Here is a 144,179-nt window from a genome sequence, read left to right as displayed (position 1 = left end):
GGTGCCAATCAAACTTTATTTATGGACACTGAAATTTGAATTTTAAATAATTTTCATGTGTCATGAAATATCCCTTTTTTAAAATTTCCCCCATTTAAAAATGTAAAAACTTTTCTTAGTTTAAGGATAGTATAAAAACAGGTGCTGGGCTGGCTGTGGTCTGCAGGCTATAGTTTGCTAACTCCCAGTTTGGAACATTGTCTGGTACAGAGAAAGAGCTTAATAAATCCTAGAGAAACAGTATGAAATAGGGGGACAAAGTAGGAGTTTGTAAGGTGTTCAGGGCTTTGACTTGGTGGGGATGTTTGGATGGAAGAGACGGGCCAAATGTCAGAGACTGAATCAAGGAACCAGCATCTGCTAAGCACCCAGTGTGGCCAGGCACCACTTTTTACATTTCTTCCCATTCCATCCTCACGCTGACGCTGACCTTCCATCCTATTTACAGAGGAGGTGAGTGAGGCTCAGAGAGGTTAGGTAACATGCCCAGAGTTGCACAGCTTTTAAGTATTAGAGTCAGGATCTGAACCTAGTTTTTGAAGGATTACCAAAGACTCTGCTTTTTCTACTATACCATCATGTCCTGCACACAGATTGAGAACGTACAATGTGTAAGGTGCTATGCCAGGTCTGGGAACACAGTGGTGTAAAAGATTTAGCTTTAACCAGATAGAGTGTATAGTGTTGTAGGAGACCAGACATCCAAATAAGCAATTATAACTCAGGGTGAGAACTCCGATGATGAGAACACACAGGAGGGGCTCAGAGTTAAAGACTGTAACCCACATTTGGGAAATCAGAGTGGGCTTCCTGAAGGAAGTGATGTCTAAACTGAGACTGCAGGTCAGCAAGGGAAGACCCAGGGAATAATAACACTAAGCTACAATTTCTTGCCTGCTCAACCAGATTGTCAGTGGGTACCCCCTACCCCTGAGAAGTCTGGTTCTGAGATTCATGGCCCTTGATGGTCCCTTCCCAAGAGGGTCCCTGAGTCTTCTGTCTTCAGGTGTTCTCTGCCTTCACCTGTCTCATCCTGAAATGCTATCACAGTTTTGCCCCACAGCTCCCTGGAGACAAGACTCAGCCCCTTCTCTGTTTTCCTCATTACTTCAAGTATTCCATGGATTGGTAAACCTGACTTAAGATTTTGGTGGATGGAGGTGAGTGTCATGAGGAGGGGTCACTTCTGGAGCAAAGGGTTTCCGCCCCTCCCCCCCCCCCACACTTCCTCTGGAGCTGCAAACAAAATCCTCCCTTTGTCTTGCTGGGAGCATTCCACCCACCTCCGGCCCTAAGGATCTCACTTTTTACTTCTAGCAAAGTATTTTCTCAACAAACACAGCTCTACCTTCCTAAGAGGAATTCTGATGAATAAAATGCTCTTCTCTTTACATATACATCGTCTCATTTCATCCTCCTAGCAAACCTCCAGCATAGCTATCATTGTCCCCATTTTACAGATGGGGAAACTGAGTAGCCCAAGTGATGGCATTAAGAGTTAAGAGCAACACTGTCTGAATCCAAAATCTGCATTCTCAGCCACTCTATCCTGCTTCGCAGTACCACTCTAATTGGATCTGGGGACGAGAGGGGTTGGGAGGGCAGGCAGGGAAAGTGAACAGAGTCAGAAACTGGGTCCATAAAAGGATATTGATTTTGCCAGAGATGCTAGTTTCCAGGGACTTACACCTCCACAATCTTAGGGTTAATATTTCTTACTCTTGTTTCGTCGGAGCGTGGGAATTGGACCAGATTGGCAAAGTCACATACAACCCAAACAGACAAGGTTCCTTTATAAGAGGATTAGGATTGCCCTAAAAGGTCAAGGTTATCATGCTCGGTTTGGGGAGAGAGGTGCGACCTGGCTGTGGACACCCCAAAACGCTCAGGCCTGGGGCTCATCCCACTGGCTGGGCCTGAGGACAGTCCTGAAAGTAGTGCTGTAGTTTTCTGATAAGTGAGCAGATGTGAGGGAGACGAGGAGAAGAAACAGGAAATGAGGAGAGAGGAAAGGAAGCTGAGGAGAGACAATTCTGTATTCAACAAAGCCGTTTTATATTTCAAGTGAATCCTGATACTGAAGCCAGAAACTCTAGAGGCATTCACGCAGGCTGGGGTTTGGGGCCAGTTCTGACAGCTTGGTTCCAAGTCTGGGAAATGAAGTTATTATGAAGCCAACGTCTCAACATAGGAATCAAGGCCTCATTTTCGGCATCCAGAAGAATCTGGGGACAGAGTTACTAGCGGCGTCTTGGGTGCTGCAAGCTTTGAACCTCGCCCACGTGCGGGTATGTGAGAACCGTGTGCCCAGAGGAAAGCTCGACCTGCGGCAAAGGACAGGGAGCCCCGCCTTCAGGAAGCCTTGAGCAAGGAGCAGCAAAAATGTGCTTCCTCTTCCCTCCTCTCTCCAGCCCTGAAGGTCACTGTGGGCTGGCGAGCGCTCCCCCCACACCCTGTGACTTGAGTCCGGCTCCCCTCGCCCCACCCCTGTCCTCACTGTCCCTTCTCAGCTGAATCGGGCCAGTCTTTAGACCCATCTCTGTCCTGGCTGGGGGGTCTGGTCTTTGCACTTTTGCTCTCAAAGGGAACCAAAGGCCACTATCAGGATGGCAGATGTGCACTGGCCCCAGTAGGTCTGTGTCTGTTTCGTGGGGGTAGCAGTGGGTGGTACACTGGGTGGCCTTGGAAAGTAGGAAATCCTCTTCAGCGTCCAGAGCAAAGAGGGCTTAGAACAGTGTCTGGTCCGTGGTGACCGCAGTAGAACTATTAAACAGCTATCATTCTTGCCCCCAGCCCAGCTCTGAGGTGTGTGAAAGTGAGCAGGCAAATGAATGAGATAGGGATTGATGGGGCCTCGCAGGTTAAATATTGGAGAGGATGGGGCAAGTGTGTGTGCAAAGGCCCCGCAGCAGGAATTAGCCAGGTGTCTCTGTAGAAATGTGAGTGGACAAGAAGGAATAGAGTAAAGCATTCACAGTAGCAGGAGCAGGTTACAGACTCTCAGATTATTTAGGGCCATTGCTTGCCAGCCTGGGGTATTTGAATTTTATCCTGTTGGCGATGGGGAGTTGGCTGATTTGACATCATTTTGCTGTCGTAGATTAAGATTTGGTATTTAACTGAACTCCTACAGTTAAATGTAGGAATACAAGAGTACAAAGTGCAATTTGGTACAAACTTGAACTCCTACTTTGCTTTTGGGCTATGCGTTTTTTCCTTCCTTCCTTCCTTCCTTCCTTCCTTCCTTCCTTCCTTCCTTCCTCCCTCCCTCCCTCCCTCCCTCCCTCCCCCCCTTCCTTCCCTCCCTCCCCATCTCCCTTCTCTCTTACTTTCTCCCTGCATTTTCTCAATTCAAAAATTCTATGCATTGTATCCTTCATGTAGTTGGTAACTAATTACCATCTCCTGGGAATCTTCACATCAGTTGGTGAGAAGTTTGGAAATGTGACAAGTTCTTTTTTTCTTTTTTAAGAAGGATTAACCAGCTAATTGTACATTCTGTACAGAAGGGAGAGCATCTAATTTCTTACCTCTGAGGTTGTCAGATCCTGTCCTGTTCTACCAGAGACTTAATTTATGCTGTTAGGGTTATCATATGAAACTCTAATTTGGGTTACCAGTGGGTCCCACTCTCCCCAGTCCTAATAGACAAATCATTTTCAACCAGGGACCGTTTTGACCCTCAGGGGACATTTGGCAATGTCTGGAGACATTTTTGGTTGTCACAGCCTGGGTGTGTGTGTGTGTGGAGGGGTGGTGGTGATGCGCTGCTGGCCTTTAGTGGGAGGGGGCCAGAGATGTTGCAAAACATTCTACAACGCACAGGACAGCGCCCACAATTCTTCGGATAACAAAGAATATCCAGCCCCAAATGTCAGTAGTGCTGAGGCTGAGAGATCCTGGTGTAGATGGGAACCTCTGACTGAGAAAGTGAAGTGAAGTGAATGGAGTGAGAATCTGTGTGGACAGGATCATGATGGAGGGGATGACTGATCTGAGGAAAAGATCCACCAGAAGCAACTGTGCTGAGAAGGATTTGGCATCAGAATGAAAACCAGAATTTTAAAAATAACGCTTTTCATGAGCAAATGCAATTTGCCTATTTTAAATTAGCTCTGTGGAGATATTAAAATTTATTTATTGGTTCTGAAAGGCTCCCAGCAAGAGTAGCTACAGCTGTGTTGGACTTTGCAGTGTTGCCAGTAACAGCATTTGAAGCCCCTTGTGGCTTTGACTTTCAGGAAATATAGATAATAGTCTTGGAAGGGAGCAGGTACCAGACATCCATTTTGGTGGGGAAATGCAGCACCTAAAGCATTTTTCTATCCAAGTGGTTAGACACTGACTCTGATCCTCTTAGAAAGTGGTTAATTATTAACTCACTTTGGAGGAGTGGGGACTCTGACCCTGGTGGTTCCCTGGATCAATAATGTCGCTCACAGATCCGATGGTCTCGGCTCTCTCCACAGTAAGCTCTGCCCACCCCGTCCTCTCCGCTGTCCTCACTCATTGCCTGGTGCTCTCATCCAGTCCCGAGGCATTCATCCTCTCCACAGACCAGCAGCCCTTCATGCTAACAGGCAATCCCAGTGCATTTCCCCAGTCCTTTGACTCTCCTGCTTCCCTGGAGGATCATTTCACATCTTCCTTCTCCTCAAATCTCCAACATCCCCTTCCCCATCACTCAAGACTGATGACCTTACTTTCTATTTCCCCGAGGAAACAAGCAATCAGAAGACACTTCCACCGCTTCCATCACATATACCAGCATCTGTATCCTTTTGCCCTTCTTTCCTTCCAGTTACTCGGGTCCAAATTTAGATTCCACCCCCTCTGCCAGCACACGGACATCGTTGCTTCTTTATCCTGGATTCATGCTCCCCTCACTCCCTCAACTGGATTCTTTCTTTTTTTTTTTTTTCTGTGGTATGCGGGCCTCTCACCACTGTGGCCTCTCCCGTTGCGGAGCACGGGCTCCGGACGCGCAGGCTCAGCGGCCATGGCTCACGGGTCCAGCCGCTCCGCGGCACGTGGGATCCTCCCGGACCGGAGCACGAACCTGCGTCCGCTGCATCAGCAGGCGGACTCTCAACCAGTGCGCCACCAGGGAAGCCCTCAACTGGATTATTTCTATCAAACTTACGACACATTCGGTATTTTTTAGAAAAGCTTCCTTGGCCTTACATCTCCCTTCAACTGTTGCCCCAGTTTCCAGTTACCATACAGCAAAAGAGTTGCCGCCTCCTCCTCTATCCTGAACCCTTTTATTTACACTCTCACCCATCAAACCACCAAAACCTATTCTTGTCAAGGTCATGGTGATCTTCACTTGACCAAATCCAATGGTTAATTTTCAGTCCTCATTGAGGCGTTTGGCAGCATCGATCCCAAGGCTCTTTCCCTCTTGACACACTCCCAACAGCCCGGGGGAGCACGGTTGTTTCCTTGGTGGTGTAATGTCTTCAACCGAGGGAAGGTTTGGAATTAAATACAGAGATGATGAAGTAAATCACATCCGTAGCATTAAGTTTTTTATGTTAAGTTGGAAATAATCTGTGTTTGATGTTTTAGATATGTTTTAGATATTCATTTAAATGAATTTGGTATATTTGGTATATTGGAGGACAATTTGCTATATTAAGAGGCTTTTGTAAGAGTGATCAATTATGTAAGTTTATAATCAACTATGGAACATTTAAAAGAATTTTGAACCTGTTACATACACTACATTTATAAGTTTAATTTTATTGTTTTACAAGAATGACTGAAGCAGCCAGGATTCTTTTTGTTTTTCTTTTTTAAAGTTGGTTAATTCAGAGTTAGCTAATTAACATAGAGGATAAGAGTCAAAACCTGGATTCTGAAGCCAAACTGTATGTTTCACAAAGTAGTTCAGGTATTATTAGCTACATGACCTTTTGAAAATTACTCTCTGTACCTCAGTTTCCCTGTGTTTGAAACAAAGATGATAATACCATGAGATATCTGCTTGAACTGCTGTGAGAATTAAACGAGTTAACAATGTAAATTGTTTAGAACAGTTTCTGAGCATAGTAAGGGCTGTGTTAGCTGTCACTGAAAAGCAAATCAAATATATCAAATTTACAAATGCAGTTAAACACCTTTAAAGTTTAATTAACTAAGTCTAATTGAGACCAACCCCTAATTAAAGCCTCCCATAAAATAAGTTGTGATTTTCCTGATAAATAACACAATGAGATTTATAAAAGTGGCTTAAAAGCTTAAAGGAAGGAGTAGGATTCAAATTTGTTACTCCAGTAAATCAAATATGGCTTACAAGGAAAAAAAAAAAAGTAGCCCCAAAGCAATCTTTTTTGTACAACAAAGTTGTCCTCTGGTGTATTAGAAAACTCACAAAGACAAAACTAATTTCCAAGGAGCCCTGGCATTTTCTACTTGCCCCTGGGCTTCTGAGGGGACTGTGGTGTGAGAGAGTGAAGAAGCCCACTCAGCGGGCTGGCCCGGAGCCCAGCCTCCTCCCATCCACGCTGAGCCTCAGCAGCTCCATGTAGATCATGCACTCGTGGGGGGCTTCTGCCTACGATTTCAGGGTCTGAGGGTTTGGGGTCCAATGAAGTTCTAAAATATCTTGTTTTATTTGGACGATGGCATCATTTTCTTTAGGCTTAAATTTTTGGAGCATCCTGAGGATCGTTACCCCAAAGGTAATATGTCTTCTAACCAAAGTCACAATACTGAATTCCTGACAGGACAGGAATAGGAAAGTGAGTGTATAAATTCCAGCTATGAGGCTCTGTTACAGACCCAAGGCCCAGAGCTGGACGGGGCTGTCTCTTACCACACCACAGTTGTTGCAAACCAGGAAGGTACTCGCTTCTTGCAGTGGTTACGAATCAAGCATCAGGTCAAACCGCATAGTCATTGGGCAGCACTTGCCAGTGTCTGGCGCGTAGAAAGAGTGCAGTGACTATGTAACTTGATTTGATGCTGAATTCTCCTCAATTCCTAAACTTTTCATTTTTAAGAAGAGGGATCTGCCAACTTTTGGGATAAAGGGCCAGAGAGTAAATATTTTAACCTTTGCAAGTCATATGGCCTCTCACAACTGCTCAGCTCTGCCGTTGTATCACAAAAGCTGCCACATGCAAATAAATGGGCATGACTGTGTTCCAATAAAACTTTATTTAAAAAACATGTGGTGGGTCAGATTTGGCCTGCTTTAGAGCAGTGCTCCTCAAGCTTTTTCCACTATGACTATTGGGTTTTTTTTTCAACAGTTTAGTTCAGTAGATTATTGTTCCCTGCCTAACTGATGTTGGGCTCTGTCGTGTGGCTGGCTTTGGTCGATAGGATTGTGCATTTCACTGCATCTTGCCTTTCAGTGGAATGTTAGGAGACATGAGGCAAGCAGAGGATTCAGATGTGTTTATGGGATGAGGCTTACTCTTTTGTGCCTTTAACATTATGATGAGAAGGACTACTCCCAGGCAGCTGCTGCCCCTTTAGCCTGGACCCCAAACTGAACAACAGGTGGAACAGACCTGCGTGCAGCAGTAAGGGGCCAAACTTGGCAGGACCTGCAGCTTGAAGCAAAGCTGCCCAGCTGAGCCCAACCTAAATTACCCAATCCTCAACTGACCCACAGGTGAGCGAGCAAATACTTTATGTATATGAATTCATTTAATCCTACGCTAACTCTATGAAGTATGTAGGTATTACTCTTCAGGTGAGGACACTGAGGCTTGGGGAAGTTAAATAATTTGCTCAAGGCCACAGAGCTAGTAAGTGACCACACAGTGCAGGTTCACATTCAACAGGTCTGGCTCCAGAGTCCGTGGTTAATTGCACTTTGATATTGTCTATTCTAATACAATCTATTACATTTTTATTTTTTTTAAGATTTTTTTTTTGATGTGGATGATTTTCATAGTCTTTATTGAATTTGTTATAATATTGCTTCTGTTTTATGTTTATTTCGGTTTTTTGGCCATGAGGCATGTGAGATCTTAGCTCCCTGACCAGGGATCGAACCTGCACCTCCCGCATTGGAAGGCGAAGTCTTAACCAGTGGACCGCCAGGGAAGTCCCTCTATTAGAATTTTTTTAAAAATTGATGGTTATAGCCCACTACATTGATTTCATAACCCTATGATTTTTTAAAATTAATTAATTTAATTAATTTATTTATTTTTGGCTGTGTTGGGTCTTCGTTGCTGCATGTGGGCTTTCTCTGGTTGCGGCGATTGGGGGCTACTCTTCGTTGTGGTGCGTGAGCTTCTCATTGTGGTGGCTTCTCTTGTTGTGGAGCATGGGCTCTAGGTGCGCAGGCTTCAGTAGCTGTGGCACATGGGCTCAGTAGTTGTGGCACACAGGCTCAGTAGTTGTGGCTCATGGGCTCAGTAGTTGTGGTGCATGGGCTTAGTTGCTCCGCGGCATGTGGGATCTTCCCGGACCAGGTCTCGAACCCGTGTCCCCTGCATTGGCAGGCGGATTCTTAACCACTGTGCCACCAGGGAAGCCCCATGACCTTATGATTTTTAAAACTTCCTCCAAGGAGTTATTCTATGAAAACAAGAACTAAAAGCCAAACTCTCACTCAAGAACCTTAAAAACAAAATTTCCATTGGATTGTTTTCCTAGAGCTTGTCATCACTGTCTTCCCCCACAGCCCCCAAGAAAAGCGCTCGGACACGCTCCTTCGTGTCTTGGTGGTGAGGAGCTCAGCAGATAGAATAACGTGGGCCAGACATCCTCTGCCCCTCACTCATCCACTTCCCTCCAACTCCCAGGTGCTGCAGGATCAACAGGATTTCACAACTTCCTGGTGAGAAAGAATGACTGTCACCAGCATTTCAGGGAAAGAGAATGGCTGCCTCCTAGTGCTCTCAGGGGCCCCTTGAGCTTTGGCCTCGTGAAGAATGCTTAGGTCTAAACAGGGAGATAAAGTTTGATCCAAGGGATAGGAGTTTCTGAGGGGTCCAGATCCCCACCACTGGGTCAGGGCAGGGAGAACCTCTGGCAATTTTAGAATTTGATGGAAATAGAGGCTAGAATTGTAGCATTACAAATATGAGATGGAAATGGAAGTAGTTATATCGCTCAATCCATTGTGGAGAGAATGTACAAAACCAGCCTTGGGCAACAGAACAGCTCCTTGATTTTTTTTTTCTTTTTTTGGACACAATAGAAATAAAAGCTTTTACAGTTTTATTGAGAAATAATTGACATACACCACTGAATAAGTTTAAGGTATACAGCATGATTGATTTACATATATTATAAAATGGTTGCCACAATAAGTTTCGTTCTCATCCGTCATCTCATATAGATACAATAAAAAGAAAACAAAGTTTTTTCCTTAGGATGAGAACTTTTAGGACCTGCTCTCTTAACAATTTTCCTATATATTACACAGCAGTGTAAACTATCATCATCATGTTGTACATTACATCCCTAGTACTTATTTATCTTATAACTGGAAGTTCATAACTTTCTGCTGCCTTCATTCAATTCTCACTTCTGGTACCCCATGCCTCTGGTAACCACAAGTTTGATCTCCTTTTTCTCTGAGTTTGGTGGGGTTTTTGTTTGTTTGTTTGCTTGTTTTAGATTCTACATATAAGTGAGATCAGACAGTATTTGTGTTTCTCTGTTTGACTTATTCACTTAGCAACATGCCTTCAGGGTCCATCTATGAGAAAAATATTTGTACAATATATAATTAACAAGTTTCATGTGAAAAGGAAATAGAAATTCAATGTTCATGTTTAGATATATCTGAGCTAAACTCAAAACTAATATCAGAGAGTATTGATTTAGAAAAAAAAACTTAAACGGAGGCAGCTGGAAGTATGTAAAAAAACGTGGTTTATGTAATAATCTTTAAAATTTTCTCATATAATTTGAATATTTTAAGTAAAATTAGCAAATCAAATTCTGCCGCACTGCATCTTACCTCGCAGGGGTGGTTTTCAGGGATTCTTTTAACACACTGGATTAAAATCTTGCTATGGTCAAGAAATTGACAAAAAGCTTCCCTGCTGTATGTGATTCTCTTTCTCTTTCTTTTTTACTTGTCAAAAGAAAAACCCAGAGGGCTTCCCTGGTGGCGCAGTGGTTGAGAGTCCGCCTGCCGATGCAGGGGACACGGGTTCGTCCCCCGGTCCGGGAAGATCCCACATACCGCGGAGCGGCTGGGCCCGTGAGCCATGGCCGCTGAGCCTGCGTGTCCGGAGCCTGTGCACCCGCAACGGGAGAGGCCACAACGGTGAGAGGCCCGTGTACCGCTAAAAAAAAACCCAGAAAGGTGCATCAGATTTGTGTAAATGAGGGTATGATGAGAGAGTAGCTAGTTCTTTTTTTTTTTTTTGCGGTACGCGGGCCTCTCACCGTTGTGGCGTCTCCCGTTGCGGAGCACAGGCTCCGGACATGCAGGCTCAGCGGCCATGGCTCACGGGCCCAGCTGCTCTGCGGCATGTGGGATCTTCCAGGACCAGGGAACGAACCCGTGTTCCCTGCATTGGCAGGCGGACTCTCTACCACGGCGCCACCCGGGAAGCCCAAGTAGCTAGTTTTGTTTTATGATCTTATGAAGGAAAATGTGTGACCCTTACAAATATACAAATATATACATATATATCCTGAAGCAGCAATGGGACTTTGTTTATATTGCAAATAAATATCTTTTTTTTTTCTTTAAAAAAATGTTTTTTAAGGCAAAATAGCACCTATTCATTTTTGGTGTTAACCATACCCAGAGTCTCTAACTAACAGTATTGAATTTCAGGGTCTCATGACGTTCTCTATTCTCAGCTGTCTTTTCATTCTCCCTTACTGCAACCTCTGGGCTGTGATTCATTTTACACCAGTTGTAATAAACTCCACTAGAGGAAGGGCTGGTCTGCTGGTGGAGATCTTTCAGTTCCAGCTGACCAATTTTTGCTTACTTATTGTTCCTTGGACAATCTTTGTCCCAGCATCTAACTTTATATGTTAAAAATTGTAGCTGCTTTTCAAAAAATCCCTTAAGACTTGAAAGAGAATGAGTAAAGCACTCTGATTGCCAATCAACAATCATCAACCCATTTTTACCAAGTAATCATAAATCTTCCATGAACTGTGGAAGACAGACACCAACGTGGAGATCCCTATATGGGATTAACGAGACGTGAGATACCCATTTTCATTTCTAGTTTTGAAATTTTTTATTTTGAAATGATTTTGGACTTATAACAGTGTTGCAAAAATACAAAGAACTCCTATATGCTCTTCATTCAGAAACCCCAGTTGTTAATAATTACCTAATTGTTTTTATCATTGTATCACTGTGTGTGTGTATATTATTTTTTCTGAGAGTAAGTTCAGATATGATGCCCCTTCACTCCTAAATACTTCAGTGTGTATTTCCCAAGAATGTGGACATTCTCTCACAGTGTGATAACAGTATAGTTTTCACATTAGGAAGTTGAGATTGATACAATATTAGCTTTTAATTTACAGTCCGTATTCAAATTTCACCAACTGTCTCAGTAATTTCCTTTGTAGCAAAAACAATTTATTTTTCTGGTCCAGGATCCAGTCTAGGATCACAATTTGCATTTGGTTATCATGTCTCTTTAGTCTCCTTTCATCTGTAAGGGTTCCTCAGATTCTGTTTCATGACCTTGACATTTTTTAGGAGTACTGACTAGTTACTTTGTAAAATGTTCCTCAGTTTGGGTGTGTCTGAGCTTTTCTGCTGGTTCCCATTCAGGCAATGTATTTTTGGCAGGAATACCACAGAAATGATACTGTTTCTTTTCAGTATCATGAGATACATCATGTCTGTTTGTTCCATTCCTGGTGATACTAACTTTGATCATGAAGATGGTGTCTGCCAGGTTTCTCTACTGTAAAATAACTATTTTTCTCTTTGTAATTAATAAGTGCAGGTACTTATTAATAAGTGTCAGGTACTTCCTCTTCAAACTTTTACTAATTTTAGAATCCAATTGATGATGCTTTCTGAATCAAATATAACATGATGACCTTTCTTCCCCAGCTCTATTGAGGTTTGATTGACAACCAGAAGTTATATATATTTAGAGTGTACAACTTGATATTTTGACATACATATACATTGTGAAATGATTACCACAGTCAAGCTAATTAACATATCTGTCACCTCACATATTTACCTTTTTTTTTTTTTTTTGCGTGTGTGGTGAGAGCATTTGAGATCTACTCTCAGCAAATTTCAAGTAAATATAATACATTATTATGAACTATAGTCACCATGCTGTACATTAGGTCTCCAGAACTTATTCACTCATCTTATAGCTGAAAATTGTACCTTTAGATCAACATCTTTCCTTCCCTCTTCCACCCTGCTGCCCAGACCCTGGTAACCATTACTCTACTCTCTGTGCTGTGAATGCAACTTTTTTTTTTTTTAAGATTCTTTATACAAATAAGATCATGCAGTATTTGTCTTTCTGTGACTGACTTATTTCACTTAGAATAATGTCCTCCAGTGTCATTCATGTTGTCAAAAATGACAGGCTTTCCTTCTTTTTCAAGGCTGAATAATATTCCATTGTATGTGTGATATATATATATATATATATCACATTTTCTTTATCCACTCATTTGTCATTAAACACTTGTTTCCATATCTTGGCTATTGTGAATAAAGCTGCAATGAACATGGTAATGCAAGTATACCTTGGAGATGATGATTTTATTTCCTTTAAATATATATGTAGAAATGAATTGCTGGGTCATATGGTATTTCTATTTTTAATTTTTAAAGAAACCTCCATACTGTTTTCCATAATGGCTATACCAATTTATATCCCCACAGTGTACAAAGGATCCCTTTTCTCCACATCCTCACCAACACTTGTTATCTTTCGACTTCTTGATAATAGCCATCCTAACAGGTGTGAGGTGATATCTCACTGTGGCTTTGATTTGCACTTCCCTGATGATTAGTGATGTTGAGCATCTTTTTATATACCTGTTGGCCATTTGTTTGCTATCTTTGGGAAAATGTCTGTTCGGGTCCTTTGCCCATTTCTTTTTTTTTAACTTTTTTTTAAAAAAATAAATTTATTTATTTATTTTTGGCTGCATTTGGTCTTTGTTGTTGCATGCGGGCTTTCTCTAGTTGTGGCGAGCAGGGGCTACTATTTGTTGCGTTGCATGGGCTTATTGCGGTGGCTTCTCTTGTTACGAAGCATGGGCTCTAGGCTCGTGGGCTTCAGTAGTTGTGGCACATGGGCTCAGTAGTTGTGGCTCCTGGGCTCTAGAGCACGGGCTCAGTAGTTGTGGCTCCTGGGCTCTAGAGCACAGGCTCAGTAGTTGTGGCACACAGGCTTAATTGCTCCGCAGTATGTGGGATCTTCCCGGGCCAGGGCACAAACCCGTGTCCCCTGCATTGGCAGACAGATTCTTAACCACTGTGCCACCAGGGAAGGCCCCTTTGCCCATTTTTCAGTGGGTTTTTGTTTTGTTTTGTTTTGTATTGCTATTGAGTTGTATGAGTTCCTTATATTTTTTGTATATTAACCCTTTATTGGGTATATGGTGTGCAAATATGTTCTCCCGTTCCATAGATTGCCTTTTCATCTTTTTGATTGTTTCCTTTGCTGTATAGAAACTTTATAGTTTATCTAGTTCCACTTGTTTATTTGTGCTTATGTTGCCTGTGCTTTTGGTGTCAAATCTGAGAAATCATTGCCAAGACTAATGTGTAGGAATAGCTCCTTGATTCTGATGCTCACCCAGATTGCCCTGGAACTCACCCACTCATTTCTCACCCTCATCCACAGGTCTTCCTCTCAGTCATACCCACCCCCACCCCCCAAACACATACACACAACAGTTACATGAATCCTTTGTTTCTAAATTCAGTGTCTACTATCTACTCCTGGACTACCTTGATTTGAAAATCCATCCACTTAAAGGGTTTAAGGAACTCTACTTTATTAAAAAGTTAGATATGTTCAGGCAGTGTTAAGTACTAAGAATAAAATAAAATAAGGATGGTGAGGGGCTGGGTGAGTGGGGGATGGGCTGCTTTGGGCACTGTGTTCAGGGTTAGCCTTTCTGAGCTGAGACCTGCAGCATGAGAAGGAGCCAGCCAGTGAAAATCAGGGAAAGAAGGTTCCATACCAAGGAAACTAATGGTGCAAAGGCCCTGAGGCAGGAATCTGCTTGTCTGTTTGAGGAAGTAGAAAGGCATGTGGCCAAGGATGCTAAGACAATTCAATGGGGGAGAGAAGAGTCTTTTCAACAAATGGAGCTGGACAACTGGATATCCACATGCAAAAGAATGAAACTGGACCCCATTCATACTACATTTAAAAATTAAATCATAGCCCTAAATGTAAGAGCCAAAACTATAAAACTCTTTGAAGAAAGTATAGGAGTTTATTTCCATGATGTTACATTTAGCAAAGCCTTTTTAGATATGACAACAAAAACATAAGCACCAAAAGAAAAAATAGATAAATTGGACTTCATAAAAATTTAAAACTTCTGCACTTCAATGGACAAAAAGTGGAAACAACCGAAATGCCCATCACTTGATGAATGGTTAAAGAAAATGTGGTATATCCATATAATAGAATACTATTCAGCTGTAAAAAGGAGTAAAGTATTGATATATGCTACGACATGAATGAACCTTGAAAACATCGTGCTTAGTGAGAGAAGCCAGACATAAAAGACCAGATACTGTATAATACCATTTATATGAAATGTCCAGAATATACAAATCTATAAAGATAGAAAGTAGATTAGTGGTTGCCTAGGGTCAAATGGGGAAGGACTGCTAACGGTATGGTTTCTTCACAGAGTGATGAAAATGTTCTAAAATACATTGTGGTGCTGGTTGTACAACTCTGTGAATACACTAAAAGCCATTGAGTTGCATAGTTTACTTACATAGGTGAGTTATATGTATGTGAGTTATATCTTAATAAGGCTGCTTTATAGAAAGAAAGAGAAAGAGAGAGGAGGGAGGGAGGGAGAGGGGATCCAATGAGGAAGACAGAGGGCTGCAGCTCTGTCTAAAATGTCATTGCTACTGTTCAAGCTTCTTTTAGAAATCAATTTACAAAAATACAATGATAGAGTAGTTCAGATAGTACCTGAAGTGTGTGCATAAACAAAGATTGGGACTCACAAATAAGGGACTTGAGGTAAGAAGCAAACATTTTGGATCAGATGTCTTGAAGAAGACCAAGAGCGAAACATAGAAGTAGATCAAGAGCAGTGTAGAGCTGTTCCCTTAGGCACATTTCTTTAACATTATCTCTGGCCGTTAGTGAAGAGGAACCAATAATTATAATAGTAGGGAGTATTTATTCAGAGCTTAGTGTGTGCCAGGCAGCGTTCTAACCACTTGTATAATCCTCACAGCGATTACTAGCCTTTTTGTACAGATGGGGAAACCTGGACACTCAGTGCGGTTAAGCCTGGTCGTTCAGCTGGGCTGCCTGGCCCCTGAGCATGTGCTCTTTGCCACCTCCCTAGAAGGCTCGCTATCGTTTATTCTCTCTCTGTTAGTTCTTTATACAGAAAAACATAAAGCAAGTTTGTACACAGCTCACATTACAGAGTGTGGGGTGAGTTCTTTACAACCAATTCTCTGGTGATCTTCACGAAGTCCCTAGTTAATAATAAATCTCAAATATTGTTGTGTGTGTGCGTGCATGTGCCTGTGTGTGTATTGTCTATCTATCTCCCTATCTCAAGCAATATATGTATTTTCTACTGAATGAAAAAATACTTGAATTACGAAAGTTAAGGTTCTGGTTAGAGCCCAGAGAGTTAGGATATTAGTTAGGATACCAGTTCGACTACTGTTGTAAAAGTCAAAATAATAGTAGCTTAAACAAATAGAAGTTTATTTTTCTGTCCTGTAATAGTCAAAGCATAAATAGTCCAAGGCTAATGTACTGGCTCCGTGATAATGGAAACCCAAGTTTCTTCCATCTTGATTCTCTGTTATCCTCAACAGAGGACTTCTAGCTCATGGTTGAAGGTGGCTGCTCCAGATCCTGCCATCACGTCTGCCTCCCAGCCTATAGGTAGGGGAGAAGGAAGACATGGAGGGTGGTGTTATCCTTCCCCTGTAAGGTCATGGACCAGAAATGGCACACATCACTTCTGCCCACATCTCATCAGTCAAAACTTACTCCTTACCTCACCTAAGTGCAAGGAATGCTGAAAAAATTTAGTCTTTAGTGAAACAGTCATGGGTTTGGCTAAAACTCAGAGGCTGTATTATTAAAGGAAGAAGGGAACAGCCGGCAATCCTGCCCCAGGGATAAAACCAGGTCAATAGACCCTTGTATAGAATTCTGCCTTGACAAGGCTTATTTCTTATTGAATACACAGCATTTTGTATTCACATCAACGATTTAACTGCTTTTCTATACCTTTTAAGAACACCAGGGAACTACTGATTACTGGTGCCTCTAATGTGAACATTTACAGAGGAACATTTTTTAGCAGAGAAGCTAAAAACTCAGCGGATGACAAAGTCAATCTATGTTCCCGCTCCCGCTTAAGGTGTAAGCCTAAAAAGTTAAAGTATATGCACAAGAGAGTCCAAGGAAACACACTAGCTTGACACTCATGTTACATGATGTGAGGCTTCAATAGATTGGGCACTTTTCTATCAGCAATTTAGTAAATGGAATGGATTCATTTCTGTACAATGCTAGAAACAGCAGGATCGCATCTTTTTTTCCCAACCCCCCACCTGCCACATTCAAACTCAGATATTGGCTTCAATGCAGATACAATAGGGAATTCCCTGGCGGTCCAGTGGTTAGTGCTCTGTGCTTTCAATGTGGAGGGCCCCGGGTTCAATCCCGGGTCGGGGAACTAAGATCCCACCAGCCACACGGTGGGGCCAGACAAAAACAAAAACCCCCATGAATACAATAATACACTCTGGACGCAAAGAGCACACCCTTGAAACAAACCGAAAGCCTGGGACCATTTCCTTACCTTGTTTACTCTGTTCTGAATGACTGGTTCAGTTTACATCAAAGTGTGTAACAGTATCAGCATAAACCAGCGTCTCATAAATCTGAGCTACTAAACATTATGATCAATGCAAGGCTGACTTGTTGACCCACAAGCATCATATAATTTATAGGTTCATGTCCAAGTTCAAGGAGTAAAACAAATGTTATAAAATTACAGATGCTCTGTAGTTATAAAATTACAAAGGTTTTGTCAAATGACTAAAACCACCAGTCAATTTAATAATACAATCAATGAAAATCCATCAGATAGATGGGTTGTTTAGGAAACTCGCTTCTATAGGCCATCCAGTGAAACAACTGAATTTTTCACTCATCAGCAAATTAGCTGTGCCTTGTGAAGACAGAGGCAAAATGATTAAACCAAGGGACTCAAGAAGTCATCACGTCCAGTCCCCTGTCTGTGGTCAGGTCAATACTTAACCTATTTTTAGCGAACTTGAGTAATGGGAATTGAACTGTTTTCCTCTGAAGTCTGTTCCAGCGTCCAATTAGGAAATGCTTTCGTATTCATAACCACCATTGTGCTGTAATCTCAGCCCATTTCCTATAATTTGCTCTTCCATGGAGATGGAAAACAGCTGGCCATTTTTCTCCTTGTGATAACCTTTCTTGTTCAAATCCTCGCACATTCAGTCCTCTCCTTTCCGTGTTAAAAAACCCAAACTCCTTTTGCCTGTATTTAGAACTCTTTATTTTCCAGCTCTTATTGTTCCTTTTCTTTGGGTTTCTCCATATCTCTTTTAAAAATACAAAGCTCTGCACTGAGCAGTTTAAAATGGCCTTGCTCAGTCTCAGAAACGTTGCAGGAGTCTGTCTCAACCATAGGCCATGTTTAAATTTTCGTCCTCTGTGACCTTCAGGTCATTTCCATGACCCGTGAGCCTCACTAATTTTTCCCCAATAAGGATTCCATTCTGCTTTTGGAAAACTGCTATTCTTGTTTGTCAAGGTGACTTTGGACATAATTTCCCTCCTCCAAAATATTAACACATCCCCAAACCTGGTGTCCTCTGTGACCAATAAACACAATCTAAATGAATTACTCCAGCCTCAAACAAAGATTGTTAACAGCCCTAAACTAGCACATTTGTGTCACATGAATATTTCCCCTCACTGGCTGCTTCAGAGCACGAACCTCCACAGATGCAGTTGGGTTGACTTGGCCTATTGACTAAACACTGTGGAAGGAACAATGAAGACCCAGGTTTAGGCCAGGAGGCCAGCATTCCTCGATCTTGGCACTATTGATATTTGGAGCCAGAGAATTCTTTATTCTAAGAGTCTGTCCTGTGTGTTGTAGGATGTTTAGCAGAATCCTTGGCTTCTACCCACTGGAATCCAGTAGCAATCCTCCACCCAGTTATGACAACCAAAAATGTCCGCAGACATTGCCACATGTCCCCTGGGGGCGGGGGGCAAAATCAACCCCAAGCTGAGAACCACTGTTCCATTTGTATGACTTCCCTTTCCAGACAGAAAGTAAATTGGTTCAAGGAAATTTGCTCATGATAGAACCTCATTCTTTTTTTTTTTTTTTTTTTGGCTGTGCTGGGTCTTTGTTGCTATGTGCAGGCTTTCTCTAGTTGCAGTGAGCCAGGGCTACTCTTCGTTGCAGTGCATGGGCTTCTCATTGTGGTGGCTTCTCTTGTTGCAGAGCACGGGCTCTAGGTGCATGGACTTCAGTAGTTGCAGCACACAGGCCCTAGATTGCACGGGCTTCAGTAGTTGCGGTGCATGGGCTCAGTAGTTGTGATGCATGGGCTCTAGGGTGCACGGGCTTCAGTAGTTGTGGCTTGCATGCTCTAGAGCACAGGCTCAGTAGTTGTGGCGCATGGGCTTAGTTTCTCTGCGGCATGTGGGATCTTCCTGGACCAGGGATCGAACCCGAGTCCCCTGTACTGGCAGGTGGATTCTGAACCACTGCACCACAAGGGAAGTCCCAGAACCTCATTCTTTACTAACCCAGCATCCCAGGAATTGTTGGACTGAGCACTCATCACGTGCTGAGGTGCTTTTCCCATATTATCTAATCCCATGCTTTTAGATCAACATTATCACTTCCATTTTATAGATACTGAGTGGTTAAATTAAGAATGAAGTACCACTCAGCTACCAAGGGGCATATTTGAACCCAGATCAGCCAGGATCCAAAGCCTCTGCTCCTTCCATCATCCATCATCTGATAAGCCTCTTCTTTACATGGTGGACGATTTGTCATTTCTGGGGTCATGCTTTCCCTTTGTATAAGGTGCAGATTTCATCTTGTAGGAACTCTGCAGTCTTCTTTAAATAAAACCCACTGTTCCACTCAGGTGGCTGAGAAGGAAAGCCCAGTGGAGAATCCCCTCCGACGTCGACCTTGAAGGATCTGGGTTTACTTCATTAGTTGAGACGGCAGTTTCCTTGTGTGTCTTTAAAAAGCTGTTCCTTCCCCACTGCCACGCCACCCCCCCCATCCCCCTGCCCCCAGTCTTCAGAGTTTCACTTCCCCTTGCTGTTGTCTCTGCTCACACCATCCTCACATCCAGACCTGTTCGGCCCCCTTCAACGGTGCAGTGGCTGTTTTAGTCTCCTTTACCAGCTTTCTCCACTGTCAGTGGGGTTGGGTTACATTTGCTTAAGACTTTGTAATTCCCAAAGCGCTTTCCCATGTGCTGTCACATTTGATTCCTGCTACATCTGTGAGGGAGCCTGGGCGGTGGGATTATCAAGATGAAGAAAACGGAGGTGCAGGGAGGCTGTAGATGGCTGGGGAAGTCCTGTAAGGAGGGTTGAGCCTCCTGGCTTTCACCTCCAGAGCACATTCGAGGGGACACCTGTTTGGTTAGATGGCGGTGGAGCTCTTTTTGGAAAGGCTGTGCTTTGGTAGTTGTTCACGCTGCCCTTTGTTTCAATGTTTCTCTGCGAGGGCTCGTTCCCTGGGTCCTCTCTTTTTATCTGATAGACCGAGGCACTGGTTTTTTAACTTAGTGATCACATCAACCTTTAACAATGGCATCATTTTCCACCTTCAGTTGTCCCCCTGAGGTCTACCTTAAAGATGAATTTCTTTCTTCATGCAGGCACTCCCAGGTCTAAGAAATCTGTTTCAGCTGCATCCTTTCCATGCGAATGATCTCTCCTGCCAGGAGCACCAGCACTTCCCTGCTTTACCCTGTTGGCTGCAGCCACTAGGGATTTCCTTCTCCTTCTTTCTTGAGCCACTAGGGATTTCCTTCTCCTTCTTATCTGGTCTCACCCCAGCTCAGTGCCAGTACCTTCTGGACGCCCAAAGCCATTCCTCACCCACTTGGTCTCACCCACGCCTATCGCACTGGACTGAAGTGAAAATTGGATGAAACGCTGCATGTGAGCTACATAATATACACAAGAAGGGCATTATGACGAATTTAGTATATGATGTGAAAAGGGCATCCTGTTCCCTCAAACCCTTTGTCCCTCAGATTTCGTTCCCATTAGCTTTTCTTGCCAAAACCCTGAGCTTGAAGAAATGCACCTTCCTGCAGCCTGTTTTCTTTATCTCGCTGATTTCTCTCCTTCCTTCCTTAGAACCCTGAATGTTATCATTCTGTAGTCATTTCCACCGAAGTTCCCGGGCACTTTTCTTCAAAGATGGGGCTGGGGGCTTCCCTGAGGGCGCAGTGGTTGAGAGTCCGCCTGCCGATGCAGGGGACACGGGTTCGTGCCCCGGTCCGGGAAGATCCCACATGCCGTGGAGCAGGCTAGGCCCGTGAGCCATGGCCGCTGAGCCTGCGCGTCCGGAGCCTGTGCTCTGCAACAGGAGAGGCCACAACAGTGAGGGGCCCGCATACTGCAAAAAAAAAAAAAAAAAAGATGGGGCTGAGCAGGACTCCGGAGGGAGGGAGAAGTTAAAGACAGAGGACAGAAAGGATTATTGAAAGCACAGAGTCCTAGAGGAGATGAGAGGAGATGGGTCCCAAGGATAGGAGCAAGGACTCTCTGAGGTAGGAGGGACAGAAATCAGACGGGTGCAGATGTGGACAAGTTGGAGGTGGGGTAGAGGGAGCTTTTCAGGTCCTAGACTTAGCGCGGTAGAGGCTTCATGGAGTTGGGTGTGGGGTGAGGCATTGGTCGGCTCAGCAGCACCCAGTGACCCAGCGTAGGGTGGAGAGCGGGTTATTGGTTGAGCGAAGGTTGGTGGTTTGCAGGGCAGGCGCTGGAAGAGAAAGTTGTGAAGGAACAGAGCACACACGTTCAAACGGATAACCGGTGGAATCCAGGCCTTGCAGGAAGAAAGGGAAGCAAAGAGGGTTAGTAGTCTTGGATGGAGTCCTCAACAAGAGAGCTGAAAGGTGAGATGTCGGAGGTCTGAAGCCTCGAGGTTAGAGTTTAAGATTTCTGGCAGAGAACACCCCTGGGTGATGACAAGGCCCAGGATGTGGTAACATAAGCAGCTGCCCAAGGACAGTAGAGGTGAGGGCACCCCACACAACTGCGTGGACCTTCTGCTCCCATGACCTTGCCGGCGTCCCATAAAATGGGGAAAACCTCACGAGCCCTGTCCCAGAATTAAGTCCTGACCGCCCCGAGCCATGCCTTGTCCCGTCCTGTCTGCACTAACCCTCTCTGCCATCAGCTTCACCAGCTTCGCCGTTGCCTTTGCCTCTCTCCTCAGATCCCGTGCATGCTTTTCACGCCACTTTTAAGTAATGGCTCTGACTGGTCCAACAATGACCCCACCTTTCCCTCCTGGTGTTCAGAGCCCCTCAGTGTACCCTCTCCCCAGGGACCCTCCTTCTTAGACGCCACCCCAGAGCAGATGGCTTTCACCCAGCTGGCCTTGGCCTCAGGTGGGGTGTGGACAGGACTTTTAGACACTGAACTCACCCAGATGACAGCTACCCTCTGGGTGGAGGGGAAGATTCTAAGGCAGGTTCTCAGTGGATGCGGGGAGCTGATAGCATACAATAGTTTTTCTCCACTTCGATCAAATTCCTAGAGGAGCCAGGCAGGTAAATAAAGAAGTGATGCGCCCCAGTGTCTAATGATAGGAACCGGTGGGACCCACGGTCACCTGGCGGACACATGTTCTATCTATTTGGAGGAAGAGCACTCAGCTCCCAAATTGTTGCCATGCAGGAATGCGGGCTCCACGTTGCCAAAGCTTTTCATCATTCAAGAGAAACCAGGAATGTAGGTTTGTACATAACATCTCCTGGTTTCAAATGATGACAACTCATTCGAAAGAAAATTTTAAGCAACTTGTTGGCCAGACCATCTCTGGTGATTGAATATCACCCGAGGATTGCCAGTTTGCCTTGGTAACAGTGTGGCCACAGCAGAGAGGAGCCAGGAGAAAGCTTGTTTCCCAGCCTGGAAGTTGGGGACCAGGAGTGGGGCTGGGGTGTGCCAGTGAAGGGATTTCCTAGGAAGGGTATAATGTTTTCCCCCCCGCTAAGACTCAAGAAACAGCGTTGACACTAAATTTTAAGTGTTTTTCTCTCGACATTTTATTTCTTACTTTTAATCCTTTGGAAAATTCGATTAAATACACACAACCTTGATTGGTGCTGTTTTGGAAAATTGAGAGGTAAGCAATAAAAAGAAGTAAAACTTCCCTGCCCTCCTTTAGGGTAGCTTAGCCACATTCCATTGTGGAGGGTGGGCAGTGGGCCTGGAGAACCAGGAAGGCAGCAGGTGAGCGGGTAGAGGTACCAGGCACAGCCGGGAGAGTGAGAAGAAGCAGGAAATGAGAAGAAACAGCTGAAACCGGGACTGACCCTGCTGAGACCCAGGGTGAATTGCCAAAGATGATGACAGTGAGCCCTAAGGTGGGTGGAGGCTGACAAATGAAAAGATCTTCGCCATATGTGGCTAAGTGGAAAAGCAGAGCCTAAGAGAACATTACAGAATGATCCCTTTTGCGAGAAACAAATGCATATTTAGATGAGTATGTGCATGAGGAAAGGTTGGAAGAATATATACAAGATATTAAACGTGGCTATTAGATAGCAGGGTGGTAGGTGGGTGGTAATGTTTGCATAATCCACAGGGATTGCTTTTGTGGTGTAGTGTAAATGGGCCTACCACCGCTTTTTAGAAGCTTTACACGTATTGATGGATTTGATTCTCACTACCGCTTTCTGAAGTCAGTACTATTATTATCCCCCATTTTATTATTGAGGAGGAAAAGAAGGTGTGAGGAAATTTAATAATCTGCCTTTGGTCATACAGTTAGGAAGTGGTATTAAAAATGTTACAACTCACACCATTGTAAAGCAGTTATACTCCAATAAAGATGTAAAAAAAAAAATGTTACAACTGTTTTGTTTTTTTTTTTGCGGTACGCGGGCCTTTCACTGTTGTGGCCTCTCCCGTTGCGGAGCACAGGCTCCGGACGCGCAGGCCCAGTGGCCATGGCTCACGGGCCCAGCCGCTGCGCGGCATGTGGGATCTTCCTAGACCGGAGCACGAACCCGTGTCCCCTGCATCAGCAGGCGGACTCTCAACCACTGCACAACCGGGGAAGCCCAACTGTTGTTTTTATAAAGAAAGAAATTATCTCCCCATGTGAGCACTTATTTGAAAATCTGTGTCACGCAGTATTTTTTTTCCAGGTGATAATTTGGGGGGTTCAAAATTTCTCACCTGATCCTAACCTAATACAAACCAGAAGTTCCCTTGGTGAACGTATCCGAGACGTCTCCAGCTGCTTTCTTCTCAGTTACTGATGGTCTAGACCCTAATCTTAGTCTTCACTTCTTTCCCATTCATTCATCCTGTGCATTTTTATTATGTGTGTAGAATCTGTGTTTATCACTCTCCTGCTTTTATCCCTTCACTGTTTACCTCAATATATACTTTATTATAAAAAAGAATAGGTTAAGATCGAGTTCCTACTACGTATCAGCCACTAGACTAAGCACCTTTTTAGAACATGTTGTATTTAATTCTCACACCACCTTATCAATAAGGCGCTCTGATTAGCCCGCAGATGAAGACTGTGAGGCACAGAGAGGTTAAGTCACTTTGCCAAAGCCACACAGCAAGTAAATGGTGGAGCCAGGATTTGAACTCCAGTCTGTCTGATTACATATTTTATACCTTTAAGGGCTACACTCTACTGCTAACTCTACTCACTGGCCAATATAGTAAGGAAATGAACAAGACTCCTTTGTCCTGGACCTCAGAGTATGCACGGACATCCTTGAGGCACAAGGCCTCCTGCTTTCCCTGCCTAGCTCTATTACTTTTGGCTAAAACTCATGGCAACCTGGAATAACCCAGGCCCCTTCAGCCCACATTCTTGGCACATTTGCCAGGCCACTGTGTCTCACTTATGCTGATTACATCATTACCCTGGTCCTGAGCTGAGAAGTCAGAAGCTCCTTCTCTTCACGTTTATGTATGACCCTTTTCAGTCAGTCCGTCTGTCAACATGAGTTTTCCTTTTGCTTTCTTTTCCCTTTGCTCCATTCTGGCTCTGTTCTAACTTTCCGTGTCTCTACAGGAGCTCGATTGCCTTTTGGGCTTGGAAAACCTAGGCTGTCTTTGACTTAAGCCCTCTGCTCCCTGGGTCCACCAGCCTGCTCCTGAAGACCCTCTTCCTTTCTTAAGGACACAGACCCCTGCTCTCAGATCACATTCCTATAGAGGAATCGGAAACGCTCCTCCAAACCACTTATACAGGGAGTGGTGTAGGGCATGCCCAGTCCTCTTTTCTGCTTCATAGATCTGAAGTCCCTCCTGATGTGCTTGTCCTAGTTGAGACCCGACGGTATCATTTTGGCAAATATGGGACAGAAGGCAGTTAATACTCTGGAGAAATACATGGCGACAGTGTGCAGCCGGGTGTTTAGTGGGCAACCACCTTCCAGATCCGTTGAGTGGTTGGATGACCCATTTCTTTCCCCAGACCCTCTTGTTCTCTGTTTCTCTTCTCTGGTAGTAAAAGGTACGCTCTTCAAAAGGCTCCTCTTAATGGACAGGAGCATTCCTTTTTAGCCGCACTATTCTAGATCCTAGAGACCCCTTCACTAACATGAGAACAACTAGGTGCAGTGGGAAGGGTAATCATCAGAAGATCAAGGTCGTAGAACTGGTTCTGCTGGTTAACTGTGTGTTTTGAGCCGCCACTTAAGCTCTCTGAGCCTGAGTCTCTTCTCATGTGAGATGCTAGTATCATCCACCCGGCGTTGCAAGGTAAAGTGATTAAGACAGCTTCGATGATAATGCAGATGGAAAGTCGTGTTATTCCATCAAGGTTTCTATCTTGGAGGCCCATGCTGTAAAACCGTCAAAACCTATACCTTGACTTCCAGGAGGAAAGTTGGAATCCTTAGGCAGTTGGCCTCTCACTGTTGTGGCCTCTCCCATTGCGGAGCACAGGCTCCGGACGGACAGGCCCAGCGGTCATGGCTCACGGGCCCAGCCGCTCCGCGGCATGTGGGATCCTCCAGGACCGGGGCACGAACCCGTGTCACCTGCATCGGCAGGCGGACTCTCAACCACTGCACCACCAGGGAAGCCCCTAATTGCCAGTTTTAAGGCCCTTCTGTATAGAAATTCTAAAATCATACCAGATTGGAGACTATTAATTTGTAATGTGAAATTGAACCAAAAATAGATTATATATGTATGTATATATATATATATATATATACACATTTATGTATGAGATATCTGTATGAATAGCCACAGTATTTGTTTAAGCAAATATTCACAATGCTTATTTTATAAGAAGTAGATATAAATAGTGAAGAGTGTTTATAACAGAACACAGTGAATTTTTAGGCTTTTCCTCAGATGTACTCTCTCATTAATGCTCAGTAGAACCCCTATTACTAGGAAATAGAAGCATCTCTAACGTGGCAAATCCAAGGAGTAAGAGTTAAGATCAAGAAGGAGTTGTTTGTCACAGATCTATCAGGTAGGAATGCTTTTGACTGCAATTTACAGAAAAGCCCAGCAAAGAATAGTTTAAGCCATATGGATACCTATTATTTACTTAAGAAATCCAGAGTTGGTTTCTGTGTTTCAAGAGTGAAATCAATCAAGGAACCAGGCCTATACATTCTCCTACCCAACCATCTTCTGCATGAGGCCCTTATATTTATCACCTCATATTTGCAAGATGGCTGCCATTGCTCCAAGTATCATATCCCTATATGACAGCATTCCCACCAAGAAGGAAAGAAGAAGGAAGAAAAAGTACAGAAAACCCTTCTCTTCATGTGACTCCTCAGGGAGGAAAATCTTTCCAGAAATTCCCAGCAGACTTTGCATTATTTTTCATATCCCAGATTTGGGTTATATGTCATCTTTAGTCCAATCACAGGCAAAGAAGTGAGAGGCTTCCATTGTGATTCATCCCTGGGATTGAGTGAATTTCAGCCCCAAGCGGCTGTTGGGTAAACAACAGTATTAGCCACAACAAAGTAATCCAAATGTGGGTTTACAGAAAATAAGGAATTTGAGTTAAGCAAAAGCACACACATTTTTCAAATGTAAAGTAGCTGTATGTTTTATTCATGAGCTAGAAAATAAGAAACAAATGTACAAAAAGATGTACTGGGATATGCCAGGCAGAGAGTAAATAGATCTTGTCTGCAGAGTGAGTATATCTACCTCTTTTGAGCAGGTGAGAATTTTGAGTGGATGAGACCGATTTAGGTGGAACCCATGGAGACAAGAAAAGTGACAGTAGGCAAACAAGCTTTTCTAAAGATATCTCTAGGGAGCAGAATTGCTATATCCAATTGACAAGTCTCTAAGAAAAGTAATCACTAAGCAGTGGACGTCTGCCTGGTAGCCATTTCTTTGAGGATCTGCCCTCCTACCTTCCACGTGAGGCTCTGCAACCAACCCCCAAACTCTACAGTGGGCATGTGATTCTCATTTGAGCTGATTGAATTCTCCATTCTAGGCATGTGAACCTGGAGCAGAAACACAGAGGGACAAATACAGCTGGAGTTGAGTCATCCCATGGTAATGCCTACAAAGAAGGTTCAGAGGTTCCTGCTACTGGATATCCCTGTTTCCTGTCATTCCCAGGGCTTAATTTTTCATCTTCTCCTTTCTACTCATTGATTCATCCCACAAATATTGGTGAGCAAACTGTGTATGCTGGGCACTGTCCTAGGTTCTGGAGTACAAACAAGGATGACAACGTCCCTGCCTTCATGGAGTGAGCAGTCTAATAAGGAAGACTGATGACAAACAAGTAAAGAAGATCACTGCACACTAGGAAAGTCCTGTGAAAGAGAGAGGTGGGGTGGTGTGTTGGAGACCTGCTGGATAGGTCACTTCAGACAGGATGGTCAGGGAAAGCCTCTGTGAGCTACCCACGATCCTCCCAAGGATCCTCCTTTCTTGCTGTGTGCACCCAGGGTCAGTTTCTACCGCTTGCAATCAAACACTTCTGACAGACACATGAAACAAAGGGAATTCATCAGACCCTATTACAGCCAGGAAACACTAGCCTCTGGATCATGAGCCCTTTTTGCTCTGAATCCATAAGCCCAAATAATCTTTGATAACTAATTTAACTTAGTAAGAAAAAAATCTAGATAGTTTATTAATACACATACACAATTCAGGTAGGGAAAAGGTGTTCTGGGTAGCAGATGGGAGTCTTCTTGCTACTGCATATTCGTAAAGGAGCTTTCTGGGACAAATCCAACTTGTCTGAGTCTGGGCAGTATGAGTCAGTTCTCTCAGGATCTGATCTCATCCCTGAATGAGACGGTGGCTTCAAATGGGCAGCACTGATACTTTGTTATCCAGGTTAGTATCTGGATAACTCAGCAAAGTACCACAGCCCATGAAGTCTGGCTTGGAGAGTCTGCACATCTTATCCATCATCTTTAACACTGAGGGTAGTTTTGAAGTCATCTTGGCCTTGCGGTGTTAATGAGGATACCTAGGCCTGAAGAAGCCAGGGCCGGTCAGACGTCACACAGCTAGTTAGTTTCAGGGTCCTGGCTAGGACCCAGATGGACCCCTCAGGGCAGCCATGCCTCAGCATTTCCCTGGGTCAGGAGACAGTATATTTTCAGCTTGGAGCCCTGAGTATGAACCACAGCTGCTATAATCATGGAAGAAAACATCCTAAGACAAAGCTTTTTTTATTCAATGCCTGGTGACGTAGGACCCCGCATGTGGTTGGTGGGAGACGGGGCTGGAAAAATAAGTCGGAGCCAGATGGTGAAGAGCCTTGATGCCTTGACGTAGGATGTGGATTAGCCCTTAGGTACAGGGAGCCACTGAAAACTTTTAAGTCAGGGAAGTGATGCAATCAGGTCTGGGTTTTAGAGAGTCCAGTCTGATGGGAAATGGAACGAAGGTACCGGTGCAGGATTAGGAGGGATGAAAACAGTTCAGGTGAGAGAGGATGAAGTCTTGAACTAGGGCAATGGGAACAGAGGGGAAGAAAAACATTTAAAAGACCTTGCAGAGATATCAACAGGCCTTGGGGGAAGCAGGAGAGGGAGGGATCTAGTTTGAGGAGATCCAGGCAGATGAGAAAAAGAAGGACCAGAGGAGTCATAGTGGGAGTGAGAGGAATTGGGGGTGGAGGCGATGAATTTAGTTTTAGCCTACTTCAGTCTCAGATGTCAGTGGAACATTTACCTAGAAGTGTAACCCCCGCGCCAGCTAAACCACAGTTTGTAAAGTAGCCTCTGATACTACCCACAGGGAAGAGCTGCTTTTTTTTTTAGAAAATCCTACTGAGAACAAATGGTAGAAATGAAAGAAGTGGGACAAATGTGGTTTAAACAGAGAGAAATTGATTTGGGAGGGATGGCCAGGGTAGAGCAGAGGAAGAGGGAGGAGGAAGGAAGCAGCAAGAATTGCAGGAGGGAGCGGGTTGAAGTGAGCCAGAAATAGACAAGGGGCAGGAGTGACCACACAGGAAGGAAGGGGAAAGATGTGAACATACGGCTGGTGGGGAGCAAAAAGGTGGGAAATGGAGGACGTGAGTGTGGAAAGAACATCTCTGTTGGAAGGGTTCAGGACACAACTCTTTTCAAAGTTGCTTCGCCCACCTCTCTCTTCCAGCTACTTGCCTTAGTTGTATCTGTGCAAAAAAGGATTTTATGACAAGGAGCTTGCCTGGGTCAGGGCTGGGGGTGTCTTCTGACTCACTTGGTGTTCATCAGTAGCTTTTAAAAAGACCACTTCTACCTTAAAAATTTTTGTTGGCAAAACATGGAAGGTATATAAGAGGCACAGATATCAGGACTCCCCCCGCCCCGCCCGCCCCGCCGGTATTCTTCTTTATCGTCTTCCTCCTCACCTTCCTCTTGGTTTCCCAGGTCAAAAGGGCAGAACTTCCTGTCTGAATTTTAAAACCTCTGTCGCCTTATTTTGTTCCTGGCTCAATGGAGATGAATTCCAAGTTGAAGACAAACAATTGTGCCTTGTGAACAGTCATGGTGTGTTGAAAAGATTCCGGGTGCTTTTTTGCAAACCTGTCTCAGGGAAAATTCCCAGTGGGGGAGGGCAGGAGGGTCAAATCCATCCTAGAAAGAGGAACTCCCGATTACTCTGAGAACGTAATTTTCTAAGTAAATGCATAAAAGTCAAAAATGTCTAATAAGAAAAGAGACGTGGGGTCGAGTGCAAAGAGAGAAATAGCATTCCACAGAACAAAAACTCCCTGAGCAGCAATAAGTCTTGATATTAGAAAAGTTGCTCGCATTTTCTCTGCCTGCTGGTGGGCAGTTTACACCCGTGATCGCTGGCTGCCCCAAGTTATCGTGCGTTCTGAATCACGAAAGCTGCAGCTTAAGAGCTTTTTGGGTTAACCGACAGGCAGTGCTTTGCAGACATCCTGCGTGCCCAGCCTTGTACCTCTCGCCTGGGTGGAACCCACCTCGACTTTCCCTCTCCTGATTTTCAAATTACTGCAGAAAAGCAGAAGTCCTGCCTCTAGGAAAGGAGGAAAAAAAAAGTCTCTTGAATTTCCATTCTCAGGATAGAGTTTACCTCTACTAATACAAGGACTGACGCTCAACAAGAAACATTCAAACAGTATCAGTCATGTCGAGACCAGCCGTCTGAGTTCTTGTTGCCAAGTTTCTGCAGAAATTATTTTCCAGAAACTGTGATCCTGTCCTCTCCTTTGTTCCTGCCCCAAACAGATACAAAATAATGTATTTCTCGTCAAAAACAAATATGTAGAGACTGCCTATTGTATGCCATCCAATTGTGCTAGCCGCTGGTGTGAAATTATTTTTAAAAGCCAAAGTGATTCGAAATTAATTTTTTTCTGGGTATTTGAAATCATCTAGAAACGTTGTAAATTCAAGGTTAGATGTCACTGTCACAGGGAGATATTTTGTTTTTACTTTTTAAAGTAAAAATGTTTTAAGGGTTCCCTCTTCACGATACTATCTTTGGAATCCTCTGTTAAAATACTTATTTACTTAATTCATCCAACAAGTAATTGAAGGATGCACTAGGTGTCAGGCATTAATCTAGATGCTGAATAATTCAGTGGTAAACAATAATAATTATAGTTTGTATATACTGAGTACTTTCTATGTACTCATTGTATTAAGCATTACGTTAAAGGTGTTACGTGTATTCATTAATTTATTCCTAAAACACAATAATGTAGATGCTATTAATGTTACTATAAATTATTATATATTAATATAAAAATTTTAAGATGAGGGCACAGAGAGGTTAAGGTACTTGCCCCAAGTCACACAGCTAGCTAATGGAGGAGCTGGGATTTGAATCCGGCAGTCCAGGTCCAGATCCCCAGCTCTTAACTGCTTTGAGAACCCCTGCCATCCTGGAGTTTACATTCCTAGTAATTTGAACATGTGCTGGTATTAGATTCCTTTACAGGCATGCAATGGCCTCTGAGAGGTCCATGCTCCTCAGACTAGGGAAACCAATAGAATAGTAAAAATGAGCACTAGATTTAGAGTCAGTCCAAAAATCCGGGTTCAACACCTCAACACATCATTTAACCTTTTTGAGACTCAATTTTCTCATCTTTAAGTTGAGACTAATACCCCTGATTTGAAGTTATGTGACATATTTTCTGACATATTTTCCTTGTGGACTCTGAAGCACTATACAGCTACAAGGGATGGTATCATTAATTGCTTCTGTCTTTGAGGTTGACCCGTAGTGCTGTCTATCAGCTTGGGTGTTGCTGGTGATTTGGAGACTCATTACAAGGGGTTAGAGTAGCGAGAACAGCCCCAGCTTTATGCAATGCCAAGCTGAGCTTTAGCCATGCGAGTATAGAAGACATATAGCAGATATAGTTTCTTGCTCACATAGGAATGCTTTCAGTAGGAAGAGAAGTTAGGTTCAAAGATGCTCATAGTTTAAAGTAATTAGAGCTAAACAGTCAGTTTTACCCTAGTTAGCATCCATGTTAGTAATAAATGGTCCACAGATCTGTAAAAAGTTGAAAAAAATTTTAGAAAGTATCATGTGGGACTAGGAAGTGTTTCTATCAGTATTAACAGTATGATATTCACCATAAATGGTAGGAATAATCCTTGTCACCTATTAATCGAGACTTAGAAGGTAGAGAATCTTTTTAAAATCTATAAATCTTTATTCACAAACTTTTATAAATTAATCCTTATTTTCCTTTTTCTAGTGTGTGCTTGGACAAATTACACCCTCCCTGACCCTCAGCTTCCTTGTCTGTGAAATGGGGAAATAATAATTACATTGCAAAGTTGTTAGGAGGGTTTGAGATGACACATGTTGTATTAGTCAGTTCTGGCTGCTATAACAAAATACCGTAAACTGAGTGGCTTAAACAACAGACATCTTTTTCTCACGGTTCTGGAGGGTGGAAAGTCCAAGATCAAGGTACTGGCAGATTCAATTCTTGATCAGGTTCTTCTTCCTGGCTTGTGGATAGCCACCTTCTTGCTGTGTCCTCACATGACTAAGAGAGAAAGAGTGGGAGCAAGTTCTGTGGTGTCTCTTCATATAAGGTTACTAATCCCATCATAAGGGCCCCACCCTCATGATCTCACCTAAACCTAATTACCTCCCAAAGGCCCCATCTCCAAATACCATCGAATTGTGGGTTAGGGGTTTAACACAGGATTTTTGGAGGGACAAAATTCAGTCCATACCACATGTAAAGAACTCAGTACAGGGACTAATAGGTGCTCAATAAATAATAACTATTTCCAGCTTTGGGAAGGGAAAATCAAGGTTTTTCTTTTTTCCCAGACATCTCTAGTTAGGTCTGGGCTGCTTCCGTTGGGTTCCTACTGCAAGCAGTTCATACCACAGTTTATAGCATATAGCACAAGCATTTCCTATACTTGACTAATACCCAGGCATCTTTTAAAGGAAGAAACCTTTAAAGGTTGACTTAAATTGTATTTTGTCCCAAACTATGTAAGCGTAAAATTATGCTTAAACTCCTATGCAACTATAAAATCAAAGTGAATTTAAAAAGCCCAAACTGTTACACAATCAGTATAATTCAGAATAACAACATTAGCATGAAAGATGGTGTTTGCAGTAATGTAAATTACTGACCATGAGGAGACTATGGCTCTGACCTCCTGGTGCCAGTTCTTTTGCATGTGCCACCACCTCCCAGCCCGTCCCCCAGCTTTTCTTGTTTGTACAGTGTTCCATGATGTCGCTTGGTTTTCATAGGTATCACTTAGGAATTAGGTCTATCCACGTTCCTTTCTCATTAGCCCAAGACGATTACAGTGCTACTGCTTTGTGCCAATATGACAGTGAACGCAGACACAGACTTGGGAAAACTGTCCCTGTTTATGGGATAGGTGATCCAGGCTATGCTAATATTAGCGCTTTAAGACTATGTTTGAAATGAGTACACAAAATCACAGGCGTTTTCAATTATCATGGCAAACTCTTAGACGTACAGGATCTACAGACCTTGGTTTAGGAACATTGATGTGATCCTTTTTTTTTTTTTTTTGGTGCATTGGGTCTTCGTTGCCGCGCACGGGCTTTCTCTAGTTACGGAGAGCGGGGGCTACTCTTCGTTGTGGTGCGCGAGCTTCTCATTGCAGAGGCTTCTCTTGTTGTGGAGCACAGGCTCTAGGCGCAAGGGCTTCAGTAGTTGCAGTACATGGGCTGAGTAGTGGTGGCTCGCGGGCTCTAGAGCGCAGGCTCAGTAGTTGTGATGCATGGGCTTAGTTGCTCTGCAGCACGTGGGATCTTTCCGGACCAGGGCTCGAACCTGTGTCCCCTGCATTGGCAGGCGGATTCTTAACCACTGCGCCACCACCAGGGAAGTCCCTGATGTGATCTCTAGACCTGTGAGCTTTGCCATCAGACAGTCTGGGTTCAGATCCTGCACTACCACATGGTACTTGTGGAATCTTGGAGGAGTTTACTCTTTTAGTCATTCAACAAACACATAATGAGCACCTACTGTACTCCAGGCATATTTTTAGGCCCTGGGGATATAACGGGATACAAGACAAACAACTTCACTGCCTTTATGGAGCGTACATTCTAGAATCTAATGAGACAAATCATTTAAACTCCTCCCCAAGCCTAAGATTCTGTATTTATAAAATGGGGATAATAATTGGGCCTAACTGGAGAATCTCTGGAGATCTAGATAAATTGATCCATGTTTAAGAGGTGTGCTGGATTTCCCTGTTTGGCCTAGTGTCACTCTTTATCCTTCTCACCCTGCTCTGCACTTCTGGTTGGGCTTGACTCTAAGGATTCTCACAGCAGAGGTCAGAGGGTGGAAAAATTGCGTTGGGGTACTTATTCCCCAGGCTCCTTGCCTGCTGGGCTTCTGGTAGACAATGGCCACAGCTCCTGCTTCTGAATCATACATAAAGCATGAATCTTATTTCACAAACTTACAGTGCAAGAAGGGTCACCTAATCTATTTTCATTGAATAAAATTAAATTTGCCTCCAATCTCCCATTCCACTGGGTTGGCAGGAAACACGGTGGCAGTTCACTTCTCCAGGGTCTCGCTAGAGTAAGAACTGTGCTCTTTGGCCTCCAGCATCTCACTGCTGCTGATTGCCTCATCGTCCAAGCCCATCTGCTGGCCAGCGTCTCCTCTAAAGGGGTGCCCTTCACAGCAGAGACCTGTACTAAGGTTTGTGGGACTGTGAGAGTGGGCACGGGGAGCCCAGGCCTCTGGCTGCCGAGTCCTGGAGCAGCAAAGTCCGCTCAGCTCTGCACGTGTTCAGTAGACCCCAGACGCACACACTCACTGGCACATGGGGCCGTGCCGTGCTACACCTCTTTCCAGCAGTTGCTCCTTCTTCCCGTCCACAGCCCTCAGAGGCCCCATTCCTATGTGTCCCTCCCTCTAAACCTGACAGGCTCTCTTCACCTCAGCACCTGTCCAGGTGTACAGCGTGTATGTGAACAGGAGTGAGCACGCAGTCAGGACGGGCTCTGCAGAGACTAAGCAGGGAGAGCTGGTCAGACTGCACAATAATTGTATTAGTCTCCTGGGGCCATAACAAAGTAACCCGGGCTGGGTGGCTTAAACAACAGGAATTTATTTTCTCACAGTTCTGGAGGCTGGAAGTCCAAGATCAAAGTGCTGGCAGGGCTGGTTTCCTCTGTGGTCTCTCTCTTTGGCTTGCTGCTTCTTCCCATGGTCTTTCTGTGCATGTGGGCTCCTGTGGTCTCTCTGTGTGTCCAAATTTCCTCTTCCTATAAGGACATCAGTCAGATTGGATTAGGTCCCACCCTATGGCCTCATTTTAATCTAATCACCTCTTTAAAGACTCTGTCTCCAAATACAGTCACATTCTGAGGTACTGGGGGTTACGGCTTCAACATATGAATGGGGGTGTCACAATTCAGCCCATATCAGTAAAATACTGACTTTAAATATTTTATATGCAGAAGAAGTTTGCCTTTTTCTAATTAGCACAAAGGCACCACATGGAGTAGTGGTGGCCCAGCTCGTGATTAGCTCTTAAAGCTCAGTAATTCCAGGACTTCTATGTCATGCTTGGGGTGTAGAAGCTTTTGCAAGGGCTGGGAGCCAGGAGCCTGAGTGCAGCCTTCGCAGGGACAGACGGTTATTCCTCTCTGGGAGTCTTACCAGCAGCCATTCCTCTCCAGGGAGTGGGGTTTTGTTTCCACTGCCAAAAGGACTTTCTGACCTTTGCCCTCTTTTCAGTCTAGGTGACTTGCTCCATCCTCCTTCTCTCCTGCTTGTTTCTCCCCTCCTTCCTCTCCCCGTCCACGAGATGCAGCACAATCTCCTCCACGAGCTTAGCTTTTTGGCCAAAGAGAAGGAGAAGGTTATGTTCAGCTGACTTTGACTTTTGGCTCTGCAGCACCAACCTCTCCTTACACAGGAGCCGATGGTCCCTTCTCTCTTGGATTTTGGGGTGGGGAGAGGGAAAAGGCAATGATGAAAAGAATTAACTTCTCAATGAATTAACCTGCCAGATACAGAGAGACTTTGGCACAGTGCCTGGCAGAGCCCGCCCATCATCATCATTATTATTAATGTAATTATTACTCTTATCACAACATTATATGAAGGAGCACTCAGAGTCTATCTGAGGAAAAAGCACCGAGAAGCCAGTGTCTAAAACAGCACTGTCCAGTAGAACTTTCTGCCACGATGGAAATGGTCTCCATCTGCACTGTCCGATGGAGTAGCCATTGGCCACTGTGGCTACGGAGCACTTGAAATGTGGCTAATGCAAGTTTAAGTTCAATTAACAATGCAGCTGGCTGCTACCCTGCTGGACATTGCAGATTTATAAGATTTTTGTAGCAGCTGACAATAGAGAATGTTTGAGCATTTTCAGTCCAAATAATAGAACAATTTCCATTTCCTTTCCTGGCCATGCCCTGAGCCCGGTTTTGCCTCTCTGCCCACTACAAAGATGAGGGCTGCCCCCCTACCGTTTCTACAAGCAACCCAGAATGCCAACAACAACATTTGGAGGCCTCGGGGGGATGTTTCCATGTTGAAACCTTGACCTTCCCCGTGCACTCTTCACAGCAGAAACATCACAGAGTGATGCCATCCTCTTGTGACTCTGGTTTACGACATCCCCTTTCCCAAGTTTTATGTGGCATCTGAAAAAATAAAATCCAAGTGGAATTCAAATGAATTTCGTTTTCATGCATCGGGGCCGACTTTCACGCCACCTCTCGAGACCCTCCAAGATGCTAGGAAGCTCCACTCGGCCAGGCCTGGGAGCTGCACATTCCACAGCCGGTCCAAGATGCCAACCTCTGTGAAAATCCTCTGAGCACAATTAGGAGTTTTTACTCAATGGCCTTAATGGTGTGCCCACTGGAAATGTGTACCTTGACACAGCCAGGCCTCCAGGCTCCTGTCACCTTCTTACTGCAACTGGAATTGGCAGTGCAGCCCCTGGAAAATGGGCACCTCTCGTCTCGACATTCTGCATGAATCGCTCTGTTCTGTGGAGGAGCTGGGCTCGCCTCAGACGCTTGCAGACAAAACAGACGGGCTGCTTTTCCTGCGTCGGACCTTTCCTGGGGGCTGGAACGGGGCCGAGAATCTCTCCCTGAGCTGCTGTAGTTTTTCCTCTCTTCCTTCCCTGCCCTTTCCAAATGATATACTTTCCCTGGAGCCACATGTTTTTAAAGTCTCTCACTCACACAGCTTTGCAAATATTCTCAAATAATGTGCATGAGTCTGTGTGCATTTTAAAGGTATGCACTTGGCGAATGCGTAGAATTGAATGAAATCTGAAGGTGTCCTCCCGTGTGAAACACTCCTCTGACTCCCCGTCACTTACAGAATAGAGTACAAGCTCGTTAATTATAGTAAATGAGGCCCTGTATGATCCGGGTCCTGCTTACGCTGATAGCCTCGTCTCCCTCTGTTGTTATACTGGCTCTACCAATTCCGAGCAGCCTAGGCTTCTTCACATAAACCCTGCTGTTTTGTTCCTCCGTGTATTTGCCTGTACTGTTCCCCCTGCCCTGCACCCACTCCTTGTCTACCAGGAAACTGTCCTTCCCTGACACTCGGGCCAGCAGGCACCTCCTCTGGGAAGCTTTCTCCTCTTCCTCTCTCTCTGAGTGTTCCTTTCTCCCCCTGCATTGTTTCTGTCCTATATCTTACATATATCTGTGTTTCGCTTGTCTCCCTATATAGTACCTTGTTTCCTTGCCCATCTGTCTCCATTCTTGGGCTGTGAGATCGTTGAAGGCTAGGTCTGTGTCTTTTTCATCTGAACTGCCAGGACCAATCCTAGTGCCTGGCTCATAACCGCCAATCACAACCCATTGCTGAAATGAACTGAAAAGAGTAGAAAGAGCATCTGATGTGAGAAGGTTGTGTGTTTCCCACACTACATATTCTCTTCTCAGCAAAGTTTTGTTGAATCCATTTGAGTTGGCTTTGGATGTAATTATCATCTGTGCATTTAAAGAAAAAGATGTAAATTACTGTGGAAATACCCTTTGCCAAAGCTCAACAAATGAAATGAAGGAGATAGCAAGGGAGGAAAGGAAGAAAGGTAAACACATGTGGAAACATGCATTCAGGGTCTGTCCTGTGGGCTTCAACGCCAAAGGACAACCGGGATCTGTCTGCATCTCTCCATCCAGTTACATCCACCCTGGTCCAGGCCTCACCATCTCTCACCTGGACCTCTGCAGCTGCCTCTTCTGTTTCCACCTGCCCTGTTATGAACTGAATGTTTGTGTCTCCCCAAAAGCCACATGTTGAAGCTCTAACCCCCAATGTGATAGTATTAGGTGGGGCCTTGGGGAGGTAATTAGATTTAGGTGAGGTCATGAGAGTGGACTCTCCATGATGGGACTAATGCCCTTAGAAGAAGAGGAAGAGAGACCATAGCTTATTTTCTTTGTCATGTGAGGACACAGCAATAAGATGGCCATCTCTAAGCCAGGAAGTCGGTCCTGACAAAGAATTGAATCTGCTTCCTCCTTGATCTTGGACTTCTCGGAACTCTGGGAAACAAATATCTGTTGTTTAAGCCACCCAATCTATGGCATTTTGTTGTAGCAGCCTAGGTTTTCTAAGACATGTTTCCCTGCACTCTACTCTCCACCCAACAGGTAGAGTCAGCTTTTCCCAACATAGGTCAGGTCAAGCCGTTCTGACTTAACCTCCCCATTCACTTCCAAATTCACACGCCTCTCTCCAGCCTACGAAGACCTTCCATGATCTGGCCACCACCTCCTTTCTAGAATGCTGTCTTAGCCTCTTTCCCTTGTTTGCGTTCCAGCCACGTCACCTTCTTTCATCCCTCACAGGCTGAGCCCATGACATTCCTGCAGCCATTTGGATGACTGGCCCTTAAAGGAAAGACTTCTTGTCACAAGACCTCCCCTGACTACTATATCTAAAGTCATTTCACAGTCGCTTTCCACCATGTCACCTGTTTCATTTTCTTCATAGCTCTTTCTGGAACCTGATACACCTTCTTGTTTATCTCCTCATTCATTCTCTGTCTTCCCCAGCTGGGCTCCTTGAGGACAGCAGCCTCACCTGTTTTGTTTGCTCCTCTATTCCCAGCACCTAGAACAGAGCCTGGCCCAAGCAGTGCTCAGAAATGATTGGCTATCCAAAGACTAGTACATGCCTGGCGCTGTGCCAGACACTTCCACAAGCCGTATTTCATGTAATCATGTCCAGGAGGGTGTCTTGCAAAAATTAGCAGGGAATGGCCCATGATTTCCAGTGTTTTGACATACCTGGGGTGGGTTCATTTATAATTTGTTTCTTTGAAATAGAAGTGAGTCAAAGAGGGTGACTTCATATCCAAGTCTATCCACATCAAAGTGTATATGGATGAATGCCAGGGCAGCAAAATTAATGTGACCTTAAAATTGAATGTGTGGGAAGCTACAATCTAAGTAATGTGGTGGGTGGTGACAGCAGCCCACTGGGGTCTACAGTCCAGCTCCTGGTCACTCGAGCTCTGATGCGCCCATAAGTTGTGCTGAGGTTTGTCCACTTTAAAAGCAGGTTTTGTTCTACCTGCCCACCCCTTTAGATGCTGAAAAGATGAATGCAATTTCTGAAACACTGGGTTTCTCAGAAGCAAGCTTTAATATGAAGATTAGGTTGTGTTTTTAGGAGAGCTCTGTCATAGGGAATCATGGTCTTTCCTTCAGCTTTCAAAAGAGCACTGGACTTGGAATCAAATACCTGGGTTTGAGTCCAGATTCTATTGCTTGGAAGCTCTGCAACTTTGGGTAGTTCACTTAACCTCACCTCATCGATTTTCTCTTCTGTAAAAAGAAATGCTTGCTCTTCCGCCTCAGAAGTTCATTCTAAAGATCAGAATTAGAATGGTGCTCTGGAGGAAAGTGTAAAACTGCAAGGTGCCATGCACTGGAGTTCGCTACTCTAACTGTTATCAAGATCTACTCCCTATGGAATCAGAGAATGACAGAATATTAGAAATTATAAATTCAAGCCCTTTTACGTGACATATGTGTGCATGTATGTTTAAATGTTTCAGGGGTTATAGAAACAATATGCTTTTGATCGTTCCTTTTTTTTTAAATTGGGGTATAATTTGCTTTACAACGTTGTGTTAGTTTCTGCTGTACAACGAGGTGAATCAGCTTTACGTATACATGTATCCCCTCCCTCTTGGACCTCCCTCCCACCCCCCCGACCCCGATCCCACCCATCTAGGTCACCTCAGAGCACTGAGCTGAACTCCCTGCACTCTACAGCAGGTTCCCACTAGCTATCTGTTTTACACGTGGCAGTGTATATATGTCAATCCTAACCTCCAAATTCATTCCACCCCCCTTCCCACCCCCATGTCCACATATCCATTCCCTACGTCTGTGTCTCTATTCCTGCCCTTCATCTGCACCATTTTTCTAGATTCCACATATATGTGTTACTATATGATATTTGTTTTTCTCTTTATGACTTACTTCACTCTGTATGACACTCTCTAGGTTCATCCACTTCTCTACAAATGACCCAATTTCGTTCCTTTTTATGGCTGAGTAAGATTCCATTGTATATATGTGCCACATCTTCTTTACCCATTCATCTGTCGACGGACATGTAGGTTGCTTCCACGTCCTGGCTATTGTAAACAGTGCTGCAATGGATTGTTTCTTATCCACTTGAGAACACTAATACACATAAGAAAAGCTGACAATAGAATAAAGGACTAAATAAATACTTTGGACAAAATGTTATGCGAGTTTGAGGTGGTGGCCTGGAGGCATGTAATAGCCTCCTAACCAGCTTTCCTGTGCCTTAAGGCTCTCTCCTCCCCCATGCTACCCCAAGTAGTGGTACCAGAGAGATTTCTCCAGCAAAAGGTAGTAAAATAAAGTGGTTAAAGGTACAAACATTGGACCCGGACTCCTTGGGTTCAAATCCCAGCTGTGCTACCCAACTAGCCAGTCATTTCAGCTCCCTCCCTGTAAAAATTGGAAAGTATTAGTAATTTCCTCTTAGGGTTGTTCTGAGGATTTAATGAGTTACTCTCTGTGAAAGTATTTAACATCCTGTCTGACACTTTTTAAATATTTGCTATTATCATTCAGTTGTTCTGATTCTATCACTGCACTATTCCAAATTTTCTCATGGGGTCTTATTTCCTCCCAAACCAAGGCCATGACCCTTAGCAGGCTGTCGAGTCCTTCCCCTCCCCATCTCTGCAGCTTTGTCTATTACTCCCCCTCACTCCAAAGAGAATGATTTGCTTTTCTTTTTTTGGGCCTCTCACTGTTGTGGCCTCTCCCATTGCGGAGCACAGGCTCTGGACATGCAGGCTCAGCGGCCATGGCTCACGGGCCCAGCCGCTCCGCGGTATGTGGGATCTTCCCGGACCGGGGCACGAACCCGTGTCCCCTGCATCGACAGGCGGACTCTCAACCACTGCGCCACCAGGGAAGCCCTGATTTGCTTTTCTTGATGTCCTTCTTGCCTTCAAGGCTTGCCTCTGCTTCCAGAGTTGGAAGTGTCTTCTCTTTTTGTCTGAGCTCTTACAGAATCTTGTCTCTGTCTCTTAGCATTTCCTGTTCTAGTTTCTGAGGTCACTTTATCTTCCCCTGCTCTTAAACAGCAGGAATTGTGGTTTATTTGACTTATATACTTTTCAATATTCCAAACAGACCCTTTGACCATAATAAGTATTTAGTAAATGTTTGTTGAATGAATGAATGGCCTGATGTGGTCAGAGGTTGCATCACTGAAGTGAGAGTTGAACTGTGTCTTGAAGGGAGAACAGGCTTTTTAAAATTATTTGTTTGTATTGTAGTTCAGTGATTAAGAGCACACAACATGGAGCTAAACTACCTGGGTTCAAATCCTGACTCTGACATTTACTAACTTTGGGTGAATTGCTTCACTTCTCTGTCCTTCAGTTTTCTCATCCATTGAATAAGGAGAATCAAAATACTTTCTTTGGGGCTTCCCTGGTGGCACAGTGGTTGAGAATCTGCCTGCCAATGCAGGGGACACGGGTTCGAGCCCTGGTCTGGGAAGATCCCACGTGCCACCGAGCAACTGGGCCCATGAGCCACAACTACTGAGCCTGCGCGTCTGGAGCCTGTGCTCCACAACTAGAGAGGCCGCAATAGTGAGATGCCCGTGCACCGCGATGAAGAGCGGCCCCCGCTTGCTGCAACTAGAGAAAGCCCTCGCACAGAAACGAAGACCCAATACAGCCAAGAATGAATTAATTAATTTAAAAAATAAATGAGTGCACGGGCTTCCTTGGTGGCGCAGTGGTTGAGAGTCCGCCTGCCGATGCAGGGGACACGGGTTCGTGCCCCGGTCCGGGAGGATCCCACATGCCGCGGAGCGGCTGGGCCCGTGAGCCATGGCCACTGAGCCTGCGCGTCCGGAGCCTGTGCTCCGCAACGGGAGAGGCCCCAACAGTGAGAGGCCCGCGTGCCGCAAAAAAAAAAAAAAAAAAAAAAAAAAAAGAGTGCAGTCTAAACTGAGAATGTTTCTTTACTGAAGTTGTGAGACAGAAAGTCAAATTTGAGACTGAGGGGCAAAGCCAAGGAGCTGGAATCTCATACCAGGCTGTAAGATGAATCTCATAACACAAGACGTGTTTCACAAAGATTTACCTGGGGGCAGTAGTCGGGATGGCTTTTCACTGTTGTAATTCACTGTTTCAGTGTACAAGTAGCTTTTTATACTAAAGACATCTGTATCAGTCACGGGAGATGGGGTTATGCTGCAATAACAAATACTCCCCTAAATAGCTGCTTTAAACAATAACAGTCTATTTCTCTCTCATGTTCATTGGGGATCGGTTCAAGGGGGTGGGCATGAGGTTGTTCTGCTCATCATGACTGGTCACTGAGGAATGCAGGCTGATGAACAATCACCACCTCCCAAAGCTGCTGGCTTCCAAGCAAGAGGGAAGGTGAGGATTGGTAGGTCTTGCATTGGCTATTGAATGGTTCAACCTGGAAGAGACACACCTCACTGCTTTTCACAACTCGTGGGCCAGAACTAGCCACTTGACCCCGTCCAGTGCCCCAAAGGGAACCAGAAGTATAATCCCATCATGTGCCCAGCAGGAGGAGGGCTAGAAATAATTGACAAATGTTATTACTATCCATCTCCTTTCCATTATCTAAAATACCCTTTTCAGAAAATCCCGTGACAACCAAGAGAGAAGGGCCAAATAATGCTGTCGTGTCCCACCTTGCTTCAAAATATTGGGCTACAAACAGGGCTTGAATATGGTTGCAAACAGTTTGGTTCTACAGGCCAAATACTATTTTGATAATGGCTTCAAATGAGGTGGAATAGCATGAAAAATCTTTTGGAACAGGTGAAAACCTGTCCAAGAAAATCTTCACAGCAGATCCACTCTCCTTCTACCTGGCATCTTTCCTTCTCCGTTGTTCTTCCTTGAGTCCTAGACCTTCTTTGGGCCCTATTTAGAGCCTATTCAGTCTCCAAAAGATTCCCTGTCCAAGGGCAGAGTACAGTTATAACAAGGTTAATCATAATAATGATAGTAAACCATTTAGTACTATTTTCCATGTACCAGTGCTTTCCATGTATTAACTCATTTTTCCTCATACCAACCTTATAAGGTAGGCATTTTCACTATTCCCTTCCTACAGATGAGGAAACTGAGGCACAAAAAGGTTAAACAACTTGCCCCCAGGTCACTAAAGATTAGAAGACAAGTGGTGAGCCTCCAAAGATGGATGTGATTGCTAGGGCAATTGCTAGAAGAAATGTTCTAGAACATTCCCCTCCCCCAACCACAAACTCCTAGCTACCATAATTTACCACAAAAATTTCTGCATTTTAATAAAAGCTTTTCACCCACAGCCCACACTCCCATTAATTTCAACCAGCAGTCAATGCAGAGAAAGGGCACTGCAGTGAAAGTTCACAGAGCCGACAGATCTCTTAATAGACTTGATCTGAAAAATCTTACATAAAAATCAGTCATACTGTCACCTCGGCGGAGGACCTGCTTTGTTTTTGCTAACTCGTCTGCTTTCACGGTCGCTCATAATCCCTTGATGTTTGCTCCCTTTTTTTTTTTTTTTTTTTTACTCCGAATACTTTTATAATTTCACCATGAAAAATCTCCTTTCATGGTTAATGTCTTCCCCTCAGGTAGTGGTAGCCTTTGAAACACGCACCAGCATTCCTAGATCTTTAAAACTAGTTAATACTCACTTGACTTCAGGCTAATTGGGGTCAGTAGTGGTGCTCATTCTTGCAGTTTTATAAGAATGTTCATCTGAGACCTGTAGAACACTTTATCAACATTAATTAAGCCTTCGTCTCTATGAAGCAGGGATGTGCAGGGGAACGTGCAAAGATGAACAATGTGCTAAGTGTGTGACATAAGCCGGAAGTGTTCCTTCTACTTTATGTTTTCCATGTTCATCTTCTTAGTGTAGACACGATCAGAGAACTTTCACATTGAAGCATTTTCTGGTTTGGCTGCACCCTTTCTTCTCTAGTTTAAAACCTCAGCTATTGACACTTTCCCGCAGGCCCATCCTGTGGCCCTCTGGAACGTACCTCTAGATTACAGGAGAAGCCTTTCCTTAGGGTCTGAAGCCACCCTACTACCCTCCCGCCTAGTGAAGAGGAGAGTATGCTTGGTCTTAGGATGGTCTGACCACACCAGTCACATGAGAGGAACTCCATGTTGATAAGAAGGGATCCAGGCCAGCCACGGGCCCAACCTGGTTCTGTTAGTATAATACCTTGACTCATTCCAGGTGCAGCCTCCACTTTCTGGTACTTATGGTGTGGCCCTGAGGACTTCGTTTTGTCTGTAACTCACTCCATCTTAGGGAAAATGAGGTGTGGTGGAGCTGAGGGTCACAGAAGTTAGGGAACCTCTAGGTGTGCGATTGACGTGCCCATGAGAAGGAGGGTGGCTGGGGCATTGGGACTGACACCCCAGGAAGTGGAAGAGATGAAAGCTGCGCAAACCCTGGCCTGGGAACTGGGGAGGGCAGGGTTCTAGGGTGAGGGGCATGAGAACCAGGCAGTTATCCAAGATCAAGATCAAGTTCAAGGTTAGCTCAGAGCCTTGGAATGCGAGACAGGGTAGAATCACCCGAATAGATCACTGGACCAGCTCTGTGGGAATCAGTCCAAAGTTCTTCAGCGTAGAAGAGCAGTGCGGTTCCCTTTCAAAGAACTAGAATGTCATATAACCGAGAGGACTTGGGGAGCTTAACCACCATTTTTGTTCAGGGAAAATCTTGAGCTGGTTTCATTCAGCCTTCAATTGTAGACACAAGGGACTTTTCCTTCCATAGCACTACCTTGCCAGGTGCCCCAGGACCCCCTCCTCCTTGGGGGCTTAAAAGTGCCCTGAGATATTGTATGTTGGGTTGATCACATGGCCTAAGTCCAGCTACAACAACACAGCCAAGCTCGGGGACACAGTCAGTTATTATTCCTGCTAAAGAGTCAGCGAGAAGCCTTCACTGAACGCCAAAGGACAAAGTAACTAGTGTAGCGCCTGGGCCTGGGTGATGCACAGGGTCGTGTGAGTGGATAATGGGTGGTCTGTGGAGGCTGTTTCTGCTCATGCCTCTGGAGTCCCTTCAGATCGGGCACTCTGTTTTCCAGACCCCAGCAGTTTTTCTCTCCCCTCTGGTTCTCCCCAATTCTTGGAGCTCATTTTGTAGGGCTGGTGAGGAATTTTGTTCTCACTCATGATATTCCTGCCAAATGTTTTGTCCTCTCTGTGGGTCTTTTTCATTTCCCTAATGGCCTACCTAAGCTTTTGAAATTCCAAAAGTCAGGAAGAATCTTTTCCCGGCTCTGTTTTCCACTGTAACATCCTTTCTCTGAGGCGGTCAGCACAGAAGAGCCCAACTGCTTCAAAGGGAGTAGGGACATGAGGGAAGCACCAAGGAGAGAAAGGAAATGTGGGAATTGGGGGGAAGCATCAGTTAATACAATGCAAGGATGTTAAGTATTTTTCTCCCACAAATCTAATCCCTTGGAGGCTGATCTAAAGTCACTTGCCTCACTTGGATGGAAAAACTCTCTGGGGTAGCTCTTGGCAGATCAATTGGACTTCTGTATCTGAAACATCAGTTGGGTACCCCGGGACGAGCACTGCCCTATGGGCCACCTGGGACCCACAGGAAGAGAGCCAGGAAAGTTTCTCCCTACCTGCAAATATCCTCACATAGCAGAAGGAGCTGGAAGTTCCAGAACAAGACTGGGTGGGGGCAGTCTCTTTGATCAGAAGCAGGGCCCTGGACTGAGGAAGATGAGGCCTGGGAAAACCAAGACCCCACTAGAGTGGGTTCAAATTGCTTTTTCCGGTTCTTATGCTCTTGAGGGTAGTTAAAAATGGATTGTTTCATGATTCCATCTAGGAACTGTCCAGGTTCTGTGTCTACGCTCCAAGGTGAAAGGTTGACATTGAAAGATTCTTCTGTTTATGGAATACTGTGGTTTATATAATTCCTATGTTTAAAGTTTATCTATAGGCAGTAAAACAACCAATTCCCTTAAAATATAATCATCTGAGGTTGATTTTATATGAAATGAAGCATCTAGATGAACCTTGAATCTTATCCAAATTGACTGAATTGGCTGACCTGGGTTAAATGGAAAATACTGGGTCAATTACAAACACACCATGATTCTTGAGAAACTGACTTCTCTTCTGTCTGGATTCTACGTTGCCCCGTCTGTCATGTACGCTCTCAGGCAGCTATTAACGTGAACCGTTTTAACCGATGCAAAACCCGGTATGAAGGATTTCAATTCTCTGAGTGTCTGTGCCATCAACGGTACACATGCGCGCGCACACACACACACACACACACACACACACACACACTTGCACACTTGTTAGAATCAGTCAAGGTCTACAGCCCCCAAAGGCACTTTATCAAGGGGTAAATGAGAAAATCAAACAAATCTGAGATGTTGGGAGGCAATTTATGGCAATCACCAAGCCCAAAGCTCTCCATTGAGGTTTGATTCATTTCCAATTTTGAAAGATGTCATTTGTGTAAATGCAGGACACATTCGTTTGGGGGTAAGCGGAAATGTCCCCAGCTTCTGGTGGTAGCGGATACATCTGAAAAATGGAATCGAATCAGTTTTGCTCCCAAGAGGGACAGGTAGAGGACTCCCATTTCCTGCCAATTCAGTTGGAAACAATGAGGAGAGGGAAAAAAAAAAATGGAGCCCTCCCTTCTCTTTCTGGCCTTAGACATGAACTCTTGATAAGATCCTGGAAAACAAGCTGCGTTTTTAACAGCCGTTTGCCCTCTTCAGCTGAGAAAACAGCGGGAGCCAAAACTAGGAACTGGGGCCACTTCTATTGTGAACGTGGCCAGGCTGACTTATTGTCACCAAACAGCAAATCACGAAATGACTGAGATAAGGAATATAATCACATTTTCACATGAACCTTACATTCTTACCTCTTCTATAGGAAAGGATATCCCTGCAGGAAGGAGGAAGGTGGGACCCCGCCCATGTCCTACAGCAGTGCTGGGACTGCATTGTCCAGGCCTTTTGCAGGGACACAGGAAGAGGGTACGGAAGTTTCTACAGGAAAACAGAGAAAAATTCAAACATAAACAGCATCCAAAAAAATTTACCAATCGTGAACTAGATTTCCTCTCTGGGCCTTCCATGCTTCCACGCGCCACTGGGCTGGCAGATTTTAATCTCGGATTCTGTTCACCTTGGTAACCTCCAGCGTGTGTGATTGTGCTGTTTCCCTACTTAATAAGTTAAGAGGATGTGTTTTCTGTGGCACTGGAGACAAAAACAACCTCTTTCCAGAGACTGTATCCCGGCCTGGCTGGAGTCTGTTCTGTCTTTTCCATTTGTCATTTCTGGGGAGGGCATAGCTTCCCTGAAGTCTCGTGTGGGATAGGGTGGCTCCCTTTTAGGAAGCTTTGAACGAAAGTTGAAAGTGACCAAATCGCTGCTTCCCACAACAGGGCAAGGGCTTAGGTTTGCGTCCCCAGTTTTGGCCAGAGACGTGCCACAAGAAACACACTCCTGACTGATGTGAGAAGAGCTCTATCGCCATGGTAGTAAGGCTGGAATTTTCCCTCCCCGCCCCCCTGCTGTCTTCAACCTACCAGGGCTCAGAAGAAGCTACCACAAGAATCTCTGAACCCATCCTGAGGCCACATGGCTCCTGGCTTTAGGCTTGAGTTATGAAAAGCGCAGCTCAAACAGGGAGCGGTGATACCACGGTGAAGTGTGAAAGAAAAGGGCCAAGATAAAAAGAGAGAGCAGCTTTGGGGGGGCCCACTCCCCCTATTCCTAGTACCTGTGTGTGAAACCAAAATGACTCCCCTTCGCCTCAAGCTACAGAGATGGGTGGCAAAGAATGATGGAAAACTGTTACCCCTTCCCTGCTTGGGGGCTTGAGGGAAAGGGTGTTCTCAAGGGCAACGTCTGATGTGTAAGGAGTTTCTCTCTACTTTTCCCACTGATTGAAATGTCTTCAACTTGGCTAGGAATTGTAGAAGCCACTTACAAACTGTCTCTAATGGGGGCTGCCAGACGCTAAAAGGAACATTTGTTGCTTCTCAGATGGGGCCAGTCACACATTGCAGAAGCAAATGGTTACAGTGAAGAGACAGACTTCCTAGAAGATGCCATTATGGGAAATTGAAGCACCCCTGATCTCCCCCACCCCCCAACAGCTCTTAAGCACAAGTATCTTTCACAGCCCATCAGAGGATAGAGTTCTGAGTGGGTTGCTCTAGCTTTTTAGGTGATATCTTTTTCTGAATTGCTTTTTCCAGAACAAATGATTCCCATTACGTTCAGCCAGGGGCCAATTCTTCACTTAAGTATGTAAAGCAAAATATGGCTTGCGCTCGGGATGTGTTACAACAGAAAGCTTTCCTGACAGTTGCCCCAGACAGGTGATTGACGTGTGTTATGTAAAAGCCCAGGTACAAGTATGAGGGTGACCTTGACTTCTGAAAGCAGTTTAAAATGCTGGTTAAGATGTGCTCAGAATCCTCTGCGGCGTGGAAGGAGTACCTGCATTTTCAGAAAACAGCTGATGGAGAACTCCTTCATGCAGCATAAATTTCTGGGACAACCGTTATCTACATCCCTCCATGCATTCATTCACTCATTCATTCATGTATTTGTTCATTTATAGAATAAGGTGCCAGGCACTGGGTTACGTTTTAAGGACAATCAGGGGTGGTTTTCAGTACATTTCACAGCAAGACATTGGCTCTTGGAGACCTTGCTGGACATTCTGCTGGAGGTCCCCCACCCCTGGGCCAAGTGTTAACCCTTTAGTTGCTTTGTAGTGCATTTCAATATTTCAGTAACCACTACAGCTGTGCCGTTGCAGGAAAGCCAAATAACAGCCCTGAATGTGATGATGTACGAAGCACAGCCTCCCATCTCTAGAAACCAACAGTCTAGGGCCTGCTGCTCTAAATTAGCAGCTACTCAGAGAGAGACATGGTGTAAGGGTCTTTGAGTCTCAACTGACCTGAACCTAAAGTCCCACATAGGTCCCAGGAGGGTATTAATTCCCACTGAAGGGAAGCAGTGGGAGGGAGGAAGGGCCCTTCTAATCAGAGACAGGATGTGAAATGGGGCTGGAAGCAGCAAGGTTATGTTAAGGACAATGAGCCAGGAGAGAGACAGCCCCGTGCTCTGTTCCCCACCTGGCCCGGCAGGGGCGCAGCTACCTGTGGACTCAGGTCTACCGTACTCCAAGACGAGCAGGTGCCCAGCCAGGGTCTCCCCTGGGCTCTCTTGTTCTGCTTTTTCCCCAATCTTCATTCATTCATTCACTCAGCGTTCAAGCATCATTCAATAAATATTTATTGAGTGCTGATCATGGCCAGGCACTCTACAGGTGCTGAGGACACAGCAGTGGCCAAGATGGACATGACCCTGCCTTCAGGGGGCTGACAGTCTGGCCAAATGTCAGAAAGGTGTGAAATTGTACTTGAATCACTTGAAAAGTTCTTCTTAATCATGTTTAAATATGCTGTTTAGAAGCTGATATTCTAGACTGGTGAGATATTAGATTTTTTCCCATCCTCTTTATTGGCCAAATGAATTATAATGTGTTTATATGCTTCTGTAATCTATAATAATAAATAAAATAGAATTTTACTAATATTATTTATATTTAATTGTGTTCAGATTTTTTTAACATACAGGTTTTATTTTTTTAACATCTTTATTGGAGTATAATTGCTTTACAATGTTGTGTTAGTTTCTGCTGTACAACAAAGTGAATCAGCTTTACATATACATATATCCCCATATCACCTCCCTCTTGTGTCTCCCTCCCACCCTCCCTATCCTACCCTCCCTATCCCACCCCGTTAAGTGGTCACAAAGCACAGAGCTGAGCTCCCTGTGCTATGTGGCTGCTTCCCACTAGCTAGCTATTTTACATTTGGTAGCGTATATATGTCCATGCCACTCTCTCACTTCGTCTCAGCTTACCCTTCCCCCTCGCCGTGTCCTCAAGTCCATTCTCTACGTCTGCATCTTTATTCCTGTCCTTCCCCTAGGTTCTTCAGAACTTTTTTTTTTTTTAGATTCCATATATATGTGTTAGCATACGGTATTTGTTTTTCTCTTTCTGACTTACTTCACTCTGTATGACAGACTCTACGTCCATCCACCTCACTACAAATGACTCAGTTTCGTTTCTTTTTATGGCTGAGTAGTATTCCATTGTATATATGTGCCACATCTTCTTTATCCATTCATCTGTCGAGGGACACTTAGGTTGCTTCCATGTCCTGGCTATTGTAAATAGAGCTGCAATGAACATTTTGGTACATGACTCTTTTTGGATTATGGTTTTCTCAGGGTATATGCCCAGTAGTGGGATTGCTGGATCATATGGTAGTTCTATTTTTAGTTTTTTAAGGAACCTCCCTACTGTTCTCCATAGTGGCTGTATCAATTTACATTCCCACCAACAGTGCAAGAGGGGTCTGTTTTCTCCACACCCTCTCCAGCATTTTTTGTTTTTAGACTTTTTGATGATGGCCATTCTGACCAGTGTGAGGTGATACCTCACTGTAGTTTTGATTTGCATTTCTCTAATTGTTAGTGATTTAACATATAGAGTTATAAATCCATAGGCCTTGAATAGTAAGCCAGATGAAGTCTTCCCAAAGGTAAAAGGGATTCAAGGCATGGCCTTCTGTTAGAGTACCTAAATTAATAGCCTAGTAGCATTTATGGTGTGGGTGGGTTGCCACGTTTCAGGCCCCGTGCTAAGCATTTTACATGGATTCTCTCATTTATCACAACTCAAGAAGTAGTTACTAATATTATCCCCATTTTACAGACAAGGAAACTAAGGCTCAGAGAGGTTAAATAACAAGTTTTAGCAGAACAAAACTTTTCATTAAATGAAAATTGAATGAATGAAAGTTGAACCTGCAACTTATTTGGCTTTGCTGCACCTAAGCACAGCGGTGGTAAACAAAATATTTCACAAGTGGTATGGTGTGGACACTAACCAATCAGAACAGATGCCAGTCCATGGAGCGGAAGCAGGGTCTGAGGGACAGGGGCCACTGGGGGAGAGGCTGAGGTCACCAGGGTAGCCAAGTCATAGATGCAGTTGGCTAGGACAGCATTTATGGACCAGTATGAAAGTGTTTTAATATGTTAACAACTTAAACAGCCATACCTATAGAGCCTGCCCAGGTAAAATGGAAACGTCTCCCACTCCTGTGGGTCAGCTGAGTGACTACTGGGACAGCTGTGTTCACCAGCAAATTGGAGAGTTACTAAGGGTCAACTGACCTTCACAGTCTATTTCAAAGACTTAGTGTGCTTTGGAGTATGCTGAGATGGTGAGTATAATTTTATGCAAACTGGTTACAGAAGCTTTCTTTCCTGATTCTAGACCTGAGCACCCAAACTGGAAGTCTATGGGTGCCTGCAGATGTGTTTTATTAAGCCCATACAGTGATTTCTCATTTTAAATAGCAAAAGCTAACATTTCTGTAGCGCTAGCTACACACCAGGCAAGTATACAGTTTACATGTACTAACTCACTTAATCGTCACATCAAAACTATTATGACCAGCCCCATTTTACAGATGAGAAAACCAAGGCACAGAGAGGTGGAGTAACTTGCCTAAAGTGGCACAGTTAATTAATAAATGGCAGAGGCGGAATTTGAACCCAAGCTGTCTGTCTCCAGAGTAAGAGTTCTTGATCGGTATGCTCCTCGGCCTCTCTGGTATGCTTGAATTATTTGCTGACATTTAAAAATCAAGAGAGATAAGATAAAAACCCAGATTCCCAGCTTGTCAGAATTAAAAATCAGAAGTTCTAATAACCCTGAGCTTATATTCCCCCATGGCAAAAATCAGCCCCCTTTCCATGGGGATGTGTTCTTTGACTTTCCCCAGTCCCCACCACTCCCTATTGCCTTCCAACACTGAGGCTGACCCTCGTTTGCCATTTGTCATCAGGCTGACACTGTTGTTTTCTTACAGACAGCCCTCTTCAGCCCTTTTCACTCATTTACATGACCTGCCTGGCCCGTCAACTAGACTCTTCCTAAAAATAGGATGTACTTTTGCTCTGATAACACATATATTAGGATGCAGATATATGTGCGGAGCTTACGTCTCTTGCGAATTGTTACTAAGTACCAAAAAATTAAAAGATAACAGTGAAGAGAGAAATGAAACAATCATGGGCAAATTTAAAGCAACTACTGGAGAAAGCTTTTAACAATTGGGAAGAAAATCCTTGATCCCCTCAAGTCCAAATCATATAAGACCTCAAATTTCTACTTAAAAACAAAACAACCCGATTATTAAGCTAAATTCCCTGCAACTACAAATAATTTTCTATAAAAGCCCAATATTATACAAAATACTACTCGAAACCAATATGGTTGTCTTTTAAAACTCATCTACTGGAATTTTTACATTCAGGTGCAAACCTGCTGAGTGATCCCCTTGGAAGATAGGCCCCTTTTCCCATGATGCCCCTGCTAGAAATATTTTGGGATTCCCTATGGGGGCTAATCTTCAAAGCAATTTTTGAGTCACACAGTAAAAGTCAATCTCATTATTTTATATTCACATTTTGGTTTTGACCCAAAACAGTAACACCCACTTTTTTCCCTGTTATTCAAATAATATCTCTGTTCCAAAGTAAAATCCATTAAAGGATGAGTATTTGTTCATACTGGGAATAAAATAATGAGCAAAATCTTGGAAGGCAATTCCATAAGCGTATTAGCAACAATAACATCTTTAAAATAAGAGCATAGTCTCCCAAGGTGACCTCCTTGAATGGGCCATTACTTTTTAAAATATGTTTTGGTGTGTTTAAAGAATCTGATAAGAGAAAAATAAATATCTAATTCTATTTTTTATGATGTGTATATGTGTGCAAATAGAAAGCATGTGCACTGAGGCATATACACTGAATAAATCATTATTTCTGGGTAGCACAATTACACGTGGTTTTTATTTTCTTCATTAATATTCATTCAACAAGAATTCAGTGTTTACTGGCACTACGTTAAATGCTAGGAACACAGTGTAAAGATTTCCTTACAGTTTTGTATTATAATAAGAATGTTTGATTTTTGTAATCATGAAACTTTAAACAATTTCCATTCTGAAAATGACATATCTATGTATCTATCTGCCCGATGAAGAAAACGAGAAGGGGGAAGAGGGTTTATCTCCATAAACTAGTCGATTGAGACAACTAGTTCTCTATGAAATTATATAAATTTGGCTTAGGAGACAGAGGCAAGTGAAATCTGATGCAAAGACAGTTGGGCAAATTGGAGAAGGAATAAATTGAGGATAGAAGAATTAGAGATTCCAGGTCCACACCTGGCATTATTTGTGTGACTTTGAACAATAAATTGAATCACCCTGGCCTTAAGTTCCTTCTCCTAAAATAAAGGCATTGGACTAAATGATCTGTATGATACCTGGCAATTTTGACATTTTATGATTATAAAGTTAAACCATTCACTTAAACCACGTGACAAAATATGTTAGTCACATGGACATGCATTAGTCACAAAGAAAACGGGGCTGAGCAAAGAGATGTAGAGATAGACCTGCAGCAAAGAATCACACAAACTATTACAAGAGGAAGTTATTTTTCAAAACATGAAGCTGAGGTGCTTTTTGTTTCCTGAAAACTATGTAGCCCCTGTCCATGAATGGATGAATTCAGAGAGGGTGGACGCCAGCTAGGAGAGAGAAATCACTGCCCAGCCTTGAGGGTCATGCTCGAGTTTTAGATCCACAAGACAATAATCCTAAAAGGCAGGCTTTGTGGGAGAAAGAAAAAGTGTAAGTTGGGGGGCAGGTGTGTGTATGTGAGGGGGTAGAAGGTGCAGGTTAATTTCCAAAGCTTGCCTTTACACATGGAGAGGCAAACCTGGATCATGGGCTTCAGGGACTCACACTGAGTCTACGGAGACCATATCATGGGGTCGCAGGATCCAGCAAGACTGGAAGAGAAGGGAAGAGCTCTATTCCACCTGGAGGAGGAGGATGGAGGGAGAAAAAGACTTGGGTCCCTTCATCCTGAACAAACATCCGGGCAGGGATGAGAAAAGTCCAGGTGGCACAGAGAGGGAGTCAGATCGGAGGAGACTGGGCTCTGCTTTCTGCTCGGAACTTAGAGGAAGCCCTCTCCAGGTTCCTCATCACAGCAGAGTCAAAATGGTGGTGGTGGGGTTTCTGCGGCAAGGGACCCTAGACTGCCCCCCACTTCCTCTTGGCCTGTGTGTGGCATGCAGGGGAAATAGAAGTTCCCCAAGAGGGGGCCAAGAATGTGAGCTCTCAAGCAAACTAAGACGTGGCCTGGCAGTCGAGGGCTGGAGGGTGGAGCTGACCCCCCAAATCACAGGCGTGGAGGCACTGGGGGTGTACATGGTGTCTAAGGTGTCCTGGGGGGACCGGGGGCCAACAAGAGCTGAGCCGGGTGTGTGGTGGGCAGGAGGGGATCCCTGGGGTCTCCCGGAGCTGGGTGTGTGCAAGGCTGGGTGTGTCCTGGGGTGTGGCTGTCAGGGGGCTGACAGCCAGGTGGGGAGGGACCCTCCTCAGCCTAGGGCAGCCCACCTGGGCCCTGCCCAGTGTCCTGAGGCCCCCTGACCCACCCCTCCCTGCAGCCAGGCCCCATCTTGGGAAGCAGGACCAGCGGGCAAAGCATGTGGGAGGGAAGGGAGAATCCCTGATAGCGTCAACCTTGAAGTAACTGATTATTGGAGGGAAACAGATGGTTTTAAACTAGAAGAGGCTATTACCTTCTATTGGCAAGTTGAAGGGTTTTTTTCCTCCCCGCCATCAGCAGGAATGGGAGACTAGTTATAAAAATTAAAAATTTAAGCGACCTTTAAGAAAAAAAAAGAAGGAAAAGAAAACCTGAACTGTAGTGTGTATATTTCCACCCTGCTGGGTAAGTATGTAATTATAATAACCATGAGTCCTATGAAAAGTCCCTAGTGCTTAGAGTGCATTTAATCAGGGCGCAGAGACTGGCAGGCAGCCCTCAGGGAGGGCTTGAGAAGGAAGTGATATAACAGCTGAGATTTAAAGGAGGAGTTAGGTAAGCAGGGGAGAGCACCAGGTCCCCAGGAGGAAGGAGGCTGGTCCCTGGAGGAGCAGGGAGGGTGAGGCGAGTGGGAGTAGGTGAAGAGGTGAGGCCAGTGGCACTGGGCACCTTTTAGCAGCTCTTAACAGTTGGCAGGTGCACTTCAACTCTGTTTAATTGATTTAAAAACACTCCTTGGTTTTGTGGGGAAAAAACAACATTAACGAACTGTGTTTTAGCAGTCAGGGCAACAGTGAAGCTCTTAGAGAGAGTCTGAGAGTAAGTCAAGATAGGACAGCAGCCTAGGAAAATGGAGTAGGGATCTACAGCTAAGGCGGCTGGTAGGCGCCCAGACGACCACCACGGCTGCCCACACCTGCCAAATCCCGCGGCAGTGTCGGCTTTCAGGCATTCCTGTGCCCTTCCAATCTCTCCAGACCTCTGAAGGGCTGGCACAGAAGCAGGGCTCTCCTTCTTATGGGGCTGAGCCAGAAAAAACGGGGCCAAGGAGACAGAGACCAGAGGATGTGGGCTCCCGGCCAGCTCTGGGTACCTCTCGCCCACCCCATGTGGATTTTTCCTGGGCCCCCAGCACGCAGTGGCATCACTAAGAGCTCTCCTGGCTGGGTAGATGGTTCCCAGAAGTAGCAAGAGCAGACAGACTGAAGCCTGGTGTCTATAGGAGTCATCTTCTCTCCCTCTGTGAGGCCAGCATCTGCTCCAACCAGCAGTAAACTTAATCTGCACCCTTGTAACAATCTTGTAACTGGTCTTTCTGCTCTCACTCTGTCCTGCCTACTTTTTTTTTTTTTTTTTTTTTTCCCCGGTACGCGGGCCTCTCACTGCTGCGGCCCCTCCCGTTGCGGAGCACAGGCTCCGGACGCGCAGGCCCAGCGGCCATGGCTCACGGGCCCAGCCGCTCCGCGGCATGTGGGATCTTCCCGGACCGGGGCACGAACCCGTGTCCCCTGCATCGGCAGGCGGACTCTCAACCACTGTGCCACCAGGGAAGCCCCTGCCTGCATTTTTTTAGAGAACTGTTTTTACAAAATAAATCATATTGTGTCTCTCCTCTGCATAAAATCCCTTAATGGTTCCCCATTTTGCTTTTAATAAAATCAAAAGTCCTTCCGTGCCTGCAGGACTCCTGGTGCCCTGGCCCCTGCTTACCTGTATCATGCCCCGTGTGTGCATTCCACCCAAGGCACCTGTGCTCCTTTCAACTTCTCAATATGCCCCTTTTTTTCTGCCTGTGTCAGGACTGTTGCCCTTCCTGTTCCCCTCCTCAAGTCTCTTCTGGACTTCTTTGTGCCTTCTACCCAAAATGCCACCCCTTCTGCTCTCTTATCTCCCTGTGTATTCCTTTCCTAGCACTTATCAATCTGATATTTCCTTGTTTACTTGTGTATTTGCTTGTTTATTGTCCATGTCCTCCACTAAAATTTAAATTTATTGAGGGCAGGGTTTGCCTTGAGTAATGCCTGGCGCAAATAAGGCCCTCAGTTAGTGCTTGTTAAATAAGTACATGAACACATGGGTGAATTAATGAATGAACTTTGACCAAGGATGGACCAAGGCAGTGGAATGATTCTGGACCACAAACATTTTCATTATATGACTGGTACTGGAGGCTGTTGGTGGACAAAAGACAAATAAAATGTGCAAAGAGATTGCCAGCGATCTCGTGGTTGAGCCAGGCACACTCAGCTAACCCTAACAGAATCGCTAACAGAAGTGTTGTGGTCACGTTAAAAAGCGCTGCCTTTGCCTGGGAAATTGGAAGAGTTTCCGAGATCCAAATTGAGTTCAACAGTTCAATAAAGTGCTTGGGCTTTTCCAGCTCTGCAAAACATAGGGGCATGTAGATGAACGAGTCCTGGACCCTGCCTTCAGGGAACACACAGTCTAGCAGAGGAGACAGGCACAGACAAAGCTAATTATTCTATAAGGTGATAAGTATGGGAATAGCCAGGGGGAAATACGGGAGTTCAGAGAAAAAAGTGACTGGCTCCACCTGGAGAGGGTGGGGTAGACTGTCTGGAGAATGGCTGTGAGCTGTGCCCTGAAGGTGAATGGGATTACAGCTGGCTGAAAAGGCTGGGGTGGGTGAAGGCATAACTAAAAATAACAGCAAGGGGTTATGAATGGCCGAGGCATGATTCTGGTTATGTCAGTTACGACATCCATAGGGAGCTGGAATGCTGATGTGACTGGAGAGCTAGTCTGGGAATCCTCAGCAGCTGTTGAAGCCACGAGCTTTTAGGAGAGCTCCCAGGGAAAGCATAGGAAGCCAGAAGGGGAGGAGACAAGCTCCAAACCCTGGGAATCAGCAAAGGGCTGGTCAGAGGAATAGGAACTAGAATCTGGAGAGATGCAATTCCCAGAAACCAAGGGGAGAGAGACTCACCTCTCAGAGTCCTTCCCCAGATCTCTCTTCATAACACCCATCCTGCGGGCTGCTACTTACTCATTGCCTGTCCATCCCACTATACAGGAAGGTCTGTCGGGGCAAGAAATGTTTCTGACTTGTTTATTGCTCTATCACCTACACCTGGACCAGGTCTTATCACCTAATAGAATGAATGTAGGGATGAATGAATAAATGAGTATTTTCAAATTATGCAGAGTTGAAAAGGTTAAAGGTTGCAAATAAGACCTTGGATTTGGCAATTGGACACTAAGGTGACATTTGAGAGACCAGTTTTAGGAATGGGGATAGCAATAAGACCTATGTCACGTGGTAGTTATGAGAATTAAATGAGCTAGTACGTGCAGATGCTGAGCCCAGTGCCTGGATGCAGTTAAAGCTCAATAAATATTAGATGATTATTGTTATTCCCTCTAGTCTTCACTTTCAGAAGCTATTCTGATAAACTAATTCTTGATAATTGTATTGTGTCTAACAGATTGGTTTACTACCCTTGCAAGACGTACTAGAGACATATTGCTTTAAAAACTACCACAGCTACAAAGCACTGTCTTATTAAATGGCTGTAACAGAACCCAGTGAAGTGAGATTTTGCTGTCAAATCTAGCTATATGGCCTGGGAGCCTGGCAAGCTCTCAAGAGGCCAGAAGATGGAGTGGAGTCTCCTTTCCTATTAAGGAGACTCACAGAACAAAGGCTGCTGCAGCCAGGCTTGGGTGCTCTGTTCCTAAATCTGTGATTGTACCGGTCAGCTAATCCAGAGGAGGAAGGCTGAGAAGTGGGGTAGCTCCAAAGACTGGCTCTGTCACTAGGTTTGGATAAAGAAGATAGACACTTTAGGTGGAAGAGGTCTTTGAAGTATGAAAACATTGAACTGAGTTGCAGGAGACCTGGGTTCCCATTCTGGATGTGCCACTGACTCTCTGAACCTGACCAAGTCACTTAGCCTGTGTGTGTTGGAGTCTTCTCATTTGTGTAATGAGAGGCCTATATGAGCCCCTGGGTCTTTGCAGTAGATTGTTTTCAAGGATGGCCACAATTTCTCCCATCCCTGCCTGTTCACGTCCTTCACAACATGACTTTGCTTTTCCTCCTATCAAGAGGTAGAACCTAGGGCTTCCCTGGTGGTGCAGTGGTTAAGAACCTGCCTGCCAATGCAGGGGACACGGGTTCGAGCCCTTGTCCGGGAAGATCCCACATGCCGCAGAGTAACTAAGCCCGTGCGCCACAACCACTGAAGCCCGCATGCCACAACCGCTGAAGCCCGCGCGCCACATCTGCTGAAGCCCGCGTGCCTGGAGCCTGTGCTCCGCAACAAGAGAGGCCACCGCAATGAGAAGCCTGCGCACCGCGACGAAGAGTAGCGTCTGCTCACCGCAACTAGAGAAAGCCCACGCACAGCAACAAAGACCCAACACAGACCAAAAAATTAAATAAATAAATTTATTTTTTAAAAAAAGAGGTAGAATCTATTTCCTCTCCCCTTGAAAGTGGGCTAGCCCTTTGACTTGCATTAATAGAAAGCAGTACAAGTGACATTCTGTTTGAGTCTAAGCATTAAGAGGTCTTGCAGCTTCCACTGTCACTCTCTTGGAATGATGCTGTGGCCATGTGAGCAAGCCTAGGCCAGCCTCTTTGAGGAGGAAAGCTCACGTGAACAGAGAGGATCAGCCAGCAGCCGGCACCAACCAGCAGACAATGTAAAAGAGGCCATCTTGGACCATCCAACCCCAGCTGAGCTGCCAGAGGAACAGTCACATGACCCACCCCAGACAAGACCAGCAGAGGAACCACTGCGCTGAGCCCAGCCAAAACTGCTGACCAACAGAGCCGTGAGCAAATATAATGGTTGTTGCTTTAACCAACCAAGTGGTGGTATGTTACACAGGACTAGATAGCTGATACAGCCCCTGTGTCAGCTGTGTGACCAGCCCCTGTAACAGGAATCGGCTGTATGATCATTTAGTTGTATGTTAGGGTTGGCTGCAGAGAACTCAAAGGTTAAGTGACTGTTTCATTTCCTCCCCTCCTCCCCCAACCCCTGACCCTGAAGGCCTTCGCTTTGCAATGTCATTGCATCTGGACCCACTAGAGCTTAAGCTCTTTGCCACCTTCCCACCATGGAAGGACACTGAGCAAGACAGGAAGTGGCTTGGTGACTCAGTGGTCCTTTCTTCTGAGTCACTGAGTTGTCACTTCCTCCTCCCTGTGGTTCCAGAGGACATTCCTTCATTCAGCCAATACCTTGCGAGCAGCAGCCGTCCACCAGGCCCTGCCTGGGAAGCAGTGTGGTGAGGGACAGTCTGGCCATGGAGTGGATCAGTCACAGGATCTGAGTGGTTCTGCACGGAGAGGGGCTCACCCATCACTCCCTTCTCAGCTGCTTTCCTTCAGCATCTCATGCGTGTGCTTATGGGCTTCCCAAAGTGGCCCTGTTCTAAAGGCATGGAAGGGCCTAGTTAGTTCAACCTTTTCTTTCTTACACATATGAAGAAATGAAGGCCTGAGAAGTTAAGGAATAGAGGTAGCGCCTGGTAAAATTAGGCCTAGAATTCAGACTTCTTACTCCAAATCCAGAACTCTTTATATATATTGCATTGAAAGGCCTCTCAGAGCTCATACCCTCCTTCCTCCTGATTCCTGAGTTTTCCACACGTTCTTCTCAGCTTTGGGTTTCAGACGTGAAACTAGTTCCCTCTTTTGGCTCAAGATTCAGACATTATCTGTGGAAGAAAAATTCCAACCACGAGATGATAATGGTAATTTTTACAACATAAATTCAAAGCATGTTTTTCAAGCACCTGTTATATGCCAGGCACTGCCTCAGTTTTGGGGATATAGTGAATAAGAGACACAAGGAATCTACCTCTGGGGAATTTACATTCTTGAGGGAGGTAGGGCAGACAGTACACAAGGAAATAAACAAGAAAATTAGAGGCTGGTGGTATAAAAGTAAACTAGAAAATGTGACAGAGGGACTGAACTGGGAGATGTATGGCCAGGAAGCGCCTCTTTGACAATGTGGCATTTGAGCTGATACCTGATTGGTGAGAAACTAATAACTCTTCAGAAAATGCAGAGAGCAAAGGCCCCGAGGTGGGGACAAACTTATCTTATTTGAGAAAACAGAGAGGAGGTATGTGGTCTCTTGGAGGGAGCAGTGAGAGGATAGGAAGGAGACAGAGCAGGGAGAAGGCAGAGGCCAGATCATGGCCCGTAGGCCACAATACAGAGTCAGGAATCTATTCATTTGAGGGGGCACATGGAAGGATACTAAATGACATGACGTGATTTACATTTTTAAGAGAACAATCTAGCTTCTTGGAGAATCGATGTTGAGGGTTAAGAGTGGAAGTGGGAGGGTGGTTTATTAAATGCTAACTATATGTGGGATACTTTGTATATTTTATCTCTAATCCTCCCAACACTTCAAAGCAGATCTTATTATGCCCATTCTAGGGACAAGGAAATGGAGACTGGAAGGGATAAGGGAACTTGCCCAAGGTCATGGAATTGAACTTGAACCTAGGACCATCTGACTGCACTGTGGGAGACCTTCCCATGTAGCATGTGGCCTTATTAAGATGGTTGACCACCCTGTGCTAATAAGTTTTCTGATTATCATTGTATTTTGAAGAGCGAGATTTTTAGAGCTGTAAGTTATAGATTGAAAGTTCCTTGAAGGCAGGAATCATGTGTTACTTATCTTGCCATTTGGTTGTGACGCATTCTCTGATACACAGGAGGTGCTAATTCCTATATGATGAATGAATGAACGAATCAATGAATGAGTGGGTTTCAGTCATGAGAGGTTTTCTGAACCACCTCCCACCTCAGGCCTACCATTTTCAATACAGGCATGTAAGTGTCTTTCCCAAAACCACACGACAGGGTTGGAATGAGAGTCTATGCTGTTAAATCATGGTTCTCTCCACCAAACCATGCTGCTTCCAAGTTATCTGTTTAGGACAGGCTTCTTGGCTTAAACTGCCATTTTAGTTTGGTAAATCCTCAAGGTCAGGCACAGTGTCTACTTTGTACCATGCACATTGGGAGTGTGTGGAACCTGCAGAGAGGTTCACTCCGGGGCTTGGAAGTGAGTTTTCGCTCAGAAAATTAAACGAAAAAGGTTAAATCCACATGTGATGGGAAAAACACCAGATGTCTTCAGGTCCCCTGGAGCAGTTACTTTGCTGGACTTTAATGTCCAAAGAAAGGATGTGTGGACAGAATAGGGTGTAAATGGGAATGGAGCACAAGGAGAAAGGCCACCTGTGGCTTGCCTGTCCAGCAGAATGTAGCGTGGGGAAATGTATGGGAGGAGTGGGCGCTTTGTTATTTCCGGAGATGACCCTCCATGATGAGAAATTCACCTCATGTGCTTTCATTGTTGACCACCGAGCAACAAATTCTCAACTGTTGATTTGCCTTCCTGGTTACGTACAGGGGTCCTCTGGGCAGTAGAGGCAAGCATTTCAGTCACTTTGAGAAAGGAATGTTCTCCATTATAAGCAAACTCACTTGTAGATGTTTCAGGAAAGCTGTGTTACCAAGAATCTGGTCTTCCCTGGGGGTGGGGCCTCTCAGAGTTGGGAAAGGCATAGATCACTGCTGTCTGTTGAGGTTCTGGGTATATTAAAAACTGAACAAATGCTAAAAGAAGGGTATAAAACTTGTGGTATATTGTAACATTTTACATTTTAATTGTTAACATACAAAACAATGCAATATTATTGTGCTAGTGACAATATAATTAAGGACCTACAAAAATATTAATTCTTAGTGCACTTTAAGCAGTGGTTGGAGGATGGGATGTACGGTTAAGGATATGTGATGAACGCCTTCTACTTTCAACTTTATCAGGCTGTCTCTGTACCTGTAAGAATAAGGTCATTTGGCGACAATGTCAGAGCCAAATATGAGGCCTTGTGTGGTGAGGCCGTGCTCAGAGGTGTAGGTCCACTTTCTGAACCTGTCAGCTCAGGCTAAGACCATCACCAAGGTGATGCTATCCATGGACAACCAGCCAAACCAGCCTTCCCGTGGTGACATCTGGGTCTTGTCCTGTGCCCCCACCCCCTTAACATATCACACGTCCCACCATGGTAAGTACAGTTGTCCATTGGTATTTGTGTAGTACTTACATATAACCTATGCACATCCTCCCATATGTTTTTTTTAAATCAGTTTCTGAAATTTACTTATTGATCGATTGATTGATTTACTTATTTATTAATTGAAGTATAGTTGATTTACAATGTGGTATTAGTTTCAGGTGTACAGTAAAATGATTCAGATATATATATATATATATATATATATATTCTTTTACAGATTCTTTTCCATTATAGATTATTATCAGATATTGAATATAGTTCCCTGTGCTATACAGTAGGGCCTTGTTGTTTTTCTGTTTTATATATAGTAGTGTCTATCTGTTAATCCTAAACTCCTAATTTATCCCTCACTCCCTTTCCCCTTTGGTAACCATAAGTTTGTTTTCTATGTCTGTGAGTCTGTTTCTGTTTTGTAAGTTCATTTGTATCATTTTTTAGATTCCACATATAAGTGAGATCATATGATATTTGTCTTTTCTGTCTGACTTACTTCGCTTAGTATGATAATCTCTAGATCCATCCATGTCACTGCAAATGGCATTATTTCATTCTTTTTTATGGCTGACGGATGATATTCCATTGTATCTCCCATATATTTTAAATCATCTCTAGATTACTTATAATACTACTACAATGTAAATGCTATGTAAGTAGTTGTAAATACTATGTAAATAGTTGCTGGGTGCACAGCAAATTCAAGTTTTGCTTTTTTGAACTTTCTGGAATTTTTTTCCCCCAACTATTTTCAATCTGTGTTTGGTTGAATCTGCAGATGCAGAACCCACAGACACTGAGGGCCAACTGTACAGCAGCTGGCTACAGACACAGTGCAGGTTCCTCAAGAAATACGTTGGCTGGTGGGCTGATAAATCAAGAAGTGATAAACAAAACTAAGACGTTCAGAAGTATCTTTTAAATATTGCATTTGGGGAAGATAGCTTTGTGACAGAGGTGGGAATGTGCTTGGTGGGATGACAGACAATGCGAAAGTGTAGGGGGATGTTCAGAAGGGCGCTGACTCACACATCCACAGACAAATGCGCTCCCTTTTATATGAAGCCGCTTCTCCTACTCGACCTCATCTGGCTGCTGTGAGCCCGCTGTCCTATGGTCTGCCCCACCACTACCCATCAGTTTTCAGCAATCTGTGCCTCTCAAACCATTCATGGATCGTGAAGTCAGATTGGTGGGCTGCAGCCGACATTTTCTAAGCAAATAAAACAGGATAGAAAATATCAAAATACATCACACATAGTAAACATTAAAAACAACTATTGTTTTGTGAAGGCTGTTTCAATTCTTTACATGTGTGTATAGGGCTTAGATGTAAACTGCATTTCCTCCTGGGGGTAGGAGTTAAAGTTTTCAATCCACTGCTCTAGGGGGCAGATTAAAGCACCCCAGCCTTCCGCTGAGCAGATTCTGTGACCGGGGGCTTCTTAGGCAGAACTGCTGTGATTAAGTACCGTGGAAGGTGAGTTAATGCTGAGAACCAGCCAGGACCTTCATAGCATGTCAGGGTCTCAGACATGCTCTGGTCCAACGCCCTCAGTTTACAGTTTGACGAGGGAAGACGCTGAGTCTAAGAAAAGCCATAGGACAAATCAGTGGTAGCACTTGCACTCCCAGCAGTTTCCCTGCCTCTCCATCCTGGGTTTCTTCTCTTTACTTTGTGTGGTCCTCTATTATAACTCAGCAAAGAATACCAGAAAGGATTTGGGTTTTGGTCAGAAAACCTGGGCTTTAGTCCCAACCCCATCATTTACTGTGTGATCTTGAACACACAAATTGACATTCCTACTCCTCAGTAGTATCAAATGTAAAACAGGATTCATACTATTAGAGACCAATTGAATTCATCTATTTAATGACACTTTTTACACTGTGAGGCATTATACATATTTTGTAATAATTATTTTTTCTCCTTGAGTATCTGTGATATTTATTCAAGAAATGTGTATTGCTGTGGAGATGAAGGGGGGAATGACTGTAACATTACCAAGTCTCACCCCCTCTTAAGAGTATCCACTGACACTTTCCGGGGAGAAGACGCTTCTCCCATTCATTTCACCCCAGCATCTGCTTCTGTCCTCAGAGCCCTCACAGGAGTCTACAGAAATCCTAGTTAATTTAAAGCTAGTTCAGTAACACGCCATTGCCCCAGCTTCCTTTACCTCCAAACCACGGTGCCTGGTTCCTGACAGCAGCCTGTAGATGGCGTTTCTCTTCTCCTCCATCCTGGGTTACATCTGTAGTCTCGTCAGCCTGTGGGTACACGTGAGGTCCTATGACCATGGACACCCCACTAATGACATTGTTGAACCTCTACATGCTCATGGGGGTACTCAGTACTGCACCTCCACGGCCCCTAAACCCAGCCTTCTCTGGTTATTTCTCAGAATTCCAATTGCGGTGTCTTACACGAGCTGGCTAGGTAAACCCCCAGCCCACCAAATTACTCCTCTCTTTCCTGTCCAATTTCAGAAACAGCTGAGAGAGAAAGCAGGTGCCAGGCTGGTGGAGATGAAAATAATCGTCTTACTACTGATAACAGCTAGATTGGAGGATGATCCTCCCATCTACAGGCACAGTGGGCTGGCTGGCATTTCGGCCCCAGATTAAACTTACCTACCTGGGCCGAGCTGGAAAACTGCAGGCACCCGCAGCGCGGAGAACAGAGACCGTGTGTTCTTGGGACAAGCGGGTTCCAAAAGAGAGGGCAGGTGGGAGCTGAGCCAAGTGTTGCAGTTTCTATTCCTAAACTTGCCAGTCAGAGAACTTCCCTCTCCCTTTCCTACTGGAGATCCTTCCAGACAGAAACATGAAGGCTTATTCCCTCCTGTTCTTTGTTCTCTGGCTTCCTTGTTCAGGGGCTTCCTCATGGCGACAAGGAATGTCAGGTCGCATGCCCTCTCATCTTGGTGCTGGACCCCAGGCAGAAGGAGTGCCTGGGTTCAGAATACCCCTAAATTTCACAGGAAACAACTTCATCTGTTTTGATTTTGCATCAAAATCCCCCCTTGGCTCCAGCCTCCCCAAACAAGGCCTGTCCCCCCATGCAAATAGACCCTTGGGAAGGAATTAAATTATTATGCTTGTGCCTGGGAGCTTCTACTCCCTCTGAAGACCCCTGTGCTACCATCATCTCTGGCAAGCCTGGTCATGGCCCCAGGCCTTCCTCTGCTGCTCTCAAAGCACTATTCTCATTTGAGTTTCAGGATTTTTCAAAGGTGATCATCAGCCTCCAATTCATTAGATTTTCCCACCATCAAGGAGTTGGTCTTGAAACTCCCCAAACCACCCCTTGCCCATCTTTGCCATTAAAGCACAGCACGACCTCCTGCCCATGGGGCATTGCCTGGGTTTCTGTGACTGTGATGCTGTGGGAAAAGAAAGACTGCAGTTTCCTTCAAAGTCTTGCCCAACACCTTCTAGGGTCAAAACAAGAGCTAAAGCGCCCTGTTTCTTGATCTACACATTTAAAATCCAAAGCAGCTGTTGACACAGGCTCTCCGGGCATCACTGAAAGAGAAAAGGCCCAAGACCATTTGTACCTTTCTGGACAAGTCAGATTTCTATTATGTAGGAAATGATTTTGACCAGTAGCTGGTCAGGACAGTTTCTCAGTTGGATGCATCCTGGAAATGACAGCAGTGACTCACAGTTTTCTGAGTTGTGACACCTTATCGCTGTGTTTTAATCTCCTTTCCTCTGTAATGCTACAATGTGGATTTGGGGATACAAAGGGTGAGAATACAAAGTATTAATAAATTTCAATCAATTGTGAATTTAAAAAATCTAAAGCTTGGAATCAGTGTTAATTCCTTCCAAATGCCATCAGTTATTCTCCCTCCTAGTGATTGTTCACATGCCTCAGTACCGTACAGTATCATTTACAAAACTTCATGGCGTTATCCCTCCTTTTAGGTTGGCCAAAAAGTTCCTTCGGTTTTTAAGTAAAAATAAAAGACACATTTTTCATTTTCACCAAGAACTTTATTAAACAACGTAGTCACCCTTTTGTTCCACTACCTTCTGCCATTTTGTCAGGAACTTCATAATTCCATCTTCCCAAAACTTTTGATCTTTTTGAGCACAGAAATGTTCCAGGTGCCTTTTATAGTCTTCCAGGGAATTGAAATTTTTTCCATTAAGAGAATTTTGTAAAGACCAAAATAAATGGAAATCCGAAGGTGCAATGTCTAGTGAATATGGCTGATGAATCAGAACTTCCCAGACAAGCTGTAACAGTGTTTGCCTGGTCATCAAAGAAACATGCGGTCTTGCGTTACCCTGATGGAAGATCATGCGTTTTCTGTTGACTAATTCTGGATGCTTTTCGTCGAGTGCTTCTTTCAGTTGGCCTAATCAGGAGCAGTACTTGTTGGAATTAATCATTTGGTTTTCCGGAAGGAGCTCATAATAGAGGATTCCCTTCCAATCCCACCATATACACAACATCACCTTCTTTGGATGAAGACCGGCGTTTGGTGTGGTTGTTGGCGGTTCATTTCGCTTGCCCTGTGATCTCTTCCATTCCACATTATTGTACAGTATCCACTTTTCATTGCCTGTCACAATTTGTTTTAAAAACGGAACGTTTTCATTACTTTTAAGCAGAGAATTGCATGGGGAAATATGTTCAAGGAGTTTTTTTTTGCTTAACTTATGTGGAACCCAAACATCAAAGCGATTCATGTAACCAAGCTGGTGCAAATGATTCTCAGCGCTTGATCTGAATATTTTGAGTATGTTGGCTATCTCCCGCGTGGTATAACGTTGACTGTTCTCAATTAATGTCTTGATTTAATCGCTTATCAACTTCAACTGGTCTACCCGACTGTGGAGCATCGTCCAGTGAGAAATCTCCAGCACGAAACTTCACAGACCACTTTTGACGCGTTCGATCAGTCATAACACCTTCTCCATACACTGCACGTATCTTTCTTTGCGTTTCAGTTGCGTTTTTACCTTTCTTGAAGTAATAAAGCATAATATGACAAAAATGTTGCTTTATTTTCTTCCATCTTAAAACGGCTACAAAAAAATTCACCAATTTTGATAAGTTTTTTTAAAAAATGCACACTGATATGACAGCTGTCACAATACAACCTAATAAAATTTTTCCAATTAAGTTAAAGGCAACTAAGTGCTACTAGAGCCATCTTACAGAAAAAACCAAACGAACTTTTTGGCCAACCCAATATTACTGATGAATTGATTGATTAAAAAAAATTAGCACTTTTTTTGCAGGCATGTGGGATAATGCTAGGCGGTAAAGTTCAAACCCTGTGTGGTGGGGATGCAGGAGAAATGGGCCATGGACTTCATCTGGTGGGTCTTGGAAGTCTTCTTAGATGAGGTGGGGTTTGAGCTTAGTCTAAAGGGTGAGTAAGACATTTACAAGGGTTTCATAAGGAGAGCGGTCATCTGGGTGGAGCATTGGAGATATAGAGATTCTCGGACCCAACCTCAGAATCTCAGGGGTGAGGCCCTGGTACGTATGGTTCTGACGTGTAACCGGAGCTGGGAACTCAGGTTTACTCAGAGACCAGAGAAAAGTCTGAAAGGCTGTCTCCGGGGCTCGGAGAGTCCAAGCCAGCTATTCTCCACCTCAGAAGAAGATCGAATAAGAGGAATTAAATGAAGCACAACAACTTGGTTTCCTCTGAAGATGAAGTTCCTGGATGTGAAGTTTGTTAAAGACACTAAGATCTTTACCCCATACGGCAAGGAAAGGCCTTCTTCAGAATCGGAAAGAAAATGCAGTTAAAACCAAACCAAATAACGGGGCAGAATCTCATTTGTCTCAAATGGCCTATGCCAGGGGATGACAAACTTTTTCTGTAAAGAATCAGAAAGTAAATATTTTCAGCTTTATAGACCATAACAGTCTTTGTCACAACTATTCAGCTCTGCCACTGTAGCGCAAAAGCAGTGTTGGGTAATGCGTAAGTGAGTGAGCGTGGCTCTGTTCCAGCAAAACTTTATTTATGGACACTGAAATTTGAATTTCATATAATTTTTACATATTACGAAATATTATTTTTCCTTTGATTTGTTTTCAACTACTTAAACATGTAAATTCTTATTGTTCACTAGAGCCAGGAGGTAGAAACAACCCAAATGTCCATCAACCGATGAATGGTTAAAAAAAAAAATGTGGTGTATAAACACAATGGAATATTATTCAGCCTTGAAAAGGAAGGAACTCCTGTCACATGATGCACCATGGATGAACTTTTGACATTACGCTAAGTGAAATAAACCAGTCACAAAAAAGATAAATACTGTATATAATCCCACTTATATGAGGTACCTAAAGTAGTCAAATTCATAGAAGCAGAAAGTAGAATGCTGGTTGCCAGGGGCTGGGGTAAGAGAGAAGGGAGCATTGTGTTTAATGGGTGGAGAGTTTCAGTTTTGAAACTTTTGAAAAGATTCTACAGATCAGTAGCACCACAATGTGAATATACTTAACACCTTACTGTACTGAACACTTAAAAACAATTAAGATGGTAAATTTTATGTCATGATTTTTACCACAAACATTTTTTTAAAAAGAAAATAGTTAATTCTTACCTTGAAAGTCATAGAAACGGGCGGTGGGCCTGCAGTTTGCCAACCTCTGGCCTATCGATGACCAGTCTGAGGGCGAAAAAGATGGTCCAAATCAATGCTTCTCAAATGTCCCCACTGAAAGTTCTCTAACAATGCAAAAGGGAGAATGCAGACTCCCAGTGGGGTCTTCCTGCAAGTCTATAAAATTATTTTAAATACTCTTTCAAATGAGGTTCATGAAATTTTTTGAATCCTAGGCCATAACACATGTTGTTTTAATGTAAAATTGGCATTCACTGTAAAAATCAGTAAAAACTGATGTTCATGCAGGCTCAGAGAGGGTGAGTGACTTAGTCAAGGTCACAGAGCTAGAAGAAGTCAATATGGGACTGGATCCCAAAATTCCTGATTCCAAATGTATACTTGCCACCTGAGTGGGCTGCCTTCCCATCAGGCTTTGGCTGTCTATTCCCAACTCCTACCCGCATCCCCCTCAACATTGAGGCAGTCTCCAAAGTACTGAGGCAAACCGCTTTTGAGTTTCTACCGAAATTCATCAATTCATAAGTTTAATACCATCAATTCATACGTTTCATATATTATTTGTTCTGCTGTGTTCTAAAATATTTTAGTTTGATATATTCTAAAACTCATTTTTTTCCTGTCCTATCTAATTATACTTCCTCATCCATCTGTATTTTTTTAAACCATCCACAGCATCCCATTCTGTTATACATTATGGAATGTTAAATTATGAGGGAACAAAGAGATTTGTTGTTTTTGTATACCCAACATCCATTTTCTCTTGTGGTAGATTATATTATTTGTTCAGAATTCTCCCTTTTTCCCTCCTTTTCCTTCTCCCTGTCCCATTGACTTTAGTCTTGGCCATATGACTTGCTTTCCCCACTGGGTTGTGAGTTGACATGAGGGTGTGCTAGTCCTAAGCACAGGTTTTGAGGGGCTCCATGTGTCTCCACTCACTTCTCTGGAGCTCCTGCCCTTCCAGAAATCCACGTGTCCCATATTGAGCCCGTTCCTTCAGCTTGGGTCCCAGAATGAGAAAAACATGTGAAGCAAACATGAACCCAGCCAACGAAGACCCATTTGTTGTTTAAGCAAGCCAGTGAGTGTTAGGGTTGTTTGTTACACAGTATTATACTAGCAAAACCTGACCAATACACCCCTTCTTTTGGAACCAGGGTTTTGATTTTCTTCAGGAGACTCAGCCCCCACCTCCACTCTTCATCTGTAGGGTTCATTTGAGCTGATCCTCCTCCATCCTGCCCCAAGCACCCTCCAACACATCACACTGACTAACTCCAATCTCTGGTAAGATGTCTGCTGTTCTTATCAAAGCTGAGAGAGCCTCATTCTCTCTTGGCTAGCAGAAATGAATGATCCTGTCACCTGCTATAAAGGATTCCTGAAGAAATTTTACTCATAACCCATATAATCCTAACTCCTATCTGTTTTATAACAGAAGCATAAAAATAGTGTGGATCACACAATACTAAATGCCACATCTCTTGGCTACTTTTTGATAGTGAGAAGGAAAGCACAAAAAACAAATAGCAGACATTATGAACTGAATGTTAACGTCTCCACTAAATTCATGTTAAAACCCTAACCCCCAATGTGATGGTATTAAGAAGCTGGGCCTTTGGGAGATAATTAGGTTTAGTTGAGGTCCTGAGGGTGGAGCTCCCATGATGGGATTAGTGCCCTTTATGGAAAGAGACACCAAAAAGTTTGCTTCCTCTCTCTTTCTCCTTCCACATGTGTGTATGGAGGAAAGACCATGTGGGGACACAGCAAGAGGTGGCCCTTTACAAGCCAGGAAGAGGGCCCTCACCAAGAACCAAATCTGCTGGCACCTTTATCTTAGACTTCCCAGCCTCCAGAACTGTGAGAAATAAATGTCTGTTGTTTAAGCCACCCAGTCTAAGGCATTTATTATAGCAGCCTGAGCAAAGACAGCAGAAGCTGTCTTATGCAAGGTACAGAAGCTGCAGACACCTACAAGTAAAATTTGTTCCCCGTGCCTTGGGGAAGAGCAGTGTCAGCTCTGAGTTATTCATTCTAACAAAGAGCTTGGCATAGTGGTATGGACAACCTGAAACATCAGGAAAACTTAAGGAGGTCTTCATTTGGTCTGGGAAACGCCAAGGCTGCCCATGAGTGTTTCAGGGGTGCCTTAGACAAAGGCATTTCTTCAGAACAATTAAAGCCTGATGAAAACATGGACACCTTTTCTCTCACATATTAGGATTCAACAAAGATTTGTTGTGAAGATGTACAATAAAAATCATGAAAGTCACTGGTTTAAGATATGCTTGGCTTTGGTATACACTTTTTAGATAAAGCAACACAGAGTTCTGAGTTGTATGTGTGAGATATTTTCTCCCTGAGAAGGAAAATAAAATAAGTTTACATTCTCCCAGTCCACAGATGGATCATACGGGGACACAGAGTGAGCTCTGCTGAGTGACAGGAGAAACCCACTAGGGATTAAAACAATAATCCCTGAAGTGTGAAATTAGCTGTGGAAAATCAGGGGTTGATAAACAGCCCTCTCCCCCATATCTTCTCCTTCTTCTCTACTCCCCTACCTTTCCCCCAGCCCCCCACCCCTCATGTTTTCCCACCCTTCTCAGAGGTCTGGTGGGCCTTGTCCCACTTCTCACTGAACTATCCATGCCAGCCCCAAAGCAAATGCTGCCAACTGGACTGTCCTATGAGTCAGGTGCCCTGACCTGGTACTAACTAGAGTAAAATACAACCCTGCCCTTAGAGGCCCACAGTTAGTAATTAGTGAGAGATTCGTAAACAATCAGAAAGGTTGCAGAAATAAGAAACAAATAAAAGTGGAGGAGCTCTTAGAATGCCATCCTTTGGAAAGCACTCACGCCCCCGGCTCCCAGGGAAGCTGACTTAATTGGTTTGGGTTGTGTATAGAGATCAATAGTGTTCAAAACACTCCCCAGGTGATTCTAACTTTAGCCAGGGCTAAGAACCACCCCCGACGTATTGAATTAGGAACGCTGGCGGTGAGGTTAAAACCTGTGTTTTAACAAGCCCCCCACGTGATGCTGGTGCACGCTCAAGTTTGGGAGCCGCTGGTCTGCGCTGCTAAGGGGCGGAGGTATGGGAATGGAGGGGGTCCAAAAGGGGAGCAGTTGGGGCTGGCGCACAGGGCTGGGATGAGGGACTCTTCCACCGGCACCCTCCTCCCTCCTCTAAGCCTCAGGGCAGTGGACAAGCTCTCCCGTCAGAGCCTGGCCTGAGCCCTTCGGGGTGGGCGGTCCTTGAGGGATAGTGTGTTGGGGAGCCCAGTTTTGAGACCACGGAGCCTCCCTCGGAAGCCTCAGTCACTCGGCTCTGTGGCCGCTGCTCATTTCGCTCCGGAGTCCCTTAGCAGGCAGGAAAGGTTGGGCCTGTGGCGGGGCCATAGCGAACGGCCAGAAAGGGCTCTTTCTGGAGAATCCTGGCTTCCAGTTTACGGCTTCTCATCCTTTTCCCCAAAGTGGGCCCCCTACTCTGAGCGCTGGCTTTTTTTTTTTTTTTTTTAAATCCCAGACAGGAACTGTGTCCATCCCCTGACAAAACCCGTGCCTCCTTTTCTGCACATGCAACATCTTCTCATCCTAAGCAATCACACCCCCACCCACAAGCAAAGCAGCCCTTGGCCCAGAGCACCCGGGCCCCACTCCCGATGCCCCCTGGCCCTACAACTCTTCCATCCCAGCTGACAGAAAACAGCGAGTCCAGCGGCCTCCCCACTTCGGGCCTCCCCGCCCAGACCGACCGACCGAGCAGGGCAAGACCCTACTGCTGGGCCCAGGGCGGTCCCCAGCACAGGGACCCCCGGGGGAAGAAGAGGGATCCCCCGTCTCGCCACAAGCCAAGCTCAGCCCCTCGGCGCGCCGGTGGCGGCTTCTCTGCGTTTCTGGCCGAGCTGCCCGCCCCCCCCGTGGGGAGGGGCTGCGGCCACGCGGAGTCGCCCGGGGTCCGGAGGCTCCTCCCCGGGGGTGGCCGAGCAGGAAGCGTGGAGCGCGGCGGGCGGGGGCACGGTGCGGGGCCCCAGGCGGCGGAGTATGCGCGGGCCTCGGCGGCCAGCCCCGGCGCACAGCCGCGGCCGGGGCGCGCGGCGCGGGGCGGAAAAGCCTGTTTACACAGACTGCACACCGCCTGGGGAATAATGCAGTAAAGGAAGTGAGCCGGCTCGGCCTGACTGCTCCAACTTCCTGCTCTCACACACACCAGAGGAAAAAAAAAAAAAAAAAAGAGGAGCGAGAGAAAGAAAAAAAAAGGGGGAAAAAATCAGGATCTCATTACAAGAGCAACAGACCGTCTGCAGACGCCTGTCAGCATGGAAAGTCGGGGACTTTCGCCCGGTTCCTCCTAGAAATTCCCCCGAAGAAGGATCTTGAAAACTCCCCCGCATCTGGGTATGTAGTAGGGTCCGTGCCTGTTGCTCGGACAGTTGCAAAGTTTCGTGGGGCTTGGTTTTTTCTTTCTTTCTTCTCTCTGGCTTGGTGGGGGTGGGGCGGGTGGGCACCGCGTCGGAGGCTGCAGGCCCGGGGCTGGGGGCGGCCGCGGGGAGTGGGCGCAGCTGGGATGCTCCTGCGCCGGGTCCGCGCGCCGGCCCGGGGGCTGCGGCCACCGGGCGATGGCACACCCCGCCCTGGGCTGCGCTGTGAGCCGGGAGGAGGGGGCGCGCGGGGGAGCGGGCGGCGGTGAGACTTGGGGTCCCTCTGGGAGGAACGGTGACTGGAGCGGGCTGCGTGCCTGGAGGCTGGACCACCGCTGACCTGTGGCTCTCCTCGGGGTGGCAGTGGGCACCGACGGTCGAATTCAGGGAGAGGACAGGGGTGGAGAGGGAAGCGGAGGGCGTGGGGAGCCGAGCCGCGGGGCTGGGGGCCGCGTCCCCTCTCGCTCGGCAGGTGACCCCCGCCCGGGTCCCCGCCCCAGGCGCACGCCCAGCCGGACCTTTAAAAGCCGGTGGAGTCATTACTGGACATGGTTTTGGAGGAGGACCGGGCAGGAGGTGGTCTTGGAGCCCCCAGCACTTTGGGATGGGGCTCTTCTGCTTGCATCTGAATGTTGGCCTGTAATGCTTCCGTAACTTTTGGGGGGAGGAATTACAATTTTGGAGGGCTAAAAAAAAAAAAAAAAATTAGAGGTCTCGGTTTTGTTACGTTTTCTGAACCGAATCGTCCTGAGGACAAGCTGCAGTTAGGCGGCGGATGGAGGTGGGAGAAAGAAATGTTATTTCAGAAACTGCAAAAGGGGCTTTTTAGAAGGAAAAAAAAAAAAAGAAACGAGTGTCGGGAGAGTTTCTGGCTTGTCTGGAAACGGCAAGACTAATTGCCATGCGCTTCCGCTTTGAAACTGGCAGCAGACAGCATCTTGAAAATGACTCACTAGAGGAGCTCACAAAGAAACTGTGGTTTGCTCCTTCTCAGGTTTATGTATTTGTGCCTTTTACAGTTTCCTTTGTAGTGTTCGAGGGGTCACCCGCCCCTTCCCCGCCGGCCCCCTCCCACCCTCCCGCTTTTGGAAGTCCCTGGCGGGTCTTTAACTCCCCCCAGCACCCCGGCCAGGAGGGGGGACGCTGGGGGAGGCTGAGTTGTTTTTGGAGTTGGCTGGGGAAGAGGGTTAAAGGGATTCTGCTGCTGCGGGGGAAAAAGTTCCCTGAATTTTCCACTGGCTGCTGCAGGAAGAGAGAGCCCCTGTAGTCATTGCTAAGTAATGTCTGCACACACACCAACTAATCTCATTAGGAGTTTCCGCTGCTCGGCACAGGAGGGGTTTTGTGCAGCCACTGTCAGCCGGGGGAGCCCTGCGCTGGAGAGGGAGACAAGTTACGGCTTTATTTACTTAGAGGGGCAGCCGCCCAACGAACCTTTTCAGGGCAGCATCTTGAAAACTTTGAAGTCATTTTGGCCATTTTGGATTTCGAACTTACAGGTTTTTCTCTCCTGTGTGTGTGTGTGTGTGTGTGTGTGTGTGTGTGTGTTTTCTGTTGCTCAAGCACCTCAAACACACCCGTCCTCTCACGTCTGTGCTTCACTCCTGGCGGGGGAGGGCGGAGGTGACGAGAAACCAAGCATGTTCCGGGCATCTATTAATGAGCTCAAATTGATTTCTGAGCCCTACTGCCAAACAAAATACCCTCCGATCTCTCTCCCTTTTCTTCTGTCTCTCTGTGACACACACTTATTTGGGAAAGGTCAGTTATGAGTTTCAATTTATGGGGATTATAAAATTACAAATTGTGTTAGGAGGGCACGTGGGTCAGACAGTTAAGAAGACTGTCCCTAACTGTTTTTGGAGTTTCCAGTAATGATCCTGCCTGCAAAGACCCCTGATGGTCATTCTATGCCAAATATAGCAAAGGCCTTGTGGCCTTTTTTTTTTTTTAAACCTTTAAATGTTGGAAATGTGTAGAATTACTAAAAAGGGTAAAGAATTTTAAGGAACCTGATTGGAACTGTGGGGCTCCTTTATTGACAAGGACACTCTGCTCTCTTGAGGGTTTTTTAAGGTGTCCGTGTTTCTTTTCTGGTGGCAAAGCATGTCCTAAAAACAACCCAAACAGCCCGAGCAGGGTGTGAGTCAGTGGACGTGAGTACAGGATGTGCCTAACACCGCATCTGGTGCAGAGTAGATGCTCAATAAATTGTTGCATTGAAAGCTGTGAGTAGGATAACAGAACTTACATTAAATAGATAAGGAAAAAAGCTTTCCAAAGCCAACATCACTTTGCATGACTGTTCCTTAAGGATGAAGGTTGTTAAGTATTCCCCTTTCAAGACTACATTTCCTTCAAAATAAAAAGGGGATAATTAGAGTTCTTCATTCCAATAAGTTATTATTTGGAATGAATAATGTTCATTTATAGCAATAGTTCTCAACTGGGAGTAATTCTGCTCCCCAAGGGACTTTTGGCAGTATCTGGGGACATTTTGGTTGTTATAATCAGAGGGGGTTCTACTGGCGTCTAGTGAGTAGAGGTCAGGGATACTGCTAAACATCCAGCAATGCCCACAAAGAACTTTCTAGCCCAAAATGTCAGGAGTACCCAGATTGAGAAACTCTTGTTTACATTAATGGTGATGACAACTTTGATATGCATTCATTCAAGGAATAGAACATTTAAAAGTCATCACTGGCACTTTTCTGCCATGTGAATAACACAGTGTGCATGAATTTTCTCTCTTTTCGGTCAGTAATATGTGTGGAATGACATGTAAATAATGACAGTGTGATGGTGTACCTTTGTGAGCTGAATGAGACCATCTCTGAACCTCACTCACTTGGTACTAATGCTTTTTAGACCAGAATGGCAACAGCCCACGTGGCGGAGAGCAGCCCCATTTGAATTTTGAAGTTTGCTAAACATTTATTAAAGCCTTCCTCTTTTTCTTATTTAAAAAAAATTTACTAATTCAAACCTGGTAATGTACAATAACCCTGAGATCATATATTGAAATTTATATTTGTAATAACTTTTTAGAACTTTTCCTGAAATCGGTTTTAAAGGGCTTCCAGGCAGCGCGTATAAATTAAAATATTCCTTTCTTAGCTGTCACGTATCGGATTTTGTGCGCCCTGTGCTACCCAATTATGTATCTATAGGATTCAAAAAACCAATATGGTTGCAAAACATTACCTAAGACAAAACAAACCCAAAACACTTTAAAAATATTATCTAAGGATGTGACTTCCTGGAGTAAAGTCTTTTTTCGCTGATGGTGAATTACTGCTTACTAATTAACGGCTTTACTCCCTTCCAGTCCCAGGGAATGATTCAGCCATTTTCATGTTTCCTAGACCTGGGGTTCCTCATTAAACTTTGGACAGAGAACCCATTTCTTTTATTCTGGCTGTGACCTGGCTGTAGGCAGCTGGCTTCTGCCCCTAAGGGCCAGTACCTGCACATATAGATGAGCGGTCCTGGTTACTTATATGAAGGACTCCACTCATGGCAAATTTTTCTGTATGTTCAAGGCAAGAGTATTTTATGTTTTATTATTTATCCGTAATTCCCCTTTGCCTTTGTAGATTGATGACATATTTGAGATTACATTAGTATAGCAATATTTTCTAAAGGTTAGTTGTTTTTTGCTGTTATAAAAAATATTAATATGAATTATCTTAGGAAGATGCAGAAAACCACAAAGAAAAAAAAAACATCTCCCATAATCCCTCTGTTAACATTTTGGTGTATATTTTTCTGGTCTTTTAAAATACATATACACACAGCTGCACATGCACACATAAAATTTTTAATTGGAGTCACACTATACTTTCTGTTTTGTAGCTTATTTTCAGTTAACGTATCATGTAACACAGTTTAATAACTGGTACTAAGACCAAAATTACCACACATAGAGCTCGTATTTATTGATCTAATAAATGTGTTGACTCAACAGTGGATTGACATAATTTCTACATGAACTTGTTCAGTGTTTTTGTCTCTGTGGCTCCAAGTAACGTTCTAAGAATGCTGCCCTCTTGAAAGACTGAATTCATATGTGCTGTGCAGTTTGGGATTTTGATGAGTTTCTCTATGATTTAAGGATGAGTCATGATTTGCAGTAGAATATCAAGATGTAGTAAAAGGAAGTCCAGGGTGCGACACATCAAAGTAGAATGTTGAGTGATGAAAACAGAGAAACTAGGTTAGACCAAAAATACACCTTGAACTTCTCTAACTATAAAGGAGGGAGGAAGGTGCCTCTTGCACACTTGGTGACTCTTACTTATTACTGTTTCACTTTATATCAGTAAAGTTTCCAAACTTTGAAATTGGTATTTTAAGTAGATTTTCAGTTCAAGAGTACTATTGCCCATGGCCAGTTTGAACTGAGATCATGTAGCTTTTTGGTTGAAACCGTGGCAGTGAGAACATGAAAACTCCAGTTTTGCCACTTATAGTACAGCCCCAGTAAATTGAATTATCAGAGTGGGGGTGTGCGTGCGCGCACACTGTTTTTGTTTTATTTTTTATTAAGGTATAGTTGATTTACAGTATCATGCTAATTTTAGGTATACAGCTCAGTGATTTAGTTACACGTATATATACCTATATAAATTCTTTTGCAGATTCTTTTCCCTTATAGATTATTACAAAATGTTGAGTATAGTTCCCTGTGCTATACAGTAGGTCCTTGTTGGTTATCTATTTATATATAGTAGCATGTAATATGTTAATCCCAACCTTCTAATTTATCCCTTCCCACCCCCCTTTCCCCTTTGGTAACCATAAGTTTGTTTTCTATGTCTGGGGTGCACTGTTAACAAATCCTAAGGGCCTTCAGTCTTTTAAGCAGAAATTTGACTCCCCATTATCCCTACCCACAACCGAAATGAAAATGGCCTTTCATCCATTACTGGAAACTTACATATATGTCAGCAGTTTAAAAATAAACTTTGAATTGATCATTTCAGTAAGTTGTAACTTGGTTGATTTGCCACTAGGAATTACTCACTGACCACTTTATGTGTTTTAATTTACAGTTGCTGGAAAGTAATTATTAAATTAGGAATTAAATGGGGTTATTTTATAATTGGCTGTGAGAGTTATTTGCATATTTTTAAAGAAATTAAGATGATAGTTATACTAATATATTCTGATCTGAATTTGGACTAAAATGAATTTACTCACATACATGCTTTAAAAAGAAGTTTTAAGCACACAGTATCCTAAGTCTTTTTAAAGCTACCATATCTAAGAACAATTCCTAATGTTCCAGGTATAAATATGGGAGTGATGGAGGAGGTATAAAACACGTGTATCTGATACCTTCTCTTACACTGTTTGGTGAGGTTAGGGGTCATTTACTCCAAACAATAGAATGAATCTGAGACTCTTGATGTCTTTTACTTTCTTTCACTGTTGTACAACTTATGTACGTGAAACTGCCCAGATCTTAAATGTTATTGTATACACCTATGTAATCCCCACCCCCTACTTCTAAGTAGAGAATACTTCCATCGCCCCAAAACGTCCCCTGGCTATTTTTAATTGTATTATGGCAATTCCATGACTCTACCATGTTATTATACCCCAGAGCACCTGGATAAGATACTGCAGTATTTTTATTTAATCTACTTGGTTAAAAATAGATCATCAGAAAGTGTGGATTTCCTCATCATCCAATAAGAGGAAAAATCCTTTCTACACTATTTAATATCACTTACACTAACCAAAAGTAATATGTATGCTGCGGGGAAAACGTAGATTCCCTTAAAACCAGTTGTGTTTAGAGGATATCACTTAATGTCCCTGGACCTCAGTTTCCCTGGCTGGAGGGCAAAGTGGCTGGAGTAGAGAGGTAGGGACGATCCCTTGCATCCCAAAGTCCTTTTCGTCTATGCTCTGTTTTAGAATAAAGAACTTGGATTCTTCTAGGAGTTGTGAAAGTGTAGAGTGAATGTCTGCTGTCATCCCCCAAAAGCTGACTTTGAGACATATACAGCAATTTTTAAAAACTGTTTTGGGTAGAAAAAGGGATTCCCCGTAAGTTTCCCCTTCAATCCCATGTCGGCCCCTTATTGAATAAGGAACACCTGAGGGAAGGTCAGCATTGGCTGCAGTGCTTCCTTTCCTCCTCTTTTTGAGGTTTGTGACAGGCACCACTCATTTCTAAAGATGACCTCGTTCTAGGGCAGTGACTGGGCAGAGACAGCGATTGTCTCCAGGTTGGGTGCTGAGCAGGCCCCAGGATTTTGATCACCAGGTCAGGTCCCTACTCTTTCCTCCTGATAGTCTTTGAAAATGCTGTCCATCTTCCAACGCTGGATCTGAGGGGTCCACATTTCCCCTCACCCCCTCCCTCTGGTCCCTTCTCCACCCACAAGCTAGAGCAGTCCTTCCAACACAGATCCGACCTTTTCGCTCCTCTGCTTACAATCTCCCAGTGGCTTCAGCTGGGATAGAGACCAAAAATCTTAATGTAAGCAGCATGCTGTGATTTAGGCCAACTACACTGGCCTTTCCTCAATTCCTCAAATGTGTAATGTGCCCCCGGGCCACTGGGCCCTTCTAAGTGCTGTTCTCTCTTCTGGGAATTCCCTCCAGGTCCTCCACTCCCATCGATTTCTCTCACTCCACTTTCGAGCCAGTGTGTAGTCATCTGTCAGGTCTCAGCTCAACCATCTCTTCCCTGGGGAAGCCTTTGCTGGTCCTCCAGGTTAGATCTCCCCAGTCATCCATCCCTGGCCTTCGGAGTCCTTGCCACAGGCTTTATTTACAGGTTTCCATGTTACCTGAATTCTCCCTCTGCAGATTCTTACTATCCAAGCACAAGTACCAGTTTCAGATATATATATCTGGAGATAGGGCTGGTGTTTCTCATTATTCATTAATATTCCTTATCCAGAACTCAGGAACCAAGTAGATTTGATAGCAGGCTACCCTTTGCTATCTGGAGTCACTGTCCAAACCCTGGAATTCATTAGATTCGGAAACTGAGGGATATCTGTGCGTGTATGTATCAAGATGTGTTTCCCATCTGTCTTGCCCATCAGTCTGTAAGCTCCCTCTGGGCTTCATCTGCTATTCTCATCCTTGTGTTTATCCCAGCCCTTTGTACAATACCTGGCATTCGTTGAGTTAAAAGCAATCTGAAGGGGGAAAACTTTGTCACCATAGCTCCTCTCCTTGCATTTTGCCAGTGGAATTGATAAAGCACTTTATTGCTATGCCTAAATCCAACTCTTTCCTAGACAGTCAATTATTTGAATTAATAAGAAGCATATTTCTTGGTTAAACCAAAGAGACAGCCAAGAAGATCCTGTATAGAGGATATATCATTTTCCAGAATTTTTGTCCAGATTTGTAGGAAAAGTGAATGTACAGGGATCAGGTGTGTTAACATCTGAGAGGACAAACTTTAGCCCTATTGTTGATATCAGTGTTATACTCAGAATGGTTGGTTAGCAGTTGGGTAATTTATAGGATAGTACAGCCTGAAAGAACCTCAATGTACAGTTCTTTCCATGTTAAAATTAATCGTTCTACAGCAAGGATCGTAGTCCTTTATCAAGACTTCAGTTGACCACATTTTCATAGATCCCTTGGACTGAGTTCCATAATAATATTCACTGTTAAAACTGCTTCCTCACTTACACTAAAACCTGTGTGTGTAGCTTTTGTCCATAACCTTTTATAATTAATAAATGACATTTCTGATCGAGTTTTAAAATAATGACACTGCCTGTGTGATGATGAAAGGATGAATGATTAAATACCTAAATTGTTTTGGGTCGAGGGCTAGATCTGCTATTAATTTCAGCTGGGTTTTGCCAAGGAGTGGTTTGTTGATAGTCAAACCTTGATTAACCATAATGTGTAATTAAGCAGATTTTTTTTCTCCCTGCACTTAATTGTCAGAAGAGAGATTAAGACAACCACCACCACCACAACAGAATAAGCCCTAGAATTTATTCCAGGATGTGCTCCTGGGTAACTGTAGGGTCTGTCCGTAGGAATTAACTGCAGGGATTCCTGCGTTGTCTCCACCTGTGAGTTCTCATCATTTTCAGAATGGTGATCCTGGGGCCCAGAATGATCAGGATGCTCTGTTAGCTCTATTAGGCAAGGGGAAGGGCTGTAGATGTGAGAACAATTTCCTAGCACTAGTAGTTAAGAAGAATACATCTCTGGTTAATACTCAGTGAACTGGAAATGTAACTTCCCCCCTATCCCCTTACTGGAGTTTGGAAGGTTTGCATTTAGAGGCTAAAATATAAGCCATTGGTTGTTGGAGATAAGCATTGGCAGACGAGGAGTGTGTGTGTCTGTGTATTTGGGTGTGCCTCCGCACATGTAGCTACAAGAGGAATGCATGAGTCTGAGAGAATGGGACAGTATGTGATCTCAGTTTTTGTTCCTTCTCTGTAGAGTCAGCCCTCTCATGTAGGATTCAAGCCCCACTTCTGTACAGAGGATTAGAGCATAAAGGAATGTTTGCTAAAGCTCTCCATCCCAAAGAATCATTATTTCATTGTGAGAACTCAAGACAGAACTTGGATTTTTGTTACAGTTTTCAGGAGAGGAGAAAGCTCAGATGCCTCATCATTTCAGCAAACCCCATACAGAACATATAGGAAGGGACCAAACTGTTTAGTAGTATTTGAAGACTGTATGTGGAGGCGGCTCCTTCATCTTCTTGTATGGTCTTGCGTTTTGAAATCCTCTGGAATCTAGAATTCATGAGTGTTGTGGGGAAGTTATTTTCGCTAATGTTCCTGCCTGTTTTTCAAGCTCCAGTTACTGACCATTTAGACCAGAGGGTGTTGGGTAGTAGAGCATGGCTGGGGTTTTTTGTTTTGTTTTGGTTTTTTCTTTTTAAAAACATTTTAGAACAAACATCTCCACATTCTCCAAGTGACATTCTGAGACAGGGTTGGAACTGATTAAACCCCAGGCAGAGAGAGAGATGCTGTCACATCCGTGCTGAGCCTATAGAGGACGGAGGAATGCCTGCTGATGGGCCCACTTCACCTCTGATAGTCGAAGCAAAACCAGAAACATCGCTCAGCCAGCCGCTCAGCATTCCTAACTTTGCTTCGTTCACTTCTTTAGGCTCTTTAGCCCTAATTCTCAATTCTGCGTTTATGACATTGAGTACTTCTGAAGAGAGTTAACAGTTTTTCAATGTACTTTTAAAAAAAATGATCTCTTCTCCTGTTTTACTGTTTATTTTATTTATTTATTTTTTGACCACACCGTGCAGCATGTGGGATCTTAGTTCCCCGACCAGGGATTGAACCCGTGCCCCGCTACACTGGGAGCGTGGAGTCTTAACCACTGGACCACCAGGGAAGTCCCCAACAACTTCTTAAAGTGAATTACTTTGATCACCAAAGTATATGATGTTAAAAGATGTCTTGAATCAAACAAAATGACCCAAGAGTACTTGGGCTCTCAAAAGCTCCGTGTCTCACTCTCAAGAGCATTGCCCTGCTTTGATTTAAATCAGAGCTGAACCACAAGAACGGCATCTTCCTCTAGGCTTTGCCACATCCTTTGTTTTTGTTTTGTTTTGTTTTTTTTGAACCTAAATATTAAGACCTACCAATTTGTCTTTAGGAAAGTAGAAACTTTGAGACCTTGATGTAGAAGATCGTACATGTACCGGATGATTAAAATACAGAAAGGGTGATTTTCTTGAGCAAAGGGGAAAGATCATCTAAAGCGGAAGCTGGCATTTGTTTTGTACAGTTAATATTTTCACGTGGAACAATTACTGGAAGAGTAAGCAGAGGAACAAGTTGTATGTGACATTTAAAAAAAGGGCTGAAGCCAACTTAGTGGAGGGCAGATTCCCGAATGGGAATTAAGGGCTGGGAGGGGGCTTTAGGTACATATCTGATGCTGGACGCTGATGCCACCAACAGCCATTCTTCTCTGTGGGATGCTTTTGTTGACTTCTCGAAGGAAATGTGCGTGCACAACATCAACCTGACACGAAAGGATGAACTCTCGGTCTTCCACTTGATGACAGTTTCAATGTTATTTTGTTCACGTATCCATTGCAGTCTGGGGGTTAATCAACAAGTTTTAAGTGTAATGTATTGGAGGAGATTGTTTAGTTTTGAAATCACTCACTGTCTATTTTTGCAACAGTTTTTTGTTTTTTTTTTTTTTTTACAAACAATTGTGCTCAACAGAAACAGCAAGATATTTTAAATGTGTTCCACTTACTGTAGTTTGTCTACAAGTCAGGCTAGATTTTAAATGGACGCTCTGCGAAAAACAAGATGCCTCTTGCTTGCTGTTTTAACTTAACCCCATTGTAGTTTTGCTTCACGTTAAAAAGAACTTTATTAGCAGTTATTTAAATTGAGAAGAAACTGCATTTTGGCACCGTACTTGTTCTATGTAGCTAAACTTGATGCCTGTACACAAATGTGGGAGGGAGATATGTATATGGAGACAGTAAAGCTACAAAAGGGAGAGTCTACCTTCATGACTTTAGATGCAGCTAAACTCCCCCACAGATGTCCACCACATGAGCAGGTGATGATATTTTGAAGGCTGCAGAGTCACTGTTTTTTATAGATCCCTTCCAACGTGAATATATTATCATACCAGATTTATGTATAAATGTGGAGGCCTAGCATTTGCATTTTGTAAACCATGCAAGAGTTTTGCCGAGAAGAGCACCGAAGAAAAGCGGTGATGCTAAAGTGACCACAGGATCTGGAAGAGTGCAGTTCTTTGCTTAGGTAACCACCCCTGGAAGGCAGCCTTAGTGCTTCTCCAAAATCCCTAAAGAAGGTGTCACACAAATATCAGTAACTCGTAACATTTTTGCAACAGTACTATATATAGTGGGGCCCGAAGACTAGCTAATGTCAGTATTTTCCAAATCTTGACATTTCCAGAAACCAGCACATTTTGTGAACTGTTACACTTCAGAAAAGGGGGAAAAAAGGTTTATAATACTATTAGCCATTTGCAAACTACCAGTTCAAATATGCCCTATTGTAACGTTTTAACACAGGTCATATATTTCTAAACAATATCAAGATCCACTAACTAGTATCATTTTCTATTTTTAAAAGACATGTAAAATGGTTTCGGTGGACTTATTCCAGGAAGAGGGAAAGATAGCTTTCCCAGGAGTGCTGATGTTAGGGACCATTTTCTTTAGTGACTTAAGCATCCAGACGTGATCGAAGAAATGATACTTTATTATTTTAAATTCTGTAGAGAAGACGAGAGAGTTCTCAGTTTCTCCGGGAAGACGACGACAGCTCTCTCCCTCTCCTGGCTGCTGCCAGGGCTCTCTGGGAAGGAAAGCTGGAGGGAGATGGTCGGGGTTTCCTATTGCTCCGATCCCGTTCCCAAGATCAGTAGCCTGATGTGTCGTGCGTGTGTGAGACGCAGCCGCTGGTGAAGAGACGTGTTCTGATGAGGGCATAAGTGAAGTAGACAGAGACTGAAACGACCTGTGGGAGGCTTTGGTCGGACAGGGGAGCAGAAGCGATGGTCACCATGGAGAGAGCTGCGGGGGGACCAGAGATAAGGGCCACAGGGGGAGGAAAGGCTCTGAGCCTTTCCCTCTGGGGGGACTGAGGGAGGTAGGTAGAAGTGCCTGCAGGTGTTGGAGGTGGCTCAGACCAGGTGTATTCAGACCAGGGAAAGGGAAAGATGCGCAGATCTTACCTTTCTGCCAGGAAATGACCGAGGCTGCAGCTGGACTGGGACGCTGAGCACAGCTGTGCAGATTTCCCGGTCCCCACGGTCCCTGGGGCATCCTTCTGAGAGGAAGGGATGGTGTCTCGGGCCACACCTGACCCCACCCGGAACTCCTTCCTCCCTGGCCCAGTGTGTGTGCACACATGTGAGCGAGACAAGGCAGATGTGATGTTGACGATCATTTGTGTGGTTGGCGTTTAAGGAACGGCACCGAGGAAAAAGGGCACTATTGTGAAGCAAAACCTATTGCTGGTTGCCATTGAAGGAAAAAGCGCACTGTCCAGATTTTTAATTAGCAGAGCTTAGGACATGAATTTTCTTTTATTAAACGTGTTTTATCTTGCTTTTTTTTTTCTAATGTTTCCACTGGGTGGTGCTGCAGGAATTCCTACCTTTTGCCTTGGATCTACCCTTCCCAGAAAGACGCCTCCAAAGCATAATAGGAGGAAGTCCTGATTTAGAAAGATTTTACAGTTTCCACACAATAGAAGAGCTTGGAGGATGCTCTGGCAGGAAATGCTTCAGTTTCTGGATGTGGAAAAACTACCATCATTTTGTGTCATGCAGACGTGTTCTTACCGCACTGGGTATATACTTGTGGCCTTCTCCAGCTTATTATTTAGCACAGAAAAGGTTTCAAGTTTATCTGAAAGGTTATGGTTTCATTCTAGTAGAAGTGGCATGGAAGATTTCCTTTCTTTTCGATTTTTGTAAAACTAAACAAAGTGAGCAAATAAACATTTTCTGATGTGAAGGCAACCACAGAGTTAAAAAATCTCTCTGTGAAGGCTTTGTTTGAAGCTGGAGGCATTATTCCATTTTTATTTTGAAGATCCCTTACGCGATGTATTGATCAAAAGGATATCTTAGATTTTTACTTTTAAAATACTCTTAATTGTAAAAAGTCTTTTAGTTTGCTGACCTTCATGTATGGAGGGGGGATAGGGTTGGCCTTGCTTAAGAAGTTGAAACAGAAGTTAACATCCCTGCCTGAGGTCATGCAACTCTTCCCCCCCCCCCCCCCCCCCCCCGCCCCCCGCGGTACGTGGGCCTCTCACTGTTGTGGCCTCTCCCGTTGCGGGCTCTGGATGCGCAGGCTCAGCGGCCATGGCTCACGGGCCCAGCCGCTCCGCGGCACGTGGGATCTTCCCCGACCGGGTCACGAACCCGTGTCCCCTGCATCGGCAGGCGGACTCTCAACCACTGCGCCACCAGGGAAGCCCCATGCAACTCTTTAAGGTCATGGCTACGATGAGAATTTATATGTTCTGACTTCCAATGTTTCCCCTTGCACACAGGATCGAATTTTATTAACATTAACAGTACAAAAATTTAGGTAAAAGATTTTCCATTCAAAGGCCTATGAAATCTAAGAATCAGAGGTTAGTGTGTGTGGGGAAATACCCACTGGAAATTAGGGAGCTCATTAAACTGAAGCTCAAATTCAAGAACAGTTAGCAAGATCTTAAGTAAGTTTTACTGAATGCAAAACACCTTCTTAAATTTTCTGTGCGTGTCATGGGATGCCGTGAAATCCCAAATATGGCTTTCTTAGAACCTGAAAGAGGGCTTCCCCAGAGGTGTTTGTTTCTAAAGGAAAAATTTTTAGCCCCTGCTGGGTGCTTACCAAGTCCCATCAGTCTTGTTGTTTCAGTGGGATCCCCATCCTGTCCCCGTTCGCAGTGCAGTGTTTCTCATGGTACGTGTCATTGTTACGTGAAATGCACGCAGGTTTGGGGCCCCACTCCGGGGCCGGCGACATCACCTACCTTTCATTTTCCACTTTCTTCCTCTTGTTCCACCATACAGTGTGCACACACCGAACAAGAGGATGAGTCTTTCCTGTTGAGAAGGAGCTAGGTTACAGAAGGCACAGCTCCTCACCTCCTGTCTTCATCAAGAGGCAACCTCGATTATTTAGCATTGGATGACACAGCTATGTATTTAAACCAATAGCAGATCTTTTTAAAGGGGAACCGGGTTTTTAAAAAAAGTAAAGGTGGGATGGGTTCAAATTTTCTTAAAAACAGAACCAGTTGGAACAACTGGAGTCACAGATGAGGCAAGCCAGAGATGAACAAGAAAACTTCCTGATTTGATTTCTCATAGGAATGTTGTATCGCCCTCTGTGTTAAAATGGGACTTTTCTCTTAGTAGCAGTGAGATGCGCATATAAGAAATGAAGCCTCTGCTGGGGAAACTACGTGTGGTGATTAAGAAGCTGGACTTTGGAGCCACGTGCCCTCTATACAAGTCTCTGTTTTCCCAAAATACTCCCGTGGCCAGAGCGTCTTATTCTACCTTGTTAAGTCATGCAGTATCAAATTCAGATAACGTGTATCAAGTGCTCAACACAATGCCTGGTACACAGTAAATGCTCATCAAATGTTAGCGTCAAAAAAGAAAAGCTCCTATTTAAGTAAGTAATGGATATTTTTGGGTAGGAGCCCTATTCTTGAGAATTCCATGGACACTCAGTATTGACTGGTGGGGGACGATATAGCTAACATTTCCTTTAGAATGGAACTCTTTGAGATTTATAAATTACCTTTAGGATTTAAATATATCTTTTTTTCTCTACTAGAGAATGTTAGTCTCAGAAAGGGTCCATGGACCAAACACAGGAAGAAGATACTGCCCTGGGGATGAGTGTGTGTGTGTGTGTGTGTGTGTGTGTGTGTGTGTGTGTGTGTGTGTGTGTGTGTGTGTGTGTGTGTGTGTGTGTGTGTTCTCTGGGTGTAATTATATGCTTTACGTTGACCGTATGAGACTGCTGGTATTTGACTGTTTTTGACCCATAAAAAAAATTTCATATGGTTGAACCTAATAGTTGGTGATATGGTTAAGAAACATAATTTGAAATAGCATCGTAATGAGAGAGATTATAATGAAGAATGATTATATTTTATTTTCATATGTTATTTATCAAAGCCTCAAAAGTCAAAATTTGTCAGGCAGCCTTGGACCACTAATAATCATACTGATATAACTTCTGTGTGCAGTATTATGAAGTAGTCTTGAATTTTCACTGGGGACTTATTAGTAGTTTTATCTCATTGAATGTATCAGTTTTCTAGCTCCATACTCTTTTTTTTTTTTTTCTTTTTGAGGTACGCGGGCCTCTCACTGCTGTGGCCTCTCCCGTTGCGGAGCACAGGCTCCGGACGCGCAGGCTCAGCGGCCATGGCTCACGGGCGCAGCCGCTCCGCGGCATGTGGGATCCTCCCAGACCAGGGCACGAACCCGTGTCCCCTGCATCGGCAGGCGGACTCTCAAGCACTGCGCCACCAGGGAAGCCCTCCATACTCTTTTGATCCAAATGACTACTGTTAGGAGAATTCGTTCAGTATTTTTTTCCACGTTGAATTCATATGGTTAATTACTCTGGGGAAGAAAAAAAAGTCTCAGTGAGTTTCCTTGGGCAATAAGAGTAGCAGTGTTCTTACAGAAAGCAGAGTTTGGCCGTCGTGTTGAGGGTTAAAACAGAGCTGACACACAAGGCAAAATGAAACCAGAGCTGCAATTACAAAATGGGACAGATGTAGGAGGCCAGGTTTCCTGTGGCCCATTTTCCAGTTTCCTGCCTACAACCTGCAGAAGAGGAAGCCAAATGTTACCAAGTATGAGAGCTGAAAGGGGACGTGCTTCAAGCCAGAATTAAGATCCTCACAAACAACACAGACAACAAAAACAGTTGCAAAGAAAGTGAAGGTTCGGGTTTAGTCCAAAAATGTCTGGGAAGGAGCAGCCCATCTGTTTAAAGAAAAAGCATTGTCAACAGAGCTTGTACTTCTCTGTGAGACTCCATGGGGGCACCTGGGGTCTGTCTCAGGTTGTAGGAACCTCTGATTTTTTACAGTCCTAATCATCTTTCAAGACATCTGCTTTTTTAATACCATTGGTTACCTGGAAAGATTTTCCCTGCAGTGCCCAGGGCTTCTGAGTCTGTTTCCCGGGCATGTTGACATACAGGGGAGGTGGATGCGAGTAACTGACTGGCTGTAATGAACTACAGCCCCACTTTGGGAAAGCTGGGTGACCAGTTGGCCGCTTTGATCTAGCAGGCTTGTGTTCCTTAACTGCTTAATAAAATTGTGTCTGATGCTTTCAAGGAAGAGATTAAATGGAGATGTGTACATATGTGAAGGACTACAGATCGTACACTATTTGTGTGGCTACCTGATTGTGAGCCATGTGGAGAGATGATGGAGAAGTGGACAAGTCCATCTTTCTCCCAAGGAAAAAAAGAGAAGAATAAAATTCTACTGTGTCTGGGCTCTTTAGCATGTGATAGAAGTCTCTGAAGTCAGATGTTACAAGAAATCGAGATCCCAAGAACTTGAGATTCACGGCACACTTTTTTATTGAATGCCTGTGGTTTGCCAGGTGCTGTGTTGGAATTGCTGGGTGACGCTGATGGAATGATGGCTAACAAGAAATAGCTCCATCTGTGGGAGCCTTGTTGAAAGCTTCATAGAAGGCACAGATGCGGGCAGCATCTAAGCCTTGTTGAAGGCTCACAATGTACAGGGCACTGTGCCCAGCTGCTCCCATACACTATGTCTTTCAAATCAACTTGTTTCTTTCAGGTGCAGAGAAATAGGTGGGTGCTTCTGGGACAACCATTTATTATTTTTTTTAACCCCGTGGACCAATCACCACCTCTTCTTCTGGCCCAGGAAGAGCAAACTCAGTACCAGGAACATTAGGAAGTTTGGGGATATTGCAGGGTATCCATGTGAGGCAGCCTAGAGTGAGAAGAGGCCCTTTCCCATCTGCATGTGGGCGTAGCCTGAAAATGTGGGATAAGATAGGGCTGGATGTGCAATCATGGGGTGGGGGGGAATGGCCTGCATATACAGATGTGGGAGGAAGTAGAATGGCTGGAATGCACTTTCCCAGCTGGCGTTAATGTGGCCATCCAGTTACTTTTCCAAAGGAAATTCACCCATGTAAAAGTCTCCAACAAACCAGTTGAACTGCTTCTCATTTACCCACAGACAACAGAGTTTCAGAAGGAAGGAGGGGTGGATCACACAGTAAAGGGCAGATGTTGTTATTACAGTGGCTATCAGTGATTTCCCCGGAAAAATCTTTCTCTGTCCTCAGATAGAGGAGTTATTTGAAAAACCGGATTTGAAAAACATTGTGAACTCTAAAGGGTAAAAAAGTAGGCTGAGCGATGGCTGCTTTCCCTCTTTTCCTGTTCACTCTGCTCTTCAAAGCATGGACAATCTGTAGATATTCACAGAATGAATGAGAATATAAACATTTTTTAATAGATAAGAGAGCTTTGAGGGACATGAACTTGGCCTCACCGATTAGCATTTTTTTTTACATGCAGTGTTTGACAATAATTAAGATGTCTTCTGAAAATGTTAATAATCTTAGTTTCACCTTCTCAAAAATAACAAAAAAAAGACTTCAGTTTGTGCTGCTTAGTTACCAAATATTAATCCTTATTGACTTGGTGCCCTAAAATTATTCTGTGCTGAGTTATCGCAGACCACAGATAGTACAAATTGTTGTTTTTCAATTCCTTGCCTTAAGTACAGGTGTTTGTTTTTGTTTTTAAAAAATATTTATTTATTTATTTGGCTGCTTCAGGTCTTAGTTGCGGTACGCGGCATCTTCGTTGAGGCATGGGGCATCTAGTTCCCTGACCAGGGATCGAACCTGGGCCCCCTGCATCGGGAGTGCGATGGTTCCTGACGTTTCTCTTGGACGCTGATAACATAACAATACAGAAACTCTCAATAGATGTTGCTCTGGACAGAGGAATTGGACTTCAGAGAATTTTCAGTACTAAGTGTTCAAATCCATATTCACTTCTGTAACCGTGCAGTTTTTAACAAGTAAAAAGACATGAACTTGGAGCACCTACTTTGTTTATTTCTTACACAGGAGTTTTTCTCCTTTCCTTGGGCTCTCTCGTTTCTGACTAATTGGTGTTTTTAAGTTGGCTAGTTTCTCTAGTTCCCACAATATGTAGGATTTATAAAGATAATCTGACCCCCCTCAGGCCCCACCTCAGTGTAACTTAAAAAATGAAACCAGAAACATGCAAAGAGAAGTGTTAGGTTGCCACGGATATAAAGAAGAGCAAATAAGTGGGCTTTTCAGCTTCTAAGAATGGAAGCAAAAACCTCACGCTTTGCGTACATGCTCTGTGCAGTCCCGTCTCACGTTATGATGTCTGGCGCCACCTTGTGGCAGATAGAATGCCTGCCTCCAAGGAGAGGAAAGCAACTTCTATGAGGGAGGAGGCGGCCCGAGAAGGGGCCGGGGCAGGTCTAGGTGTCGGGGGGTGGGGCTGAAGCTTAAACAATTTGGGGAAATCCTCTTTGTACAGGCCCCCACCAAGTTATAAATACAAAATCCCTGGGGCCCCTAGACTTGTGCAAGGTGGTGGTCCCTGGGGCATTAGGATCTACCATCAGCTTCACTGGGAGCCCTCCTGGCTGCAGGATGACAAGGTGGTGATGCTGGCGGTCATGGGGCAGGGCTAACACTCCTGGCAGCCTGGCTGCTGCTGGAGGCTTGGTGGATTTTGAAGGAGCACAGTAACCTCTGGACTTAGTCGTCGTCGTTGTTTTAATCGAGGTAGAGTTGATTTACAATATTAGTTTCCAGTGTACAACAGAGTGATTCCAAATTTTATAGATTAAACCCCATTTATAGTTATTATAAAACATTGGCTATTATATTATAAACTCCATTTATAGTTATTATAAAACATTGGCTATATTCCCTGTGCTGTTCCTTGTAGCTTATTTATTCTGTCGATGGTTGTTCAGCAGTTAGTTGTGATTTTGGTGTTTTCGTGAGAGGGGTGTGCTCACGTCCTTCTATGTTGCCATCTTGTCTCTGCCCCACGCTTATTTATTTTATGCACAGTAGTTTGTACCCGTATCTTGTCCTTCCCCGCTTCCTCCTCCCTCCTGGTAGCTACTAGTTTGTTCTCTGTGCATCTAGGGTGGCCTTTGTTTTTCCGGCACAAGCTGGAGGTTGTCTCTGGGTAGATCGCAGAGCCGTTTCATCCAGGCCCCTACACTGAGCCTTGCTTTCGCCTTTGCCATTGCTGCCCCCCACCCCTGCCCTGCCCACTGCGGGGAACATCTGCCTCTGTCCTCTCACCCTTTTCTTTTTTAAGGTGGGAGAATGTTCTTCTCTTGCCTCTGGCCTGCAGAACCTCAAATGCTCTCCTACCCAAGACTCACTCCTAAGGACACAACTCAGTGAATTGTAAATCTGTACCAGAACCTGGTTTTTAGGACCCAACAGAAGCTAAATGTTAGCAAGGAAAGGGGAGAAATTCTGGGCTTGCTCTCTGGACAGCAGCAGTTCCGTAACTCTAGCTTTCAGCTTTTGAAGGAGAGGGTTTGATCAAATCCTCTCACCCTTTTCAAATTTTCCTCACCTTTTGTTTAAGGCTGTGCTCAAGCTGACTCTTCTAGAAAGCCTTCTCTAGCTAGTCTGACCCTAATCCTGATCCTGATGTGACCTCTATACCCTTGGTAGGAGGCGGTATAACAGAGTGGCTAAGGGCATGGGCTGTGGCCTATACTAACCTCAGTTTTATTCATTCATTTATTCGACAGATGTTTCTTGAGCACCTACTATGACCCGGCAGTGATCTAAGAGTTAGGGCTGCGTCAGCAAGCAAAACAAAGTTTGGGACTCGTGGAGTCAGCATTCAAGAGCAGTGCTTTTCAAACCATCTGTGGAGAAGGACCGGTGTTTTAAATTTCCAGTACATTGTGGACTGATAATTTTGGATACCATAAAAATAAATTACTAGGAAAATAAAATTAAAAACAAAGATACCAAAATACAAGCCCCCAGTTTTTATTATAGATTAGGCAGACGTAAGATTATATTTCAATAAATAAGAATAAACATAATTGGGGAAATAATTACAAAAAGCTACATATTCGGGGCTTCCCTGGTGGCGCAGCCTGCCGACTGGGGGGACACGGGTTCGTGCCCCGGTCCGGGAAGATCCCACATGCCGCGGAGCGGCTGGGCCCATGAGCCATGGCCGCTGAGCCTGCGCGTCTGGAGCCTGTGCTCCGCAACGGGAGAGGCCACAACAGTGAGGCCCGCATACCGCAAAAAAAAAAAAAAATAAATAAAAGCTACATATTCAATGAAAATGCATATAAAGGCAGTTATATAGAAGATCACTATTCATACTGATAACTTTTGTCGTTCTGTAATTTTAGCCAAAGGAAAAAGTCATAAGTGAAATAGAGATTCCCTGTATTAAATGCCTATAAGCACACTTTAAGCAAACACCATATTTATGAATACTTCGCTTTTCATGTAGGAAAGTGTTTAGGTTGACTAATTAATCTAGGTTGGATAAACAGTGCTACTTTCAGGAGATGAGGTATATAAACTGTTTCTGTGTTTTGTTTTAATTACACTTGAGAGAAGCCCGTCTCACAGAGCTATGTTGACCAGACAGAAAGAAGAGATTTTTAAACCCATTTCGGCAAACTCAGGATATTCGTTTTTTAACTTTCATCTAAAATGCAGCAAGTTTGCTGAATTTTAAACTCCATCTTCATTCCTTCATTAGTTGCCAGTTCCAAGTTTATCCTGTAATGTAATACAGTTACAGTTAAATCATCTTTTAATGAAACCCATGAATTCTAGATTTGTATACACTTTGGGGTTACAGTTGAAAAACTAACCTTGAACATCACACATTTTAGCATTGTCCTTCTTCATGTTTCTGACTATTCCATAGTTTGTGCTGACCAGACAAGCCTACTGATCACATACTTGGATGTGGTGACAATGACAAATGGCAGTGAAGTCTCTAAATATTTACTCTCAATTCCTATACTTAACTTATCATGGACTGGTGACCAACAGTTTGCACTGATGTTGGCCACACAGAGAGTAGACTGTGCTCTTCCACAGTTGGGCCTCAATTTCCTCATCTGCAAGGAGGGAACAGTAATTTTATTTAACTCAGAGGGCTGTTGTGGGAATTCAGTGAGATAATGCAAAGTGCTTGGTATATGGTAAAGGCTTAATAGATAATACCCAACATGTACAGAGAAAACCAAGAGAAGGCTCTTATAATCGGAAAAGACAGATTAATGAATGAATGATAACACTGGAGGACAGACTATGATAAAGTGCTGTAAGGACCCCTGGGATGAGTGTGTTCACATGAATGTGTGAGTGTAAATTATGTCCATTTGGGAGGACCTTTTGATCTTGTCTGTCCTGCACTTTGTGCTTATTGTTTAAGGCACCTGACTTAGCACGAGGATGGTGACTGCATTTTACTGTTCCCACCCTGTTTCACGAGCGTTGGCCCTGTTTCTGCTCCTGAGGAGTGGAGGGTGTTCAGCTCCCCACCACCACCCTCAGTGGAAGTCTGCCTGACTTTAGCTAGTTAGCGTGCCCAGAGCATGGGTGGCTGGTACCCTTGACCCGAGGGAGATGCCAAGGCTGTGATAGGGCCACGTGGCCTGACGGCTCTCACATGGGCCAAGAGGTGTACCAGCGATGATGAGAGTAATCAGTATATACAGTCTATAGCATCCTTTTCTTTGAACCTCCATCCAGAAATTAAAGGATGAATCAATGATACTATTTGCATTCTTTAAAAACAAGGAGTTGAAAACACAGACGAGGGTGGAAAGTAACCGCTCAGAGTCTGCCTAAGTGTCCCTCCAGCTCTGTGCCAGTGGACAAGCTGTACACTTGGACCACCTCCACCACGACCAGCCCAGGGAATGGACCCAGGTGGGCTCCATCTTCATAAGCAGTGTTGTCATGGCTATCCCTTGCGTTGTCGTTTTAGAACACTTCTCTTTCTTCTTTCTGACCCAACAGTTCTCATCTACTTGACTCCCTTCCCCGCTCCAGGGGCACAAGATAGATGGGGACAGAACTAGCTCCAAGGGAAGTGTGAGCACTCGAGGGCCATCTTTGCTGGAGTCACAACAGCTTGGAGGCCTCAGGCTAAGCATTTTAAACCAGTGTTTCTTAAGCTGAAGGCAGCAAATATGTAATCAGGGATCTGAGTTTTCTGCCAGAATTTTTTTTAAAATCTGTTCTTTCATTTTTTAAAAAATTGAAGTGTAGTTGATTAACAATGTTGTGTTAGTTTCAGGTGTACAGCAAAGTGATTCAGTTATATATATATTTATTCTTTTTCAGATTCTTTCCCATTGTAGGTTATTACAAGATATATTTTTTAACATCTTTATTGGAGTATAATTGCTTTACAATGGTGTGTTTCTGCTGTACAACAAAGTGAATCAGCTATACATATACATATGTCCCCATATCTCCTCCCTCTTGCATCTCCCTCCCACCCTCCCTATCCCACCCCTCTAGGTGGTCACAAAGCACCGAGCTGATCTCCCTGTGCTATGTGGCTGCTTCCCACTAGCTATCTATTGTACATTTGGCAGTGTATATATGTCCATGCCACCCTCTCACTTCATCCCAGCTTACCCTTCCCCCTCCCCGTGTCCTCAAGTCCATTCTCTACGTCTGCGTCTTTATTCCTGTCCTGCCCCTAGGTTCTTCAGAACCTTTTTTTTTAGATTCCATACATATGTGTTAGCATATGGTATTTGTTTTTCTCTTTCTGACTTACTTCACTCTGTATGACAGACTCTACGTCCATCCACCTCACTACAAATGACTCAGTTTCGTTTCTTTTTATGGCTGAGTAGTATTCCATTGTATATATGTGCCACATCTTCTTTATCCATTCATCTGTCGAGGGACACTTAGGTTGCTTCCATGTCCTGGCTATTGTAAATAGAGCTGCAGTGAACATTGTGGTACATGACTCTTTTTGAATTATGGTTTTTCTCAGGGTATATGCCCAGTAGTGGGATTGCTGGGTCGTATGGTAGTTCTATTTGTAGTTTTTAAAGGAACCTCCATACTGTTCTCCATAGTGGCTGTATCAATTTACATATTACAAGATATTGAATATAGTTCCCTGTGTTATACAGTAGGTCTTTGTTATTTATCTATTTTATATATAGTAGTATATATCTGGTAATGTGCTTTCATTTTTTGATGATAGTCTTTAAAAAAAAACCTCACATAAATGTATTCCAGGTCACCTTATAAAGAATAGTCACCAAATAGCTGAACATTCTCCCTTGGATTTCAGTGCCTGTATTGGAGTCGCTGCCTAATGAACAAGGAACCAAGGTGGATACAGTAGCTAGATGATGCCTTTGAGCTAGGTGAAGGCCACGTGTCCTCACAACGTGTTCTATGCAGAGGTTTCCCTGTTGCTTAAAAAATAATAGTAAATATTTGAATAACACTTATTATGTACCAGGTGTAGTTCAAGTGCATTCTTAGTAACTCATGTAATCCTTGTAACCACCTGTAAAGGAAATACTTTTATTATCATCATCCCCATTTTCCTTATGGGGATATTGAGGCACAGAAGGGTTAAGTAACTTACCCAAAGTCCCACAGGCAGACAGGACTGGTACTTGCATTTGAACCCAGAGAGTCTGGCTCTGAATCTGCTTTACCCATTATGTAACCTTCCAAGTAGACAGAAGTGGTTCACCCTCTCGCCTGCTGCAAGCTGTAGAAAATAATTGTGCTTCAATGAAAAACTGCATTATCTAGTCTCTAGAGAAAAACCCCTTTGGATGATGTGATTCTGGTTTTATGGAAGCTATTTTATAATCCTGTTAATTATAGATAACTGATAGCAAAATAATTAGTGTCTATAGATATGCAAATTCTATTCTGTCTTATAGTGTTCAGTTGATTCCTCTCTCACCCCTATTTGTGCATTCATTTCAATATTCCTAATTTATAAATGCCTTTATTATTCAGATTCTTTTTTGAACTCGTTAGCACATCTGCCAAGTTCCTGCTTGACTAATGAGTGAAATAAAATCTTTAACATGTCTTCATTTTATATCTGTAGGAGAGCCATGATTTCACCCATTTTGAAAATTATTTTTTAACAGTTATTTCTCAACTCTTAGTTTCTCAGTGAGGCCTTTCATGACCTTCTGCTCATACACCCCAGGCTCCCCACCCCCTTATCCTGCTCTGGTTGCATTTCCCCATAACACTATTCTTCCAACATACTGTGTATTTTAATAGTCATATGTTTGTTGTTTATGGCCTGTCTTCTCCCTTTGGAATGTAAGCTCCATGAGGACAGAGGTCTTCATCTCCTTTGTTCTCTGATGTGTCCCAAATACCCAGAGGGTGTCTTGGCATGAAATGGACACTCAAAAAAAAATTGAAAAAAGTGAAGAGAGAATTGGGTCTCTCTCCTCTTTGTAGGGTATAATCATATAAACACATCTTACTCAAAATAACTTACATTGCCATAACCTTTTTGTTGGTTGCCTTTCAACAAAACATCATGTGTCATATACAAAATTAATTGTTAATTTGAATAGGGTGGGAGCAGTCTTATTTGTGAATTTTATCTGGCTGTATAAGAACTATAAACCTTGAGGTGTTTATATCCATTTTTCTTCTTTATATTGAAGGGAGACTATAATAAAAAAATTAGTGAAAATGATTTGTCAACATGGGAACATAATACACATACCTCTTGCTCCTTTAAAAGGAGGTGTGTGTGGCTTCCCTGGTGGCGCAGTGGTTGAGAGTCCGCCTGCTGATGCAGGGGACGCGGGTTCGTGCCCCGGTCCGGGAGGATCCCACATGCCGCAGAGCGGCTGGGCCCGTGAGCCATGGCCGCTGAGCCTGCGCGTCCGGAGCCTGCGCTCCGCAACGGGAGAGGCCACAACAGTGAGAGGCCCGCGTACCGCAAAAAAAAAAAAAAAGAGGTGTGTGTATTATTCAGATTTGACAAACTGTTTAAAATGCTCTAACTGTGCTCCACAGCGGCAAGATCTAGGCTATAAATTACAAAAGAAAAGGAACAGTTGGGGCAAATAGCAGGTAGCTCTGTTCTCTGGAGAGGCCTGGATGAGGTGTTGCCAGCTGCTGTGACTGCGGTCTTGGGTTAGTTCCAACAGAAGTGGTGAGAGAGAGACCATCCACAGCAGGCGGCGGGATAGAGGGTGCCGGCAGCGGGGCGCAGAAAGTATCTAATGCGGAAGGACACCCCTTCCTGTGAGAGCAGTGATGCTTTAGAAGTGGATCCTTCTCAATGTAAACGTGCAGAGTTTGATTTTGCATTAAGAATGGCATTACAAGCTCTATAGAATCGAAAGACTCAGTCAAAAAAATGATATAGAATCGAAAGACTCACTCAATCATCAAAAAATGATATAGAATCGAAAGACTCAGTCAAAAAAATGATATAGAATCGAAAGACTCAGTCAAAAAAATGATATAGAATTGAAAGACTCAATCATCAAAAAATGATATAGAATTGAAAGACTCAGTCAAAAAAATGATATAGAATTGAAAGACTCAATCATCAAAAAATGATATAGAATTGAAAGGCTCAATCAAAAAAATGATATAGAATTGAAAGACTCAATCAAAAAAATGATATAGAATTGAAAGACTCAATCAAAAAAATGATATAGAATTGAAAGACTCAATCAAAAAAATGATATAGAATTGAAAGACTCAATCAAAAAATGATATAGAATTGAAAGACTCAATCATCAAAAAATGATATAGAATTGAAAGACTCAATCAAAAAAATGATATAGAATTGAAAGACTCAATCAAAAAAATGATATAGAATTGAAAGACTCAATCAAAAAAATGATATAGAATTGAAAGACTCAATCAAAAAAATGATATAGAATTGAAAGACTCAGTCATCAAAAAATGATATAGAATTGAAAGACTCAATCATCAAAAAAATGATATAGAATTGAAAGACTCAATCATCAAAAAATGATATAGAATTGAAAGACTCAATCATCAAAAAAATGATATAGAATTGAAAGACTCAAAAAAATGATATAGAATTGAAAGACTCAATCATCAAAAAAATGGTATAGAATTGAAAGACTCAATCAAAAAAATGATATAGAATTGAAAGACTCAGTCATCAAAAAAATGATATAGAATTGAAAGACTCAATCATCAAAAAATGATATAGAATTGAAAGACTCAATCATCAAAAAAATGATATAGAATTGAAAGACTCAATCATCAAAAAAATGATATAGAATTGAAAGACTCAATCAAAAAAATGATATAGAATTGAAAGACTCAATCATCAAAAAATGATATAGAATTGAAAGACTCAATCATCAAAAAAATGATATAGAATTGAAAGACTCAATCATCAAAAAAATGATATAGAATTGAAAGACTCAATCAAAAAAATGATATAGAATTGAAAGACTCAATCATCAAAAAAATGGTATAGAATTGAAAGACTCAATCAAAAAAATGATATAGAATTGAAAGACTCAGTCATCAAAAAAATGATATAGAATTGAAAGACTCAATCATCAAAAAATGATATAGAATTGAAAGACTCAATCATCAAAAAAATGATATAGAATTGAAAGACTCAATCATCAAAAAAATGGTATAGAATTGAAAGACTCAATCAAAAAAATGATATAGAATTGAAAGACTCAGTCATCAAAAAAATGATATAGAATTGAAAGACTCAATCATCAAAAAATGATATAGAATTGAAAGACTCAATCATCAAAAAAATGATATAGAATTGAAAGACTCAATCATCAAAAAAATGAAAAAGGAAAAAAATAGAATCATGTGCTTTCTATGAAATGAAAAATAATTTAAAAATCATCAGTTGATGGTTCTGCAGCTATCGTATCATTTCATGAGATTTTAAGATTTCAAAGGATCATGTGTTCATATTGAAAATTAAATTTTATCAACTCTAAAAAAAAAAAAGAATGGCCTTACAATACCTGATAAAATTTCATCCATTCAAAGTAAGGTCTGGGGAAAAAAAAAGCAGCATTTTCTAGGTAGCCAAAAATTTGATTTGGGAAAATTTTTTTGATGAATAGCATTTCTTTTATGTATTCTGTGTATTTTAAGTGGAGATTTGTGGGAAATCGGCTCAGTGAGGCTAGGCTGATGAAATATTTTAACTTAAAGCAGACCCCGGTTTGTATAATAACATATCAAACATAAATCTCAAGTATCAACACTTTCTTGAACTTTTTATTTAATAAGAGCCACAGGATGTTGTCTGAATTACACACATTCCTTATAATGGCAGCCCGATAACTTGGACTTGATTGTACCCACATGTTAAGATATAGGACTTTACTAAGGATTCTAGGCATCAAGGAATTTAATTAATTTTTAATTAAATTAAAAATTAATTAAAGAAATTAAATTAATTAAAGAAATTTAATTAATTAAAGAAAAATTAATTTTCTTTAATTAATTAAAAAGAAAAATTAATTTTCTTTTTAATTAAATTAATTTTCTTAATTTTTCTTTCTGGTGAGAGAAATCTTCATTTGGATGAATTTGCTAATATGTGTTGGTGGTTACGGGGGAGACTGTATTCCCCAGTCACGCTGTTAGACTCTTTTTCTTTGCCAGCGTCCGGGAGGGGGCAAAGTTTGTAGCTGGCAGAGATGTGTCACAGAACGTGAAGCGTGATTGTATGTGACGACAACTGTGTAAATGATGAAACTTAATCATAGTTAAAATAAGTTAAGGTGGGAACTAAAATCAAAGAAACAGTGATGGCAGGAACCGCAGCAGTGACGTCAGCTGGTGACCCATTCCCCCCTCCGCCCTCCTGTTTCCCTCCCTCCCCGTGTCCCCACTCCCCCACGTACACTTGCCCGTTTCCATCACACCACTGGCTCCGGCCAGAGAGGATGGGGGCATCCTGAGCCACCCTGGGGGCCCACTGTCTCCCAGAATGACTTCTGCCGAGTGTAGAAGGGGGTGACAGATGTTTGTAGATGCAGTACGCTCACAGGGAAATATTTTTGAGACTCATCTCTGAGTAATGTGTGGCCGGATTTCTAACAGTAAAGATTGGTGTGACTGCACACCCATTGAAACTGGTGGGCCCACCAGGGTGGAGGAGTGGCCGAAGAGCTGGAAAAGGAGAACGAGGCCCTCAGCACCGGCTTGACGTGCTTTAGGCAGAGGTGGCTTCATGCCTCAGTCAGCCCTGTTACTCACATCCACCCTCTGACAGATCCTCCCATCCGCAGCCGTAGCCTGGCTCTGACACCTTGGTGTGGGAGAGTAAGGGGGCAGAGGGCTTGTTCCTCAGCCCACCCAGCCTCACCAAAGCTCTGAGTTTGTCGGGGCAGCTCTGTGATTGCCAGTTCTCAGCTCGTGCCTCCCCTCAGCCCAGTTCATTTATTCCAGAAATCTGGGAGGGCCCTAATGAGGGGGTCCACATCCCCACCATTTGCTCCTCTGCCTTTTCACTTTCTACTCTTTTATGTCTCCCTTTTCTTTCCCTCTTTCCTCCTTTTGCCTTTGCCGTAGGCCGTGGCCGTAGCACCCATGGTCATTTTTGTGGCCCACTCATAACCCTCTGAGTAAAGATGTGATCGGGCAGTCCCCCTACATGGCATGCTTTCTCGTGTCTAGACACACCTCATGTTTGTGAATGTAAGTTTACAGTGTAAAGATATTGCACTCCAGCAAAGAGAGGAGTATTTTAGACCAAGATGTCGGGCACTGTAATCGTCAACTCTTCCTACAATGGTGCCGCATAACAAACAGCCCCGGGAGTTACTGGCAAACAGCAGTATTTATTTTCCTCATTGGTTAACCTCAGGGATGCTGCTTCAGACTGTGTGTTGTGGGACTTGGCTCCAGGCTTTGGGTTGAGATCAGGTTGGCTCCACGCGCCTTTCATTTTTGGGCAGCAGCTTCACGGCAGTAACAGGAGCACAAGAGGAAAAGTGCAAACATGGGAAGCCTCTTAGACCTCAGCTGAGAATTGGCACATTGTCATTTCTACTCATCATTCTATTGGCTAAATCAAATCACGTGGCCAAGCCCAAATTTCAGTGGGATGGGAAGAAAGTGCTCCACCCGCTCTGGGGCACTGCTTCATGGTCACTTGAAAGGGAGAAGGGGTGAAGAATGGAGAACATTTATCCAGTCTACCATACAGGTCCTCATCATTTATGCCCAAGGCACATGGCTCTGATACACGGGCTTGGAACGCCAAGGAAAGGGATTCCAGGAAGCACAAGAAGCTCTGAGGAGTCCTGGTTGGTAGAAGCACTAAGTGTAAAACAGATGCAGGTGTTTACGTCGTCCTCCTGTCCCATCTGGAGCAGGATGGCTCGCGTCAATTAAAGGTGGGGGAGGTGCAGGTGGCCGACCACTATCCTACCTGGCATCTGAGCCACAGACCCAGAAAGCCTTTCTGTTCAGACCTCTAAACCCACTGGCAGCCTTCTGCCCTTTAACATTTTAAACATCTTTGAAAGCTTACTGTCTGAAGTGTTTGGCCGAGAACACGCCGAAGAGTTTGAGACAACTGTTTACAATTCTTAGTGCCAATATGAGAAGAAAGTTGCGGCTTGTCCTCAAATAATAGGAAGCTCATATGAGGAGCTGGAGCTGGCAGGCTGCTGCGGATGCAGCGCCACCGCCGTTGTGCTTACGAGACTCATGAGATGCAAAGGCAGTTTTGATCTAACAGTGAAATGACTTACTGTCTTACAGACTGAGTGGCCATTGTGGTGAAGATTGATTTCTGTAGAGAATATCTCCTTTAAAGAGCCATAAATAAAGTACCCTGTGGGTGTCTGAAGAACATTCCTAATCTGCTTCCCTTTAACTGAGAAACCCACATGGCTCGGGGAAACAATAAAATGTATTCTTTTGGCAAAACATGTGAAAGGAAATAAGGAAATGAAGACTTATTGGAGGGCTAGGTATTTTCACATCCATCCCCATGTGGAAAGGAAGAAAAATGGTTTGTCAGTCTGAAAGCTGCCGCTTTAAGAGAAATGCAGGAGAGGTGTGGAGTTGACAAAAATATTGGTACAAATAAGACTCCCTAAGGCTGTTATTCTGGCTTCTGGGTCTCCCAGAGGCGTGCATCTTTTTCACTGCTCCCTTGTTCCCGACCCCCTGGCTACCTCGTGGGGCTTCAGAGTTTCCTCCTTGCTAATAGGGGATGATCCAAGTTCTCTCTGGCTTTGTCCCCACCTCACAACTGGCCTTTGAAGCTTCCATCTGTGCCAGAAGGCAATTTTCCACCCTCTGGTCATCCCTGGCTCCCTCAGCCCAGCACTAGGATCTTACCCCCATTTTTCCCAGATCAAAACCCAGGGCACTTCACGTGTCCAGTCATGACAGTCGATCTGCGGTGAAGCTTTTGACGCCAGCCCAACTGCCTCTTCTTTCCTTATGTACGAATGTTGATAAGACAAACGGTTGTTATTACTGTTGTTGTTGTTGTTATTTTTAGAATCAGTACCCATTGCCGTGAAAGTCCTCAGATGTCTGAAGTTGGTAACTGCCTGGGAGAGTGGGGAAAAATTTACTCAAGAAGGTCCCGTATAAACTGGGTCATGATGGATGAGTAGGAGTTCACCAGGCTCCAAAGCTAGGGAACAGCATTTTAGGCAGAAGGAACAGCACCTACAAAGTCCACACCAGAGTCAAGGGAAAAAGATAAGATTTTATAGGCTTTCCTCTCACAGTGGAGAAAAAAATGCTTTTCCCATGTCTGTGCTTGTGACAGATGGGGCTTTTATCTGCCACATGACAAGTGCCTGGGAAAGAGAACGACTCTTCAAGTGGCAGTGACCCATCCCTCAGGTCTATAAACATGTATCAGGCAGGCGCACGCTGCACTCGGGCATTGGGCTGGGTTCTCAGAGTGCTGGGAATACAAAGAGTAATCCAACAAAGTCCCTTCCTCATGAAGCTCCCCGTGCAGTCACACTGATGGAAGTACCCCAGGCCCCACGTAAATGCACTTATCACGGGGTCCAGCGTTTCACACAAATAATGGCCTAGAGGCTGAGCAGCAAAGGAGTTGATAGGATGGGCGGGAACATGTTAATCATCGCGGGCATTAACAAGGATTCACGTGGGGGATAGTTTGTGTGAGGACTGATTCTAGGAATGGGCAGTTCATTAATCATTTTTTCACGTTATTCTCAACGCGACCCTGATACCTGCCAGGATGTGTGTGGCGAATACGAAGGTCACAGGGCTTCCCTGTGTTTCTGAATTGTGGCTCTTTACAGAAATGCAGCCAGAAGGCACCTGATTCAGAGTGGCCTGTTGGGATGGAAATGAAAGCAGCTTTCGATTAGGTTCACGGGGGGCAGGGGAAGGTGCTGAGGTGCCCACCCTGAGCCCCCGATCCCCCCAGACCTGGCACCTGCACTGACACGGCCCCTCCCTCCTCAGGTATGGAGAGTGCAATCACGCTGTGGCAGTTCCTGTTGCAGTTGCTGCTGGACCAGAAACATGAGCACCTGATCTGCTGGACCTCCAACGATGGTGAATTCAAGCTCCTCAAAGCAGAAGAAGTGGCCAAGCTGTGGGGACTCCGGAAAAACAAAACAAACATGAACTACGACAAGCTGAGCAGAGCCCTGCGATACTATTATGACAAGGTAAGCCCTTGCCCTTACGGGAGGCTGTCACGGGGCGGGAGCCACCTTCACAACCCATCCATGGAAGTGGAAAGTAGGGTACTGCAACGCTATTGGCAAATAGAGGCAATTTATGTGGGTTGTGTTGCTGTTGTTTTATAAGAAGAACTATGCCATAGGGATTTTTTTTTTTTTCTGGAAGCCCTTAAGGGGTTATCGTGGGTCAAATTTTGTTCCCTCTGCACTTTCTTCTGTGTTGCTGCAGGATTTTGCTAATAACAACAGAAATTAGATGCGGGAACGTTCTGGGGCCTCCCTCGTGGGTAGTTGCTTGAGTGACAGAATGTATGTGACAATCTAGAAGGTCTGTCCGGTTTGTGATTCACTCAAACAGGCTTTGCAGGAGTCGGGGGGATGGCACCTGGGACAGTTTATTGAACATTTGGGCACCCGCTATCCTCACGTATAAAATGGGGCTCGTAATAGCGTGGGTTCAGGATTGCCGAGAAGAACTAAACAAGCCAACACACGTTAAGCGCTTAGAACAATGCCTGGTACCTGGGGATCGCGACTTCGTGGGAAACTTCCCTAATTAAAAGAAAAACCATTCTCATTTTTAAGTCACAGAGATAAGTCAGAGTGCTTTGTTAATGATAACACAGCATCGTTTCCAAAGCCAGGACTGTTGGGGAGAGTAGTAGTGCGTTTCTGGAAAAGCAGTTGATGTGCCTGGGAGGGCAACATTATTGCTCTTTAGGGGTAATCATTTCAGGCCTGTCATTGTTGACCATTTCTGTGTTGATCTGTTGTTGCTGAATGTTTAGCCTCATAGACGTAAAGATTTGGAGTCCTAATAAGTATAAGCATCTGTTCTGGTTTTACTCTTCTTGTTGCAAGGTGAATTAAAAACGGATTTAAATATTAGTTCCTGATCTGTGTTTGGTGCCTCCCTCCTGCCAACCTCTTTGGAATTCAAGACAGAGGATTGCACATTGCAGGAAGTGGGAGCATCATTAATTATAAAGTGTTCCTTTGTACGATCGTAACTGCGCATGATTGCCATTGAAATGTTAAAGGTGCTTCTCTTTAATGTAGCAATTAATTAATGCTGGCTTAATGCAGCGTCTTACCAAGATGTGAAAGCACTTCTCACAAATTGCACTGTCTGAAAGCCTCGCAGATGGTTTATTGCTTTTCATTTTTTTCCCCCAGGTTCTAAGTTTACACAATGGGAATTGGGGCCCTCTGAAGGAAAACAGTCATCTTGCTGGCTGGCAAGGTGCCTAAGAGCATGGCTTTGAGACTGACCGAAAAAAAAAAAGGAATTTTATTGTTTTCAATCAGGGTGTCACAGAAAAGGAATTTGGTGTCTGTGACTCGGTTTCACCTTTTCACGTGGCCCAGGCATTGGGGCTGAGGATTGTGTATCTTCAGCACAAAGAGGGATCATGGGCTGAAGATGACTCCCCAAAAGACAGGCAAAGCTGTGCTGTTCAGACTACATCTGATCTCCCTTGGGCAGGTGTTGAAAATCTCGAGGGAAAGCAGTTTCAGAGCCTTCAATCACCCACCATGATTTGGTACTTTCTGTGTCTAAGGGACTGTGTGCCGAGCACTCCCTACCCCTGGCCTCCTTTAAACTATCACAGCCCCCTGAGACAGTCCTGCTGGCATCTCCTCCTTTTACAGATAAGAACGTAGGGGCGTTTGATGGAAACCTTGCCCAAGCTCCTGCAGCCAGGAAGTGGTAGAGCCAGGATGCCCACATTCCTGGCCAGAGGCCTGCGCACTGCCTTCTGTGCTGTTCATTTCCTTTGCCTCTGAATACCTGAGTTCCAGGTAGGCAGGCAGGCAGCACAAAGGGTATCACAACCTTAGAAACTTGTATTTACTGTGAAGCCCCAGGTCCAAGTGGCCAGTGTGGCCTGCTCACCCCAGGTGTCCCTTTCCTCTTCTGCTGGGGCTGAGCTAAGGTCCAGCCACGTGACCTTCGTGCAGCCAGCTGGCCCTGACAGGGCAGGAGTGGCTCTTGTCCAGGGTGTCGTGCAGGCTTGGCCACCAGGAGAAGACGCCCTTCGTCCTTCCTTAGAAACGTGTACACCGTACGCATGCACGTACATACGGCCGTTTGAACCTTTCTCATGAAACCTTGTCAAGTGATGAGTAAGAGTGGTCATTAGACACCGAATATAGTTGTACGTGAAAAGAAGAGGAGGGAGGAGGATGAAGGAGAAGAGAGGAGTCAGGCGAGAGCGAGGGGAGAGGACGGACAGAAAGTGGGGAGAAAGGGAGGAGGAGAAATGGTGAAGGAAGGTTAAAAAATTGTATGTTACATTTTGTGATGGACACTTACTTTTTTCAGTTTTGCCAGCGTTGCTCAGGGACTGTATGTGTAAGTTGAATAGTGTGAAATTGCCAATATCTGATCGTTTTTGTTTGTTTGTTTGTTTGTTTTTAATTTATTTATATATTTATTTATGGCTGTGTTGGGTCTTCGTTTCTGTGCGAGGGCTTTCTCCAGTTGCGGCAAGCGGGGGCCACTCTTCATCGTGGTGCGTGGGCCTGTCTTGTTGCGGAGCACAGGCTCCAGACATGCAGGCTCAGTAGTTGTGGCTCACGGGCCTAGTTGCTCCACGGCCTGTGGGATCTTCCCAGACCAGGGCTCGAGCCTGTGTCCCCTGCATTGGCAGGCAGATTCTCAACCACTGCGCCACCAGGGAAGTCCTATCTGATCGTTTTTGACTCACAAAAACGCCAGTCTTAAATGGTTTGGTCTCTCACTGGAGAGACAGATTCGAGGAAGGTCTTTGTGAATGTGGAGCCCCTGGCCACATGGGCATCCCTTGCTGTGCCCCATCCTGCACTGCACGTGCTTCTCACGGTCACCCAGCCCTCCTGTGACCCTGTCTGCCTTTCGGTGTCATCTTCAGTCCCCTTCTCTCCCGTCCCCCACCCCTCTTTCCCCCTTCCGCCCCTCCCCCTCCCTTTGACACTTAGCCAGAGTGCTCTGCGCGTGCGTGGCATAAATTCAGCGACTCCCTACCTTGACAGCTGCGTCTTTGTCCCTGTTGTGTTTCCTCTTTTCGGCTTGCTATCATCTCTTCACTGTTGGCTGAAATCGCACATCCCTTGGTCTGTCCTAATAGGGACATTTCCTGCCAGAGTAGGTAGGCATGAGGATATCATTATTTTTGTATGTTATATGTCATATTTTTAGCTCATTCCAGAATATTTAGAAATGGGCAGAGAAAAAAAAAGTGGAAAATGTGTGCAAAACTTTGCAGAAGGCGTCAGAGAACAATGTATGGGCTAATGGTATCAGGTTGGGGCTGAGGTGCTTGAATCATTGTTCCTTAAAACATCCCTCCCTCTCCTCCGAGGGGCAGGTTATCACAGTGATAACTATGATAATAGCAGGAACTCTGGGCTGCATAGTCGGGATTTGAATCCAGCTCCGTGACTGTGAGTGCTTTGCCTCATCTCTCCTGGTCTCAGCTTCCTTTTCTATAAAACGGGTATAAGAGTAGAGTCTAGTCAGAGGGTTACGGTGCGGATTAGCTGAGTTAACACGTGGTCAGGGCTGAGAACAGTGCCCAAACACGTTAAGTGCTGCACATGTTAGCCAGAGTAATAACAGAGGATAGTTTCCTTATCGCTAATTTGAAAAATTCAGGCAGGTACCAAGAAGAAAGTTAGGACCTTTGTGCCAGCATCCTACACGCAGGGAGGGGCGTCAGATCCTGGGTGTTATGGCTCTTCTCACTTGTGGGCACTCAGGAGTGCTTTGTGGTGCTTTTTAATGATATCTATTTTGGCTCTTTTGAAAATTCAACTTTCAAAGATGCTTTCATGTTTAAATGACACTTCCTGCCCCTCTGAATCAAACACCTCCCTTTGCGGTCAGTGCTGTCCAGGGTAAAGTCCTGCTGTGCCTCCTTCCCTGAGTCTCAGATCCCCGATGGGGGAGTGGGCACCGAATAGCACCTTCCTCCGTGGGATTGTGTGAGGAGTACGTGTGACCATGTGCGTGAGGCGCTCAGCACCTGGTAAGGACACGTAGCAAATGCCGGTCAATTCTGATATCCGCGTTTGCAAGACTTAACTGCCTGGCGGTACCGTCGTGTCTATGGCCGTCATCCTTACAAAGCCGTCTTCACCGTGGGCTCCTGGCTTAGCCACTTTCGTCACTCTGGTACTGTGCATAGGGTCTGGCACATATTAGGTGCTCAGTAAATACTGGAAGCAAATGGATGAGCAAACGGATAACATAATGAAGTGGCCGCCACCCAAATTCAAATCTCTTCTATCATGAAAGCCAAGGCTAAATAGGTGTTAAACAACAAAAACTTACTACCTCTGGGTTATTGTACTGTATTAATTATCTAGGGCTGCTGGAACAGATTACCACCAAGTGGGAGGCTTAAAACAACAGAAGTTTATTCTCTCACAGTTCTGGAGGCTAGAAGTTGAAATCAAGGTGTCCGCAGGGCCACATTCCTTCTGAGACTCTGGGTAGAATCCTTCCTTGTCTCTTCCCAGCTTTGGTGGTCGTCGTCAATCCTTGGTGTTCGTTGGCTTGTAGCTCCGATCTCTGCCTCTGCCATCCCATGGTGGTCCCTGTGTGTCTTTGTGTCCAAATTTCCCTCTTAAAAGGACGCTAGGTCTATTGAATTGCAGTTCACGCTCATGACCTCATCTTAACTCACATCTGCGAGGTCACATTCACAGGTACTGGGACTAGGGTTTCACCCTACCTTTTTGGGGGAACACACTTCAACCCATAAAAATGTATATATATTTCTGACACTCCTGGACTTACATTTAGATTTTCAAAATTACACACCAAGGGAGAGCTTTGGATTCAACGAATCCTAAAGGAACACTGCTCCCCGTGACATGGACAGCAGCTAGATTCAACCGCAGGTGTGAAATTAGACTCTATGACAGGCACGTCACAGTGTACCCACTGTGGGCCACAGGCGCTGTGCTGGGTCCCCTGGGGTGGAAGCAAAAGTCAAGCAGATGAGTCCTGCCTTAGAGGGTTTCAGAGTCTAGCAATTCAGCGGTTCCCTGCTCAGCAAATTAATTTAAATACATGACATAGACCGCGAGAAAAGCCGACCGACCCCCATGGCTCCAACCCTGGATGAGCAATGGCTAAGGTCTGGTGGTGGTCCCTGAGGCTCCTTACCCCACCTGCGTTTCTGTGGATTGCCAATTTCCCATGAGTGAGGGAAGGCTGGGGAGGTCGGGTTTTGCAGCCAGGCACTGCCAACGACCTGCTGCCCCTCTCAGAGCTTTGAAGAGGCGACTGGGCAGAACCAACTTGAACTCCAAGAAAGGAGTGATGCCCAGACCAGGACGCAGCATATTTTATTCTTCAGACATGGACTGGAGGCCCCTGTTCAGCTTGGAAACATGCAGGTAATGGGAGGACGCCTGTGTCTGAGCCCATGAAGGGCAGACAGCAGAGCTGACAGAGACCTAAAGGGAACATTTAGTTCGTGCCTGGGTATTTCACCGTCACCCTCTGCCAGCTTGTTTCCCTCAGTCTTGCTGTAAGCCTTCAGAGATGCGTTGGTTCACAGTAGTTCTGGCGGCTCACGTGGGGTAGAGCTTTCTTCTCTTCTTAGTTTTAAACTGAGTCTTCCAGAAGGTACTTTTACAGCCTGATGTAATAATAAGGATCTCTTGCAGAGATTTTATTTATTAAAAACCTTAACAACTCTTAATAACCTCAGGCAGACTTGGGTTTTAAATCTCTTGTCCTGGGGTGGGGAAGAAAGGGCTCCGTACCCAGCGCACAGCCATCACTGGCCCTGACGCCTGCCCACACCCATTGGCCCAAGTGTGACGAGCATGGGGGACGGCTGGGATTCACAGCACTTATTCTCTTCTTGAACAGCTTCCGGGTGGTTTTTAATTATGCAGGCATACCTTGTTTTATTGCGCTTTGCAGATACTGCATTTTTTACAAATTGAAAGTTTGTGGCAACTGTGTGTGGAGCAAGTTGTAATTCTCACAGTATTTCAAAGTTTTTCATTAGTATTTTGTTTGTTACTGTGATCTGTGATCAGTGATCTTCGATGTTACTATTTCAAAAAGGTTGACTTGCTGAAGGCTCACATGGTGGTTAGCATTTTTTATCAATAAAGTATTTTTTAATTAATGTATGTACTCTTTTTTTAGATCTAATGCTCTTGCACACTTAATAGACTACAGTACAGTGTAAACATAACGTTTATATGTACTGTGGAACTAAAAACTGTGTCTCACTTTACTGCAGTAGTTGCTTTATTGGATAGTCGCTTTGTTGCAGTGATCTGGAACCGAGCCTGCAGTATCTCTGAGATACTCCTGTACATCCGGCTCCAGGTGACATGGCCCCTTTCTCTCACCTCTGCCTATTCTTCTGTGGTTCAGTCATTCCTTTGAAAACATACCACCTCCCCGTGAGTGGCTTAGCAGCTGGCTGGGGAGACAAACGTGCAAACCAATTATAATAGCGACATCTTGTAAAGCGCTGGCTTGGCCATGATTCCAGCATCTATCTTCCAGGAGAGATGGGGAGAGAAGTAAAGGCAGAGACAAAGTTACCAGAGGTCAAGATATCTGACCGGGGTCTTGAGGAATAAGAATGCATTTACCAGGCTGCCAAAAGTTGGGAACGGATTTACTGAGAAAGGGAACAGCATGTGCAAAGGCCAGGAGGTGTGAAAGAGTTTGAGTGTTTATTTAGGGAACGAGGGAGGGACGAGGTTGGAAGAGTGAGCGGGGAATGAGGGTGGAGAGTATCGTGACAAAGAGTTGGAACCTGATGTCAAGGGCAATGGAGAAGCCGCTACAGGTGGCGAGAGAGTGCCGTGGTCAGGTTTGCATTTTAGAAATACAGATCTTTGTCTCCTCTTACTCTTCGTGACATTGATGGTGCCACAGTCCGACCCCACAGCCCTGATCTTTTTGGCTGGTTAGCACAAATCGATGGCTCTCTGTGGGCTGAGCTGGTGCTGTCACACCTTCAGCATCGGGCCTGCACGCCCCGCTCTAGAACTGCCCGAGGGGGAGGGGGAGAGAAGGGAAATGGTGGCGTCTGCCTCTTGCGAACACCGGCCAACTGACTTCTGCTCAAGGGAGCCCAAGCCATGACTCTCTGTGTTGCTGCCGAAGGAGACCTGGAAGCTTACACAATCCTTCATCCTTTTCTGTCCAACAGAGCTTTTGTCCTTGTTGTTGTTGGCGGTGAACATTCATCCCAGGGGGGAGGCTGAAAGCTTTGCCAGCTCCCTTCTCATCAGGAGATTGAAATGGTGATACGATGAAAAATCCTCCTGTCACCACAGCAACCTCCCGGCTTATCCTCACGATGTGCCGAGCGGTCTTTACTTAATTGGAAGGGTTTTAGGGGAGAACAGGCAAGACAGAGTCATTGGCAACATACTCCTGGAAGCGGAACGCATCACCTTCTTAACTTAATTGGATAATCCATTTTAAATTGGGTGTGCAATCACGACAGGAAAACGTTCGTGTTAATGGTACATGTCTGAGCTCAACTGGCCCTGGCAGAACTCTTTAATTCCCCCAAATAATTTTTGTGAAGATAATACGATGTATCGTCTGTCAGAGTGGAGAAAGAACAAAAGTCCAACGAGCATTTTTATCCTGGAACTTTCTAGAACACCTTGGTTGGCTGCAGAATGCCACAGGAGACCCATCTGTCCTGGACTCCATTCGGGGGTCTTTTGTATCTCAAAGGCTTTTGTATCTCTGTGCTCAGCCCCGGGTCTGAGTGTCGAGGGCCTGGCGTGTTTTGTTGGGTGTCTTTTTCTCTTTTGCGTCCCGTCAGCTGCTTGGATGGTTTGGAGTACAACAGATGGCAACTGGGCTTTGCCTCGGGGCCGAGGGGTTAATCAGGGCCTCTCTGCAAGCTTTTGGTCCTGGATGCAGCCGGAGACCTGTGGGGTAGCTGCTGGCCTCGTGGAGGGATTCCAGCCTGGCCACATTGCCCCAGGAGAGAGCAGCTGGCATGAGGCAGCCAGGCTGCAGGGGGGACCCTGCGTGTTGATTGGGGGTGTCGCCTGTCTTGCACAAGCTTCCAAGCCAGCTTCCTTGTGGCACTCAGTGTTCCCCCAAATAGGGCCGTTGCTAAGAAACACCCAGAGTCTTGGGAATAACTTCAGCGCCGTGTTGATGAGGCTGCTGTGCTTGGCAGCCCGGCTGAATCCCCTACGTCAGGCCGTTACCCAAGCCCACACCAGTTTGCCAGCATGAACCTTCCCGCTTCTGGGCTTCTAGCTGCAGGAAAATTTAGTGGCTGTGTAGACAAACTGACAAAATCCCTGACGTTTGCAGCATACTGCCCGCCACCCACCATCCACCCACCAGGCCCAGCTGCTCCTCTGAGTGGCCTCCTCTCATCTCCTGCCTGGGCTCCAGCAACAGTTTATCTCAGTTCCTACCCCAAATCTGTGACAGAAGGAGGGGAAGCTCACATGTACGGAGCATCTGTCTTGAGCCAGGCCCTGTGGTAGATATTTTTACATTTAGAGACTCGTTCCCTAACACGTGAACTGCCTGTCGTCTCTGTTGGCAGTGGGCCCATTTTAGAGGTGGGGATACTGAGTCTCAGAGAGGTTAACTCACAGGTTCAAGATGAAGCAGCCGGTGAGCAGCAGAGCTTTCTGCCTCGGAGTCTTGACCCCAAGGCCCACGCTCAGGACTGCGAAGCTGGAGGGTCACACAGCTGCAGAGCCAGGAACTCAGGCTTGAATCCCATATTTCTCATATTGCGGATTACTGCCCCAGGGCGGGCAGGCAGAGGGGTCCAGCTTCCAGTGTTTGTTGTTGGAGATGATAATGGGAAAAACTACTGGAAGCGTGAGGTGGTAGTTCTGGATGCCCCGGAACACCCTGCACTTCCTTTGCCTCCAGATGACACTTCCTAAAGAGAGCCAGACTGGAGCACGGCACCCCTCCGCCTGTGCACCTGCCCAGCTCCCTGCAGCCTCCAGGAAAGGCTCCAAAGTCCCTTCACCATCTGGCCCCATCCCGACTGCTCCCCCTGCAACTGCCCCACCCACAGGGGAAGTAGGGGAGCAGTTTTACATTTTATTAACATTCCAGAGGCATTTAATAAAAATACCCTTGAGTGTTGAAAGGGAGCCAGGGGGAGACAAGACTCCCCATCCAGTGAGAAGCAGCCGCGGGCCCAGAGTGGGTGGGAAAATGCCCTTAACATCATGCAGTCTGGGCCTCTCGGGTGGGGTGGGCGCCCCCTGGGCAGCAGGGACAGGAGCCCTTCACTCCAGGCCAGGAGAGAATTTGGAAGGGCGGTTGGCCCTGCAGCTTTACAGTGCCAGAGAATAGAGATCTCAACCCAAACCACAAGGAAACCTCCCCCGGGAGTCGGCCAATTCCGAGACAGAGTTGGAGCCCTTTATTGGCAGCACGTTATTCTTAGAAGTTGGAAGTGGGGCTGGGTGTGATCGCGCGTGTGTGTGAATGTGCGCACTCCAAGCTTCAGCTCTAGACCCAGGACGGCCCAGGCTGCGCTGGACCCAGTGCCCTCAGCAATGTGACGGCGTGAAGGCGGGCCGAGCTCTGGAAAGGAAAGGCCAGGCCTCCCTGCCCCGATGGACAGAGACGTTGAGAAAGAGGAAGGAGTTTCCTAGGGCTGCCGTAACAAATTAGCACGCACGTTGGTGGCTCAAAGCAATAGACATTTATTCTCTAAAAGATCTGAAGGCCAGAAGTCTGAAATCGAGGTTTCAGCAGGGCCGCGCTCCCTCTGAAGGCTCTAGGGGAACATCCTTCGTTGCCTTTTCCATCTTCTGGTGGCTCCCGGAAATCCTTGGTTCCTTGACCTATAGCTGCACCTGCCAGTCTCTGCCCCAGTCTTCCCATGACCTTCGTCCCGTGTGTCTCTCTGGATTTTTCCTTTTCTTGTAGGGACATCAGTCATTTAATTTAGTGCCCACCCCAACTCCAGGGTGATTCCATCCTGACATCCTTAGCTGATTACATGTGCAAAGACCCTATTTCCAGATAAGGTCTCATTTGAGGGTGGGTGTGGATTTTGGGTGGAGGGAGTGCCATTCAACTCAGGACCGAGGAGAAGGACTGCCCCGGGGGAGGGAGCTCAGACTCATGGGTGGGTCGCAGGAGCCCTTTCATAGCTGCTGTAGGGCCGCTGTTGGGAGGCGAGCCTGCCCACAGCAGATTCCTAGCAGAGCCCAGTACAGCCAGCCAACCTCTGCGTCCCCTCGGGTTCAGGTGGCAGGGACGAGAAGAGGCAGGGCCTGCCACTGCCATGCAAGCAGCCATCAGACACTTAGAGGATGAGGCCAGAGGCCAGATTCCCTTCCCTTGCTGTTCCTCAGAGCCCAGCAAGGAGCTTTCCACACAAACGCATCTTCAGTGTTTGTTGAAAGCATGTTTGCGTGTTATGGAGGAGGAACTCGGAGCATGACTCCTACAGTGAGTCCTTGTTCTGACTTTGGAGAGAGGACAGTTAGGTTCTGTGTCGGGAAAGAATGAGTCAGATCGTGGTCTGGACGGGAACCCAAAACAAGGAGCTGAACACAGGGTGTTGGCTGCGAAGCCGGGGGCCTGGAGGCTCAGCTTTGCTACTTACTAGGTTGTGAACCCAGCTTGGAGCCCCGGCTCCCTTATCTGTGAAATGGGTTTCAGAGTGTTGTGAGGCTTACATGAGATGCTGCATAAGCCTTCTGTAACTGTAAACCAAAGTACCCATATAAGGAATTTTGATTCCTTGAAGGCAGAATAAAACGAGAAGACAGTGTGATATAATGAGGATGCTATTCAATTAGATCATTGCTTGTAGGTGAAATTCCACTGGGTGAGAGCTCGTGTTTTGAGGGCTTCTCTGAGTGAGGCACTGACATACACTGGCCTTTTAGAAAAAACTGCCCTAGGAGATATTTTTATTTCCCTTTTAGGAATAAACTATCTAATTTGGGGAAAGCAACTAATACATATCCTGTCCCTTCTTAACTTCGTTTGTATGTTTTTCAAAGACACCACCATCCTTTATCGTGTTTTGAAGATTGTTTAAAATTCATTTTCCTAAATTCATGTAAAAATGTTGCTTTGAGAATATCAACATTTCATATTAAATGTGTTTCCAACTCATTGAATTGAGGTGAGCAAACCGAAGCCGGCAGAAGTTCAGTACCTTTTCAAGGTCATAGGAAGTAGTGAAGCTGGGATTCAAACCCGGCTCCGTTCATCCCAGTGCTGGTCGCACTTCGCCTCTGGCCCGTCAAGGCCCTGGGCCTGTCTCTTTGTGTGAGCAGCTCTGCTCAGGCCTGTGGATACTGGGAGGGGTTGCCCATCACCCTCCGTGCTCCCTCCAAGCCCTTCTGCTGCTCGGCGGGGACCGTAACCAGGCCCTGTATGTGGACATCAGCTTCCCGTTATTTTCCTGTCACCCTTGGGTGTCACCCACTTAGAGGTGGGCTTCTGATGTCCATCCTGCTGTGGTGGGACCGCTGGGTCCCCGGTGCCTCAAGTAGGGTGTCCCATCAAAGCAGGCACCTCCTCTGCCCTGCAGGTGGGCAGAGGCAGCTCTAGTGGGGTTAAAGAACAGCTCAGGAAGGCCGGCCTTCCTCAGGAGGAGCTAGAAGTGCCCTAGCTTCCTGAGCGTGGAGCTGGTTTTCCCAGGCTCGCCGCAGTTACCCCGAGATTCCTCTGGAATGCAGAGCCCGTGGTCCTGGCAGCCTGGCTTAAGCAGCAGCCTCTCAGCCAGCTCAGCTGCTTTCTGGGAGAGGGTGTGGTGGTGGAACACAGAAGGCTTTGGTCTTGGCTCTGGGTAGAATTGGGTTCCAACTTCAGCTCCTCCAGCTACAAGCTACGTGATCTTGGGTGCCTGAGCTTTTCAGAGCCAGCTTTCCTTCTCTTAATTTGACAAGCAGAACATATGAAACATAATTTTTTTAATGTGAAAATGCAGATAAGCAAAAACATTTGCAAATCAGTGGTAATCCTACCTCTGTCAAATTTTATTATACACCTTTCAAGGTTAATTTTTCTCCTTTGATTTGATACATGTAAAATGATTTCACTAAAATAACGGAAGCCTCCCAGGCATGCTGCTTTTCCCCCTAATTTTAATTTAAAGACATGGGGAAATGTTAATGATGTATTGTCCTCTAAAAGACCTCTGTGGAATTCTGTCGCAAGGCTCACGCAGTATTGAACCCACCCCTGTGGGCTGGGAAATTGGGTATAACCTCACTTCCAACCAAGAGCCTCGACTTTTTCATCTTAAAAATGGGATCACAGGGGCTTCCCTGGTGGCGCAGTGGTTAAGAATCCGCCTGCCAATGCAGGGGACATGGGTTCGAGCCCTGGTCCAGGAGGATCCCACATGCCGCAGAGCAGCTAAGCCCGTGTGCCACGACTACTGAGCCTGTGCTCTAGAGCCCGCGAGCCACAGCTACTGCAGCCCGTGTGCCTAGAGCTTGTGCTCTGCAACAAAGAGAAGCCACCACAATGAGAAGCCCACACACTGCAACAAAGAGTAGCCCCCGCCCGTACACAGCAACAAAGACCCAACGCAGCCAAAAAATAAAATTAAATTAAAAAAAAAAAAGGGATCACAGTGCCCATCTTGCCAGGCAGTGCACGTACACCACGTGACAGACCCTCGCAAATGCCTGCTTCTTTCTCTTGCCCTTTCTGGCCACGGGTTCCTTTCAGGTAGGCTATCTACCCCGGCCAGACTAAAGTCCCCCAAGTAAATCCTTCCCACTTCCCCGCCCCAGGATCTTGGTGACAGGCGCCCAGGGCCAGCTGCCTGCATCACCCTCCCCGAGGGCCGCAGCCACAGCAGACGCCATGGATCTGGGCTGCTCCCTCCAGCCTGGGCAGTGCGTTTCCTGTTCTGAGAGGCATCAGAGAACAACGAGATTGGCTGGGGTGTCTGGTTAGTGTTTGCACCAGTTGTCAGGCTGGACGTGCGGCATCTCGGCTGAAGCTGCTGGAGCATTCTGAGCGGGACGCTTGGATTCCCCAGTTGCTCGCGTCTGCTGCTCTCTGCGGGAGGGCCTCTCTTCCCCCCAGTCCTGAATCAGTTGGCGTGTGTGAGGTTTTCTTCACAGTGGATGTCAAGTGCTGGCCACACGAGGCATGACGGACTGAAGCCTCGCGTCTACTTCTTGTCTTAACCCAACTAAATAGAACATCATGTTTCCCCTCCTTGGTCGAGATGTGTAAACCAGGTGTGTTTCTGTCTGCCGGACGACCCAACTGGTCACCCAGACCCGTGGGAATAAGTACAGCCTTCTAAGAGGCTTAATTTGAACTCTTCAGTTGTCATTACAGCTGATAGAGGGTGGGTTTTACATTTTGTTTCGGTTTTGCTTCCATGGGAGTGTAAAAATAATAATGCTAAGAGCTGATATATACTGTGGGCCTATCACGTGTGGCTGTCGCAGGCATTCTGCTAAGCGTTACGTGGATTACACAGTCAGTCCTGCAAGGTGGATGCGAGGTCGGTCCCCTCATTTTATAGATGAGGAGACGACTGATAAGAGACAGGGTGGCATTTGACCTCAGGCCGTGACTCTGGGACCGCTCCTTGTCATCCCAGTGGCAGCCCTGGTGGCCAGGTCAAGTGGGAATTTATGCAAAGATCCACCACTCTGTCCTCTGTACCCAGCCCTGCTGCCAGTGTTGGGTTCAGAAAAGGATGGGCTGTCTGTCGTGAGCCGCAGACATCTCTCAGTTTCGAGAACACGATAGGAAAGTTGTGAAATCGGGGATGGTGGGGGCAGGGGTCCTGCAGTTTCTGGGAGCCCTGAAATGGTGGAGGATGAAGGGAGCCGCAGCCCTACTGATGGGGAACCCACAGCTGGTCCGGCTCCTCCTGGGGTCAGGAACAACCCCCGAGGGAAGGGCAGCACCGGGAAGGAATGAGAGCTGGGGAAAGAAGTCCGAGCACAGGAAAGCCCCAAGCATGACCTTACATCAAAATTGGGGTGCGGGCTTCCCTGGTGGCGCAGTGGTTGAGAGTCCGCCTGCCGATGCAGGGGACACGGGTTCGTGCCCCGGTCCGGGAAGATCCCACATGCCGCGGAGCGGCTGGGCCCGTGAGCCACGGCTGCTGAGCCTGCGCGTCCGGAGCCTGTGCTCCGCAACGGGAGAGGCCACAACAGTGAGAGGCCCGCGTACTGCAAAAAAAAAAAAAAAAATGGGGGTGCCAGGCCAGAGCCGACAGAGGCAACAGATATTTGCCGGGATACGTGGAATTACAGTTTATTAAGCTCTCACAGAAGGTGTGAGGCTGTGGAGGTTTGCATTAGCCCCCAGCGTCTGTCTGGGAGTTTTCCACTTAAAAATGCCAGCAAGAAAGCAGATGCGAAAGTATACGTATTGGATGCATCCCGTGGAGCTTTAACCAGCCTGGGAATTAGCCGTGGAAAATTGTCTGTCATGGGGTGAAGCCTCTGGCTTCCTGCCTCAGTCAGTTCTCTCCACAATGAGAGTCATTCATTCAATAAACATGGAGCGAACTTAATGGTATCCTTCATAACATCAAAATTAAGACAGTAAATTCAATTCCACAAGCATCTCTTCATTACCCTGCACTGTAATTTTTTTTAAACCATAATACTTAATAGACATATGTCTGAGTTCTCCACTGTATGGGATTATTTACACAAGCTCCTTCTTCTTCCATGGGAGGAGAAGGCAGAGTTAGGTGTAATGTACACATATTTAAACACACCCATGGACACACCTATGTGTAAGCCTGGAACCCTCAGGGCAGCAGGCGACACTGAGGGAAGTGGAAACAGGACCCACTCTCTCAGCACTGTCTGTCTTGTTAGGGTGAAATAACCTAGGGAGACTCTCATGGGACCACAGGTAGCTGGTGCGTCAGGAAGGGTTCCTTTGCACAAGGCGGCCACAGTCCTGCCCCAGATGGACTGCTTGCCCTGTAGGCCCCAGCAGTCTTAAAACACCCACTGGGCAGTGGTAATGGAGGGAGTGGTTTGGGGACCCGAGCTTCCACTTCTGCTGGAACTGCCGCTTGGGGTGCGTTGAGTGGATGTTGCTTTCCCCCGTCGCTGAAGTTGGTCCCGTCCTTGCCGCCTGTAACCTCACACGGAATGCCCGGTCAGAAGTCCACCCTGGTTGTGAATACACATTCGATGGGAAATTACGAACAGAGGCTGGTCCTCCACATGTGGAGGGAAGATGTGTGCAACTGTTGCCCTGAAACCGTGCTTGAGAGTCAACTCGGCCCAACTGGACACAGACAGCGTTTGTCAGGTTACCAGGCAACCGTAAACAACAAATATGTGTGAGTCTGGGAGGAAGGGGTGGAAAAACCAGGCTTCTTCTCAATATCCTTGTCACTTTTCATAATAAGAGCCCATCCCCAAGTGCTCTCGTGTCCTGGGCTGTGTCAGCCCGAGTCTTGTGTCACCTTCCGTTGTGGCCAAGCGCTCTGGAGTCAGACTGCCCAAGTACACACTCGTGATTGGGGGTGATCTATACTCTCTGAGCCTCAGTTTGCCCATCTCTAAAATGGGGATAATAACAGCTCCAATCTTTCAGAGGATTAAATGACTTGAAGGTGGTCAAGTTCTTAGTACACAGCCTCATAGATAATAGTCCGCAAATACTACCTGATGTCATTCCCCTGTATTGTGCGTTTTCTCAGCAAGCCCCTCATAGGCCAAACTCTTGCAGGGAAACCTCCTTTTGGAGGCTACAGAGAGATCTTCAAACACACATGCACTCCTGGGGTCTGCCCTGGAAGTCGGGTACGAAGGGGCTGTCCGTTCAGCTGCCAGGTACCCACCTCCTCTGGGTCCACTTACCCACCTAGATCTCTGGCCTTGGGCATCCTGGTGGGGGGCTTTCCTCACTGGCTTCCCTCATGTGAGCAGATATTCCCGGTGTGGAGTTGGGCTCCCAAACAGCTGGCCTGCACACTCTGACCTCCTTCCTGCCCCCCCGCTCCCCCCTCCTCCCAGCCCTTCCCAGCCTTCCATCTTTGCAGAGGTTTCAAATTGTCCAGGTAGCCACAGCTAATCCATCTTTCCTTTGGTTTCTAGAGAAGCAAGACCCTCCCTCGTTCTTTCCAAAAGCTGTTTGTTTCTCCTTCGGTCGTCAGCTCCTTCAGTTGTCTCCATCCCTGTCACCATGTAGCCTTTCCCTAAAAAAACTGTCTTGGTGTCCAAGCAGCTCTCCTCGGGAAGGCAGCAGCTGCTGAAGGGCCCTTACTGCGTCAGCGGAGTTCAGGGCCCTGTGCAGTGTCTTCTGTTTTCTGTTCAGAGTGGGGGTTCGCATGTTATGGTAGTTGCCATCCAGCCATCAAAAGTTCCCACCATCTTCCCTTTAAGCCTGCCAAAATTCTTAAAATTCCTTATGTTCTGGATGGACCTTGAGGGCATTATGCTAAGTGAAATAAGTCAGTCAGAGAAAGACAAATACTGTATGATCTCAGTCATGTGGAATCCACAAAAGCTGAACTCACAGAAACTCACAGAGTAGATTGATGGTTACCAGGGGCTGAGGTGGGGAACCAGGGAGATGTTGGTCATAGGGTACCAGTTTCTAGCAGTGACATGAGTAAATTTGGGGGCTCTAATGTACAGCGTGGTGGCTAGAGTTAATAATACTGTAATATATACATGAAAGTTGCAGAGAGTGGACCTTAAATCTTCTCACAACAACAACAACAAAATAGTAATTACGTGGGTGAAGGATGTGGTAACTAACCTTATCGTGGTTGAGTAAATTATTTTGTGATCTATACGTGCATCAGGTCACACTGCACACCTCAAGCTCACACAATGTTATATGTCAGTTATATCTCAGTAAAGCCGAGAAGAAGGATTCCTCACGTTCTCTGTCTAAATAAAAGCTTTACTGAAGTAGAACTCACATACCAGCTAATTCACCCATTTAAGGCATACAAGTCACTGTGCTTTGAGTGTCTTTATAGAGTTGTACATCCACCATCACAATCAATTTTAGAGCATTTTCACTACCACCCCCCCAAATGTCTTACCTTTCAGCTGTCACCCCTCGATTCCCCCATCCCACCTAGTCATCCCCTAGGAGACGACTCGTCCACTTTCTGTCTCTATAGATTTGTCTCTTCTGGATATTGTATATGTAAATAGAGTCCATCATACAATATGTGGCCTTTTGTGTCCGGTTCCTTTCACTTAGCAGAACACATTCAAGGTGTGTCCGTGCTGCAGCTGTGCCAGTGCCTTCATTCCCTTCTGTGGCTGGATGACATTCTGTCGTATGACTGTCCCCTATTTTGTTTATTTCTCAGTTGATAGTCGTGGGGGTTGTTCCTTATGTTCTTTTTAACACATTGAGGCCCAGCTCTCTATTTGAGATTGCCTTTCAATTTCCAACCACTTTTATCATTTTTATCACAGCCCCAAATGACTTCTTGGTTTGCTTGTGAACGTAATCCCTGCTCAGACATTATGTTCTGAATACCCATAATAAAATTAAAGGTTGGTTCTGTTAAAAAAAAAAAAAAATTTCCAAGACCTGGCAGAAGAAAGGATTCAGCCCATACAGTTTCTCTTTTCTTCTGTGTAATTATTTAGGCTTTAATGATTCACTCAGTTTAGATGAGTGTTGAAACTGGCTGAGAATAAAATGAAGTTTTCCTCCAGGGAGAAGAATATTATGAGTGGGAAACAAAAATACCTTAGAATTTTAGCAGAGGAACACACCAGGCAAGCATGCTTTCTTTTTATGGGTCAGGTGGCACCAGTAACACCCTTATTTAACCCTTTCCTTTTGGGAGCTGATTTCTCCCAGGCGCGTTGTCTACTCAGGCCTGGTGTGCAGAGATGATGCCAGTTAGGCCCAGGTGGAACTCTTAAGTTTACTAGATCTCTCTGAAGTTTCTCTAAGTGGTTTTCAGTTTTGCTAGTGTCGAGTGTGAAAATGAGGTCAGATGGAGTAAATGGGATTTGGTGGGTTAAATTGCAGGCCAGGATGCCATGCACTGGAACTGTTCAGCTTTGAATCTCACGTACTCAGGTTTGAACCTCCTGTGTGCTGGTACTGAGCAAAGTTTCGCCAGGATTTGCGTTATTGGGTTTTCTGGTGCTGCCTGGGGACCTTGTGTGTCCCTCCCTTAGATGCCTGCCCTGAAGAATTCTTCCTTGAAAATCTCAGTGGCTTGGTAATTATGCCCATCCCTCCTGACTGCTGGATAAATTCACTTCTGGGATTTGAGGATGCATTTAAGGAGGACAAAGGCAAGTTAGCAGAGGTTGTAATGTAACAAGAGGGGAAGCAAAAGCATAATATATTTATACACCAAAATGATCACAAGATGAACATCAAAATTTAATTCAGTTTCCTCTCATATATTTGAAAATTGCTAAGAGGGTAGATCTTAAAAGTTCTCATAACAAGGGAAATAAAAAATGTGTGTGTGTGTGTTGATGGATGTGAACCAGACTTATTGTGGTGGTCATTTTGCAGTATACACAAATGTCAATCATTATGCTGTACACCTGAAACTAATGTTATATGTCAATTGTATCTCAGTTTTTAAAAATTTGAGATGAACTAATTTTAAAACGTCGTCTCTACCAAGGGGGCTCTTTGATTCTCTCCCTCCAACTTTGTGTGGAAATGGGAAAAACCTTAGGCTTTAGAATTAGTAGATCTTGTGGCCCTTGGGCACATCACTTCCTATCTCTGAGCTTACGTCATAAGGATGATACCTTCCAGTCTACAAGTGGGTTCATGTGAGATCAAATGGGATCACTTGTGCATAACACCCAGGACAGAGTAGATGCTCAACAGCAGCTACTTTTCAAGCTCTTCTCCCCCAAATGATTTTTTTTTTTTACCCTCATTCATACCCAGGTTTTTATTTTTTATTTTTTCGGTACGTGGGCCTCCCACTGTTGTGGCCTCTCCCGTTGCGGAGCACAGGCTCCGGACACGCAGGCTCAGCGGCCATGGCTCACGGGCCCAGCCGCTCCACGGCATGTGGGATCTTCCCGGACCGGGGCACAAACCCGTGTCCCCTGCATCGGCAGGCGGACTCTCAACCACTGCGCCACCAGGGAAGCCCCCATACCCAGGTTTTAAGAGGAACAGTTTGTAAGGAAGTCCTCTTCCCACAGGATGGTGCCGCTACCTCTCTGTGCTTGAGGGAGAGCATCTTTGTCTGCCTTGAGTACCCCGGGCCCGGCAAACATTTGATAGACTTTGCTAATGTTCGGATTTAACAAATCTCAAGAACAGCACAGCCTTTAAAATGAAGCCCGTTCTCCCAATGGGGGGTGGAAACTTTTGCAATGATTATTGGTTTTCATTTACATCCTAATGTTTGAGGATGGGAGCCATAAACTGAAGAGCCAGAAGTAGATACCAGCAACTGGAAATACTGTAGAATGTCGTGAACATCCAAGTAGACGCTTTGTTTTTTCCTCCAGCGGCTTTCTTGGCAGAGAATTAAAAAGGAAAAAAATGGCTGCATGATTTAAGAAAACACTGTGGTGTTTTGGTGATAATAACTTACATTTCTATAATGCTTTCCAGCTTACAGAATGCTTTCCCATTATTATTTCATTGAATTCTCACAAGTCCCAGAGGTAGGTAAGACAATACTATATTATGGTAAAGGAAATGCTGCCTCTACCACTTACCTACCATGTGGCTCTGTGGGTTATTTAAACGCTCTAAGCTTATTTTCCTAAGGTCTAAAATGGGAGTTGAATCATCCCTTTCTTTTAGGATCGCTGTACAGATTATATGAGCTAACGCATAAACAATACCAGCAACAGAGTAAGTGCTTAATAATTGGCAACTGTTACTATGTTCTTAGGTATAATAATCCTCACTTCACAGATGAGGAAACTAAAAATGACCACCCATTTGCCGAAGATCACACCATTTGTAATTAGCAGAACTGGAATGCAAATCAGATTCTTCTGCCCTCAGCTTTAGTCCTCTTTCCATTACACCTTAGCTGACATGTGCCATTCAGGACTGTTTCAGTGCTTCTGCCAGCAAGGTCCCCCACAAGAATGAGCCTCTTACCAGTTTCTCTGATGCGCTCATCTTTTCCACGTCTGCTTTTGTGTTCACAGAACATCATCAAGAAGGTGATCGGGCAGAAGTTTGTGTATAAATTCGTCTCTTTCCCGGAGATACTGAAAATGGACCCTCACGCGGTAGAGATCAGCCGGGAGAGCCTTTTGCTGCAGGACAGCGAGTGCAAGGCGCCCCCCGAGAGCCGCGAGGCCCACAGACACGGCCTGTCCGCCCTCAAGAGCGCCAGCCGCAACGAGTACATCCACTCGGGCCTGTACTCGTCCTTCACCATCAACTCCCTGCAGAACCCACCCGAGTCCCTCAAGGCCATCAAGACGGAGAAACTGGAGGAGCCTCCGGAAGACAGCCCTCCCGTGGAAGAAGTCAGGACTGTCATCAGGTTTGTGACCAACAAAACCGACAAGCACATCAGCAGGCCCGTGGTGTCCCTGCCCTCCACGTCGGAGGCCTTCCTGGCCTCGTCCGTCTCCGCCAAGATCTCCTCGTTAATGTTGCCAAACGCCGCCGCCAGCATCTCGTCTGCCTCACCCTCCTCCTCTCGGTCCCCGTCCCTGTCCCCGAACTCGCCCCTCCCCTCCGAACACAGAAGCCTCTTCCTGGAGGCCGCCTGCCATGACTCGGATTCCCTAGAGCCCTTGAACCTGTCATCGGGCTCCAAGACCAGGTCTCCATCTCTTCCCCCAAAGGCCAAAAAACCCAAAGGCTTGGAAATCTCCGCGCCCCCGCTGGTGCTCTCCGGCACCGATATCGGCTCCATTGCCCTCAACAGCCCGGCCCTTCCCTCGGGATCCCTCACCCCAGCCTTCTTCACCGCCCAGGTAAGAGCCGTCTCCGTCATCCTGGCCGCCCCCAGACTCAGTGGCTTAGCGGAAGGGAGGAAAGAGCAACCGAAGCAACTTCCTTCTGCCCCTCAAAGGATAGTCCGAGGGTCCCTGTGGCAAAGTCACCGTGTCCCTGTGCAGGGAAATTACTTTTCCATGCCCAGGTGGGCGCATACACAAGAGGAAAGGCTTAGGGTATTGGCCACAGTGGGATGCTTGATTGGTTTCTAGCTTTTAGGGGCCTAAAGCGATCGTAAGATGGAATACGCACACTGGCCGTCAAAGCAGATCCAAACAGTGATTTCCTAGGGAAAGCTGAGCAGGCCGGTGACGTTTCAGAAGGCGCCTGGGCTTTATGAGAATGTTATGGGAGAATCCTCTCTGGGGGGCCCTCGGTAAGTAGCCGTTTGTTTTCTGTTAATAAGAAAATAGATGCTAACCATTACGGCCATTGCAGTCGTCAGTGGGGAGCTGGGTTGTCCTGTAGTCTCTAATAAGAAATGCAGGGGCCACATCAAACGGTGAGAAAGAGAAGCTTCAGTAAAAAACGGTGCTAGTCTGAGAAAGCCCAGGTCCACAGCATAGGGGAGAGGAAAGCAAACTCGTGGAGCAGGAAAAGTCTTCGGTGCTACTAACTCCAACATGAAGGTGGCCTTTTCCTCTAAATACGGTATTCAGATGCTCACCCTTGTCCAGCTGGCAGCTGCAGGGCAAACGCAGAGCAGGTACTGGTAAACCTACTTCTGCTTCCTCTGGAAAACTGGATGCGTTTCAGTGGCAGAGGTTAAGTGCATTGGCTTTGGGGTCACAGACCTGGATTCAGTCCCTGGCTGCACTGCTGGGTAGAAACGTGACTGTGGGCACTTGCTCTCTGAGCCAGTTTCCACATCTGTGCAATGGATTGTTGTGAGGATTAAAGGGGATAATGGCCGTGGGAAGAGAGCTGGCTACAACCGGCAGGTTTTAGTATCATGTGACTTTGTGGCACCAGGGTGGGGTCATGCTTGAGGTGGGTAGGTGCTCTCTGTCCCCTGCCTCTGTACCCTTCGCTGTAGGTGTCCTTGCTGTCACCATCATTAGTGGCAGCATAATTGAGCTGCTCATGTGTGCCAGGTACTGTTCTAAACACCGTCCATGCACCGTCTCAGTTATTTTTCATCACAGGCCCGTGAAGGAGATACTATTATTGTCCCATTTTCCCAACAGAGGTAAATGAGGCATGGAGGTAAAGTAACTCATCCAAGGTCACACAGCTAATAGGCCACAGAGGTGAACTTGAACCCGGTTAGTCCGCTCCAGAAGCCATGCTCTTTAAGTAAAATGCTCTCGGCATGTGCACTGGGAAAATACCCACTTGTCCCTGATCATGAGACGTCCGTGGAGTCTGCAGACAACTGAAAGCAGCTCTTGGGCATTTTCCTCTCCATGGCTTCTCCCAGATGATTGTGGCCCAGGGATTTCGTGTCGGCTCAGCTTGTGAGCTGGTGGTGACGGCAGGCTGCCACGGAGGGGAGGGCTGAGGGCTCGCGTGTGTGCTCTTACGTGGGGCATTTCCTGACCAAGCAAAACTGTCCAGTGACTAAGGACCGCTCAGTAAACGGCTCAGGCACAGCGGCTTCCGATGTCGCTCAGAGAAGTAACTAGAGAAGCGGGCCAGAGGGTGCAATCTGAGGATCTCCTCCGCGGCCTCCTCTGTGTTTCCAGCTGTGAGGTGTAGAGAGGCCTAGAGCCAGGCCCAGGCCAACTCTGATTTCGGTCCCTGCTTTCTCTGTGTATCACCGTCTCTGAACACGTGCCAGTCCTGTAGTTGCGTCGGAGGAAAGCGGCTCGGGCTAGCCCTGTGGTTATGGGCCTGGACATAGTGAATTTAGGGAGGCTCCGGGCAGCGGGACTGAGGATGTGTGGCTGGGCCGAGGGGAGGGGGGACAGTGACACGAGTTAGGGACAGAGGGTGGATGTGGAGGAATGGATGCAAAGCTCAGGACTGGGAGACGGCGTCTACTAGAATGGCCTGCCAGCAGGGAGTGGGAAGCACGGGAAAGCCAGATGTTTAACAGAGGACCTGTGCCTTAGGGAGATGCACTGGCTGGTCCTCCCAGGCTGTGAGCGCGGGGCCTCGACCTGTGAACGAGTGCCATGACGTCCAAGATGTGGGAGGGCGCTTCCCGAGGGGAGAGAGAGGCACAGGGCAGGGTCTGGACTAGGACAGGAGAGGGGAAGTGGCAGCCTGGGCCTTGGATCAGGTGTGAGGGGGTGGCGTTGGGGGCTAGGTAGTGTCTGAAGCCATTCAGAGCTAAAGGAGTCAACGGCTGCCCTTGGGAGATGGCGGAGTCTCAGGACTTGAGATCCCCTCACCTTCTAGTGGGCTCAGCTCTGTACCTGGAGCGCCTGTGGCTGACAGGGAGGGAGAGGTGAGGCCAGGAGGGAGAAACCAGAGAGAGCAGAGGAAGGGCAGGACCCAGGGGTGGGGTGTTCCCCCAGGTGGGTTCTCTGAGAGCAGACAGGAGAGTCAAGTGGTTTTATCTCAACTTGACAAGCCTTGAGTCTTTTAGGATTTCGGGGATGCCTCGAGTCAGTGTAGGATTTGGATTCTCCGAGAACAGGAGCTGTTTCAGGTGCCCCAGAAACTAATCCACCAGCCCCTGGTTCATCTTCCAGTGCACAGTCAGAAACAGCATCAGCTCCCTCAGCAGTTCTCCTGAAGTCCACTGGGCCTCAAACTGAGGGGTGAGCCCATCTCCCTGAAATCGCCCCCAGGGACGGGAGCGAAGGACTCCTGTTGGCCCCCAGGTCAACTCTGGGGGGGTTCCTCTACCCAAGGGAGCGTGGGGCGTTTCTCTCACAGGCAGCAGTGGTGCCTCACTCCGCGGCTCACTGGCTTCTCTCCTCCCTTAGCACTTTCTGCCGCAGAAACTGCACTTTCTGTGGGGTATGCAGTGTGTACGCAGAAACATTTGGTTACCTGTGGGGACCGCCTATCAACTTTCTTCGTGGCTAGCTTTAAAAGAGATAAAAGTGTGCTGTAATAATTTGATACCCTGAAAATGAAGTTCCCAAGAACTTGTATTTATTCCAAGAATGATTTATATTTTACTGATTCATTTATTCCAAGAATGATTCCCAGTTAGTTTCAGCTAGAAGCATGGCAGGAAGAAGGGTAGGATTAAGCATCTCAGCCTGCTTAGGGTCCTGTGGTTACAGTGCCCCCCAAGGAGGGACCTCATTAAACCACATACCTCGTGTAGGCCCAAATTCAGATTTGAAATTTCAAGCTACAGCATGACGGGCATGAAAAAGCATCAGCATCCTGCCACTCCCCCAACATCAAAACCGCCACTCCCATCAAGAATACTTGTGGCACATCTGCTGGCACCCATACAAAATGCAGTTGAGATTAGTCCCATGAGTCTTTGAGAAACGATGACAAATGTAGACAGACACGATGATCACCACGAGGCAGCCCCAGCGTGGTCTGTGAGAAACAAATGAGAATACAAAAGCCAGCTGGCACCAAGGAGTGAGGTAGTTGGAGCTCAGCCACCGAGGTCATATTGGGCTGTTGCTAGAAAAACAAGAATGTTATCTCTGATGGCATGAGCTACAGAAATTGAGATGGGGGTGGGGGGAGGAGCCAGGATGTGAAACCCTCCTGGTTTCCAGCCAGGCACCATGGAAGCCCAGATGGTGCCAACTGGAACTTCTGATTCTCTGTTATCTCCTGCATCTGGGTGTCACCTGTCCCTCTTCCTTCCATTTGCCTCTTCTGTTAGGTCTCTCCCTCCTCCTGTCTTACCAGTGTAAAGTTAGTTCAGAATCGGAGGTTGGCTCATTGCACGTCCCTCCATTTATGCCAAGGCCTCTGTTCATCTCACACGTGATGTCTAAGATGTTGAACTCAGATACGTGCGGGCACCAGGCCGTGAACTCACATCAGAGTCTGAGCATGCATGCCCCGGGCTGTTTTATTAGTAGCGGCTTTGGGTTAACACTGAGTAGAGACAGCTTGCTGAGGACTGAAATGCTAAAACCTCCTCCTGCATTTACTGATGGATGTGACAACCTTGAGCCAGATCATAAGGTGGGAATTGGGAGTAAAATGGATGCGTGTGGCGAGGAGCGTGTGGGTAGACTGCCTCCTGGCTCAGCTCCGGAGTGGTTTGCATCTTATTGTCTCTTTCGCCATGATCACGAAAGGAAGTAAGTTTGTTTTTTTTTCCCTTCATCCCACTCCGTAACACTGCCCTAGCTCAGCCTGCAGCTTTCTCCATACTGGCCCTACAGAAGAAGGACGTCCTTTTAGGGGCTCTGTTCAGTGGAGGATGTCATTGGTAGACTTTTGGGTGACTTGACACTCCAGCTGAAGGTTCTTGCTTCTCCCAGCTCTGGATTGCCTAAGATGAACAAAGTGTGATCGTCGCCCTCCCTCTTTCCACCCTGGGGCCCGTCTTTCCTGTAGATCCTTTGTGGATCTGCCGACTTCTCCCCAGTTCTACCCTTATTCTATTTTTCCCCCTAACTCTTACTGTAGCTCCCCTGGACCAATAGGGAATTCTCCTCTTTGTCCTCTTTTCCTTCAGATCAGCACATTCAGTGCCACACAAACTTGTGTGTGACTCTACTTCTTTTTGGAAGTTCTTAAAACCATGTTTTTATTTGAATTCAGACAACTCTAGGAGTTTCCAGAGGTTCACTGCCAACCTTTTGAGGATTTTTTTAAACCACAAAATGGCACTGTCATGGATTCTGTTGGCATCCATGGGAGATTAAGATTAGAGATGTTTGTTGCTACAACCTGCCCAACCATCGGCTAGGCACCTGGAGATACAGAGGTGAGCAAGACAGACACAGTTCCTGTTCTCATGAGCTTACAAGCTTGCTGTCCAGTAGGTAAAGAATAAGGGCAATATATAACATGGGGTGGTGTGAAATTATAGAGGGCCCTGGGAACTCACTGAGGAATTTATACTTGTTTTGATGGGAAATTAATAGCTGCTGAAGGTGTAAGTCAAGGGAAACAAAAATTCCTGTTAGAATCTATCAACAAGTAATTATTTAGCATTATTTGCAAATCACAGGAAGGACACCAAAAGTACAAGTGCCTATTTTTATGACCTTAGGACCGAGCCATGACAAGGCATACACACGCACAAGATGGCACACGGCAAGAGCCAGATACACAGTGCAGAGAAGTACCTTAGGAACAGAAGGGGGAAAGAACATGTAGTTCAATTCAACAAACCCAGACTGAGCACCTATCATGTGTCACAGGCTTTGCTTGGAGCCGGGGGCGCAAACGTGAATTAGATAGTCTGTTAGTTGGGAGGGAACTCATAACTTAAGTTGGTTAATATAGTATCCCAGACACAGTACAAATGGAATTCTTAGGTATAAAAGGAATACTAAGGAAGAAGGTATTAACTTTCTTGGGGATGGGGAAGGGTGTTGAAAAGGTGTTCGTGGAAGGGGTGATCACACTTGGTCAGGGTGTTAAAGGATCAGCAGCAATTTATCTGGCACATGGGGTGAACGGGGCACTGTAGGCAGAGGAACACCTTGAGCCAAAGCATAAAGATGTGCAACAGCCTTGTGCATTAGGGCAGAACAGTAGTTCAGTAAGAGGGGAGGATACATTCCAAAGGTATAGGAAGTGGTGGAAGATGGAGCCTGAGTGACATAGTTGAGAATTGTGTTTTAGAAACCGTCCTGATGACGTGAATTAGGGAGGGGAGAGGCTGGAAGCAGTTAGGATATGACTGTAAAATTCCAGGTGAAAGACAATGAGGACCTAAGGCTGTGACAGTGGCATGAGGCGAAAAGCGATGGTTCTGGGGGACACAGGGACTGCCACCAACAGGACTTGGTGATGGGTGTGGAGGTGCTAGGGGAGAGCCAGAAGTTGAGTATGAGTTTCACGGAAGGAAAGAAGCTCATGGGGAAAGGTTACAGGTCCGGTTTGGGCTGTGTTGAGTTTGAGGAGCCTGAAGGACATTCAGGAGGAAACACCCAGCTGCAGCTGGGGCTAAGGAGAGAGTCTGGGGATGGCCAAGGGATGGTTACTAACTGCAGAAGCAGATGCGATCACTTGTGGAACAGCTCTAGCCCAGGGGACCATGGGCTGAGTGGTCAGGACAGTTCGGGAATGAGTGCTGAAGAACGAGTAGGTTGGAATTGTGTGGTGCTCAGGACACTTCAACCAAAGCTGGGGGTGGGGGCATGCACGGGGGGCGGGGGGGGGGCTTTCACGTGAAACTAGGCTATGGGGGAACCTAGAATTATGGCCAGGGAGGTTGTACTCTTTTTTTCCCTGCAACTAAACGCAGTGTCTTAAGGGGATTGATTCAGTGGCAGTGCTCAGAACAGACTGGAAGGGAGAGATCAGAGGCAGCTGCCACCTAAGTTGATAGGGGCTCGGATGCAGCAAGACTGGAAATGAGGGGGTAAACAGGAGAGTCAGTTCCAGGAAGTGTCCACAGGCCATGCCCAGAGGGTGTGGCAGGGGGTGAGGGGAAGGCATTTTGCGCCTCAGTGACTGGACGCGGGGTCGTAGACAGGGCTGTGAGTACAGGGATAGTGTCTTGTTCTACCATTGTTTCTCTGGCGCCTGATACATACTATGTACTCGGTCAGTGTTTGTCGAGTGGGTAAATGGTGCTCCTGTTGATAGAAATGGATGCGTCATAAACACTGGACACGGGGTTGTAGACAGGGCTGTGAGTACAGGGATAGTGTCTTGTTTTACCATTGTTCCTCTGGCGCCTGATACATACTGTGTACTCGGTCAGTATTTGTTGAGTGGGTAAATGGTGCTCCTGTTGATAGAAATGGATGCGTCATAAACACTGGATTTGGAAAGAAGGTGGTGAGTTTGTGCTGTCTGGTTGAGGGGAAATCAGGAATCTCCTTTGAGGAGGTGGAGGGCATTTTGATGGTCAGAGGGCATGATCCAGGAGGAGGGCACTCAGGAGGGGTGTGTCTGGACAATGTTCGCTCACCAGGTTTAGCTCAAATATGAGGGCTTTCTAGAAGACTCAGTATTAAGTGTAAGAAGAACTGAGTGGGGAGGATGAAACGAGGTCCTGAGAGGAGGGTCTTTCCCCTTGAAAATGAACACCCATTGCCTTTAGGCCCTAGGGCATCCCCTTCCCTGGCAGGTGCCAGGATCAATAAGTCCCTATCTGCCACTCAGAAGAGCTCATTTGCTAAGACATTCTTCAGTGAAGGAAGAGGAAGCGTGTGTTTTGCTGGTGGCTTCTTTCTTTAGCCTCTACCTCGGGCTCAGCTTACTCTCCATGACTCAAGGTGCTTGTGGAGAGAGGCTGTGAAAGCTCACATGATACCAGAAATAACCCAGGCCAGGCTTTATAGGAATCTTCCCTAAAAGAGCAACCAACCAGTTTTTTTCTCTACGGCCACAGGATCTTCAGGCAGAACAGGGATGGGAGGGAGAGGAGTGAATGAAGTCATTTTACAGTATTTATTTGCATGTATTATAGAAGACATTTCGAATGTATTTAACATGAGAAACAGAAGGCTACTGTATTCTGAGTATATCCTGTATCCCTTAGAAACAAATATGCAAAACATCTCAAATTCAGACATGGGTATGAATTTTAGACTATGAAAATATATTCTACACCTCATATGTTGCTCAGAGGATTAAAAAGAAATGGATATATATTTATGGCCATGGATGAGAGAAAGGGAGCTGGCTATGTTTTGTAGTTTAGCAGATTCACTGTCTCTTTAGAGCTGTGAGACTTTCATTGGTAGGTAAACTAGGAGGCCCTGGACACATTGGTTAGTAAATGTCAATGTGGCATACTGTGGTTGGGACCTGGATTCAGAGAAACATGCAAATACTAGTTCTCAGATCACCTGAGCTGTGGACTTGACCCTAACATGACTGCGAGGAACCTTAAAGCACCAGCTGACTAGGTTGGTTTGTCTATTTCAGAACATTAAGTACTTTTTTCCATATACAGTTGAGGATTTCTCCCATGAACAGGTGAAATACAGTTCATCAGGTACACTTTTAATTAATTACTAATGATAACAGTCCTGAACACTTACTGAGCATTTGCTCCAGGCACATATTAAGAGCTTTACATAGATCATTTATTCTTCCTAACAATCCTGTAATGTCAAAAAAGTAGGCATTTTTCTCCCTGTCTTGCAGATTAGGAAACTGAGGCATAGAAAGGTTACCTAGCTAGTAAGTAGTGGTTCTGAGATTGGAACCCTGGCAGAGCCCATGCGGAGACACTAAGCCTGAACCGTTAGGCCGGATGGCCTGGCACGTTTGTGAAATTGCCTTGAATTAGAACAAATGGGAAACTTATCCAAAACAAGTATTTATCCTAGTAACCTCATAGGTCATTCAATATGTAGGAAATGCTGTAGAACCAAAGACTCAAATAATTTGAGTATTTTCAGCAGCTTGTTTGAGAACCTTTGGATGTTTGTCTCCTTTCCACTGAACAGAGCAGACCTTTCAACTTAGGTTTAAGCTAAATGTTCTGGATAATGAACGAAGCTGCTAAGGCCACTTCTAGGAAAAAAGAACACGTCAGCATCTAGCATGATGCAATCTGAAATGCTGGTGCCCTTGCTGTCGTTCTTCCTACACAGAGCACCTTACCGACATCACAGAACCACCGAGGGGCCCCTCCTAGTCAGCTAAGGTACAAAACCACCCTGGCCAGGGCGCTTGGCTCCGCTGAGAATAAAAGCTATGCAGACTTGCCAGCTGGGGCGGTAAGTGTTGTTTCTTCTGCACTCTGGCTGGCTTGCAGGCCAGGACTCCTGCTGCGTGTATGCAAGCAAATGCAATCCTTGGCACTCTCCCAGGAAGCCCAGAGTTCTGGCTTTATACCCAATCTGACAAGAAAGGATTTGTTTTTTCCCCCCTCCAAACCATTGCCAGGGAGATGAATTCTCATGAACCCCGTATCCGGAGTGAAATCTGGAAAACCCAGTTCAGAGCTTTTGATGAAGCTGCTATAGGGTATTTTAGCAGCAGATCCTGAAGTATTAAAGGGCTGTTGATAGGGAAAGTGAAGCTTGGGAGGCCCTTTAAAAAATGTGTGTGTGTGTGTGTGTGTGTGTAGCCAAAGGAATGGATGTCCACTGTAGAAAAATAAGAAAATATAGATAAGAAAAAATAAAATATAGATAAATCCCCTTTCATGGGATCCCATTTACTTGTACAATAAATCTTGTTTAATGCGTGAGGAGGAGCAGATTTAAGAGCACCTGGACAAAAGTTGCTAGGAACTTGAGTTTTCTACTAGAATGCTTAAGGAAGGTAACGTTTCCATACTTTCTTCCTTTATAAAATTGCTCATACAGTTAGCATTGAAATAAATTAAGCTGCACAGCCCTGCAGAAATAACAAAGTTGTCAGATTTTCCTAAAATGGTGAAGCTTGTTTCTTGGTTTGTGGCTAATGCCCCTGGCCACACTACTGACCACAGCTGGAGTCAGGTGATACCTGTATCAAAAACTGTGTGTGTGCTTCTTTCCCAGACACCAAATGGATTGCTTCTGACCCCGAGCCCACTGCTGTCCAGCATACATTTCTGGAGCAGCCTTAGTCCAGTTGCTCCACTGAGTCCTGCCCGGCTGCAAGGGCCAAACACGCTGTTCCAGGTGAGCATTTGGAAACGAACTTTTAAATGTGGAATTTCTAAGGGATGTGTTTCCCCAGTAAATCCTGCAAGGTAATATTTTCACTAAATGTAGGGCAGAGCTCACTGTTTAAGTTTCCAAAAGGAATTCATGTTCACGTGGCTGCAAAAGGCTGTCTTCAGAGGCACGTATTTTCACTGAGGTGGAGTTCTCACGTCAGATACCCATAAATAGAACAGTTAGTTCTTGAAGTGTTTTGGATATTTTCACTGACTATGAAAACTGGAAACTTATTAAGGAAAAAAAATTTTTAATTGTGTTTTATAAAATCTCATAAAAGACTAATACTAATACATACAAATAAAAATATATAAATAAATACTAATCTATTAGTCAACATAGTGACATCACAAAATAAATTGAAAAATAGTGAACAGCTTCTCCAAACTGTAATAGAAAAGTTACCTGCATAATTCTATGAATCAGAATCAAGTTCTTGTTCCAAAAAAAAAAAAAAGCTTCCAGGTCATTTGGTTAAAAATGAATTAAGCCTCCGCTGTTTTATCTTGTAAAACTCCCTGTACTAGGTAAGCACATTCATTAGTCATTCCCACACTAGAATCCTGCAGTAGCATCACTTGCTATTGTGTGGAAATCAGTATTTCCTCTTGGAGAGGATTACTCTCCAAGATTACTTGGTGACCAAGTAATTACTCAGTGACCAAGATGTCACTGTTTGAATATGTGAATGTAGTATAGGAGGGATCCTAGGGACAGGATGAAGCGAAACTGGATAAAGTACAAACCCCCTCTTGACCTGATTCTAGCCTGGTCTTTCTCATTCACCCTGCATCCCACGTCTGCCCCCGCCCCCCAACATGGCTTACCCCAAGTTAGTTGTGGTTCTTTTGCTCTCGTTGCATCTAGCGCTTGCCACTTTGTATTCATCTCGCAATCTCCCCACTAAACTGTGGGCCCTCAAGAGGCCATCTTGTTTGCTGTGGTGTGCGCCTGGCATCTAGCACATTTCTTGGCACACAGTAAGTATCACTGGCTGACTAAGGAATGGATGCCTCAGCATTCATCAAGAGATGTCTAAGAAAGTTAAGTGTTGAAAAGATCAGGCCTCCAGTGCTTTTCTGAGTTGTTCATTTTGCTTGTCAAGTTTAATATCTACTTCTGTGCCATGGGCTGTACATGCTGGTATTTAGGGTCTCATTGGGAGAAAGGTGGAGCTAAAGAGGTTTTGATTACTATCTTGCTTCTCTGGTTTCCTAATAGGGTTGAGGTAGGGTGTCATGATGTGACTATATCCCTGGAGTAATCAGGTTTCTCTTCCTGGCCCTTCATCTCATCACAAGAAATGGAGGATATGGTCATGCACAGCCAATGTGGTGATTCTTAGCCATTTTAACTCAGGCAAGGAAACAAAACCTAGAAATAGTGAGCAAAAACCAGTGAGCAAGTGCAGTATTAGGCAAGTTTTAGATTAGATTAGTAATCTTTTGGTGGGGGAACTAACAGACCTTATTTCCTGGAAGTCTCCAGATGGGAGCAGCAGAGAGTTCCCGAGTAGAGCAGAAAGGAGTTAGTTGTATGGTGCATACGTACAGCCAGCTCCATGGCGGTAGGGACTGTAATACTACTCTCTAATCCTAGAACCTAACACAGGGCCTCTCTAGGCTTCCCTAGATACTTGTGAATAATGAACGGACTCTTACTTCCCTCCTTACTGGGAATTCTGCCACCTGACTGGTGCAGGGCTTGGTGACCTCCGAAGGAAGCCATGGAGAACTACTGGTTGGGAGTTCTTTGAGATCTCTTGCCTTAGACACTAAACCTTTTCCAGCCCGTTACTCCCAACAGGAACAGTGGTTCGTGTCCATAGTGATTCTACACATTAGTAGGGTATCAGGAGCTCTGGGAATTGAGAGATCGGCATATCCCTCCTCTTCAGTCACTACTGTAGACCAGTGGTTCTCAAAGTTAACGTGCAACAGAATCAGCTGGAGGGTGGGTTAAAATGCAGTTTGCTGAGCCCCACCCCCCATTTCTGATTCAGAAGGCCTAGGATGGGGCCTGATAAAAACATTCTTTCAAGTTCCTAGTGATGCTGCTGCTCCAGGAACCACACTTTGAGAACCACTGAGGACCAGCGGTTCCTAATTGACATTTAGAATTCTGCAGAAGAAATGCTGCATTTAAAGGCTACCTGCTCAGAATTTTGATTTCACAAACTGGACCTGTCCTCTTCTCTTGGAACCATGCAAAACAATTCCTGAAAAGGAAAGTGCAACCAGGTTTGGATGGCTGACAGGTCACATGGCCTTGGGCCCTCTTTTTGGGATTGGGATCCATGAGACTAAGGAAAAACAATTTTGTACCTTTTAGAGTATTATTACTCTTCCTATGATAAGAGCATTGAGCTGGTGAAAGCTGAAATTAGCAGTTTTGAAAATGGTAAACAACATGGTAAGAAGAAGAAGAAGAATTTGATTTTTAATAATTAGACATTTCAAATGATGGGTTTCAGAATTCAGATTACTATCAACAGTGCCCCTTTTTAAACTAATGAAAATAAGTTTCTTTAAAAATAGCAAGCCTCTATCACATATGCTATGTGAATGTGTTAGAGGAGGAAACAAATTAGACTTGGCCTATAGTAAGTTTTAAATGATGCTGGCAGATTTCCTGCTATGATGATTAGAAAAGATCAGAATCCTTAGGGTAACAGTTGACAGAGCTGAGGGGTTTTGCCACAGAAGGTCCCCTGATATTACTATAGTAATTGAGAGCAGATACTGAAAATTTTAAGGGAAGGAGAGTGAAGATATATCACCCTTTCTAGAAGAGGTATGCTTTGGAATCTAGACACATTTTAGTGAAGAGAGAGATGCCAGAGACATGGTGCTAAATCTGAATATACAACCTGGATTTATAAGTAGAGATGGGTTACAACTGGACTGTTTAGCATTTTAAGCTTGTCTTTAGGATGTCTGTTCCACTTCTGAAACAGATTTTGATCAGATTTGGAATACACCTAGTCGGTACAGCTATATCTTGAAACAAGGTAATTTTCAATTGAGAATGTTTTCTGTAATTTTTAATTCAACAAATCTAACCCAGCAAATATTTGCAATGCTCTGAGGCAGGGACTGTGGGGATATACAATATGTGAATAATAGATGTGTAAACGAAGTGCTACAGGAACCCAATAGGAGTAGCTCTTTCCAGCTGGGGACTGGACAGAAGCTCCAAGGCAGAAGTGTCACCTGAGCTAGGAAGAAGGGACAGGATTTTGGCAAAGTATATTCTAAATGAATAGATCTGTATCATTTGGATATGAAAGTACATAGTCTGTTCTGGAAGGAACTGGGTGATAGGAGACTGGTTGGAAAAGCAGCTGTGGGATTTGAATAGTATACCAAGGAGTTGTTAAGTGATAACCATGGAAGGCTTTCTAAGCTGGAAATAGCATAACATCGCTATTTTAGAAAGATAGCGCTGATATCACAGTGTGGAGAAAGGACAGAAGAGAAAGCGTAAGGGGCAGGAAAACATGAGGAAATTTATACTATTCCAAATTCTGAGGGAAGAATCATCTTTTAGATAAGAACAGTTGAAAACAGTAGTATATTTAGAAGACATTCCAGAGGTAAAATTGAGAGGATGACTTAGTTGAGTGTAAGAAGTAGGTAGTGAAAATTAGGAAGAGGCAAGGATTACTCACTGATCAGAAGACTGGGAATGCTATTGATAACAATAGTTACCATTTTTTTGAGGGCTGCTGTATACCAGACATTGTTCTAAGCACACTTTTTCATGGCTTTTTAATAGTCCCAGTAGTTCTATTTGAAAATATAACCAATTTCACGAGAAAAAGAAAAGATAGCTAAGGCCCAGAGATGTTGCTCAACTTACCCAAGATCACATGTTAATAAGTGGCAGAGCCCTGATTCATGTTTAGGGTTGAGCTCCTTAACACCACTCTTCTTGACGTAAGAGTGAGTGGGGAAGCGGCATTGGTGGGGATATCTAACTGACATCAGGAAATGTTTGTTGAGTCCAGTATAGGAGAAAGGAAGGCTGAGGACAAAAGTTGGGGAATGCTGTAATTTAAGAAAAGGGACTGTGTGTGGATGATTTGGGGGGGTGGGGCAATAAAGAGGACTATGAAATATGTCAGAAAAGCCAGGCTAACCAAGAAGAAACTATGACAACTGAGTGTATAGAAATAAAGAGCACAGGACAGAAATCAGTAACAAAACCAAAGCTGATTCTTTTGAAAATACCAATAAGATGGACAAAAACTGAGAGAAGATGTAAATAAACTCAAAGAATGAAAATTCAAAATCTGCTCTTCTTCCAATGTTCACTCTTAATCAATGGGAATAGTGGTTAGGAGCACGCCTTAAATAAAAAGAATATAAGCTAAATGCAAATAGACTTGATAACCCAGCTGAAATGGATAAAATTCTATATAACATTAAAATTCCAAGTGTCAGGAAAGATACAAAAACCTTGAATATAACCATTAAAGAAACTGGAATAGTAATTAAAGAGCACCATCCCCCAACCCCTGACAAAAATAAGTTGGGCAGTTTGGTACAGAAAGCACAGTATCCTTCAGTCAGAGTTTAAACTTGGCTTTACTGCTTCTAAGCTATGACCTTCAGCCAAACAGAACTTAACTGAAATCCGTTTTTCTCATCCATAAAATGGGGATAACCGAACTTTTATAGGCTCTAGATATCAAATGAAATGACAACCACTGATAAACTGTAAGGGGCTAGACACATAACAATTACTGAAATAGTCTGAAAATTGCAAAAATATATTTACTTGTTCTACAAATATTGTACTTCTAACACATGCCTGGCTCTGTAGTTTGACACTTACTGATGAAGTGAAGTTTAACATTTAGCTTATCTAGACTAAATAGGAATTAAACTAGAAGACAGACCAGGAGAGGAGCATTGTGACACATAGCATCCTGGACAATGAAAACCTAGTTTCCAACAGTTTTAAAAGGTCTTTAATTATTTCGTTAAAATGAAATGGGAGTATAGCTGCTGTATTTTAGACCTGAAAGGTATCAAATCATATACCTTTGTCCTATTTATCATCCTAGTTACCAACAAGACAAATTAACTTTAGTCCTTAAGTTTTGGCACTTATGGGTGATCTCTCTACTCAGTTTGATATTGTTTATCATTTTAATTAGAAAGAATACTTAAAAGATTTAGAAAATAATATCTTTAAAGATAAGAACCTTCCTCATTTTTAACAGTTACCGAGAAGCATCATTGTAGTACTCTGGAAAACTGACAGCCAATTTCAAAATACAGTATGAGAAGTTACTGATTTACATGCAAAGAGTCAGTTTCCTGGTTTTCAAAATTAATTTTTCTTAATATTTAAAGCAAATTATCATTCTGAGTAGATTGGAATCTTTTAGAAATAGTATTAGAACATACTTTAGCAACATATAAAGTACATATTTTTTTCTAGTAGCCTAGGCACATAAAATAATTAGGGACATTTCCTAAGCCTTAGCCTCTGTTTGCTGTATGTAACCCTTGATTTCATTGTCATCTTCCAATCACACATTCTGTAAAATGATTGGCAACTGACCTCTATCAATCACAGGGGTGATGAGAGAACTGATCCCCTGTGGTCTGTCTAGGAATGTAAAGAACTCAGGTCTTCCCGATGGATTTGCAATAACTATTTTAAAAAATCTTTTGTCCACTACAGTTCCCTACACTGCTTAATGGCCACATGCCAGTGCCAATCCCCAGTCTGGACAGAGCTGCTTCTCCAGTACTGCTTTCTTCGAACTCTCAGAAATCCTGATGACATCTGGCCACAATTAAAGACTCATTAACTGATGAAACAAATTTGTCCCCATGGGCTAGTTTACCTGTGTCATGAGAAGGACGTTGTGAAACCCGTCTGTTAATTTGGTTTGCACTTTTCATAACATGGATGGTCTAGATTTATGTTACCATTTTAAAAACTTTTTTATATTCAAGTATATATGAAAATCTGTTTTGCATTAAGTGAATTTTAATGTTTTTGTTTTTTATATCTTCTTAGCTCTTAAGTGTTGAACACTGTTGACAGTGAAGAACTTTTCTTAATGGTTTTCAATGTAACTAATAAGGATGTGAAGCTTTTTTCCTCTTTAATTCTGCATATGCTGAACTGTGCTTATATACACTATAACCAGCTGTGCCTTCCTTTGCATTTAGTTTAATGTAAATGATTTATATATTTTTTAGTATTAAGAGAAATTGAAAGACAAAAATTAGTATCAAACAGCTCTCTAGTGGAATTTCACTATTTTTCACAAGTAGACAATATGAAAGCAGATTCATATTCTTTTTTGCTTTCAACTGTATGAGAATTGCCTTAGGACCTCTTTTGAACTGAAATTCAGTGAATATAATGTCCAAGTAATGTTTTTATAAGAAAAAAACTAAGCCATATTTAGACAATAAACTTTCATAAAAGAAAATATTCTAAAGTGCATTTTTTGAGAAATGAACGTTGAAAGGCTAGCTTCCTGTTTACAGTCTTTTAGACTCCTTCCAAACAAAAACCTGAGATGGAAAAGCTATAAAGTTCACTCTATACATGCCCCTGGAATATTTCCTAGTTTAGCACATTCTTGTTTAAAAAAATTAACCTGGTTCTCCCAGTTTTCCATAGAGAATCATACCTCTCTGATGCATTTACTGTATCATTATGTTAGGGTTTCTCTAAACCCCTGAAACTATAATTAACATTTAAAAATCCTATGCTTTGGAAGAGGTTCACAGACTGGTGATGAATACAAATAACAAAGAAACAATTTTGTAACACCAGGTGTCTTCATGTGTATAGGTATAGCCTTGCTTGTGGAAATTGAGAGGTGTAGGATACACTGCTTTATGTATTACTGTTTATGGTGAGAATGAAGGAAAACTGATCAAAGAAATATAAAATTCTTCAGGAGCCTCATCATTGTGGAACTGAACTGATTATATAACAATTTGGAATACTCAGCAGTAAATTCTTCTGTGCAGTGTAGTTTAGAGCAATGATAATAGAAACATATTTTCTGTTCCTTCAAAAAATCACCAGGCACTAGTCTACAGTGCCACTCTGTATATGAAGTAGTAAAGTTCTAATGTAAGATAAAAGAACTGGAAAGTGCCCAGTGCTTCCAATTCAAGATTAAGTTAATTATCATCCTTAACTATAACAGAAACCAATTTGAAATGTGGCTAAATAATTCATTGATCCAAATGAGGCATTAAATGGCAGGGATTATGAGAAAGGGTAAAAAATAAAGGTTGCCAAAACAAATATTTCTTGAATTTTCAGGAAATCTAAAATTTTGTTTTGACACTTACAAAGTGAGATTTTCAATTGGAATTGAGCATCTCTGTGTTTGGGGATGTATGCCCTTATCTGAGGAAGAAAATCCAAACACTCCAATATGCATCTTTGAATATAAAATGGGCCTGGTTCCAAAAATCTCCAAATAGACACTACTGTCACTCCCTTATAGGCTAAGGATAATTCTGTACATTTAAAATAAAAGCTGGTCCAGGGGACTGGTATTCACCAAACATAAAATGTTAGAAGAGGCCTTTGAGAATGCATCCAACCACCATTTCCAGGTAAGGACAACTGCACAGGAGAAGTAGGAGTTGCCTAAGGCTACATAGTTCATTAAAGGTAGAACAATGATTGGTGCTCAGTCCAGTTCTAGTTCCCCATGCCTAGCTATAGGTAACTACTGGTCCAAAGCTGTATGTTAGGTAGAAAAAAACAAAAAAAGAGCATTAAAAAAAAAAAACCCTGTTTTGTCAGATAAGAGCACACCTCAAATTCAAGATTCTCACAGAGAAACTAAGTCAATGTGCAAAAACCTCAACCAAAAATATTATTTTAAGTGTAAATGTTGAATGTAAATCTGATTCTTGTACTCCCTTCCTCCAAATACTATGATTAACATACACTCTAGCTCCACTTATTAGAAATGGAAAAATACAGTAATTTTCGATGGATCAAAAAACTCACTATAACACAAATAGAGAAATGGAGGTATTGAAGTATAACACTTATAGCTCTGACTCATTCTGTGTGTTGGGTTGGTTTGTTTGTTTTTTTAAACAATTATTTTAGTCAGAAAATAGGTTTCAAAAAACGTAAGAAATAACTTTGTTTCCCCCTTTTTATATGTTTGCTTGATCAGTGTTAAAATGCTATGTATGGTAAAGTTTTATAGATCTATAACCTAAACGTTGGTCTCTTTGTACACATCTTTTCTATGACTGCAAATCTTCATTCAACTTTCATATATGTATCATTTTTACTGTTATTTTTGTTCAATAAATACTTTGTGATAAAAGGTGTGAAGAGGCAAGTGGATTGGCTTACTTCCATTTACTTGGGATGATCCAAATTCCACCATTCTATAGGGTGTAAGTTGGAAAATGAATTGTTATCTAGCTAAATATTGCACATCGAGACACACTATGTATATATAAATCTTATTTAAACACAGATATTTAAGGAAACAAATATACTTATTGAGGTTGAGTTGGGTGGAAGGGAATGGATTTGAAAAGTGGTCCTGTGATCTCTTAAATATGAAGTTCTATCTGTCATTCTGTACTGAGATAGGGAGGTAAGGAGAATGGGAAAAACGAAATTACCATTTATTCTTTTAGCTACAAATAATATCAGGAAATTAAAGCCATCCCACGTTCATGGATTAGAGCACTTAATATTGTTAAGATCACAATACT

The 144,179-nt window shown here is 44.7% G+C and overlaps 1 protein-coding gene across 2 annotated transcripts; it reads left to right on the top strand.

Moving 5' to 3' along the window:
• The first annotated feature begins 72,964 nt into the window (after positions 1-72,964).
• Positions 72,965-143,915, top strand: ELK3 (ETS transcription factor ELK3). Of its 2 annotated transcripts, XM_079937821.1 has the most exons (6): positions 72,965-73,565; positions 104,654-104,862; positions 124,963-125,745; positions 135,274-135,396; positions 136,303-136,415; positions 141,133-143,915. In XM_079937821.1, exons 2-6 carry the CDS (start codon positions 104,656-104,658, stop codon positions 141,260-141,262), a joined length of 1,356 nt encoding a protein of 451 aa, XP_079793947.1. In that variant the 5' UTR covers positions 72,965-73,565; positions 104,654-104,655; the 3' UTR covers positions 141,263-143,915. The 2 variants fall into 2 exon arrangements, with proteins under 2 accessions (XP_079793947.1, XP_079793948.1); XM_079937822.1 differs by lacking the exon at positions 136,303-136,415.
• Positions 143,916-144,179: the final 264 nt, after the last annotated feature.

This window comes from Stenella coeruleoalba (genome assembly GCF_951394435.1).
Source record: "Stenella coeruleoalba genome assembly, chromosome: 11".
Taxonomy (NCBI): Eukaryota; Metazoa; Chordata; class Mammalia; order Artiodactyla; family Delphinidae; genus Stenella; species Stenella coeruleoalba.
This window is presented reverse-complemented; position numbering and strand designations above follow the sequence as displayed.

Coding starts and splice junctions, on each gene's coding strand:
- ELK3 (XM_079937821.1), top strand. CDS start 104,656: ATGGAGAGTGCAATCACGCTGTGGCAGTTCCTGTTGCAGTTGCTGCTG. Junction 125,746..135,273: donor CAGCCTTCTTCACCGCCCAG/GTAAGAGCCGTC, acceptor CTTCTTTCCCAG/ACACCAAATGGATTGCTTCT. Junction 135,397..136,302: donor GGCCAAACACGCTGTTCCAG/GTGAGCATTTGG, acceptor CGTTGCATCTAG/CGCTTGCCACTTTGTATTCA.